The sequence below is a fragment of the Hoplias malabaricus genome, chromosome 1 (assembly GCF_029633855.1).
Source record: "Hoplias malabaricus isolate fHopMal1 chromosome 1, fHopMal1.hap1, whole genome shotgun sequence".
NCBI lineage: Eukaryota > Metazoa > Chordata > Actinopteri > Characiformes > Erythrinidae > Hoplias > Hoplias malabaricus.
Genome location: NC_089800.1, coordinates 53,604,523 through 53,716,185, shown reverse-complemented (window position 1 = coordinate 53,716,185; position 111,663 = coordinate 53,604,523). Strand labels below are relative to the sequence as shown.

Sequence of the window (111,663 nt, the reverse complement as noted above, 5' to 3'; positions counted from 1 at the left end):
CTGTTTCCCCCCAGCACCTGGTACTCGGATTTTTGACCTGGATTCAACGACTAAAAGAGAGCAAAGGGTTAAAAACTTTGACCAATAGGCAAACAGATGAAGATTCTAATCATAATCCTAATCCTAAATCTGATCCTAATCCTAACTCTGAGTTCAGAGCTCTGTTCAGTTAGAATCTGTGATTGTGTGAATATCAGCTGTGCTCCTTTTTGTTGTAAACGTGTGACAGAATTTTCTGAGACCTTGTAATATTCTGAGATTTTTTTTTTTTACGTTTTATACTGTTTTTTATGATATAACACCCTTTCAGTCAAAACCAGAACAGGATGACGTTCGGTTCCATAGAGAAACAATGGACGATTCAAAAGAGACGAATTCTAAACACAGAGGAAATTCTCTTCAGGATTTTTGAGATTTTTAGTTTAATATCATTTTTGGCCTGGTCTCCCTTGTAAAAGAGGTCAGTGATCAGACTGGGACTAACCTGGTTAAATAAAGGTTAAATATATAAATAAAACTGTGAAAATTATGCAAACTTAGACAATAGCAGGTCATTTACAAAGTAATCGAAGTCTATAAAGTGATTAAAGTCAACAGTGGAATTAAAATCCTTATCTGAACAATGTACACTCTGCTGGGTGATGATCTGTATTTTAACAACTGAAATTCACATTTCTCATTCCAGCTGCTCATATCTAGAGCTTCACAGAGCTCTCCTACAGCTCTATAATTACAGAGGAGTCACCAGACGGAGAGAAAACCATCCACTGACAAAAACAAATCGCCCACGACCTGCAAATAACTTCAATATTTACGTTTCCGTGATCGGGTCGAGGCTCGTCATGTATCAGTGTGTTTGAAGTGAAGAGAACGTACCTGGTACATGTCTCCTTCTCCGTTAGATTGAATGAGATTCACTTTATCGGAAGCTGAAAAACAAGAAACAAAAATTAATAGCAGGTCTGAGAGTTCACTTCATCATTAAATGACTCAGAAAAACATTCATAATAATCCGATCCGCCCGGTTTCACACTGACACATGGCTGGACGCTGTTGCTCAGTGGAAACACACTTGTTTCTGAAGGTGTGCCCTGGTTTAGCTTCTGCTCAGAGAACGTTTGGTAGAAACTGTGTAAATCTGAGGTTTGCTAAATGCTAATGCTCATTTTTCCACAGGCTCACCGAAAACAATGCAAAGTAGATGAGTATTTCAGAAGATGGATGACAGAGGAATGGATGCTTTAGGGTTTAAGTGGTTGGTGAGACTCGGGAGCTATTCACGGCCAGATTTAAGGTCATTTCTGTTTAGAAAAGTGGGAAAATCTAGATTAAAAGTCTTTGTAAACATTAGATGTAGAGACCGTGTCCAGTTTTAGTTTCACTGTTGTGTCACTGAGAAAACAAAACAATAGAACACAAAAGGTGTGTTGTTTTAGAGCTTCTCAGAACTGAGGATCTCCCGCCCCAGAGCCCACAGCTCAACATCACTAAATGTGTTTGTAACTTGACTTTGTGCAACCTGCGTCGAAGGCCACACAGGTTTTTGTTCTGTTCCAGTATCTGTAGCTGCTGGGTCCCAGTGTTTATTTTAGTTGACGAACTGTTAAATAATAAGCTGTTAATAATTTGAAGATGTGAACTATGTCAAATATTTTGCATTTATTTTTCAACAAATGAAAATGAAATGATAATATGAAAGACTAATGACCCGATGTTTCTGATTTCGAAAACAGAACGTTTTAAGGAAATAAAAACAGGAAAATCTTCCGGTTGTTTGATGTTGTCAGGGTGATGGAAAAGAGTCAAAACCCAATGAATCGATTCTTCTGGGACGCTAGGAATCACATTAACTGTTGGCCAATGATTCATAGAGTTGAATTCTATGGAATTGACACAGTCTTGGTTTGCGACGCCTTCTGCAGCGACTTAGAAATTAAAATATTAATGTGAAATAAATACAATGTATTTGGAAAATAAAATGTATTTGGAAAAATTTCTCCCGTAAATTTGGATTATGACGCGTTTTTAAATGTAACAATTTAAAAACTTGTTTTTTAAGAAAGTTAGTAATAAACAATATCACTAAAATATTAAAGACTTTTTTAAAACTGTACTACTTTGATTTTTAAATCTAGACTAAAACTCACATTGATCAAACGGTTAAAACGAAACTTAAACTAAATTAAACCCAGCTGCCTGACACCGCTGCCTCCACTGTGCTCAGACCTTTGTTGCCGGAGAAGCTCCTGGCCCTGGGCTGGGCTTGAGTGGTCAGGCTGTAGACTGCGGCGCCGATGCCGATGGTCATCAACACACTGCCCCCGGCGACGGCGAGGATGGTTGGGACGTCCGCCACAATGCAGTTGTCACAGGCTGCAGAGAAAAAAACAACAGCGTCACACGACAACACTGAGAAACACTCTGCACTGTCCACAACCAAATGTCTGAGGAATCCAGACTTTACAGAAGGCAGCACCCTTCTCTGAGTGGAATGGAAGCTGAGCACAGAGATTTAAATCCAAGTCAAAGTGTCTCTACGGCTTCTTTATAAAAGTCAAATACTGAACTCAATAAAGACACGCGTGGTTCATTTGACTGTGAGGATGTGTGCGTCGCCCTCAAAGGTTTAGTTGTCTTTAAAACATAATAATAACAAAAAATAACCACGACGGCTCCTTTGTGTCACGCCATAGATCCTACGTTTTCAAACTGGAGGTATGTAGTGAATATGTAAATGACTCCTCCACAGCAGGAGTGTGTGTTGTGTTCACGATACGAGGATGAGCTCTTACCGTCATGTGCTGCTTTTAATGTAATTTTTAGTCAGTTAAAAATACACAATAAAAGTCCTTGGCTCACCGTATATAATAGTTAATATTCTTAATATTATTACACATTAACTGTATGTAATAAGTGTTAGTCCTTGTATGAGGGTTTTATAAAGATGCTGTGTTTATTTAAATAATAACCAGGTTGTTTTAGTCGAGGGGGGTCCTATGTTCTCAAAAATGGGGGGTGGGGGGTGACAGTCTTCCACAGAGAACCCACTCCTGCACTCCTGTTGTAAATAATATTTTTCATAGATTTTCTTTCCTGAAATAAACTGAAATGAGCCAATAAACAGAAACATGCTCATTTTTGAGGCTAGTTTTTATTGAAACATGAGAGCAGTTGTTTTTTCTTAAAATGTAAAAGAAATGCTGACAATTCTCACATTAAAGTAATATTAATGTGTTTGTAATAAGTGTCTAAATATAAAATGAAAAATAAGAACAACAAAAACGAATATAAACATTAATAATATAACACTGAAATATATCATTTCTAAAAATAATGACATGGCGCTACACTTTTACAGGAGATAAATATTTCGTTATTTGTCAATGTTCTCTATTTATTTGACAGTTTTGAAAAAGAACAGACCTCTGCTCTTTGTCCTTGCTCAAAACATGTGGTTTTAACTAAAAAAAAAAAAAGTAAGTAAACTGTTTGTCTTTAAAATTCTGAGCTTATTAAATGTCTAACAGTGTCATAAAAGTCGAATACTCTGTTGTTTCTGTTTTCTGAAGTTATAGCAGACGGCCATTTCTGGAAGTTACACCTTTTAGATTTTTGAACGTTCAGGACGTTAGATTTGTTCTGATTGGATTTACAGCCATGTTATAGAGGACACACTGGGAGAATTAGACACAGGAAACAGAAACACTCAGGTTTTATTCAGGAATTTAAGACAAATATATATTAAAAACAAAGACATGGTACTCACTGCGGACTCGGATCAAAACCCTGACAGTGTTATCGTCTTTGGTGCATATTTCGACTTCATTCCTGTCTTCATCATGTCTCACAGGGATTTCTCTCTTCTCTGGGCTGCATGTTAAAAAAGACTGGCCTGTCTCTTTTTTTTCCGTAAATTTTGGAAGATTGTCATCTATTAAAAAAGAACACAGAAGTGTATTTTATTGCTCGTTAATATTATTCTAATTATTGTAAATATAAGAATTATTATTATTACAAACAGAAGAAAAGGAAAACATTCTTAAAACATTTTATTTGATTCTAGTTTTGAAACCAGAATATTTTTCACATCGATATATTCTCAAAAATATCATTTTCTAAAATCCTCACAATAAAATGAAATGAAGGGAAATATTCCTGGAAAATTGTTTCCCAAAAGAAAAAAAGCCTCCTTTCACCTGGAGGGAGCTGTGAGTCAAAACAACCTCATTATATTACATTTAAAGTCACAGGGGAGATACAAGGTTCTTCAAGTCTTCAGCTCAGTTATCACCAAAACTAAGAGTTTAAAAAAGGAAAGACCAAGTCGTGTCAGGGCCCAGATTATTTAGAGTAAAGGTGTTCTTCTCATCCGTCAAAGACTACAGCAGGTGTCCGCTCACTTTATGAAATCTGACCTCCAGGAAATTCTTACCAAAATACTATAATTACATTTTTAATCATTTATTTATTTATTTTTGCAGGAGCTTGTGGTTGAGTATCATTTTAAAGAAACATATGTCGAGTGGAAAAGGTGAAATTTGTGGAAAATATTTAAACACTTCAGAGAAAACACTATGGCATTCTTCACGCACAGCCTCCAATGAACAGAAGTTAAACAGATTAGATGAGAAACATTAAAACACAAAAAAAAACATTCGTAAAGTGTGTCAAATGTGTTACATTTATAAATAAACATAAGGAAAAATGTCATATTTCCAAACTTTCTTTTAAATTATTTTTAATTAGTAAATTGATTAAATAAATAAATACATAAATATACATTAATTAAATCACGCAGAGCATTAAACATTTCCACATAACTGTTAATATACTGTAAGAGCTGCTAAAAGTCCTTAAATGATGTTTAAAATACGCAAGCCAATAAATATAAATGTATTTTAGGAACGTTTCTCTAAGTCTGTACTGCAGCACCTACACAGGCCTTTCATAACCACTGACATTAACCTACAGTTAACCTACATCTATAAAGGCTTATTTCAACTAGTGTCAGTTTTAATAAAACTTTATAAAAACACTTACCAGCTGAAGTTTGACTGAACAAGAAACCAACATAAATGAGCAAAGTTAGAGCCTTCATTTCTCTCGGTTTCTCCTTCAAAATACAATGTTCAAAAGGAACAAAAAAAAAACAAAGTTAATTACTCATGTGATTCATACACAGTTTAATACAAAAATATTTTAATATTCCACCAAAGGTTTCTCATTTTGACAAATATTCAACAATTTGTTTTAAACAAAGTATTTTACAGAAGCATCAGCCACAGATTTTACAACTGACAGAAGCCAGAGGACTGCTCTAATGTTCACAGTCAGAACACAACCTTGTATCTCCGTAATTAAGTAGCTTTTCAGCTTCTGTGTAATTTAATAGAACTAGAGTTTTCTTGAACTACTTTTTGGAGTATTTCTATTCGTCAGATTTGGACACAGTGTGAACATCTGTTTTTTTTAAATCAAACAAAAAGTCATCTTTTCAAATCAAACAAACAAACAAAGACCAAATGGTAGTAACAGGGTTTTGTTTAGAATCGATATTATAAAGTTTTTAAAGGTGAACAAACAGCAGCTGTGTTGTTGGAGGATCCAAAATGGAGGATGGTCTTTAGACAGACGCCATTTGCCTTTTTCTCGTTCGTCAATTTCACTTCAACAAAATTCAAGTTTTTTCACACATTTAGGGAATTTTGGGGGAGTTTTTACTCATTCTTCATCATTTTTCATTATTTTTCATTACTTTGTCCACAACCAACTACATCTCTGAGATTACGTAACTCTGTAAATTCATTTCATTTAAAAGATCTGAGAGGTTTATAATAGAAATGACAATAATCATCAATAAAAATGGAACATTAATCTCATAAACACATAATACAAACATTATGGATAAAGAAAATTAAGAAGGAAACACATCTCCTTACCTTTACACTCACTTTAGTCTTCTCTCTGAGACTTTCAGGATGACTCTCTCTCTCTCTCTCTCGTTGTTGGGAGGAAGTGAGTATCTTTTCGTGTGTGTGTGTGTGTGTGTGTGTATTGTTGTTGTTGTTGTTCTCAATCAATTTAGGCCCACAATCTTTTCAAAAATTTTGACAAACAAATCTACAAGTTTAAAATTAAGAAATTCTACAGACTCCAATAAATTTGTTTCAGAGCCTGTTTACCTCTGTGTTCCACTGTGTCATCTTCCTTTAAAAACACTTGGTAAACGTTTTGGAACACTGTTTATTTAGTGATTTCCACATATTTCTTTTTACCCATTTCTCATATAAGTCTTTGATGTTGAACATTGCACTTCAAAATATTCCACAGGTTTTCAACAGAAGTCTGATCTCAGTCACTGATATAAAAGTCATACCATTGTTACACATACAATATTGGTATTGGTGTTTTCATGGTGAAATGAGTGTGGGCATCTCTGAAAAAGACGTCAAATAGAAGGCAGCTTATGTTGCTTCCAGTGTTAATGATGCCTTCATATATCATCTACCCCATGGCATTGGTACACCCCATACCACAACACAGCTTGACTGTTGACCTGTATGCTGGTAAACATCAGACCATTTCCTGCTTTAGCTTAGCTTCTTAACACAACGTCCATTATTTCCCCGACAAATCTGTATGTTCAGCTTTAACACTCTGTATCAGTCCATTTCACATCAGCTCGAACCCAGAGAAGATGTTTAGTGCTGTACAGTGTTTCAGGGCCCATGTGTTTTACTGGTTTTTAATGTAGTGCTGTTTGAGGGCTGGCTGTTGTCAGTTGTGGATTTTGATGTTGTCCTTTAGGCAGTTGAACTTTTCCAGTTTCCCTATTTCTAAAATTTTGGAGGGACAACTATTTAGCCCCTAAATATTAAAATATTTAATGTTCCAACGGATAAACTTTATTGTTGCAAATATTCACTCATTTTGAATTTGAGGCCTGCAACACGTTCCAAAAGAGTTGAGACAGGGGCATGTTTACAATTGTGTTACATCACCTTTCCTTTTAACAACACTCAGTAAGTGTTTGGGAACTGAGGACACTAATTGTTGAAGCTTTGTAGATGGAATTCTTTCCCATTCTTGCTTGATGTTCAGCTGCTCAACAGTCGGGGTCTCCGTTGTCATATTTTGCTCTTCATAATGCACCACACATTTTCAATGGGAGACAGGTCTGGACTGCAGGAGGCCAGTCTAGTAGCGCACTCTTTTACTATAAAGCCACGCTGTTGTAACACGAGCAGAATGTGACTTGGCATTGTCTTGCTGAAATAATCAGGGACGTCCCTGAAAAAGACGTTGCTTGGATGGCTCCAAAACCTTTTTTACATACCTTTCAGCATTAATGGTGCCTTCACAGATGTGCAAGTTACCAATGCCATGGGCACTAACACACCCCCATACCATCAGAGATGCTGGCTTTTCAACTTTGTACTCATAACGATCCGGACAGTCCTTTTCCTCTTTGGCCCAGAGGGCATGACCTCCATGATTTCCAAAAACAATCTGAAATGTGGACTCCTCAAACCACAGGACAATTTTCTACTTTGCGTCAGTCATCTCAGATGAGCTTGGGGCCAGAGAAGCCGGCTGCATTTCTGTGTGTTGTTGATATATGGCTTTGGCTTTGCATGGAGTTTTAACTTACTTGTAGATGGAGTGACGAACTGTGTTCACTGACAATGGTTTTCTAAAGAGTTCCGGAGCCCATGTTGGAATATTCGTTACAGAATGAGGTCTGTTTTTAATGCAGTGCCGTCTGAGGGAGCGAAGGTCACAGGCGTTCAACGGTGGTTTTCAGCCTTGCCGCTTACTGCAGAGTTTTCTCCAGATTCTCTGAATTTTGTTTGATATTATGGGCTGTAGATGATAAAATCTCTAAATTCCTTGCAATTGTACGTTGAGAAACGTTGTTCTTAAACCGTTGGATGATTTGCTCACGCAGTCGTTCACAAAGTGGTGAACCTCGTCCCATCCTTGTTGTGAACAACTGAGCCCTTCAGGGAGGCTCCATTTTTTACCCAATCATGACACTCATCTGTTTCCAATTAACCTGTTCACCTGTGGAATGTCCCAAACAGGTGTTTTTTGAGCATTCTTCAACTTCTCCAGTCTTTTGTTGCCCCTGTCCCAAATCTTTTGGAATGTGTTGCAGGCCTCAAATTCAAAATGAGTGAATATTTGCAAAAAAACAACAAAGTTTATCCATTTGAACATTAAATATCGTGTCTTTGTAGTGTATTCAATTGAATATAGGTTGAAAAGGATGTGCAAAACATTGTATTCTGTCTTTATTTGTTATACACAACATCCCAACTACATTGGACTTTGGCTTGTATGTAATTACTACACTGAATGTGAACATTACTGGCTTTTCTAAGTTCTTTCCTCACAGTTTAGACAAATTTAAAAGACTCCTGTGCAGCCAGGTTGCCACAAACAACTTCCTGTTCGCTAACTGTATACCACAGGAAGTCATGACCCACTCTGCAGCACCTGTTTCTTACCCCACAAAAAAAGAAAAAGAAAAAAAGTAATCCTCACCGTCATCATTGCACTATCTGCAGTGTGTGTTTTTAGTGAGTTTCAGGAGTTATAATGAGGTCCAGGAGTAGGAATGAGGTCCAGGAGTAGGAATGAGTTCAGGAGTAGGAATGAGGTTCAGGAGTTTTAATGAGTTCAGGAGTAGGAATGAGGTTCAGGAGTTGTAATGAGGTTCAGGAGCAGGAATGAGGTTCAGGAGTTGGAATGAGTTCAGGAGTAGGAATGAGGTTCAGGAGTTTTAATGAGTTCAGGAGTAGGAATGAGGTTCAGGAGTAGGAATGAGGTTCAGGAGTAGGAATGAGGTTCAGGAGTAGGAATGAGGTTCAGGAGTTGGAATGAGTTCAGGAGTAGGAATGAGGTTCAGGAGTTTTAATGAGTTCAGGAGTAGGAATGAGTTCAGGAGTAGGAATGAGTTCAGGAGTAGGAATGAGGTTCAGGAGTTGTAATGAGGTTCAGGAGCAGGAATGAGGTTCAGGAGTTGGAATGAGTTCAGGAGTAGGAATGAGTTCAGGAGTAGGAATGAGGTTCAGGAGTTTTAATGAGTTCAGGAGTAGGAATGAGGTTCAGGAGCTTTAATGAGTTTCAGGAGTTTTAATGAGTTCAGGAGTAGGAATGAGGTTCAGGAGTAGGAATGAGTTTAGGAGTTTTAATGAGTTCAGGAGTAGGAATGAGGTTCAGGAGTTGTAATGAGTTGCCAAAAGTTGTTTTAGGGACCATTCAAAACACAGTATTTAGAACAAATATAGAAGCGAGTAAAAAGTTTATCTAGTTTACAGCTCAAATGTCTTTTTCCAATTTTAATTAAATGTAATTATATGAAAAATGAAAGTGTAAACGTGTAATTATTTGACATTGTATAATGTATAAAGAAATGTGTCTTCTGCATTTAACCCATCTGTGGCAGTAAACACACACACACTAGCGCACTAGGAACTGGCTGTGAACACACACCCAGAGCGGGGGGCAGTTGTGGATTCAGTGCCTAGACCCTCAGCCGTGGATTAAGGAGGACAGTGCTGTTCCTTCACTCCCACTGCCCCCAGCCCTCTGCTCTAACCATTAGGCCACAGCTGCACAGATATCACATGTAGGTTTTCTGATCATTCATTACTTTATCACTGGGGTTGCTAAGCTAACACAGTTAAGCACTAGTCTGAGAGCAAGAAGACAGAGGACACAGTCGGTGGCTGAGGGCAAAGTTAGAGATCTACTAGTGTTTTGCACAGTGTTTTCAGGGCGGACCACCGAGCTTTAAACAGAGTTTTAGACAACGTCATGTTTTGGCACTTTTCTGTTCATAGTCTAGTTTACTGATGTTTCCTTCATTACCTTCTTCTTTTACAGTAATAAATCATCTGAATCCAGCACAGTATTAACATTTTCAGCAGAATCATTGTATATGAGGCGGACTAATTCCTGCAGCTCTCACAGTTGATGGTAATACCTGTATTAATTTATTTTAAATTCACAAAGGCTTTTATTATGGAAAATTAGTTTGAGGAGATTAAAATCTCATTAGATGTGGTACAGGACAATAATCTGAGCTCTGACGGTGGACCAGCAGTGGCCTACAGTCCACAGGGTACTGTGTGGGGAGCGCTTATCTGCAGCTATTAGCATGATGCTAACTCCACTCTCTGATCAAACTTACCTCAGATCATGTGGTGCTGCCCAGTAAAACACATATGACCTGACTATGTGGCTTTCTGAGGGCTGTGTTTCTGAAATGGACAGAGATAGTCAAGCCTTAAACTGTTGCTAGCTAAGCTAAGCTAAACACTTAAACATGAAACAGGCCTTAGCCTGAACTAGCCTTTGGGCTGAAAGGAGAAAACCTGGACAGAATATTCCCTAATGTCAGTGTTTTAATCAGAAACAAAGTCACATCTGGATTTGAGCCCGAGGTCGCAGTGTTCAGTGCCTAGTGTGGGTTATATAGTGTATATACCCTGAACAGAGTGAGTTAGTTTTTCTAACAGAGTGATTGGGGACAAACCACCTGTGAAAGCCCTTGATTTCAGAAGCAGCACTGGGGGCAGAACCAACGCTCCACTGTTCAAATTTTCAGCTGGTTCATGGTTCACTGTTAAAAGCAGAGTTTGAAATAAAATTGAAAATTACATTCCAGGACGTAGGGCGTAACCAGAAATAAACACAAACAGACCCCATTATTTGCGCTTTAGCTCCTCCTGCTGGCTGCACGGCGCAATGTCACCTTTAATAGATAATAGATAACTGTAAGTATGTACAGTACATACATTATGAGCATATGCTTACAAATGTACAGTAAATATACATTTCCATATACAAATACTTATCTTCAGCATTCAGCTACAATAATAATACTCTAGAATATATCTCAGTATGTTTGTACAAATATATATCATACTTGCGCTACTCATATTTATTTATTGCACATTCTCTTACGCTCTCAGCTCCAGAAACATTGGGACAGTGAGTAAAATTATAACAAACCAGGCTGTGGTTTTATGTAAATCCACTGTGTCACTGTTTATAAATATTCCCTCATTCTCCAACAGGGGAACTACTATCCTCTGAAAGTTACACAGTGCAGTTTCCTCAGTGCTGAACCCGGAGTAGCAGCAACAGAGGCTCTGTTCTCCCTTTCACAGCTCAGTGGAGCATCACAATGATTTTGAAGCTGTGATTTTAAGGTAAAAACTTTACGCCGTGTTCCTTTAAAGACGCAGTAGGTCATTTATGTGAAAGCATCGTCTCTCCTGTGTTTTTGTTCCTTTGTGTTTTGAAAGCTGGGGTTTAGCGATGCTTCGGTGGGTTTCAGAACTGATTACTCAGCGCTGCTGGGTCAGATATTAATGATTGTGGTGGATTTGTAAAGAGCAGGGGCTGCTGATTGTTGTGTTGTGTAGATTGTGTCCGTATGGTAAAGCGGTGCGTAGTTAAGAAGCAAGATGTGTCATGAACGTTCCCCTGGAATATGATACAGGCAAAACTTCATAACTTCATACATTTATCTGTTTTTAAACAAACACGCTGTTTCTTGGTTAAAGATGATTTATTTATCACTGCATTCTGTTTTATTAGAACTTCACACACCGTCCGCTCGGTCTGGAGCTAAGGTTTGCATATTGCACAAAGGACACGGAACATGCTGCAAAGCATGGGCAGCGTTTGGATGACGTTGGTGATATCTACTATTTCTACAGGATATAATTCATACGGCATCTGACACATCGGACCTTCTGCGCAGTGCTCCAAGGATAATCTGCATGAGTTATTTCATCCATTAAATACATTCATCGTGTTGGTAACCAGTTCAGAGGGTGGAGAAGGCAGGTTGCCATGGAAACCAGGCTTCATTTTTGGGGATATATTTTGGGGAACCATGAGAAATGCAAAGCCTTTTCCCAACAGCAGCACTACCACGTATCCGCTTCCAGATATCTGAGCATTAATGGCTTGAAAAAGCAGCAGTTAAAATACTTCAACTGGTTAAAACACCCTTGTAGGGACCCAGCACACCTCGCCTCACTCCCTAATGGGGACCTGACAAGAACAATGTGTGTGTGTGTGTGTGTGTGTGTGTGTGTGTGTGTGTGTGTGGGGGGGGCAGTCAAAGCCAGATCTCATCACTGCTTGTGCTGTTCACTTTGTAGATGTAACCAACCATGGGATACCTGGCGAAACCTGAGAGAACAGAACAGCATCAAACTGATCAATATTCTCCTTTATTAACTCTCACTATACACACACTGGCCACTTTATCAGAAACACCCCCCCTCTGCTGACACAAACTGGCCACTTTATCTGAAACACCCCCTGGCCAGTGAGTGTCAGAAGAAGGGGGGGTGTTTCTGATAAAGTGGCCAGTGACTGTCAGTAGAAGGGGGGTGTTTCCGATAAAGTGGCCAGTGAGTGTCAGTAGAAGGGGGGTGTTTCCGATAAAGTGGCCAGTGTGTGTCAGTAGGGGGTGTTTCTGATAAAGTGGCCAGTGAGTGTCAGTAGAGGGGGGGTGTTTCCGATAAAGTGGCCAGTGTGTGTCAGTAGGGGGTGTTTCTGATAAAGTGGCCAGTGAGTGTCAGTAGAGGGGGGGTGTTTCCGATAAAGTGGCCAGTGAGTGTCAGTAGAGGGGGGGTGTTTCTGATAAAGTGGCCAGTGAGTGTCAGTAGAGGGGGGGGGTGTTTCTGATAAAGTGGCCAGTGAGTGTCAGTAGAAGGGGGGTGTTTCCGATAAAGTGGCCAGTGACTGTCAGTAGAAGGGGGGTGTTTCCGATAAAGTGGCCAGTGTGTGTCAGTAGGGGGTGTTTCTGATAAAGTGGCCAGTGAGTGTCAGTAGAGGGGGGGTGTTTCTGATAAAGTGGCCAGTGAGTGTCAGTAGAGGCGGGGTGTTTCAGATAAAGTGGCCAGTATGTGTCAGTAGGGGGTGTTTCTGATAAAGTGGCCAGTGAGTGTCAGTAGAGGGGGGGTGTTTCTGATAAAGTGGCCAGTGAGTGTCAGTAGAGGGGGGGGGTGTTTCTGATAAAGTGGCCAGTGAGTGTCAGTAGAGGGGGGGTGTTTCTGATAAAGTGGCCAGTGAATGTCAGTAGAGGGGGGTGTTTCTGATAAAGTGGCCAGTGAGTGTCAGTAGAGGGGGGGTGTTTCTGATAAAGTGGCCAATGAGTGTCAGTAGAAGGGGGGTGTTTCTGATAAAGTGGCCAGTGTGTGTCAGTAGGGGGGTGTTTCTGATAAAGTGGCCAGTGTGTGTATACACAGTGTAGTACTGAGTGATAATCCTGTGCTGGTTTAAGACTGAGTCAGTGTAACACTAACCTATAAATGTGAATGCATCACTAAGTGTCCACACACACAAACGTTTAGATGGCATGTCCTCTGACCTCTGGCTGCGTAGGCCAAAGACAGGTCTTCTTCGTCTTCGTCCTCTGTCCTCCTCCCTAAAGGAAGGTTCTGCCTGGAGTTCAGACGTCCTGGACACAAGGAACAAAAGACCTGTGCGTCAGGAGAGGACGGTTCCCCACGGCACTCAGGGTCACACGAGCAGAGAGCTGAGACAGGTCTGACCGGGGGGGCGGGGACCAGATGGAGATCAGTTTAGGGAGATCGGCCTCTCGCAGACTGCCCTGTTGTCCCTGGATTAACCGGTTTTTGCTCCACAGAGTGGGATCCCCCACATCAGGGCCAGCATTTGAAAACAATGAGGTTTATTACAGAAGCGCTGATACATCCAGAGGGCCACAGCAGTTACACCATAAAGAAGTGGGGGAGGCTACTGATAATCTACTGTGTCAGAATCAGAATTAAAGTTAAACCATGGCACTTACCTTTACAGAGTGTGCTGTGGTCGTTCAGTTGCACGTTGGAAGGCAGGGACATGTTTTCTCGCGGCAGGTACACGCCGTCCACCTCCACTTTCGTAGAGTCGCTACTGCAAACCAGCAACGAAGCAAACTGTGTTATCCCACACTACGACAACACACTTGCTTTGTGTGATTTGATTTCCTAGCAATCTTAAATAAAGTGTGAAAAATTAAAACATAATAACAGTTATTATAATAGTTATTTCAAGTGTATTCTGTGCCTGAGCCACGGCTACGTATGTTGTTGTATTTTGCCACAAGGGGTCACTGTGAGTAATGAACTAGTGTTTGGTCAGGATTCAGAATGTGATTCTGGGTAGGCTCTGGACCCACTGCCGCCCTGAACTGGATAAGGGTCACAGACAATGAATGAATAATAATAATCCACTTCTGACTTCTCCCACTAGGGGTCGACACAGCGGAGCAACTGATCCACACAGATGCCCTTTGGTGCATTCACTGCAATAAATGCCAGAGGACAGAACTGAACAGTACCTACCATTTCTGTGCTATAGGAATGGCCACGGGCTCCTCTGATAAAAGAAAGAGAGAGAGGGAAAGAAAGAAAGAAAGAAAGAAAGAAAAAAAGAAAGAAAGAAAGGATGAGTTGTGTTCCACAGTACCTCGCTGTCGAGCTTAGTAACAGTAACTAGAGAAGGACAGTTCTACCAAACCCAGCGCTGAGCGCAGCGACGTTAGCATAGCCGTACCGATGGTTTTGGCTTTGTCCTTGTGCAGGAGGCAGAGCACCATCAGTGTGAGGATGAGGAGGGTGAGGAAACCTGCCACTCCGCCTGTCACAATCCCCAGCATCGGCACCTCCACACGAGACTGCAGGAACTCTGGGAACAAAACAGGGAAATAACACCCAGAGTCCAGCTAAATGCATACTACCCAGATAATCAGAAAACCAGCTCATCATTAGCCAGATAGCTTCACTGTTAGCTCATCATTAGCCAGATAGCTTCACTGTTAGCTCATCTTTAGCTAGATAGCTTCACTGTTAGCTCATCTTTAGCTAGATAGCTTCACTGTTAGCTCATCTTTAGCTAGATAGCTTCACTGTTAGCTCATCTTTAGCTAGATAGCTTCACTGTTAGCTCATCTTTAGCCAGATAGCTTCACTGTTAGCTCATCTTTAGCTAGATAGCTTCACTGTTAGCTCATCTTTAGCTAGATAGCTTCACTGTTAGCTCATCATTAGCCAGATAGCTTCACGGTTAGTTAATCTTTAGCTAGATAGCTTCACAGTTAGCTAAGTGTAAGCCAGATAGCTTCACAGTTAGCTAAGTGTTAGCCAGATAACTTCACTGCTAGCTAAGTTTTAGCCAGATATCTTCACCGTTTGCTGATTTTGACCAAAGTAGCACTCATTAGAGCTTTTTAAAACCTGATTAATTACCAGGTTAATCGCTAAATGCTAATGATCAACTTGCTGACTCAGTTAACACTTGAGCCTTAACAAGTGTGCGGTCTGCACTAATGCTGCGTTCGAGTGATGTCAGAAACTGGGAAATACCACTTTTCTTGTATATTGCACCCAAATGGCGGACAAAGTTGTGTTTACCGCTGGTGAACTCGGGATTCTAGACGATACATGAGTTTACGAGATGTGATGTATATTGTGACCTTCCCCATGAGAAAATGGCAAATATGCGTTTGGATAGTTTTATTCCGCATGTTTTCTGTAAATCAAAGAAAAATATTTTGGTCAGATTTGTTATCACTCAAAAACAATTAGGTTGTTATTTAATGATAAACCACTTATTGGGGACATGTGGCGTACAGTGGGAGGATATTTAGCCAAGCTCCAAAACGCAGTGAAGTCATATTTACTACTTAACCACCACCCAGTATATACAACCTTCCGATGAGCACCTGAACGCAGCATTCATTTAACTTATGTTCTTTTCCCATTTAAAGGTGCAGTCAGTCGTTCTCTCAGCAATTATACTGACACCTACTGGCCTGGATATACCAGAGATTTATATAAAACAAGGATGCCCCTTGTGGATTGTAACAGAACAATATAATAAATAATCATTTTCATAAATGTTTTTGCTAAATTTTGAAGGAAAAATAAGATGGACTGCACCTTTAAAGATCTCTGAAGGGTTTAGAGGGCCTGAGACCTGTCAGCGTGAGGTTGGTCTGGACGGAGCCCACACTGTTGTTGGCGTTAACCGAGACGTTTCCAGGCAGGCTGCTGAGAGTGACCTGCAGGCTGTGATTGGCCAGCCAGGGATAGCTCCGCGAGTCCAGGATCAGGAAGTCTGAGGAGTTGGCCACCAGCTGTCCGGACTGGTCTACCCAGGTGATAGTGGCCGGGGGGTTGGAGCGAACCAGAGCGAAGAGGACCAGGGAGAGACCAGGGTCGGATGTCTCACTGTAGTGGGCATTCACGCGCAGAATCTCAGGCTGGACTGGACAAGACAAAGAAATCAACGTCTTAACCTGAATGTGTCCAACACATTACTGACCTTTGGATATTTTCACACACACACACACACTCAGTCACTCACTCACTCACACACAGCCTGAGCAGAGCCTGCTGGTCACTGTGAGGAGAGTAGAGGTCTTACACTGGACATTGAGGATGACCGTGGCGTTGTAGCTCTCGCCTGTGGTCGGGTGGGAGGCGGCACACACCAGCTCTCGGTCCCACCTCCTGGGCCTCAGCGTGAAGCTGCTGTTCCTCTCTGAGCTGAACCTGGCTCGGCCCGGTTCCTCCGGCGACGTCATCACCAGGCGCCTGGGCCCCTGGCTGCCCGTCACCTCGCTCTTCCGCTCCCCATTCAGATACCAGGTGAGAAGGGGCGGAGCCTGTGAACTCCAGCCCTGCGACTCACAGCTGAAGTGCCGTGAGACGTTCTCCTGCAGCGACACCTCTGAATGCTGTTGTCCGTCGATCTTAGGGCCGGGGTCAATCGCTCCTGGAAGAGTTGGACCCAGACGGAAATAAAGCCAGGTTCTGACCACACCACTGAAGCCTACACGTTGAGGTCTGGGTCTAGGGCATGCTCTCTGGATGCTAAGTATGCAATGCTGGGTTACTCACCTGTCCATCCCCAGGTAAAGCTGTGCAGGAGAAGGACAAAAAGCCCCGCCCCCATTTTCAGACACACACACTCCATGGTTTCCTAAAGGAAATATACATAAACCTCATATGGCACGTGGAGGCACACCAAGGTGGTGCCTTTTCACTGCATGGTACCTACTCACCTCGACTCTACTCTGAGTTTCTCCTCCTCCACCAGGTGAATCAGGTCCTGGTTCTGGAAGCAGGTTCTTGTTTAGTGGCTGTTCTCTCGTGGTTCAGAGTGAGCCGAGTAGGGACTAAACCGTGGCGTGTAAACCTTGCAGGTTTGCAGACAGTGACCAAACAGAGAGTAGAGTCCAGTAGAGTCGGTATCATACAATGAGAAAAGTACCACAATGCTAGCAGGTAATTACCCAAATGCTTCGGAGACAGTGGTCTGATTGGTTCGTCACTGAAGGAAGCAGACGGGATCAATAATCACTGATCAGAAAAGACTGTAATATACACATTCCCAAATCTGCTCGGCAAGATAGAAATATGATTGGTTAGCAATTAGCATATAGCTTCTGCTGCTATGGAGCAAAGTAAACTTTTAATACTAATTGTACCACAAGGGGGCACATTCCCATACATATGCATATTACATAATGTAATTATTAAATAATCGGAATGTGTACAATTTCATGTTACAGAAATCAGGAAATCTAAGTAGTACTTAAACATAGCACAGATAGCAGCAGCCAGCAAACTATTTAAGGAATTTAAGTTATAAGCTTCAGGGATTAGTTACAGCAAATTTTAATGTTTACTAAAACAGTTGGAACTCCCCCTCAGTGATCGGTAACTGTGGGTTTTAATCAGACATCAGCAGCCAATATTTATTGCCATTTATGGAAACTGCTGGCATATTAACTCTTAACATGCTGGGGGGAATAAATCCTTACTCCTCATTGCTCACTAGCAGCTCAACATCTGTCAGAACTCCCAGTCCGAGATCAGGAATTGTGAGTTGGAAGCTGTAACTATTGGGGTAAACGGGACAAAAACATTCCTTACTCCTCATTGCTCACTAGCAGCTCTACATTTCAAACAGAGCCAACTGTGTCCTGGGAATTATTCATCATTCCGAGTAAAATGTTGATTATTCAACACATACATGGTGGTTATTGATCCTGGCTTTACATATTGATCCATCCCTGCATCTGAATAACTGATAACTGATTGATCGCCTGAAGCTTTAGCTTAAACATAGATAAAGCTGTTTATCTGACAGAGGCCTTTAGGAAACACAGATAAACACGGTGACCCTGATAAATAACCAACAGCAGTATATTAACACACATACACAAACATAAATAAACACTACAGCTGTTTCATGAGCAGCTCCTGTGTCACAGCCTCCTTCACCATGATGCTAGAGGAAAACAGTGATGCTGCTGCACTTTTATCCTTTTCTCTCATTTCAACTCTCACCCACTCTCCCAGACACACACTACCTGAGTGCAGCTGTCCCTCCAACCTTCTATTCCTCCGTCGATCCATTCATTCCTTCAGGACGACGAGAAAATCCTCACCACTGCAGAATACACTCACAGCACCAACAACACACACTGCAAAGAGGTGGGGGGAGGGGGATGAGAGAGAGAGCGAGAGACAGACAGACCCTGGGCTAGAGACAAAAAAAAATGGAGACAGGAGAGAGCTGTGTTTGTATGTGGTCACATATTTGACCTTAAGAAAAATGTGTGCATTGTCCTGCCAGTTTTTTTTATTAATATTATTCTTTTCTTTTTTTATTTATTATTATTTTTTTTTTTTACAAGAAAGACCCACCCCCTTCTTGTTCAGCTCATGACTCCTCAGGTCTATGCTCGGCTGCTCAGGTCTGAAAAGTCTCTGCAGTGCAGACTCACACAGCCAGTAGTAGTGGAGTCAGAGAGAGAGAGTCAGAGAACAGAGGATGGAGCAGGTCCCTCCAGAGAACACAGTTCCCACCGCTGTGAGGTTTACACCCCTGCGGCCGACACTGGGCCCTGAGAGGAGTCTGTGACGGAGGCAAAACAGGGCGTGAACCAACACAACGAACAAAAGACCACCACCACGTTTCACATCATTTTGTGTTATTTCTTTATTTATATATATTTATTATTCATCTCAGTTTGTTTGGAATTCTTTTTTTAACCATTGTTGTTGCACTTTAGTATTTTTGTACTCCAAAACAAAAACAAACAGAAATCAAAACGAAAAAGGACAAAAATGAAAGGAAGGATGGAAGGAAGAGGAGAGAATGAGGATGCAGCCCTCATCACATGGGGCCAGAAAAAAAAATAAAAAAAAATAAAGCCCAGCATGCACCTGGGGCTTGGCAGGGACAGACAGACAGAAACACAGACACAGACAGACAGACACACACACACACACACACAGTCTTGACTATGAAGCATTGTACTTCATTCATATATTTTACTGTCTCACCCGTGCACTTTGTAGTGCGCACTACACTCGTGCACTCTAATACAGAGCTGGTCTCTCCAGGCTGCGCTCACCAATGTTCTTAGTTCTTAGTTACTGTTGCTATGGTGGACTAGCTTTCCAGAATAAATGTAAGAATAGCATAATAACTATAATTGTAACAATAACAACATCAACAACAGGTGAAAATAGTAAGTTCAAATTAATGACAAAAGAAGCTTAAGTTAAATGTCAATAGTACTTTGGGTCAATTGTTGATTCTTAAACTGATTAAAGATCAGTTTTTAATAACAATTACAATAACTTAATTATATTATGCAACATTAACAGTAAATGAATACATTTTATGTTATATTGCATGAATTAATGTCATGCAATAAATATATTTATAAATATATTATTCTAATTCTGTGAAAGCTTTTCCAACTTAACAACTGTTGCTATGAAAGGCTGTGTTTGTGGGTGGAGCCTGGCTAAGATAGTTTATGATTCTGTGTAAACTGATTCTCTGCTAAGCTAACATTCCCTCCAGCTAACCACTTTGGACAAATTAAAAGTAAATATTTAAACTGAGACACTAGGATACAAGAGGAGACAATTTAACATCACACTGTCCACTTTGTACCAACTAGCATTAGCCTCCCACCCTTTTCTTAGCCTTTAAAACAAAGTTAACCGATTGAGCTAACATGCTACCAACACCAACTGTAAATGCAAGCCATAAAGGCCACATTAGCTTGTGTTTTCCATTTGCAAACTTAGCGTTCAGTCATTTTTACCATAAACTACTCTTTAAAATGTCAAAGTGCCAAATAAGAGTAAATCTACTGCCAACAATATAAACAAACTAGCCACGGTTTAGCATGGTTTTCAGTTTTATCAAAGTCTTTCAGTGATGCTAACACAAAGCCATGCATTTAATTTTGTCAGCAGCGTTAGCCTCTTTAGAAATCAGTGTTTAAGGCTACCTGCCCAAGGGTTACAGTAAATGTGGTTAAATGTGACTTCATGCTGGTGAACCTGCCTTATTGTTTATTTCAGTGACCAGTATTTAGCAATATTATCCCAATGCTAATTCACAGCTGAGTTTGCGCTTCCAGTTTTAGCGACTTTAGCATTTACAACCCAACAATTTACGTCCCAAAAGTATCTGATATTAAGAGCTTTGACGCCACTGTTTGTAGCTAAAAGCCAATCTACACTTCTGCGCTGAATTTACGCCGTAAGAAACCCTACTCCATATGCTGACGTGCACCTCCCCAGAAATGTAACTACACATCGCATACTGTAACGACTGTGACTGGTCTGCAGTCAGACAAACAGGGATTAAGTTGAACAGATGAAGTCCAGAAATATAAACTCGTTTCCACACTAGAGACTACAGTCATCAGCACATTCATGGTGAGAGACGGTTTGGACATCAAGGAATGAATTAAACAGTTAAAGAAGGAAAAAAAATGTATTCGATGAGTGGCCGATTTGTATTTCTTTCTTTCCTGGTGCCACACGTAAATATACTCTGTCACAGTTAGTGCCCTCAGTCGGTGCTCAATCACTAAATAGTGTACTAAATAAATGGCACAACTAATACTACGCTACTACGTGATTTAGCCCTAGTGGTTTGGCGGTGTAACTGCAGAGTGACGCAGACACCAACACACAACTATAAACATTCACAATAATGTAGGGCCCTTGCGCAGGCTACGGTGTAAATTCTAGTCAGCACAGAAGCATACATCAGCCTTAACTTTCAAGTACTAACTCACTTGTTAGCATGACAGTTTTTAAATAATACTAACATCCTAATGAAAGAACATTCTTTTCATTCACTGATAGCAACATTAACATCATTGACCTAACTACACCCTTAAGGGTCACACACTCGGTGTAGATATGCTGGTAGCTGATAGCTTGAATGTTAATTTGCTGCCTTTCACTTTCAGTCACGGTTGGCGTATGTTAGCATTTTTAATTCAACGAGGAGATATGGTGTGATTGTAAATCCTGTTTTTGGGGCTAAGATGAAGGCATGAGGGGCTAACAATGACTAGTTAGCATCATATCTCATTGAAGCTAATTCAAGACTAGTTCCTTTCATTCACTGTTAGCCTTGTTAGCATGTTTAGGCTAACAGGTCCTGGGTTATGGAGAATTTGTAAAGCCTGCTGTGTGTGTAGCTACAAGCTAATAGCCACCAGTGGGCGTGACGCTAACTTGTGAATGTACTGTTAACCCTTTGCTAGACCTGGGGGAATATTTGAGCATCAAAAATAACAGTTTACACAAAGCGTTTGAGGAAGATCTGGATGAAGATATGCTTCAGTCAGCATCTCTCGCTTTCTCACAAACAAACAAACAAACAATCGTTTCCATGATGAATTCGCTTCCCCATGTTTTGACGACAGTTAGCGTGACGACATGACAGACGTGAAATGATACAAAGAAAGCGCCAACATAATAATAACAACAATATCAACAATAATAATATTAATAATAATTACACTCTGCCTCAGTAATAAAACGATGACAAAAGTCTCTCTCCGTTGTCTCCTGTTTTGGCTAAAAATAAAAATAGATATTAAAAGGAAATGAATTAGGAGACGTTTTTACACTGAAAAACAGGACAATTTAAAAAAAAATTACAAATGATAAAACAATATATAAAAACTGCCTCCCCAGCACTGCAGAAAATAAACAGAAGAAAATAAACAGAAGCTTAGATACAGAAACAGTATTTTTTGGCGATCTATACATGGCATCACTGTACAGGAGAGAGAGATACGTCTGTTTTTTTTTCCTTTTGTGTGTGTTTTTTTTTTTATTTAATTTTTTTAAATGAGCCACAAATCTTCACCACATCGCCGACCAGTCGGAAAACAGAGAGGAGGCGCGTGCATGGAAGAGAGAGAGAGAGAGAGGATGGAATGAAGGAGGGCAGATGGAAGGAAAGACAGGCAACTGAAGCAACACAAAGCAACACAAACAGGAGTGGGGAGAGAAAAACTAAAAAAAAAATTGTGAAACAAAAACATCACAAACTGAAAGTGCGGTGATCGGGGGGAAAAAAAAGATGCTGTCTATCTTTTTTGTTGTTGTTTTTTTGTTGTTGTTGCAACACAGAACAGTTTTTCCTCCTTTAATAATAATATTAATCATCATCATCTTTATAATATTATAACCATAAAATTCTTTTACAGAAAACAATAACAATAATATAATAATGATAATTTCCTACATGAACATTAGCCATAAAAATGCATAAAAAAAGAGAGAGAAAGAGATTAAGAATAAGAGAAATAGAGAGAGAGAGCAAGAGAGAGAGAAACAAAAGAGTAACAGAAAGATAAAAGAAGAAGATGAAAGCTGTTTGTCCTGTGTGAGTTTGTCCCCTTCCTGTCCGTGGAAAAGAACAGAAAAACTAAAAATAAAACTCAAATGAAACTGAAAATTAAGAAGAGAACACCCCTTCCGGGCCTGGCGGAATGGGTCGGTCTGAGGGAGGGCTCCCACCAGCTGCAGTTACAGCCTCAATCCGGAATGATCCACTGCAGCGGAGGGGGTGGGGTGGGGCATGAAAATATTAACATTTAAAAAGCACACGCTTTTTATTTTTACATGAAAAATACTTTGGGTTTGTGGCTTAGACGTATAACTTTGCGATGAATGTGTCTGTGTGTGTTTTTAATATAAGACTATATATGCCGTGTGTGTGTGTTGCTACAGCAACAGTTACGAAAACAAGAAAAAAAAATGGTTGGGTTTCTCAGCCGAGGGGCAGGGCAGAGGGAAGAATAGGACAGTAAAGATGAGGAATACAGGGGTGGGGCTAGGGCTGTGGGTGGAGCAATATCCAGTTCAACCAATCAGACGGAAGAGTGGAAATCCCAATTTAAAAAAAAAAAAAAAAAAAGACGAAAGGCCTTTGAGAACTTGTGGCCATTTCTGCCCCCCCCCTAAAAAACTCTTCAACACAGCCCCTCCCCCTGGCCCTGCCCCTCCGTCTTCCCCCCCCCCAACATGACCACAGGACCCCCAGCGCCCCCGAGAGACAGACGATGGCGTTTTGGCATGACTCAGCTGAACACAGGAGACGGATGTGGAGCTTTGTACACTTGCGCAAACCTCTGGAAAGAAGAGAAACAGAGAGGAATTAATTTATTGATTTTTAAAAACTAATTAATTCATGTTAATATGTAAATAAAACGTGGAATTATTTACAAACGCTGACAGGTTTGTGTGTGTTCACTGGCACCAAAACAAAACTCTCATCGCTGCAAATAACATCAGAATCTAAAGTAGAAACCCTACGGTAAACCCATCAAAACCCAGGGTCACTGCAGTCCAACACGCTCGGAGGAGAACACTAACAGCTCTGTTGGATCACTTCCTATTGTGGAGATATGAGGCTTTTTTGGACAGAGACAACATGCGCACTCTTGGTATTTAATATAAGAGGAATAACATATATACTAACGTCACTAACAAAACACACACCCAACAGAGAGAGAGAGACACACACGGGCAACAGACACACACACGCACACAGAGCTTACCTGTGTTTAGACCCCAGCCTGCTCCATGCTGTACTGAAGGTCCTGGGTCTTGTAGGTTAGCAGCATGTCGCTGGTACAGGAGGAGGGGTAACAGGCAGCAGAGTGCAGCTCACCCTCCACGTCACACACTGAGAGCGCGCGCGCACACACACACACACACACACACACACACACACAATAGTACAATTTAAACACAATAAACTTAACCCAACTAAACCCACAAAGCTGATCTCTGAAGCTAAGCAAGTTATCACTGGAGCTCCAACCCCAGAGAACATCCACAGCCCAATGATTCCCTGGTGTGTGTTTGATTTAGTGAGTTTAAGTGTATGTTTGAGTGTGTGTGTGTGTGTGTGTGTGTGTGTGTGTGTGTGTGCGCGCGCGTGTGTGTGTTTGTGTGTAAAGGAGTGTGTCTGTGTGTGTTTTTCTTCTGTTCATACCTGACTCCTCCCTCTGATGCAGCTGCTGGCTTCCTGTTAGAGACGTTTGGCTGAGGATATCTGACATGCGGGCGGAGCTTAATGCTTTCCCGGCCAATAAACTCATCCCAGACATTGGCTCTGCCTGGTCCTGCAACAGCACAAACAAACAAGCTCTTATCAGGTGGGTGTCCATCCACACGCTGTTATACACATACGGTACATAAACGTTCCTATACTCACTTCAGTCTGTCAATAACAAACACATTCACCTCAACACGCTCGTAGAACACAGTCGTCATAGCAACCAGTGATCATGTAAACCGTAGACAGAGAGAGAAAGAGACAAAGAGGGCCACAGACAGAGAGACAGCTACAGACAGGAAGAGGGAGAGACAGAGAGGGAGAGCCACAGAGAGACAGTCAGAGAGAGCTACAGACAGGAAGAGGGAGAGACAGAGAGAGACAGTCAGAGAGATAGAGCCACAGACAGAGAGAGACAGACAAAGAGAGCTACGGAGAGGGAGAGACAGAGAGAGACAGTCAGAGAGAGAGAAGAGACAGATGGAGAGACAGAGAGACGTACGTAAGCGTCGTCAGCGGTCTGGATGGTGTGATGTCGCTGCAGTGAGCCTCGAGGCCGGTACGAGTCGCTCTGCCCTGGACGAGGTGATCCATAACTCACCGCATTATCTCCCTCCATCAGCACCCTACACTCTACATCTGCACTAGCTACAGGGAGGGAGGGAGAGAGAGAGAATTACTCATACTGTGTAGTTTCTTGGTTTATCCAGATAAACATTAAGTCCAGGACGGTCTAATAGCAGTGTCCCTCGCCCGTTTCCTGTTGGACAGGTGTGTGCCGAGGGACACTTCTCAGCCCTGGGTTTAAATTATCCGGCTAACTGTGAAATTCTGATTGTACTCAAGGGTCCACTTCACCTCTGGGAGCTGGGGCGCCCCTCATGTAAGCGTGTCTGTGCGTGGGGGAGGAGTATGGGGGCGTATCTCCATGGGGCGGCGCCAGCAGCTCATGGGTGTCGGTGCAGGGGGCGGGGCCCTGCCCGGGGGCGGGGGCTTTGGCCAGCAGGCCGTCGTGGAAGGGCAGCTCGTGGTCTTCTTCCATGCTCTCTGAGGCGGGAGGGCACTCTGTGCGGATCTGCAGCAGGTGGGGGTGGGGGTGATGGTGGTGGTGGTGGTGATGGTGGGGATGGTAGTGCTGCGTTGGGGGGGGAGCTTGAGCATCCAGACCCTCTGACCCTGGCGCCAGCTGCCGGAGCAGCAGCATCTCGCTGTAGTCCTGTGTGGGGAGGTAAAAACCGTACGTAGTGGTAAATAATAACGAACCATCTTTGAAATAGCACCCTATGCACTATTCCCTACATCACTCACTACATAGTGCACTACTATAGCAGGAGCGTAGTGAATGATTTGGAAGACTACCTCACATACACCTCAGTGTATTATCGGTCTACGCTATCCGCTAGGGTAGGCATTGTGATGCATTATGGGATAGTTTAAGTGCATTACCAATTGCTTTCGGCCACTAACACCAAAACAGTGCACTACAAAGTGAACAGGGTACAGATGGAGTTACACATTTCAGCTCTACCTGTGGAGAAGGAGCACTGGGAGGTGGAGCCTGTCCTGGAGTGGGCGGAGCCTGCGAGGGTGAAGGAGACGGGGCCGGGCGGGGGCTCTGTCTCTTCAGGAGGGCGGCGAGCTCGTGGGGGGGCAGGCGGGGGTCGGCATGCCCAGTGAGAGAGTGGCGGGGGGACAGGAGCCCCTGCAGAATGGGCGTGACGTGCGTTTGCGCCGTGGGGCGGTACTCGGGCGGCGTGGGGGACAGGAGAGCCTGCTGTAGGGCCGAGGGGCTCCCGTACCCCACCCCGCCAGCTCCACCTCCACCCTGGTAGCCACTCTCCAGGCCCGGCACTTTGAGGCCGTAAGGGTTGTAGCCGGCCACCACGCCACCAGCCAGGTGAGCGTTAAACTGAGCGTGATCGTACACAGACGTGGAGCAGTGGAAGCGACCCAGACTACGGCTGTAAAAGAAGGGAAATAGAGACAAGGTCACTAACACACGACAAGGAGGGGGGGTTGTTATATTATTGTAATATTGACCCCTTTGTCATAATAATAATAATAATAAAGAGAAGAAGAAAAACAAGTCATTTTTGATTTCTCCTGTTCATTTACATATGTAAACACCCCTTGTGTCCACTGGTCAGTGCGGTCCGGCACGGTCCTGGTACTAATCCCACCCAAGAACTACAGACACCCTGTTGAGCCCTGTGTCCATTCCCCATCACATAACACACCCTGAATGTGGGCGGAGCTTCTCAAAGCTGAGGTAAACAAACCCAGAGCAGCAGTGGAGGAGGAGGAGCTTCAGGTTTTGCTCCACCCACCCTGTTCCATGCCCAAACATACTTTCCTTCCTTACACTGGACTCCTGGGCCCTCATTTATAAAACTCTGCCTGGATTCCGGAGTGAAAGCGTGCGTACACACACCTGAAAACTGTTTATGAATCACAACTTTCTTCAAAACCTGCGCAGGTTCAGCCTCATGCTACGCCTCCGTAACCCCACATTTACCTACATAGGGTCAATGCAAATAACATCATTAATATTTAAATATGGGCTTCTCCGGCTTAATTCCGAGTGAGACCTGTGATTTTGTGCAAGTGGTTACAGCTGTTTAGGCTTGAAATAATACTCCCCAGCTACCAGCTCAGAGCGATTAACCGTCTATTTATTGTGGAGCTTAGTGGTTTTGAAAAGTGCCATGTGTGTCAATAAATATCAATATCAATTGATTATCAATATCATAACTATTCACATGAATCAGATCATTTAAATACACGTGTAACTCGTCCTTTATTAATTATAATCTTCATGTTATGAACTGATGTGTGAGGAAGGTTTATACGTCGACTTGCATTTACCCGCTCCCTCCTGTTTAAATGTACATTTTTACTTCTGGTATTTCTTTATAAATCTCAGTTTCTGCGTGAGGTGTTCAGTTTAGATCCCTTTTTGTGTGTACGTATCCTTTATAAATGAGGGCCAGATCCGGACCTGCTCCTTTGACCACACACGCAGATAAGGGGCATGTCCTCAGCAGCGTTTGTGGTTGTGGTGCTGTCCGTAGTTAGAGCCCTCAAGCCGGTGTCCAGTTAAAAGAGAATGGTCTACAGCAGCTGTGGTCACTAGGGTTTAAAGCAGCGACTTTGGGACCACAGCCGAGCTCAGAGCGCTAAAGGGAGCCCAGGGACAAAGAGACGAAGCTCACATTCATGGATTTGAGCCGGAGCGTACTGCCCAGTGGACAAACACCATAAAGTGACTACGTTAAAGCAACTTTAAATAATATTTTGAACTTAAATGATCCTCAGGATCTACCCTGTAAAGGAGGGTAGGAGACCACCCTTGTCCCTTCCACTCATTCCCCCTCCCCCTGTAACAAATGTTACCTGACGTTGCTTTAAGGGTCACTCACGGTTTGTGTTCTCTCTACAGAGCAGCAAGAAACAAAACCAAATGTGACACTCCGGAGCAGCTACACATGAGCCTAAAGGCCGGTTTATACTTCAGCACTGACTCGACACAGAGCCTGCGCCATCGTGAGCATTTATACTTCTGCGTTGGTGTCTGCGTCGCTCTGCAGTTACACCCCCACACCACTAGGAATCTCACACATCTTCCACTACACTCAGTAGAACACAACGCAGTGGTGTAGTAGAGATGCTTTGATAAATCTTTAAAAGATCACTCTGTAGGGAGAAGGGCGCTGTTTGGAACGGAGTACAGATGTCTGTACTTTTCCTTTGTTCAACATTTTTATCTGCACCGTGTCTGAGGAGGTCTCTGTCTGTGAATGTGCTGCTGTCTGTGTCTCTGTGTGTGGAGGAGAGGAGCTCATGTTCCTGTACTTCATCAGTTCAACTTCAACAATGTCCCTCCCACTACTGACCAATCACAGGCTGCGGTCTGCGTCCACGGCGCGCGGAGTTACATTTCTGGAGAGGGGCGTGTCAGGGGGCGCTATAGTATCGACGCAGGAGTATAAACTGTGCCCAATGCCAAATGTGGGTTAGAGGGTATAAAGCCCCCTCTAATTCTGAACACAGCCATTAGAAGAAGTGTTCACACACATCTGGAGGTGCAGTAAGTGTGTGTGTGTGTGTGTGTGTGTGTGTGTGTGTGTGAGTGAGTGAGTGAGTGAGTGAGTGAGTGAGTGAGAGAGAGAATAAATACAGCGTGACCGGTGGTCAACTCTGGAGACACAGGACCGTATAATTTCATAGTCACACAGCGGCGGGGGTGGGGTTTCCATTCTAGAGTTAAGAACATTTAGATACGAAACCAAACAAAGGTAGGTCTGACCCCTGTGTGAGAATGAAGCTGTGTGGTAAAAACAATACAACCACTTCACACATCTACCAGGAAGTGTAATACCACGGCTCTACCACTGGGAGGTGCTATTAATATCACTAATAGTGACTGTACCTCTTGCCCTGCATCCAGAAAGGTCCAAAAAATGCAGCTCACCTTTCTATAAAATAAATCTACTACAAATTTTGACTTTATCTTAAAAATAAAGACCCACTGATAAAATAATTTAAGCTTAAGCTTTAAGCTAAGGAAAAGACAACATTAAAAGGTGCAAGAAAAAAAAAACACAAACTACACAGGTGTAAATACTAGAAGATGAATCATAAAGAAGAAACAAAGACATGAATAAAAAGCATCCCAGTTTGAGGTGAAGAGCAGAAAAGCTAACAAAAGCATTAGCTTTGGCATTAGCATTAATGATCACCCAGAACAGGTGTAAAGAAAAATAAGAAGAAATAAAGACTTGAAGAAATAATGTCACAGTTTGAGCTGAGGACTAAATGATAACAAAACAAGGATTAGCATTAGTGTGTGCTAATCAGGTGTGATGAGGAAATGAGGAAAACAGAGCAGAAATATAAATAAACAGATAATTAACTAAATAAAATATCCCACTGAGCAGCAGAGTGAAGATTTGGATTCTGAAGCTAACACACTAGTGTTAGCATTAGCAGTCACCTGTGTGTTTCGGCATTGTCGGCGCTAAGCTGTTTCCCCAAGACTCTGTGGCACGGTGTTGCCAGGAAACCCTGCCGCGAGGCCCCACCCCCCGGCTCCACGTCCTGCACCTGGATGGTGACCTGCTGCTGCGCCATGGCGGCCACGGCGGCGGCGTGGGTGGGGCCTGGGGGCGCCGCAGGGGCCGGATTGGGCAGAGTCATGCGTGGGAGGGCGCTCGGGGGCGGGCTGCTGCTGGACGACTGGTAAAGTTCCGGAGCGTGCTGGAACGGGACACCGGATGGAGCACCTGTCGTCCAGGACACAGGACAGTACGGGTTTAGTCAGAGAGGATGACTCAGCACTGGTTCTTCACTTACTCACTGAGAGACAGAGGGGCTCACCGTGTCCCTGCATCAGGGCCTGGCCTCCTGGAGGAGGACTCTGATTGGCTGGCCTGTAGAGGTGGTTGTTGGGATGGGTGGGTGGTGGACTGGAGGGCTGAATATGCAACCTGAGAGAGAGAGAGAGAGAGAGAGATGACGTTGTCCCTGTTCTCATGTGGATGAGGAAAACTGATCTTTTGTTGAAACACAGTGTGTCTGTCTCTGTCTGAAACTCACACAGCTTCTCACTCCCTCTTCTGTGAACTACATCAGTCATAAACTACACTGTACACACACAGCTCCTCGCTCCTTCTGCAGTGAACTACATCAGTCACAAACTACACTGTACACACACAGCTCCTCACTCCCTCTACAGTGAACTACATCAGTCATAAACTACACTGTACACACACAGCTCCTCGCTCCTTCTGCAGTGAACTACATCAGTCACAAACTACACTGTACACACACAGCTCCTCACTCCCTCTACAGTGAACTACATCAGTCATAAACTACACTGTACACACACAGCTCCTCACTCCCTCTACAGTGAACTACATCAGTCATAAACTACACTGTACACATACAGCTTCTCGCTCCTTCTACAGTGAACTACATCAGTCATAAACTACACTGTACACACACAGCTCCTCACTCCCTCTACAGTGAACTACATCAGTTATAAACTACACTGTACACACAGTTTCTCACTCCCTCTACAATGAACTACATCAGTCATAAACTACACTGTACACACACAGCTCCTCACTCCCTCTACGGTGAACTACATCAATCACAAACTACACTGTAAACACACAGCTCCTCGCTCCCTCTACAGTGAACTACATCAGTCACAAACTACACTGTACACACACAGCTCCTCGCTCCCTCTACGGTGAACTACATCAATCACAAACTACACTGTACACACACAGCTCCTCACTCCCTCTACGGTGAACTACATAAGTCATAAACTACACTGTACACACACAGCTCCTCGCTCCCTCTACAGTGAACTACATCAGTCACAAACTACACTGTACACACACATCTTCACTCCCTCTACAGTGAATTACATCAGTCATAAACTACACTGTACACACATAGCTTCTCGCTCCTTCTACAGTGAACTACATCAGTCATAAACTACACTGTACACACACAGCTCCTCACTCCCTCTACAGTGAACTACATCAGTTATAAACTACACTGTACACACAGTTTCTCACTCCCTCTACAATGAACTACATCAGTCATAAACTACACTGTACACACACAGCTCCTCACTCCCTCTACGGTGAACTACATCAATCACAAACTACACTGTAAACACACAGCTCCTCGCTCCCTCTACAGTGAACTACATAAGTCATAAACTACACTGTACACACACAGCTCCTCGCTCCCTCTACAGTGAACTACATCAATCACAAACTACACTGTACACACACAGCTCCTCACTCCCTCTACGGTGAACTACATAAGTCATAAACTACACTGTACACACACAGCTCCTCGCTCCCTCTACAGTGAACTACATCAGTCACAAACTACACTGTACACACACATCTTCTCACTCCCTCTACAGTGAATTACATCACTCATAAACTACACTGTACACACACAGCTAACAGATCTAGAGTCAGTTGTTTCAGGGCGTGTTAGTGTCCTGTCCTCTGCCTAGAAGCTGTGTGTTAATGTAAGTGTACCTCTGAAGCTGGTGGGTAAGGTGACTGGGCTGGTTCTCTCCATGTCCCAAAGAAAGGGCCTGCAGAGTGACGGAGAGAGAGAGAGAGAGAAAGAAAGAGAGAGAAAAAAAAAGAGAGAGAGAGAGAGAACTGACATGAAATTACATTGTGTCAAACATGTTTGAAGGCTCCAGATTTTAACATCTACATCAGAAAGCGAAACAGTGTGTGTGTGTGTGTACCTGTATTTGCTGGTGTAGGATCTGTTGTTCTTGCTGGTAGAGGACATGCTGTTGCTGTGTGTGCTCCAGTAGTTTTTCATCCTGTGGGGCAGCATACATCTTCTGCAGCTGCTCGCACTCCTAACACACACACACACACACACATACGAAAAGGAGAATGAGATTCTCCTTTGATTCCTTATGTGTATAAATATTGATATGACGTTAGTCTATGTCGTTTGTGGGTGGGGCCTTAGCAGAGGCAGAGCCTTGTTATCACTGTTCTTGTACCTGTTTGAGTTGTCTGATCTCTAGCTGGGCTTTAAAAGCTTGGATAGTTGCAGCGCCGTCTGAGAACCGCCGCACCGGAGAGAAGCGCTCCATTGGGAGATGCAAAGTGTTACAGTCCTTATAGGACGACCTGAGACACACACACACACACACTGCATCAGGTACAGACTTTAAACTCCCACCACATGCAAGAGATCACAATCCGTACACATCATAGACACCGCAGTTGAATCAGACGCCAAATTTCTTGGACCTTGTCCTTCATGGGGTCAGGATGCAGCAGATGACGATCACACCATTGGTAATGTATAAATACTGTCACAGTTTGGGGTTTACACTACCCCCATCACACCAGAAGGAACTCCAACACCCATAGGGTGTGAGGTGGCCCCTCATTCACGGGTGTGGCTACCCTGCTCCTGCAGGTGTCCCTTGTTTCCAGGTTTAAGAGATCGTCGGGCCCATGGCTGAATCTGTGGTAGAGCAAGCGGTGCCTCACAAACAATCCAGTGAGTCAAATCAATGTAATTGCTCTAAACTCAACCTGGATAATTACAAGCAAGAGCAGTTAGTGTTCTCCTCCAAGCGTGTTGAGCTTATGTCACTTTAGTGCCAGCAATTTGAGAAGAGTAGTTTCCTACCCTAATCCAAAAGGTAAACAGTGCAGTTTCTGCAGTGCTGCAGTCAGGATTAGCAAAGGCAGAGGCTGGATTACAGCTCAGTGGAGCATCACAATGATTCTGAAGCTGTAATTTTACGATAAAATTCTGTTAAACTCAGATCCTGTTACGGTAGAAGTCTTTCATTAGTTTAGTGAACTAAACTTTACAGAATCAGTTCAACAGATGTGTCCACAAAAATTTTGTAGATGTCCATTGTACCATCCAGTAACAAGGCAGCCATCCTGGAAAAGTCCTCAGAACAGCAGCTTTACCAGTTTGGACAGTCTTGATTTTCCTCTTTTTCTGTGAAATTATTATAAACCCCTCAGGAGGAAAGAGGGCTTCCTTCGGGGGAAGCGTTTAAACACTAAAACAAACAAAGGGGCGGAGTCATCCATGAGGTCATGCAGGAGATCATGCGATACTCAAGTGTCCAATCACAGAGGACCACAGCTGGACATTGAAGTGGATCAGGCAAAAGTCAGAGGTCAAACTGAAGGGCATGCATCCCATTCACACCATCCTGCCTGAACCATAGATCTAAAGTGTGCACATCATTTGAGTGTACACTCCACTGCTGTTATTATGTAGCATCTCTGTAGTGTGTGTGTGTGTGTGTGTGTGTGTGTTTGGGGGTTCCTCACCGTGAATACTCGGGGATCCAGCCCCGGGCTCTGGCTCTCTGCGCCTCGGAGAGCTCGGAGGAGGCGTGTCCGGAGCTGCCCGCGGCGTGTGTGGTGTGCCGCTTGGAGCTGTTCGCCAAATACCTGCACCACGGGGGGCGGGAGGGAGACAGGAAGCAGCACCAATCAACTCTCCCGTCAGCCATGTAGCCATCCAATCAGAAAACACGGCGGCTGATTTGTTACTGTTTTCGTTTTTGTGAAAGCTTAGTGGCAAGCCAAGCCATGAGAGGACCACAGGATCATAATTTGGCATCAAAGTTCAGAATTTAGAAAAGTCGAAAGGCTTGATTTGAGCAGAAGCCAGAAACTCGATGGAATTAGGGGCAAAGAGAAAAGAGAGAGAGCGAGAGAGAGAGAGAAGGAAGCGAGTGATGGCACGGAAAAAACGACAATAGCTAGGGGGAGAAACGCCCGAGTATGGCGCTGCCCCAGTGGCAGAAAGCGGTGCTGCAGCCTTTAAGACACTCCCCACACCCCACGACACCAGCATAGCGAGCAGCTCCCAAACACCCGACCACCAGCGCGCAAAAAAACAAACAACCCACACCCACCCCTCCACACACTCAAAGCAGGAGGAAAAAAAGAGCTTAAGGCCACAAGAGGGCGCAATACACACACACAGCTTCACTAACAACAGTTTATTCTTACACACACACACACACTCGCTCTCAAACACATTTCCAGTCTTGAGTAGTACAGGGACGATCCCACACTCCACGCTTCAATTCATATCTATAATTATTTCCTTCTCAAAGGTATTAAAAAGGAATAAATACATATTTTTTTACATTCCTCCACCTCTCCTCGTGGTGATGCAGGTTTGTTGTGACGGTAGCCATTGAATATCTGATGATTACAGTGAAATAACCTCACGTACGCACATCCAATCTCACAAAACCAGCTCCTGGGAACAACCCCGAAACTTTGGGGAGGATTTTGATAATCACTCTTTCAAATCAGTAGTAACTGAGCATGGAACAAGACCGGGAACTGACCGACCCCTAATGTCTGCGGTAGGGAACTGTGGAATCACCCTCTGTCCTGCCCTGGGATGCGCCTGTAGTCGGCCCAAGACGACAGGAGGCGGAGAGATGGCGGGGCAAATTAATAAATGTTAATGTTAATCCCCTTCTCTCCCAGAGTTTCCTGCAAAGCTGCTGCTTCAGGGTCATTGTATTTCATTTGTAACGCACCAATCCATGTAATGGAGCCTATATTTAGAATCAGTATTGAACACTGAATGTAAATCAGCTTAAAAACATATCGCCGCTGTCTGGACAAAACCTTACACAGGGCTTTATCTCCTCCTCCAATTATTTATGAGTTTTTCTTGATGGATCTGTTTTTATCCCAGGGTTCCCTCCCTTTAGCCTGGACTCCCTGTCCCACACAGCGCCCCCAACCTGGCACTAAAGGAAGTGCATGCTTCACTGAGCTATCATCTGTATTTGAACCCTTACAACTCAAACCACTGCACCTTTCCTAATTTAATTTGGCACACTGTCAAAGGCAGATGCCATCTTTAAAATATTTTAAAAGTGGACATATCCCCCTCGTCTCCAACAGTGGAATACAATTATATTTCTTAATGAAGCGTCTGTGACCTGCTTTGGTCCAAACCCCACAGCAGTGTTCTCCCCCTGTGTAAACAGCCCTGTTCAGAACGCCCGCTTTCAGCACCTGTTCCTTTAAATGATAATGAGCCGCTCGCTGTTCACCCCGACCCCGAGCGCACAGCAGTGAGGAGCGAGGAGCAGAAGCTCTGGTCTTTAGCCGTTTTCACTGGGTTCTCTTTCTTCTCCGTTTTTACTCAGTGCTCTTATTTCTCGGCACTCCTTGTGTCTGTTTTTCTGTGTTTAACCTCGTTTTTGCGCTCTCACATAAACACGGGTCCAGACCTGTGATTGGACAGACTCAGACGAGGGGGCGGGGCCATTCTAAAGTCTCTGACTTTCGTCAGAAACGGAGCAGAATCATAATGACTCGTTTTATCCCGTGTTTTCAGACTCAGGCAGCGCACAGAAACCTGACTGGGGTCTTGTTTCACAGTGTGTGGGAGAGAGATTATGACAGCGAGAAAAAGCTTTCAATTAAATTTTAATAATATTAGTGTTCAAAGCAGATTTGCAGGAAAACTTCTGGGGCTTAGATTTTGAACATGAAAGCAAGCGTGCACACACACACAAACACACACACACCCTCACCTCTGCACCGCCTCTGGATCTGGTTCTCCATCAGATCCTTCCTCATCCACCGGGGCTACAGCCGGGATCGGGTGCTGAAGAAGAGGAGAACCCTATAATAATAAATAAATATACTACACAGACTCATTCAACAACAAACTGTCACTGACACTACAGCGCCCCCTTCTGGAGAACATTCCACCTGCTAAACATGAGTGAGGGGCTCTCTTCTAATCAAAACATCTTACAAAGGCAGAGTAACACAAAGTGCTGCCACTGCAGAAGCATGAGAAATAAAAAAACTAGACACATGCTCATCAAATAATACCAAACTTCTTTCAGCAGGTTTTAAAGAAAACATAGTTTATCATTTATTTCTGGAAAACATCTGCAATGACGACGAATGGGGAATGATTAATTAAATTATTCAGTGCATGTACTCTATATTTTGTTACTTCTCTTTCTTTCTCTCTCTCTCACACACACACACACTTACGGGACTGGCAACGAGTGGAGATTGGCCCCGGGGCCGTTTCAGCATCTGCTGAGCATGGAGCTGAATATTGGCCCCTCCGTCTGAAGCCCTTCGTCCCAGCGGCCCCATCCCATTCAATAACTGCAAAGTGGGGGGCTGCAGTAAAGACTGTTCCTGGAGAGGGAGAGGGAGAGAGAAAGAGAGTAAGCTGCAAGGGATTTGTTGTTGAAGGTTGTAGATGTTTGTCTGACCTAGCAACAGTCACTATGGAATGTTATCATGGTGGGCGGAGTCAGGTCAAAGTGATCAGCCAATGGCGTACCTTGTACTCCAGCTGCTGTGTGGGCTGGAGACTCTGAGTGGGCAAGAACGCAGGGATATGGGTCATGGTGGGGGGCAGAGGAGGGAAAGGGGGCTGGGGGATGGCCCTCACGAAACCAGGGGCCAGCTTCTGTAGCTCCTCCTGCATCTCTGCCCTGGAGAGAGAGACAGACAGACAGGTACTTCTTCACATTAAATTGTAATGATTACATTGTGGGGACCAGCTGTTGTCCCCAACAGGATAAACAAATACCACAACATGAGTGTGTAAGCAGCGTAAACAGGTTTTGTTCCCCATAATGTGACATATTTTTGATGTGCACACACACAGTACCTGGGATCTGGAACTCCCACTGTGTGACGTCTCATGGACAGATATCGCGCCATGGCCTCTGGACTTGGCTCTTCCCCCTCATCGCTGTCCAACGCCATTGACCCGTCAGGCTACACACACACACACACACACAGAGTTCACTCAGTTCACACACACTGCAGCAAATGTTTATGTTGTTAAAGGGACCCTATCATAAAAATCTGAATGTTTTTTTAGATCCCTGTTTCTGTGACATAAACATACACTACATCCAGACTTCAGACCATTGTCCAATGCCATTTCAGCCTGGATGCCTTATTTACCAAGGCCTGGCCAATCAGAACAGAGCTCATTTTCCTATGATCGTCTTAAAGCTACAATAAGAAAAACAAGAGAGGAGTAAAGATGAACTATAAGGAAAACACCACACAGGGGCCCTTTAACCTGTGATGGTTTGGCAGGACGCCCCAGGACCAGCCGACTGTCTGACCACACAGACAAGAGCAAACTGAGGAGGATTTCTGTTCTCCACCTCCTCCTACATGCTCTGAGCTGTTACTGCGCAGCGTTACACAACCACAGCCTCTCGCACTCAGAGAAGGACATGGTGGGCACAGGGTGCAACGGCGAGAGTCCACCACACAGCGGCAGCACAGACACTCACCTCCACGATCTGATTCTCGGGATTGATCAACTGGACATGAGGAACGGTCATACTGACTGGGTTACTCGGATCCTGAGAGAGAGAGAGAGAGAGAGAGAGAGAGAGGGTCAGTGAAGACTTCACAGTGTATGGAACACAGAGGTTGGAACATTGCTGTGATCCTTAGTGAGATCAGGTATGAACGCTGGACGATGAGGCCCAGTTAATTTTGCAGCTGAATTAGTTTAGTTTTATTCTGTAGCATGGCTATGAAAAACTAGAGGGTGTCCAAGTTTCTTTGCAGAAAAGGAATTATTTTGCGTTGTCACATGGTCACAAGTACATTTTAACAAAAAAGTAACTAAATATATCTGTAGTTCTTCCACTTTAGTATTGCACTGGGAGTGCCTGTGGAAACACATGCTCAGAGGCTAAATACAGTACACAGCAGTGCCCAAACACCTACTTTATCCAACGGGAGGCGAGATCTACCTGCTAAAACACAGAGATTTGCATCTGGACAGGATTAAAATAATCACCACAGGTAATTCAGCTTGTACATTGCTCTGAGGCTTATCTATAGGACACAGTCGATTCAGAAAAAAATGAACTACAGAAGATTCCCGTTAAAGAGAATTACCCCGGGACCCCATGGAAATTTAATCCCGTCCAAACAGGGCTTTGGTCACATTTTAATCGGGGAAGGGGAAACGTGAATGCCCTTTTTCTGACAAGAGGAATAACGCTGCAGGAGCATTTTCCTGTTTTTAAATCAGAAATAAAAGGTAATTTATCAGTTTCACATCATTATTTAGTGTGTCGTCTTTGATGAAAAGTGCAAAATTTCATTATAGCTCTCATCTTCAAATAATAATTATTCTACATTTTTCATCTTGTTTGGTTTGTGACTGGCTCTAGATCAAAAACACCACCTGCTACTCATTGAAAATTCAGTAAAGTTCCCGGATGGAGCTCCATCACTCCAGAGAAAAGTTCCACGGTGCCAGGGGTTTACACCCCTCCTGCCAACACTTGACAATGAGCGTGGTGTCCCTGAGCTTCAGGGAGGTAACATCTGTGCATCCACCGTTAAACACTTGTGTCCATAATGAGTCTAAAATTAACTGAATCCACTCATAATAAGAGGCGTCCACAAACTTTTAGACTACATTTTCAGTCAATAGCAGTGTGTTTGTGTGTGTGTGCTCTCTGCATAAAGATATGCAAAAGATCAAACACTGCTTTGAAGGCTCCAGAGTGGCTGTTGTGTGAAATGAATATTCATTTCACACAACAAAACAGAGGGCAGGACATCAAAAGCTTCCCTTTACAAACCATAAGTCACCACAGCAACCAGAGCGCACCTGCACGGCATTCAGGGGGTAACCAATGGGGCGCGGTGTGGGCGGAGCCACGCGGAGAGTCTTGTGCCTCTTCAGCCGGTCCAACAAGAGACTGTAGATGGCGCTGTAGTGATCGTACGCGTCAGTGTGCAGCGACTGCAGGAGAAAGAGAGAACCCCCTTCTATTGACACTCACTGGCCACTTTATCAGAAACACACCTCCCTTCTACTGACACTCACTGGCCACTTTATCAGAAACACCCCCCTCTACTGACACACACTGGCCACTTTATCAGAAACACCCCCCTTCTACTGACACTCACTGGCCACTTTATCAGAAACACCCCCTTCTACTGACACTCACTGGCCACTTTATCAGAAACACCCCCCTCTACTGACACACACTGGCCACTTTATCAGAAACACCCCCCTCTACTGACACACACTGGCCACTTTATCAGAAACACCCCCCCTCTACTGACACTCACTGGCCACTTTATCAGAAACACCCTGAGCAGTACGGGTCAGTTCAGGTGTCTGTGTGGTCACCTGTAAGGTGCGCTCTCTGTCCAGTCCCATCTCAGACATGGCCATCAGGACCTGTTCGTTTATCAACTCCGTGTCCCGCTCCGTCTTCACCTGCTCACACTCCGCTATCAACTACAACACACACAGACAGGTTAGTGTTCGCCTCCGAGCGTACTGAGCTCTCCACATTTCCCCCATTCACCTCACAGAGCATCACACACCCAGCGCAGGACTGGGGGAGACTTCGTGAAGAGGTTTCATCATCAATCAGACAGCAACCCCCATCCCCACCCACACAATTCAGTCTCACCCTCTCAAACTCAGGGTCGGGGTCTCCCTGCTTCATCCACTTGTTTTTACAGATTTGCTCCATGGTCAACCTGCGACTGGGCTCCAATACTAACATATGCCTGATCAGATACTCACAGTCTGGAACAGAGAGAGAGAGAGAAAGAGAGAGAGAGAGAGAGAGAGAGACAGACAGACAGACAAAAACACAATCAAATCATATAAAAATTCTATAGCCAGCTTTATCGGGTGTCTTTAAGGATCTCTGTGTATATTAGTGTGTGTGTGTGTTGTGTACCTGTGGACATGAAGAAGGGAATCCGGAACTTTCCGCTTAGGACCCGAGCTCTGAGGTTTTGTAAAGTGCTGCCGTCAAACGGGAGAGCCCCACATACCAGCACATACAACACCACACCTAAACTCTACACAGACACACAAACACACACAGATATAAGTTGTGGGAGAGTGTTGCCCTCTCGTTCATGTACAGCTCTGTGAATGTCTCCAGCAGATGGCAGTGGACAGCGCTGGCAGGAAAAATCAATGAGCAGCAAACTAACAGAAGCCTCTGGCCAAGCAGGACCCTCCCGGTTCCCTCAGAAACAGCAGAACCGGTGTTTACTGGAGCACAGCGTGGATTTAGTCCAAACCTGGTGCGGTTCATTGCAGTGGGAACACAGTGCTCCTTAATCAAATTAAATCTGGTTCCTGAACCAGTTCTCCTCAGGATTCTTAATGAATAAGTGTTGCACATTTTAAAATAAGGAGGCTCAGCTGGAACAGGCCCAGTTTCACTATAATTATAAACAAATAAGATCTAGTGGTGCATTTTTCCACTGATTGGACCCTATGGGACTCTACTTGTCTTCCTTGTTTAGTGGCTGTTCTCTCGTGGTTCAGAGTGAGCCGAGTAGGGACTAAACCATGGTGTGTAAACCTTGCAGAGCGCTGATTGTCCAGAGAGAGTCGTCACTCTACGCCACGCAGCGCAGACATCCAGCACTAACTCTCCGGCAGCTCGTAAAATTACGCCGTGGTCTTTTGAAGAGGTTCAAATGTTCCTTGGATCAGTGGCCAACGAAAGAATCCAGCAAGAGCTTAACGTTACCGCAGCCGTTGTTGTGGTTTCCAAAGCCCACTGTTCCCCTTAGAGACGGGGTTAGAGACGACACTGATACATTTCAGGGGTGGGGGACGAAGCAGGGACCAAACAGAGTCCAAAAGAGTCGGAATCATGCAGTGGAAAAGCACCAAAAATGGACCAAATACGAGACACACGTGTGGCTATAAGATATCCATGTGTCGTCATCTTGCTTTGTCTGGACCATGGGAACCGAACAAATACGGGCAACCAGGCTATACAATCACCCCCCGTTACACCACACCAGCACCACCATTGAGTAAATATCACCCCCTAGTTACACCACACCAGCACCACCATTGAGTAAATATCACCCCCTAGTTACACCACACCAGCACCACCATTGACTAAATATCACCCCCCAGTTACACCACACCAGCACCATCAGTGACTAAATATCACCCCCAAGTTACACCACACCAGCACCACCAGTGGCTAAATATCACCCCCTAGTTACACCACACCAGCACCACCAGTGACTAAATATCACCCCCCAGATACACCACACCAGCACCATCAGTGACTAAATATCACCCCCAAGTTACACCACACCAGCACCACCAGTGGCTAAATATCACCCCCTAGTTACACCACACCAGCACCACCAGTGACTAAATATCACCCCCCAGTTACACCACACCAGCACCACGATTGACTAAATATCACCCCCCAGTTACACCACACCAGCACCACCAGTGACTAAATATCACCCCCCAGTTACACCACACCAGCACCACCAGTGACTAAATATCACCCCCTAGTTACACCACACCAGCACCACCAGTGACTAAATATCACCCCCCAGTTACACCACACCAGCACCACGATTGACTAAATATCACCCCCCAGTTACACCACACCAGCACCACCAGTGACTAAATATCACCCCCCAGTTACACCACACCAGCACCACGATTGACTAAATATCACCCCCCAGTTACACCACACCAGCACCACGATTGACTAAATATCACCCCCCAGTTACACCACACCAGCATCACCAGTGACTAAATATCACCCCCCAGTTACACCACACCAGCATCACCAGTGACTAAATATCACCCCCTAGTTACACCACACCAGCACCAGCAGTGACTAAATATCACCCCCCAGTTACACCACACCAGCACCACGATTGACAAAATATCACCCCCCAGTTACACCACACCAGCACCACCAGTGGCTAAATATCACCCCCTAGTTACACCACACCAGCACCACCAGTGACTAAATATCACCCCCCAGTTACACCACACCAGCACCACGATTGACTAAATATCACCCCCCAGTTACACCACACCAGCACCACCAGTGACTAAATATCACCCCCTAGTTACACCACACCAGCACCACCAGTGACTAAATATCACCCCCCAGTTACACCACACCAGCACCACGATTGACTAAATATCACCCCCCAGTTACACCACACCAGCGACTAAATATCACCCCCTAGTTACACCACACCAGCACCACCAGTGACTAAATATCACCCCCCAGTTACACCACACCAGCACCACGATTGACTAAATATCACCCCCCAGTTACACCACACCAGCATCACCAGTGACTAAATATCACCCCCCAGTTACACCACACCAGCACCACCAGTGACTAAATATCACCCCCTAGTTACACCACACCAGCACCACCAGTGACTAAATATCACCCCCCCCGTTACACCACACCAGCATCACCAGTGACTAAATATCACCCCCCAGTTACACCACACCAGCATCACCAGTGACTAAATATCACCCCCCAGTTACACCACACCAGCACCACCAGTGACTAAATATCACCCCCCAGTTACACCACACCAGCACCACCAGTGACTAAATATCACCCCCCAGTTACACCACACCAGCACCACCAGTGACTAAATATCACCCCCTAGTTACACCACACCAGCACCACCAGTGACTAAATATCACCCCCTAGTTACACCACACCAGCACCACCAGTGACTAAATATCACCCCCCAGTTACACCACACCAGCACCACCAGTGACTAAATATCACCCCCTAGATACACCACACCAGCACCACGATTGACTAAATATCACCCCCTAGTTACACCACACCAGCACCACCAGTGACTAAATATCACCCCCCAGTTACACCACACCAGCACCACCAGTGACTAAATATCACCCCCTAGATACACCACACCAGCACCACGATTGACTAAATATCACCCCCTAGTTACACCACACCAGCACCACCAGTGACTAAATATCACCCCCCAGTTACACCACACCAGCACCACCAGTGACTAAATATTTAAATGAGAAGATAATACCAGAGCGAGGGGATGATCGGTGATGCAGGTTCACATTTCTTTTTGTAGCAGATTCTACAAAATTGAAGTCACAGCCTGTGTCTTACCCATATGTCCACTTTGGGCCCATCATACTCCTTCCCTTCAAAGAGCTCAGGAGCTGCGTACGGAGGACTCCCACACCAGGTCTTCAAAAGCTGACCCCGAGAGAACATATTACTAAAGCCAAAATCTACACACACAGAGAGAGAGAGAGAGAGAGAGAGAGAGAGAGAGAGAGAGAGAGAGAACAGAAAGCAATAGTAAGAGAAGAGAATCAAGAGAGAAAAGAAAGAAAGAAAGAAAGAAAGAAAAGGATACAGAGTCAGAGAGAGAGAGAATCAATAACAGAAAAAGACAGATAAGATGATTGTGGTGTTATAAGACTGTAAAGTGTTAATAATTCCTCACGCCGCTGGTCAGTTTGGGCTCAGCCCGGCGCTCACCTGCGATTTTGATGTTAAGGTTGTGGTCCAGCAGCAGGTTCTCGGCCTTCAGGTCGCGGTGGACGATGTTCCTGCAGTGACAGAAATGCACCGCCGCCACGATCTGCTTAAACTTCTTCCGAGCGTCCTTCTCCGCCATCCGCCCGTGAGCCACCAGGTGGTCTAACACACACACACACACAGACACACACATTAGAAAGAGCAGCTCCAGCTGGGCCCCTGGATCTTCCAACCAAATGTGAACCTCAGATCCTAAACCTTGTATTCAAGAGCTACCACCAATCAATCAATACACGATTCTTTAGGAAGTGACTCTGTGTCGATTCAGGTATGATGCTTTCTGGAACAATTCAGTGCATAATGAAGCCGCACAACACACTGCGACTCACTGCATCTCCAGATATTTCACAACCACGACGAGACGATTCAGCTGTGATTATATAAACTGACATCTCTGCCCCCTACATTTGCAGTGTAGCGTAGAAACGAAAGGCTGTCGCTGTCTAACACACAAACCCCCTGTCAACAACCCAACCACCCCATGGTAGATCATAGTGACCTGAATTAATCCGATATTTATTTATTTATCCTTGAATTTATTAAGGCAGGAGAAATCATTATTTAAACTAATTAATCTCAAGCCAAAAGAGTACAGGCACTGATCTAAAGGAACACCAGCAAAGAGGTTACTCTTCACCTCCAGCTGACGGCCCCAAAGGTAGACAGGGGTCATCTCTCTTCTGCAGCACAACAGGAGGGGCATCTGCCCGAAATGACGGCAGAATAATGAAATAATGGCGGCACAGAGTGGACCCTCCTGCCCTTGTGGCACAGAAATATATCCTCGTTTTATAAAACCAGGGTGTTCATTGGCCTACATCATACACTCAGAAGGAAAACTGAGATCTGTTCTGTTCCTCTATAGAAACTGCTAGAACGCCAGACATCAGGCGTCAAAAATAGACCCAAAGCATATTTCTTGAGCTTTGCCTGTGGTAACTCAATTATGTAAATAAATGTATTTCTGACAGAAACACTTGTCTGAAAGAGATGTAAAACCCGTGTGCGTTCGAGTGTACTTCGTAAATGAAGGTTTAAACCCAATATTATCGTTTATCGCTGTAATTCTGCAGACGATAATCATTTGTCAAAATGGACCATATCACCCCGCCTGGTATAAACACAGCAGACCATTAACACCTCCACACACTGGCTGAAAACAGTAAAAAGGACCAAAAACATCTTAATAGATAAAGAGTACGTCTAAACATGAACTTACCAAAGATTTCTCCGCCACTGGCGTATTCTGTTACTAAATAGATCATCCTCTCTGTCTCCATCACCTGCAACACCAGCACAAAGGAAATCAGCCCTGCATTCAGCCTGATCAGACCATACCAGAACAGGTCAGACCAAATCTCTGTCTATAAACACTATCCCTAGCCATCGCTGGCCTGGACCAATGGGCTGCGAGATAAAAGGAGAGGGGGCGTGACCTGGTAGAGGCGAATGATGTGAGGGTGTCGCAACATCTTCATAATCTGAACCTCCCGGAAGATTTTCTTCAGGTTCTCGTCGTCCAACTGCGTCTTATCCACAATTTTAATGGCCACCTGAGAGAGAGAGAGAGAGAGATAGAGAGAGAGACAGAAAAAGAGAGAGAGACAAAAAGAGAGAGACAGAGAGAGAAAGAGAGAGAAAGAGAGAGACAGAGAGAGATTTAAGATCGTTAATAAAAATAAATAAATAAATAAATAAATAAATAAATAAACAGTGACAGTGGGTGACCAACAGCAGCATGCAGCCGTGTGTATGCTGTGTTTTGGCCCCAGGGAAATAAAGCCCCGCAGCACTGGGCTGTGGAGCAAAGGAACTTTGTTCTCTGGAGAGATTGAGCTCCATCCTGTTCCTTTAGAACCAGTGGAGTGGCGATCCAGAGCTGACCCTCAAACAACTCACTAAAGTTCTCAAAACTCAACAACATCAAACCCTCACAGCAATGTCTTCCCATGCACCCACTGCTTTCCTTGAGCATGAAACACCAGTGAACGTGTTGCGTAACTTCTGAGAAGCAGGATAACGGGACGGTGGAAGCGAGCTGGAACGATGAAGCCGGAAAAAACACATTTCCCGCCCTACACTACACATCATTAGCAGATTGGACAGAGATAGAGACAGAAGGAGCTGGGGTTTGTTTACGTGTGTGTCGAGCTCTGTCAAGGCAGGAGTAGTGCTGTATTTTCGCTGCCAGCGCCCAAGAGAAGGGTGGGCGTTATGGTAATATGATAAATATGATCAGGCTAATAATAACAACCATAAAATTCACACTCATGATAAATGATGTACATTTCAGCCTGCTTTTCCACTGCAGGATACCTACACTACTCCACTCTACTGGACCCTACTGTTGTTGTTTGGGACTGAACACAGCTCCGTCATCAGTTCAGACAGATCAGTAGAGTTTGTTCCTTCCTTGTTGCAGCTTTCGTCGGCCACCGAGCCAAGGAGCGTTTGAACCTCTTCAAAAGACCACGGTGTAATTTTACAAGCTGCCGTCGTGAGTCGGATAAAAACAAACGTGATCTCTGCTGCAGCTGGAGATTTTACAGATGGAGAGTTGGTGCTGGACGTCTGCGCTGCGTGGCGTAGAGTGACGACTCTCTCTGGACAATCAGTGCTCTGCAAGGTTTACACGCCACGGTTTAGTCCCTACTCGACTCACTCTGAACCACGAGTGAACAACCACTAAACAAGAACCCGCTTCCAGAACCAGGACTTGATTCACCTGGTGAAGGAGGAGAAAAAAACAAGTAGAGTCCCATAGGGTCCAAGCAGCTGAAAAGTGCCATAAAGTGTCCATACTCAATGCTACACTCTCGGGATTAAGGGTACAGTACAGGAACATTACTGTCACTAAAGCTACAGTGTAGTGTATCTTTAAAAGGTACAGCAGTGGCGTTAAAGTCCAGTTGTGTTACCTAAAGGTTCATTACATTCTCTTCTCCAGAAGGAGAGGGGGATCTCTGTAATCTTTCATTATACAACTGTGGAGAATAAAAGAACACAATAAAAGTCCTGGAGATGACACAGGGTGAATGACATCAACACAACTTCAACATCCACTGTTAATATAGAGTAAGGTACAGTTCTGTTCCTAAACAAAGGTACAGCACATGTTTCCCTGAGGGTACCACCACAGAGACTGTGTGTATGAGAGTGCAGTGCTGGCTAGAGGCTGGGCTGTGGAGCAGTGGAACTGTGCTCTCTGGAGCGATAGAGTACCATCCAATAGCTTTGGGTTGATTTGGAGCGGCGACTGTTCTCCAGAACTAGTCACTCAACACCTCACTGATGTTCTGGTGGCTGAATACCATCAAATTCTCACAGCAAAATGTTCCAACAGCAAGTGTAAAGCCCTTCCAGAAGAGCAGAGACTTGCTGCTGTGAAGAGAGGAGCACCCTCCTGATTAATCACAAATACTGAAGCTGTGTGGGGCCTAGAGAGACACACACGGGAGATGACCACTGTACAATGTTGTCTGCAGTGTGTGTGTGTGATGTCCAGTGATATTTTAAGCCTCCATTGGGCTATTATTGGCACTGGCATAAATCCAGGCACGGTGCTGATGTAATCACTTAGCTCCTGTGTGCACAAGGCCCAAACATCTGGACACACACACACACACTCTAAAAATGAATGGAATCCCAAACACAGCTCTCATCTGGAGTACATGAAGTCCTTGGCAAACACAAATGGCCCAAAATAAGCAAACTGGAACAGCAGCAGATCTATAAAAAACATCACCAGCTGGGAGAGACAACACACACACCAGAGTTCACCAGGACAAGTTACCTAACTGACAGAAAGTAAGCACACAACAAAACCACAAAAATAAATTGTATTTCTCCGTCACCCCACAACTCCAAACCCCACAGCTCCACACCCCACTGCTCCACTGCCCTCCGGCTGATGCTGGGCACTGAGCCTGGTGAGACCTTAGATTCATGTGCAGCTGCTTCTTAGCATCCTTCAAACACTAAAAAGAGGAACAGTGTAAAGCCCCATTTGTACTTCTGCTTCAAACATACGGCGCAGGCAATGCATCTGCGTGAACCCTACGCCGTGGCCTGACGCGCTCCTCTCCAGAAATGTAACTCCGCGTGCCTTGGATGCAGACCGCAGCCTGTGATTGGTCAGTAGTGGGAGGGACTTGGTTGAAGTTGAACTGAATAAGTACAGGAACATGAGCTCCTCTCCTCCACACACAGAGACACAGACAGCAGAACATTCACAGCCAGAGACCTCCTCAGACACGGGGTGGACATCAGGGACCAATCAAAAACAAATCCTCCAAAAATAAATAAATAGAAACAGGACCACACGGGACAAACGTGCCGGATTTGTATTTGTTATTTTCCTACTGCATTGTGTACTACAGAGTGTAGTGGAAGATTTGAGATTCAGCAAAAGAGATCCACCCTAGTGGTGTGGGGGTGTAACTGCAGAGCGATGCAGACACCAAAGCAGGAGTATAAACGTTCACAATGTCACGGGCCATGCTTAATGCTGCTATTGTAGGTTTTGAGTGTTTTGTGTATGTGAGTGCAATAGTCAGCAACTGACCGCATCACATTGGGTTTACTGGGGGCTGGACAACAGGAAAACACCTGGAGACCGGAAGGAAGAGCATCATTCACAAGTAAACCCAGCAGCAGTCCGTTTGGATCAGTGGTTCTCAAACTGTGGTACGTGAAGCAGCAAGCGGTGGGACGCCAAATGACCTGGAAAAATTGACTACTTAATTATGGAATTTATTCATAACTGAAAATCTAAAGCTAAGTGTAAATTACATAATGTTTGACCGTTTTCATAATTATGCCCCAATGAAATTAATTTGTGTTGTAGAAAAATACATGTTACACAAACACCGTAGTTGATTACATGGATTCATAAAAAAAAAAGCTAAAAAAACTTTTCCTTACAGACATAAAGAAAGCCCAGTTTCAGTTGTTTACTGGACGCAAGGCTAGAGACAGACGTGAGCAATTTGGATTTTATTATAAAAAGGGAAAGCAAAAATGAGAAAAAAATGCAGAGACCAAGCCTGAGAAATACCCCAGATCCCAGAGGAACTACATCCAGAAGCAGAAATAGAGAAAACCTAAGCAAGAATTCTGGACACGTGAAGACAATACAGCAGAAAACGTGGGCGTTCTTCACATCATTAAAGCCCTAAAACAAGGTTTAACACAAGGTTTCACCTACTGCTGCAAGCGCCGAGAGCCACTGTGACCTGCTCCCGGCGCTGTACTGTCTTCACCTGTAGCTTGTTAAAGCACATAACTGATATTAAACTGACCTCTTCTCATTTTTCTTTCTTTCAAAACATTTACTGCACATAAATTTTATATGTTCTCATAAATGTATAATTGTGTTTAAAACCTTCAGTTCAGGCCTATAGTTGATTCTCTCTACTTTGAAACAGAGAATCAGTTTGTACGAGCCCGGCGGTTCAGAGAGGACCCTATACATCCAATCAGACACAAGCTCCCATTTTAAGAAACGCCCACTGATGACTCCTCCCATAATGTCCACTGGAGCCAATCAGACACAAGCTCCTGATTTAGGAACCGCCCACTGAATCCTCACATAACATCCAGTGGTGTGTAAACTATAACCGTTAAAGTTTGATCCACACAAACCCTTCTGTGTTAATTGAGTTCTGAGTGCAGCAGCGGGAACTCTACAGTTCATTTTCACCGTGCCGCCCTTTATTACTATTATGTATGTATGTATCTTTACACTTATATAGCGCCTTTCTAGACACCCAAGGGCGCTTTACAATCCACACTGCTCAGAACGCTCAGAACACTCAATCCACACACACACACACTGGTGAGAAGCGGTAGCCAAACGTGCACGGGGTACTCTCGACCAGGAACGACCGTCCACCTGGAGGACTGCATCGGGCACTAGGGCTTCACCCAGGACAGAGTGCCAATCCATACCATACCCTCCATGTTTTTGGACTGTGGGAGGAAACCGAAGACCCCAGAGGAAACCCACGTAGACACAGGGAGAACATGGAAACTCCACCCAGATGGGACTTGAACCCAAGATCCCAGCACTGGGAGGTGAACGTGCTAAACACTAAGCCACAGTGCCACCAATCACAGTTATTATATCACAGTGTATTTCTGATGATGTTTGAGTCAGTCTCTTATTTTACTGAGGACAGTCTGAGCGAGAGTTTTAGCTTCCAACACAGGAGCTTTAACAGAGAAAATAAACGCTACAGCGCAGCTCATGGCTCAGACACAGAAACAGGAGCTCAGTGTGTGTTTACACAAGCAACACCCTCATGCCCAGAACCCTGAGGAAAAAGTCTATTAGCGATCGCCTAACATCTCGACCCAGTTTCACTGACATCTACCTGATGCTAATTGGTGTACATAAGCTTCCACTGCTTGTTAGCGACATTAGGCTCGCAGACCCATTGCAAACTGAAGCAGTAAACATCTAGAACCTTTCAGAAGTGTGTCAGGTGTCGTGAGGAGTATGTGACCCTTGTTATCTTCGTGTCCCGATGTGTCACCCAGACCTTTCTAAATCGGCTTTGGGAGAGTCTTAGTGACCCACTTGTCGTCCCATATTTATCTGGAAGGGACAGATGTGGGGATGTGTTTAGTAACTAAATGTCATGGGTCAGGTTCAGGTTCAGGTTCCCCTCGGCCTCAGATATTTCAAGTTGTACTCTCAAATATATGTACCAAATAATATCTAAAATACAGTATTTATTGTTTTTCCAACTCATGAGATGAAGGACCATACTGCTTTGTAGACCATGAATGAATTCCTGCTCCATAGAGGGGGCACCCCACGGGGCAGTGGGCAGTGTTTAGATCTGGTTTATTCCCAGATTTGTTTAAATAAATAAAATAAATAATTAAACAAAGCATCAACACAAACAATAACAATGGTAAATACAACAGATAAAAGTGACTGATAATTAGCCACAGTTTGGACCAGATCAATAATAAGACTCTGAGGTCAGTAAAGACCCCTGGGGCAGTTCCTGTAACAGAGTAGGGGTCTGGCTAAATCTGCCCCTGTGGTCTCTCACTTAGTGCTTTTTCACCAACGAGGAACCGAGTCGTTTGGCATGTTTACATTGACATAAACCGGTTGGTGAACCAGAAACGTTTGTCCCCAACTGGAACCAAAGAAGAGAAGGTTTTTCTGTGTGAACCGTGAAGTTATCCCCAGTGGAGCTGGAAATTAAACAGAAACACGCTCCGTTTGTGTGTGTTTCTGGGGCTGTGTTTGGAGCGACACCGTTGTCGTTGGTCAGAGCCGCGGCTCTAAGTTGGTTACGTTTCTCTGCTGTTCACAACCTCAGCAGGACACCTCTGAACTCAGCAACATTTACAGTGTTTTATCTCACTCTTATCCGACTCCAGGGTAAACACAGAATAAATAATGACCCTATCATGACTCTGTTTGGCTCTGACACAGCAGTGCCCCCCGCTGATGGCATATCCTCTGTTCCCCTCTAAACTTGTAGAAACATGAGCCGCTTCACTGGAAAGAACCAAGGTTTTCTTGGTGGAAAAGCGCTATCTCTGGGCTCCTGACCAGAGGTGGAGGGGTCTCCCTAATGCCCCAGAGAATGTCCACTCTGGGGTTGAGACCAGCGCTGTACAAGTGGAACCATCATAATGAGTAAATAAATTAATAGAAATAAATCAATTTACAAGAGCCATAATATTGCAACTCAATTTTGTAAACTCTTTAAATATATCTATTGTATTTTGAAAATATTGTTACTCATAACTGATATAAAATTTTCTTACTGTCATTACTCCTATAATAATTTACATGTGCCGTGTGGGCAGAATTACACACACACAGCCATCTGGCCCAAACCCCTGCAGCGCCGTGTGGGCAGCGGATAGGAAATACACAGGGGCTTCCCCAGGAATTTCTCAACTCACACACAAACAAAATATGTACACAGAAATTACACAAAGAAAATACCACACACATGCTCACATTCACACGAGGCCCCCCCCCCACAAAATCACCCAATACACTGGGGAAAATTCATCCACTCACTTCTGCTTTGTCAGTTTACCGGAAACACACGTCTGAGCTCACCACAAATCAAGGTCTCTTAGTTTCACACTGGAGCTCTTATTTACTCACAAACAAACCTGTTTATTGTTTATGTGTGTTCTCTCACACTCTCTGTCACTGCCCCGAACCCTGAGTGACATACGGAGTGTTACTTGGTGTTGGGCTATTCTCAGTCCAGCAGTGACATTGAGGGCTTTAAAGACTCCAGCAGCACTGCTGTGTCTGATCCACCCTGGAGCCTTGTGTCTGGAGCCTTGACGCTGGTACGAGTGGATCAGACACAGCAGCTGCTGTTGGAGATTTTAAAGCCCTGAAGATCACACTGGACTCCTCTCTATTAATGGCTTTTCTACAGTTAACAAGGTATATAACATGTAATTTCATCAGTCAGATTAGATTTTTTGCTTGAACTTTAGTAAACAATGCGTAAATAATTTTTAGAGTCCAGAGGCAGGCTTCTGTGCACCTCACACTCATTTTACCGTGAAACACAATGTAGACGCCCAAGTGGAACGAGTTACAGTCACATACTCCACTGAATTTACATTAATTTAAGAAATAATAATCCTTTAATTTAAGCAGTAATAATGGAGAGGGAGTGCTGTAATGTGAGATATCGGTGCTGGCGTGCTGCAGTCGAAGGCACGAGGCGGTAGGCTGCGTTCTGAAGATCAGTCACCAAGCTACTGGATGGGACAAGATTATAATGAGATATCATACACTAAACAAGGCCAAGTTCTCTCTGTTTAAGTTAAAAAGGGAGTATTCTGGAGTATCTCTCCAGAGCCGTTCTGCTCTGAGCAGGTGAATGAGAGCAGCGGAGAGAAAGAGAGAGAGAAAATAAATAAATAAATAAATAAATAAACCTCATGCGCCTCGAATTCAGGTGAGTCAACGAGAGCACACAGACGGAGCATTATCCTGTTTGTATTTCCTTGAGGTTGTCTTTACAAATCAGAAAGAGCATAACGGGTCTACTGCGCCATAACTCTTTACATTGTTCAAAATAAGGTGCGCAAACAGAAACTGTACTGGATCCAAGTCCAGATGCTGGCGTTGTTGCTAGGTTACATGTATTTTGTGGAGTAATACCAGAAGAGCTTCAGTCAGACTATCTTTATTGTGTAATACTAGCACTCCAGAACGGTCTCTCAGCCAATCACATCACAGGGTCAGGCGTATAATACGATTCTCAAAAATCTCGTATTTTATATTTTAAACAACTGGCCCCGAAACGGCATCACAGTTTCCACATTTACCGTTACCATGGCAGTCAAGGAGGGTGTAGCAATGACTGACATGGCCATAAGCTAACCACAGTAATGTCCTTACAGACGTTTTACCACAAACGACTCCGTTGTCCCGAAGGTGCCATGTCCCATGTGCTATTTTTATTGAGCCATGGACAACATTAGTGTAGAGCCCTGCAGCACGGCACACCACCACCACGTCAGTGTCACTGCAGCGCTGAGAATGATCCACCACCACATCACACCTGCTCTGTGGGGGTCCTGAGTACTAAAGAACAGGGGGTAACTAAGTATGCAGAGCAACAGGTGGACTACAGTGTTTAACTGTAGAACTACAAAGTGAGCAGGAGTGGACAGTGGGTGAAGAAATGAGGAGGTAGCTGCAATGTTTTGGCTGATGGGTGTTGATATATTTGCGCGCGCGTGTGTGTATATGTGTGTTGTTTGTGCTGAGACGGAAATCACCTCGGTAACTCCTGATTTCTTTGTGATCGTCACCGGGGCGAATCCTACCGCAGCGTTTAGCGCATGTTGCCACCTGCCCCCTGCATCCAGAGACATCCAAAAGCATGCGGCACAGGGTTCAGGGCGAGGTGATCGGCCTCCGGGGCTCCAACACACCGGCATCAACCGGAGAATCATTATTAGATCATCATGTAATGGGATAATCATCAGCAGTATGTCCAAGTAGCAGATTCAACACTGTAGAGACGTGGCGCAAACTGAGTTCTCCTTCTTCTCCGTTTTTACTCAGTGCCTTTATTTCTCCTAACATCACAGTGGTTAGGACCTATCACATTCGGGGGGAGGAGTCTAGAACAAATATCAGACTGGGTTAGGACCAATCACGATGAGGGGGGTATGGTCAGTGTTCAGAGGTGTTCAGCAAGTAGCACACCATACCCAGTTTACTGCTGCCTTTATTCAGACCGCAGAGACGTGGTGATTTACAGTCCAAATAAAGTAATAAAAATAAACACACACACAGAGAGAGAGAGAGAGAGAGAGAGAGAGAGAGACAGAGGGAGGAATGCTGAGAACACCAGAGCCAAACCACTCCGAGAAATGAAATCACAACACGCACATGCTACCAGTGTTACCTAACTAGAGAGAGAGAGAGAGAGACACAAGAGAGAGAAATAGAGAGACAGACAAAGAAAGCAAGAGAATGAAAGAAATCTAGATAAGAGAGAGAGAGAAAGAGAGACAGAGAGAGACAAAGACAGAAAGAGGGACAAAGAGAGACAGAGACAGAGAGAGACAAAGACAGAAAGAGGGACAAAGAGAGAGACAGACAAAGACAGAGAAAGAAAGCAAGAGAATGAAAGAAATCTAGATAGAGTGAGAAAGAGAGAAGGCTAGAATAGAAAAGAGAGAGGTCAGAGAGAGAAAGCTAGCAGAGGAAGAGAGAAAGAAAGAAATGGGGGGACAAGACAAAGCATGAAGAACAGAAGACAGATTGAACCATGATAGCAAAAGAAAAACAAGAGCAAGAGGGAAGATAGGGATAGAAAAGAGAGCAGTTAAGGAAACCGGGGGAGGGAGGGAGAGAGAGAGAGAGAGATGCAGTGATCTAACTGTAGGCAGGTTTTAGCACGTCTGCTAGTTAATCTGCCCATGAGTGCTACCTGAGAGAGAGAGAGAGAGAGAGAGAGAGAGAGAGAGAGAGAGAGGCTAATACTCCTACAGCTTAGAGGACACACACACACACACTGTGCTGCACTTGTGAGGTCATTAGTGACTCAGAATTACTGCTAACCTCAAGCTAAGCTTAAAAAGTCCAGCACTAAGTAAAGCCTAACAGCACAGCACCAAGTCTCCGTCAGCTCCAGCTCCTCGCACAAATCCAGAATAAAATCAGATTTTAAACCAGTTTTACAGTCACAAACCATAATTAGCCCCTCTACTTTTTACATTAATCCAGAACAGGACAAGAGCCCACCTTTATACTGAGGCTGATACCCACTAGCACCTCCACAGGACACTAGCACCACGTTTACCCGAGATTAAAATCATATATTATTATTTATTTCTAAATGAATTAACATTATTATTAATTATTATAATAATCAATGCGTTAACTGTTGTGTAGTATAAAAACAATACATTATTTAAAATATTTTTTAAAAAGTGTAAAATCACAAGGTGGCGCAGCAGGTAGTGTCGCAGTCACACAGTTCCAGGGGCCTGGAGGTTGTGGGTTCGATTCCCGCTCTGAGTGACTGTCTGTGAGGAGTTGGTGTGTTCTCCCCGTGTCTGCGTGGGTTTCCTCCAGGTGCTCCGGTTTCCTCCCACAGTCCAAAAACACACGTTGGTAGGTGGATTGGTGACTCAAAAGTGTCCGTAGGTGAGTGTGTGAGTGAATGTGTGTGTGTGTGTCTGTGTTGCCCTGTGAAGGTTTAATCCCGCCTTGCGCCCAATGATTCCAGGTAGGCTCTGGACCCACCGCGACCCTGAATTGGATAAGCAGATACAGATAATGAATTAATGAAAAAAAAAAAAAAAAAAAAAAATCACACATGAAAATCATCACCTTTAAATCTTCTAAACTCACATGTACTTCACATGTAGATCCCATTAGTGTGTGTTGTCGGTTCACTTTCATAAACGTAAATGATCTGTTTCTGTCTGTAATGTGAACGGATCCGTCTCTGAAACTGACACTGATGTTTACGCACATCCCGAGACGTCTCATTGTGTTCAAACCAGACAGCATCTGACGTGTGCATTATATTTTGCTCGAGAGGATGACAAACAGCTCCTCGACTGTCCTTGATTAGGACGAGTCAGTGAAAGCCAGTGGTTTTAATGCAGCAGCAAGAGAATGGCTGAATCCCAAATATCTCCCTGGGCACTATGTAGTGCACACTCACTAGTCCTCACCTAGTCCATTGTACACAGAAACATAAAAGCATTTATTTTAGACTGTAGACTCAGAGACAGCCCTGATCCCGATCCTGATGCCGGTCCACTTACCGATCCAGATTCCAGTCCGGAGCTAGCGCTGGACCATGAACCGGATGGTAACAACATAACATAACGAGACACGTCACCGATCCATGTTCCAGTCCACCCCTTACCATGACCCTGCGGCAGCTTCGGTTGTTTTCCGTTCTGTTTTGTTCACACCAACGCCCGCTGTAGGTCACTGAAAACCGACATTTTCAAAAAAGATTTTTAAAAGTGGGAGCAAAACAGCCATAAAACTGAGCCACACAGCTCTGTTTACATTAACGAGTTCAGAATCTCACACTCAGTCTGAGAGCGAGGAAAGCAGTGAAAGTAAAACTGACAACATAAAAGAGTAAAAAGCAACGCGATCCCGTGTGGGTGCAGATATTTCCAAAAGCACTTGGTGTTGATGAAGATACTTTTGATGATGTTTTTTCATGTTGATGTTTTTAAAAACATCCAAACGCCAGTGGACGAGACCTAGTGGAGTCAATCGATTAAAAATGTAATCGCGTTAATCACAATAGCGTTCTGTGATTAATCACAAGATAAAATGCTAGTATTTTCTTGTTTTTTTGTGGGGTTTTTTTTAGAAGGGAGATATAACAAATGTGTAGAGGTTTGCACAAAAAACTGGTTCTTTTCATTGTTTCAGAGTAGGTTCAGACAAACGTCTCCATATTCAGCTTCAACAACTTTATAAAAGAGAGATGTGTGGATTAACTGAGGCATGAACTTCCTGCAACAGCAGTGTGTGGACACAATAGAGACAGTCAGTCAGAGTGAGAGTTAGTTTATGAGATTTAAATCATATTTCAGCATAAAAATGATAGAATCTTCCTTCAGATCTCAATAGTAGCGACGCTGTCTGGAAGGAAGCTGTGGAGGAAGTTGTGTCCAAATTTGATAAAATGATTAATTTGCATTTAAAAAGTGACGTGTAAAGTGTCCAGATCAATCACGTTAAGGTTGACAGCACTACACAGAACATTAACCGTGGAGTATGTGACTAGATTATGGCCAGGAATAATCTGACATCCAGAAACTACACAGCACTGACAGCAGGATTAATGTGTGTGGACCTGGGTGTTCACCTCAACACTGTGTTGTTACTTACGTTCCTTTATAATGACCTTAACCTCGCCGACAGCCTGAGAGTGGACGTGTAGGACACGGCGACCGCAGTGAAACATAAATAATTCCCTTTTAAATTCAATGTATTGTGTTTAGATTGTATTTACTCTAATTTTAACTGCTTCATGGTCCATTTCCACCTTAAACCCACAGCAGCAATGATCATATTCAAGTAGAAAGACCTTGTATATCGCAATCAGAATCAGAACTGAGAAATAACAAAATCGTCTACTCTGAGCATAGTAATTAATTTTAAAATCTGTGAAGTGCACTATGTAGAGACTATGCTGCTATTTGGGACTCACCTGAGTTTCTCCCGTTGTTGTGCCGCCCCACCAGCCGAGTGCATACACAGAGTCCGATCTGAGTGTTCACACTGATGTCACATGCCTGCATATCGGATATGTATCTGATCTATGATGCAATATTATCCCCAAGAACAGAACAAATTAATGCACATGCTTCCTATGGTTTAAAGCTTATACAAGCCAAAACATAACAACCATCATTAACTGGTGTTAAAAATTTCAGCAGCACTGCTGTGTCTGATCCACTCGCACCAGCTCAACAGCGTCACTGCTCATTGAGAACGATCCCCCACCCAACTCACAGACCACCCACTCTACAGGGCCCTCTTTGGGGCGTGGCAGTGGTCATCGAGGGTCAGGAGGGTGTGGGTCTGTTATTGTGTCGTTCTGCTGTGTCACGAGTACAGAGCCGCTGACAGGTTATTGAATGAAGCTAATGCTGTTGCTGCGACAGGTGTGGAGCTCGCTTGCTGGGTGTGTTAACCCAGGTTTAATCCAGTAATGAACCATGCTGGCGATGTTGAAGCTTGGGTTTAACCCCGACTTCGTGACAGTGCTGCAGTGTTAAGAGCATCTGTCTCTCACCAAAGTGCTGGAAATTACATACGCACAATGGTTTTGTACATGAAAGCAAGGGTCCTCGACAGAGAACATACTTCAGCACATTGTTGTTCAGTGTCTGTTCACATTTATGTTTGAATCACGAGCCCACCAACCCACACACTGTGAAATAAGACCCCAGTCAGTTTTCTGTGCACTGCCTGAGTGAGAAACACAGGATAAAACGAGCCGCTCTGATTCTGCTCCGTTTCTGAAGTCAAGTGCTGAGACTTTAGAATGGCCCCGCCCCCTCGTCTAAGTCTGTCCAATCACAGCGCTGGACACGTATTTTATGTGAGGGTGTGGAGCCTAATTGTACATCCCCTTCGTAATTCCCCTTCCCAAGGACCCCTGGGCAGCTGATGTTCGCCTGATTAAAAACATGACTTACTTCTTGCTGTCAATCATAGAATATACTCTAAATTGTGTTGTGTTTCACACACAATAATCAATGAAAAATGTTAAAGTTTATTTTGTTATAAATTATACATTTACACAACTATTTTATTTATCATTCTACAGACTTTTAAGTTGAAGTTGTGGATTCCCTCTATGGTTCTGGGATGGTGTTTTCAATAATTCTCATTAATTATATAAGACACTACAGTTAACTATACAGGCTATTACATATTTATTAAAACACTTTAATAATGCTTTTGCGTTTACTTTTCAAAAATATTAATATGGGTAAAAACGCGGGCATGCATTAACCATCTAATCGTTTTGAGGATCCTTGCTGAGTTGTTGATTGACGTACATTTGATCCAAACACATGACGACATCAACCACGGGAAACCAGGGGAAGGGGGATTAGGACGGGGATGTATGATTAGGCTTCACAAGGGCACAAAGACGAGGTTAAACGCAGCAAAACAGACACGAGCGTGGAGAAATATGAGCACTGAGTAAAAACGGAGAAAACAAGAACGGAGAAGAAAGAGAACCGAACGAAAACGGCTAAAAACCAGACCTTCTGCTCCTCTCTCCTCACTGCTGTGCGCTCGGGGTCGGGGTGAACAGCAAGCGGCTCATTATCATTTAAAGGAACAGGTGCTGAAAGCGGGCGTTCTGAACAGGGCTGTTTACACAGGGGGAGAACACTGCTGTGGGGTTTGTGTAAACAGCTATGTGCCGTGGACACCTCTCTCACTGATCACTCACACTTTCAGATGAGGAAAACGTCTTTATTAAAAGTTTATTAAGAGAAACTCAGATTATTTACTTGTAAACAGGGGGAAAAGACTGAGATGGAGGAATACGTCATCTCTTACACACTACAACAACACAGCAGTGAAATAACGACGACTGAAGCGTGTTTGTGATCTGTGTGTGAATAACTCACACAGATTCAGACAGAAGAGCAGAGAGACACATTAGGGTCTGATGCTAACAGTTTTACATTAGATCCTATGGTGAAAATGCTAAATGTGGCTAACAGAGTATAACAGTCTTTTTCCTCATTATACTACACTGCGGGATCCTTTACCCCCGACAAAAAGAGGCAGTGGGCTTTGGTGCTGCTGAGTGCTGAGAGATTCACAGGGAGATAAATCTTTCCCATCTGTTTACATTAGTTCTGCGTTCTGAAACCAGAAAAAAGTCTCCTGTATGGCCTCCGTGCCACAAATAACAAAATAATAATCACATGACTGCAACTCGTGGATACTGTAATAACCCTTACACTACAAAATTATCCACAAATGCACTTACTGAGTTATTGCATATTATTAACGAGGAAAGAGACATTGAATTGATAAGTAAATGAATATAATATTACAGTAGCATTACCATTTTATTACACACATGCAACTAATTCCAAGTACAACCCTTAAATATGTGTGTGGTGACGTTCAGTGCGAATGAGAGTCTTACTCCAGAGCCACACAACATCCATGAACACAGTGTTAATACTTGGCCTTGATTGAATTGATCAAACCATTCTAATTTAACAAAAGCTACAGAATAATAACATCCTCCGAAGTATAATACTGTACGTTATCCATGTCCTCAGGACTAATCCTCATGGCTTTTCCTGTGCTGCTTTATTTGAGCCGTTTTTATACAACTGGAAATGTGTTACTTTACCTTAAAGGGACACTATGTAAATCTTTACCTTAAAATTACAGCTTCAGAATCATTGCGATGCTCCACTGAGCTGTAACAGCATAAACAGAGCCTCCTGTTGTTGCTATACTGGGCTCAGCACTGCAGAAACTGAGCTATGTATATTTTGGAGCACCGTAGGAGACTGGAAGCCACCAACCTTCACAATCTGCAATAGAAGACCATTCAGTCTGTTTTCTTTAGGCTGCCAAGGTCAGACAACACCAATGTCTTCTACAATGTTAATACAGCTTCTCTAGCTACTGCCCCTCAGCTCTGGTTGGTTGGAGTAAAGTATAACACCACTGCTACCTCCTCCGAAGTTACAAAGTGTACTTTCTACAGTGCTGAGCCTGGTGCAGCAACAACAGAAGGTCTGTTCTCCCTGTAACAGGTAAGAGATGCATCACAATAATTTTGAAGCTGTCATTTTAAGGTAAAAATATTACCTAGTGCTACTTTAAGGACCATCCTAATCATGAAGACAGCACCACACTTCACAATCCGTACTTACACATTCACATTTTACAATCAGCAAATTGTTTAAAACATCATCAGCTATTTTACACTTACTCTTTGAAAAATGTCTTTAAATATAGTTTTAAAAAATAAAATCTTTCTTGAATCCTGTTGTTAAAAGTCTCTTTTAAAACACAAGCTATGATCTGACCCTGTGTTTTCTCTTTAAATGTTGTAAAATATAAAGATCCTAATGTTTAATAAACATCTCTTTGTGAAAAATTCAGATCGAATTTGCCTCGTGAACTGGGGGATAACATCTACTGAGGGAATAAGAGCTAATTTGTGGCCATTTCCACGTCAGGATCCTGCTGACCTCGAGCTCGAGCCCCTGATGGACTCTATCTTGTCCCAAACACAGGTTTGCTGCCAACTGTACATCTTGCCTGCAAGACGCCCACACGATGTGAAAAAAAAAAATAAAGAGAGAGAGCCATACGCACAGAGAGAGGTGGCTGTGTGAGCAGGAATACACAACAATGTAAACAACATTAAGACGCCAAAAAACACAGAGACAGGCAGCTTTTCAGACGCCGATAAATAAATACTGCTGTGAAATATACCACCACAACACAAGATTAACACCTGCACTTAAGCACACGCAGCTCTACAGTGATATTCACTCATTCATCCATCTTCGATAACCATTTAATTTTGATCAAGGTCATTGTGGTTCCAAAGTCTGCCTGGGACCACTGGGCACAAAGCAGGAATACAGCCTGGACAGAGCATCATACACTCACAGCTGTGGAGAGGTTCATACACTCACCCAGTCACTCACACATATCCATGGACAATATCACACTCACTCAGTCACTAACTCATGTGGACAATTTCAAACAGTCCCCCATATACCAACACTGGACTGTGGGAGGAAAGCAGAAGACACCCACACAGACACAGGGAGAACACAACACTGGACGCTGGGCCCCTGTAGCTGTGTGGCAGAGACACCACCTGCAGTGCCACCTTGCCTCCCTTGAGTGATATTCCGTGATTAATGTCTCAGTTGTTCATAATCAAAAGAGGGAATGCAATCTGAAACAATGTCCCATTGTTATCCAAGCTTCTCCAAATCAGTTAATTTAGCTTTATCATCATTTATTCAGGCAGCCATACCTCACACAACTGGGAACCAATGCTGTCAATTCAGCAGGCAGGGCTTTCAAGGGGTTTTAGGAGTTAATCAATGACCATAGAGAGACTTTAAGAGATACTTATATTTAGACAATGTTAGGTGATCACTGGAATCATTCATATTGGCAGATAGATCTAAGCAGTATTTCTAAAATGTATGCCTTAAAATGAACTAAATTGATAGCACGTTATAAATTAGAGCTACATTTTACTGCAACACTTCCCAGTTTCTAGCTTATAAAATATTATTTAACTACATTGTAGTCAAAAGAAAAATAGAAAGCTGGACACCAATATTGACCAAAAATTCCCATATTAATGTAACCCTGGGAGTGTGTGTGTGTGTGTGTGTGTGTGAGTGTGTGTAACAAAATACATAGGAAAATAAGTTTCTCTAGCCTTGAATAAGTGTGGCTTAACTAGCTTACACAAGCTTTTAAGCTGTTTAAACCCAATTTTCAGACAAATTTATCACATACAGCTCCACAAACTTCCTATAAATAAACTTTATTTACATTTATTAGTTCTAAGACTCGCATTTTGTGTCTTACATTTATACAATTTACGGTTTTATTTTCCTCAAGAAAACGTCATGTGAAGACTCGGCCAGGAATATATATATATATATTTTTTTTTTGGCCAAAAACTGGCCATTGCTTTTCAAAATGCTGTGCTATTTTTCAAATATGTTTTCGCATAATTTCAAAGTACATCTTTTTCTAAACTTAAAAAGGAAGGCTGCTGACAATTAGTCAGCATCTTTTTTAAAGTTATCGAGTCAGAAAAGCTTGAAAGGACGCAGTTAGCTGAGCTGAAACAGCTAGCGAGTCTACAAACACACTGCGAGGAACCAAATCGCTGCATACTCCCTACATAGTGCACTACGAAGAGCATGGATAATGCGGATTCTCCCCGCCAATACATGACATTAAATTTCACAGAGGGTCGCGTAGCATATGTCTGGATATAAACGTCGTTTTATGTGGAGATGAAATGCATTATTTTGGGGATATAGAAGCCCTAATTTCGCGAAATTCTTAGGGCACTACACAGGGAGCACGGAGGCGTTTGACTCATACCCACACAATTATGCGTATTTCTGACTTTCTGGGGACTTTCCATTGAACCGAGAAGTTGGTTCTGATTATGGGAACAGATAAATGAAGTAGGTATTTTCAGAGCTCATTTAACGCCTCAACTCAAAAGCAGGGCTTTCATTTAATTTTATAATTAAACGCAGACATTAAAACAAAACATGTTGGGTTCTTATTCGAATTTTTCGCTCCACCTTAAATGGTACAGTCTGCCAGGCGCCTGCTGCACCATTTAAGGTGGAAGGGAAATTCGAAAAAGACGCAGGCGAGCAAATTTAACCGCAACGGCGGTACCATTTAAGGTGGAATGGAACATTGGAAAATGAAGCTAAATTATGCTTCATATGGAAATGTACCAGAACAATGACGAGGTCCCTGTCCTTACGGGCATTTTTCGAACCGGTGTGTACGCAAAACACACACACACAGATGTAATGTACACAAACGAAGGCCCCGAGTTCAGGACACGAACAGAACACAAAGCGGCCTCTGACAGCTCCGGTACCGCCACAAAATGTTCACAAGAGACCTCATTTATACGTACTTTCCAACATAAAAGTAAATGTAAAAATCTTAAAGCTAAAATAAATTTTATTACTGTGTAAATAACCTTAACACTGTTGGAGTATGTCTAAATTAACATTAAAATCACACCCGGACATTGATTAATCCTGATTAAGTCGAGTCTTGTACATAATCTTATTAAGTCGTCCCTAATTAGACGTTAACATGTCGTTAATAAGACGTTGCTACATCTAAGGCAATACCCATATTACATTAACACAGCGAATGCACTTCAAACGGTGGCCTGCTTGTGATCGGAATTTCCCGGGCCACCTTAAATATTGCAGCGGTTAACGTTAAGAGTAAATACATGTTGATAAAGACATGGATTAAGACTAGGCACTGGGGTCTCCGGTCTTAAACTTAACTATATACACTATCAGTTATATACACATATATATACTATATCACTTGTATTAACGAACACACTTCAAGTTAGTAACTTGATTCTGATTTGAGTGTTTCGGTCCACCTTAAATGCTGCAGCAGTTTAACGTTAACTGAGGTTAATAACGCAACGAGGCTGGATTCAGTTAAACCCTAGTTATTGGACTAAAACGTATTTGGCAGCTCTTACTCTTCTCAACAAAACAATAAGACCGGCTTAAGGCTTCAATTACTGGCGTGCGGCTCACTGGAATATCCCGGTCCACCTTAAATGGTGCAGAGTAAACGTTAACGTTGAGTGTCGCGTTAATAGAGATGAAGGACGGCTAAATAAACACTGACAGCTGAAAACCGAGGACCTACATAATAATTAAATATTGGCCTGATTCTTATGGGAATTCTGCAGTCCACCTTAAATTGTACATGACCAGTGGAGAACGGTGACTGTCACCTTAATATGGAGTAGGATTGAGGTAAGTTTTGGACCTCTCGAAGCACACAGACAAACAGGCGCAGACACTGACATAAACCGATACACTCCAGATAGTCATATAGTCGGTCCACCTTAAACACTGCAGCAGTTTAAGGTTAACTGATGATAACACAACGGGGCTGAATAAAGTGAAAGCCTAATCTATATTCAAACACAGCATTAAGACACAATTAAAGCTCAAACACTTCAAATAGTGGCCTGTGTCTCCCTGGAATTCTCCAGTCCACCTTAAATGTTGTAGAGCAAACGGTAACGTTGAGTGTCCCGTTAATAAAGACGTGGATTGAGGTTGGTATTGGGCTTCACAAAGCACACACACACACATTTCATATAGTCATAAAGTCGCCTGCTTCTCCCTTGAATTCTCCGGTCCACCTTAAGCGCTGCACCACAGACGTTAATGTTAAGTGTCACGCATTAGGGGACCGAACCGCGCTCGGTGAGGATGAGGGTAAGTGTGAGGATGAGAGAGAGTGAGAGGATGAGGGTAGCGGCGGTGACAGCGTTACCTTCGCCTTGGTGATGACGTGCGTGGCCAGTTTGACCACGGCGAAGTTCCCCTTGCCGATGGTGCGCTCGATATCATAGTATCCGACCCGCGCGGGGGGCGGTCTGCGGGCCGTGCAGGCGCCCTGTGGACCCCGCGCCTGGTGCTCGGCGCCGGCCGCCGCGTGTCCGCCCTGGGCGGCGTGCGCTACGGCGTGTGCCACATGTGCCGTGTGCGCCGCGGGCCGAGCAGAGTGCGGCATCCCCGCCGCGGCGCCTCCGCTCGACACCGCCGCCATCTTCTCGCCTCTCTGCGGGGCGAACAACAAGCAGCGCTTTGCGCAGCGCCGTGGGCACGCCCCCTCATCAACGTCACAGCGCAGACACGCCTACAATACGAAACAGGCCACGCCTACTCGTCCAGAGTTGTGGAAATGTGTCACTCTACAGGGAGCCGATTCACTGATTCGCTGAACTTAGCTGAACGCAACACAGGGCGCTAGTCCAACACTCACTCAGTCACTCACCCCTGTGGACAAATTCAAACACCTAGTCATTCACACACATTTTGGACAGTCTCACGCAGTCACTCACACCTATGGACAGTCTCACACGCCCTTTCACTCACACATTCACACCTGTGGACGATGTCACACTCACTGCACCTGTAAACACGTGTTTGGACTCTAGGAGGAAACCCACACAGACGCAGGGAGAACACCCACAGTAGCTAATGAAGGTGTCTTACTAGAACATCCAGAAATTAATTTACGTTTTAATTTTTTTTGTTGTTTTACCCAATATTTTTCTTGTACGTTCTTCTCAGATTTGACTTTTTTAATGAAATTAATTTATTTTATTATTATTGTTATTATTATTAATTACTGTTTTTATACTTGATAAGCCAGTGATTGAATCGGTTCTGCAGATTCGTTGGGATTCGGATCAGTTCTGAAATCTCGGTTCACCGCTGCTGAATCGAACAGCGCCCTCGCTAGGATGTTGCCGTGGCAACCGCGAGCGTAACGATGACCTCATCCCGCGGCTCGAGCGCGCGTACGCCGGTCACCATGGCAACCGCGGTGAGAGGACTCGTGTGAGTAGGTGGCGCATGAATTTCTGACTGCGGTGAGAAGAACAAGAAGAGAAGAAGAGTAGAAGAAGAGGGGGACACGAGAAAAGATTAGAAAAGTAGAAAGAAGGGAAGACAACATGAGACAAGGAAAGAGCAGAGTAGAGTAGAGAAGAGAAGATGAGAGAATAGAAGGGAAAATGAGAGAAGAGAAGAGAAAAGAAAAATCAGAATGGAAGAACAGAAGAGAAGATGAGAGAAGTTAAGGGACAATGAGAGGAGAAGAGGAGAGTAGTTGAGAGAAAAGAAGATGAGAGAAGCAAAAGAAACAGAGAACAGAAGAGATTAGATAAGAGGTCTAAAACAGAGAGAAGAGGAAGGAGACGATAGAAGAGGAAAGAAGAAAAAATGAGAAAAAGAAGAGAAGTGAAGACACAAGAAGAGAAGAGAAGATGTGAAAAAATGAGGTGAAAGACTAAAAGAGAAACCATTAAAGAGAAAAAAAGAGAGGCCAATATAGAAGAGGGAGACAAATTAAAAGAAGATGAGAGAAGATACAAGATGAGAAAAATGAGAGAATAACAGATTAGAGAAGATGAAAGAAGAGAAAATAGGAGGAGAACGTAAGAAAAGAGACAATGAGTAAAGACGAGAAAAAGAAAAGAGAAGATTAGAACAGAAAAAAGAGAAGATGAGAGGAAAGCAGAGAAAATGAGAACCTGAGAGAAAATAAGAGAAGTAATGATGAGAAAAGTAACCATGAGAGAAGAGAAGAAACAGATGAGGAAAAAAGTAATGAGAAAATGGAAGAAGAGACAAGAGAAGAGAAGTAATTAGAGAAGAGAATTAATGATGAGGGAAGAGTAAAGAAGTAATGAGAAAAGGGAAGAAGACGCGAAAGAAGTAATAATAAGAAAAGTAATGATAAGAGAAGGAAAGAGAAAACGACAGAAGAGAATTAATGAGAGGAGAGAATTAATGAGAGAATGGAAGAGAAGACGACAGAATAGAAGAAATGATGAGAGAAGAGAAGTAATGAGAAAAGAGAAGAGAAGTAATAATAAGTGAAGAGAATTAATGATAAGAGAAGAGAAGAAATCATGAGATAAAGGAAGCGAACATGACAGAAGAGAAAAGAAGTAATGAGATAAGAGAAGAGAAGTGATGAGACAGGGGAAGAAGAGAAAAGGGATGAGAAGTAATGATAAGGGAAGAGAAATAATCGTGTGAGAAGGGAAGAGAACATGACAGAAGAGAAAATAAGTAATGAGAAGAGAAGAGAATGATGAGAGAAGAAATGAGAATAGAAGTAATAAGAGAAGTAATAATAAGAGACAAGAAGTAATGATGAGAGAAGAGAAGTAATGATGGGAGAAGAAAATAGAAGTAATGATGAGAGAAGAGATGATAAATTATGATGTGAGAGGAGAAGTAATGATGAGAGAAGAGATGTGAAGAGAATGATGAGAGAAGAGAAGAGAAGTAATGATGGGAGAAGAAAATAGAAGTAATGATGAGAGAAGAGATGATAAATAATGATGTGAGAAGAGAAGTAATGATGAGAGAAGAGATGAGAAATAATGATGAGAGAAGAGAAGTAATGATAAGAGACGGGAAGAGAAGTAGTAACGAGAGAAGAGATGAGAAGAGAATGATGAGAGAAGAGAAGTAATGATGAGAGAAGAGAAGTAATTATGAGAGAAGAGAAGTAATGATGAGAGAATAGATGAGAAGAGAAGAGAATGATGAGAGAAGAGAAGAGATGAGAAGTAATGATGAGAGAAGAGAAGAGAATGATGAGAGAAGAGAAGAGATGAGAAGTAATGATGAGAGAAGAGAAGTAATGATAAGAGACGAGAAGTAATGATGAGAGAAGAGAAGTAATAAGAGACGAGAAGTAATAATGAGAGAAGAGATGAGAAGAGAATTAATGATGAGTGAAGAGAAGTAAAGATGAGAGAAGAGATGAGAAGAGAAGTAATGATGAGAGAAGAGAAAAGATGAAAAGTAAAGATGAGAGAAGAGAAGTAATGATGAGAGAAGAGAAGAGTGGTTGCAAACTGTTTTGTTGTTGCTAAACCTGTTCCAAAATGGCGGGAAAAAGAGCCATTGCCATGACAACAAGAAAGTCCTTGCATCCGGGGAGGGATACACATGGCTACCACCAAACACACACACACGTGTGTGTGTTTGTTTTAATTTCTTTGTGGGTCAGTATTTGAGTGGAAAAGCTTCCTTCATCCCCTCAGCTTCCTACCTCTAATAAAACCTCAGGTCTCTGGGAGAGTCAGTGCTAATTTTACAAGCAACAGAACACTAATGTTTTAATTATGTTACAGATAATCCACATAATGTGATAAATGCACACCTATTCTATGTCGTGGCTGCTATCCACTGGTTGTCTTTACATAATAAATACCTGATTAAATAAAGACAAGGTGTGAACCTTCTTCACTGCCCTCAGATACTCTTCTGTGACCTTGACCTTGGGGTCACAGCATGCAACATGTGGACATCACTTAAAGGAGTACTTCACTATTGTAATCAAAAACAATTGTTCATAATATTCAGATGTTTTTTCACCATTCACTAGCTCTCAAATCTGTTTGTGCGCTGGAAACCGCTCTAATGTGTTTAGAGAAACGCCATCTGGAGTTTTTAAACAACGGAGAGACTCCAAACGCTGAAAAGCACCAACCGAGATGAGGATGTTGCTCTGTTCCTGCTCCATAGGGGGGTAACACTGACTTATTTTTGCTGTTACAGTTACATTACTTAAGGTGGGACTGACTCTAAATTCAGGAGAGCGCTAACTGCATGAAAGTAAACACAGAGCGAAAGTGCTACAAAACTAAACAGCTCGAGTTACACATGAGTTTCTGTGGGAATTCAAACAGTGAATAAACACTTACAGATGAGTTACACTTCAGACACCAACAAGATACAGTCGCTTCTTACTCACACACACCACTCCACCTTAAAAGTTGCAGTGATTCTGAATTTAAACAAACCAGAGAGAACAGTGTTTCCCAGCAATCATAGACTTGCCTTGTAATAGAGACGCACCGGACTTTCTGGGGACCTGACACTTTCATAACTGCTCAGTAAAGTTCATGTTATGGTCACTGACTAGGGTTCATATGCGAGAGGAATTGAACAGGAACTAGATTGGAAACAGCAGTGCTCCTGGAGTTGGAGGTTAATTTATTGAGGTGGAAGTGGCTGTGAATGCTGGTCATAACTTACAGGTATCTCAATATATATATATATGGGGTGGGCCCTCTGCTAAGGTTTTACACATGCAGGTCCCATCTTTGACCCTGGGGGGCCTCCATATGTGGGGCCAACATGTTACCCATGGACATAACTTGCTAAAGCTTGGCAGTTCTAGGAATTTATCTGATGTGGCCACAACATATTGTTAATGTGTAAACACATCTGATTTATTGTTTCGTTTGTGCATTAATATTCCACTAATAATAGGCTACATGCCTACACACCATTGCTGATGGTCAGTTTATGAATAATGAAAAAAAATAGGACCTATTTTTGAACTCATTTACAACAGTTAAAGCAATACTAGGCAAGATTTGGTTCCCCCTACAGTTCATTCATTCATTAATTCATTATCTGTAACCACTTATCCAGTTCAGGGTCGTGGTGGGTCCAGAGCCTACCTGGAATCATTGGGTGCAAGGTGGGAATACACCCTGGAGGGGGCACCAGTCCTTCACAGCGCAACACACACTCACACATTCACTCACACACTTACACCTACGGACACTTTTGAGTCGCCAATCCACCTACCATTGTGTGTTTTTGGACTGTGGGAGGAAAAAGAAGTACCCGGAGGAAACCCACGCAGACACAGGGAGAACACACCACACTCCTCACAGACAGTCACCCGGAGGAAACCCACATGGACATGGGGAGAAAACACCAACTGGAATGGAGACTTAAAAGTGTCAGTGTAAATGTGTGTTGTCCTATGAAGGACTCTCCTGGGTGTGTTCCTGCCTTGCACCCAGTGATTCTGGGTAGGCTCCGGACCCCACCGCTGCCCTGAACTGGATAAGGGTCACAGACAATGAATGAATTAATGTCTTAAAATCAAGGGGGAGGGAGAGGTGGGTGGTTTCCTGCCCTCCTCCAAATTTTACATAATGTAGTTTCTGCAGTGTTGAACCCAGAGTATCACAAACAGTGGATTTATTCTCCCTATTACAGCTCAGTGGAGCATCACAATGATTTTGAAGCTGTTATTGTAATGCACAAATAATATCTACAGTTGGTTTAAGTCTATTTAAGAGAGATACTCAGAATTAATTAATTCAGAATTAATATATACCACAGGGTATGCTGATAATGCTGATAAGACAGTTAGCCTGGGTGTTTTTGGATTAAATAAAAATAATAATAAAATTAAGCAGTGTGTATTACCATCTTCTGGTTCTCGAGTTTTATTTTATTAAAAAATGCTCTGAGCTTTAACTAAACCTGTGCAGACGTATTGTGGTGGAACCTGGGCATGCCAATCAGACTATAGTGGGGGGCACTGGCCACACCTTTAAAATCAGGCATGGTGGTTTTGACTGTGTACTGCCTCAGTAGAAGTATTTAGGAGCTTTCAGACACTGCCGTATTCTCAAGCACACAGTGCACGTATGCTGCTGCTTTTATGAAAATAACTACTTTATAAAGTGTTCTTCATATTCAACAAACATCTTTTCTTGCTAGTTAGAAAATGAAAATAAATCATAGTGCACTAACTCTGAAAACAAGGTATAAATATATAAAATGATATATAAAACGGATTTTACAACGCTTTTATAAAATAAAATGGTTATATTCAAGTCACAGGATATAAGGAGTGTAAGAAACAACGACAAAAAGCAGCAAAACGTGCCAAAAATGCATGTTTTTTTTTCACTATTCTGAGCTCATTAGCTCCTCACAAGCCGCTAAGAACATTCGCACCCGGTGACGTCAGTCAAAGAGGGGCGTGGTGTAGCGTTCTGCGTCAGCGCATAAGGAAGTGTACGTGCACGAGACGGCTGGGCCTTTTTGAGGGTGTGTGTGAATAAACTCTGGGGATCTTTACAGCGACAAACCAGAACCCCACTCAGCTCAGGAGCCGAGAGAGAGAAAAAGAGAGAAAGAAAGGGAGAGAAGAGGAAGAGGAGGAGGAAGAAGAAAAGGAGGAGGAAGAGGAAGAGGAGGAAGGCTGCGGGGGGAGTCTGCGAGGCTTCACGGCTGAAACCTACGGTAGCACTTTCCTTGTGCTGGGTTTTGGGTTTGCATTCCTGGGTAAAGTGGTCCTTGGCTTTGTGCACGCGCTTCTTGCCCCCTGCCCGCCCCTTTTCCTTTCTCGCGTTATCTCATGGCTTTGTTGTTTGTGCATGTCTTTATTTGTTTGTATAGATTGTTTGCGTGCTCTAATGTGTTTTTCTGAACGTTGTTGCATGCTTCTACAACCCGGAATCCAAAAGAGAGATGGGAGGCTGTGCAAAATCTAAATGAAATTAGAATGCAATATTATGCAAATAATTAAAACGCTGAGTTTAATGCAACGAGTCCAGAGACATAACAGGTTGCCTTGATATTTGAAACATTGGTTATATGCGTGTGTATGTCTCTCTCTCTCTCACTCTCTCTCTCTCTCTCTCTCTCTCTCTCTCTCTCTCTCTCTCTCTATATATATATATATATATATATATATATATATACATACACGCATATAACCAATATTTCATATATATATATATAGCCATTTTGAGTTTGATGCCAGCAACACCTTTCAAAACAGTTGGGCCTTCATCATCTACAGCGAATAATAACATGAATATTAAGAGAATCCAGGGACATCCCTAGGAACAAGACCCTAAAGCAATGCTGGATGACTGTACCCTTTGACCCTTTGTGCCCTCAGACTGCACTGCATTAAAAACAGCTGGTTCTGGGTGGAAAGAACTGCATGGGCTCAGGGACACTTTTGAATATCCGTGTCTGTAAACACCGTTCCTCGCTGTGTCCACAAATGCAAGTTAAAACCCCACCATTCCAATGAGAAACCGAGCAGAATCTGGAAGTGGAAAACTCTCATGTGGGCTGGTGGTTAAAAATGTAAATTCATTTTAGAAACCAAAGACTAAGAGGAGGGAGAGTCCACCTTCATCTTAACACACAGTTCATAATTCATCTCTCATTATGTAGAGATGTGTTGTGGGATATGGCATGGCTGACTTGTGCATTTGCGAAGGCAATGATGATGCTTGGTGATATATGATATACACATATGTTGCCATCGTCTTGTTCATGGAAGGTCTTGCTTATTCAAGCAGGACAATGCTAAGACACATTCTTCATGTATTTTCACAGTGTGACTTTGTACTGACGTTGTCCAGGCAGTGAGCTAACCGTGTGCAGTCCAGAACGGTCACTCACTGAAAACGTTTGCAGAGTTCAGAGCCATTTGCTGCGCTTGTGAAAAGTATCCAGCGTGCCTTTAGTTGCACTACACACAGCCCCAGAAATACACAAATTGAGCATCTTCCTGTTTATATTTCCGTTTATTTATTTATTTGACACATTGTAAAAGACCGTGTCCAGCTCCTCTGCCAGATAACACATTATGTGAGGCTCTGAGCTCTTTCTGGAGCTTCTTTATACCGACTAGCCCGCGATATCACGGTTCATGCTGGTTCCAACATTTATTTATTTTTTTTTAACAAATGTGTGTATTATATAAAAAGAAAATATTGATAAACTCTTTATAAAAAGGTGGTATTCATGTAAAGTGCTCTTTCTCAATTTGTGCTCAGGATTGTTCGGGCTGAACCTGGTTTACTCTAGGCACCAAACCCTCGTTTGACCTGTTGCTGTTGGTCAGGATGAGCCAGGAGGACTGTAACCCAGCGGCTAGACCTGGAGCCGTGGAGGACGTGCAGGGTGATGGACGCTGGATTTCCCAGGTGAGCACCCCCTGCCAAACCCTGACTGTTATGTCTGAATTTGATCTTGACCTGTCAGGAACAGCCTTTGTTCCTTTCATCACCTGCCATTCGTGAATGTCGATGAATCTTTAAGCCGAACTGGTGTGGGATCTTGCTGGCTTCCTCACAAAAAACTAAAACAGCAACAGCTCCCTCATGTGGAGAATTGTCTTCCTGCTAAACACGAGGGAGGGAGTGAGGTAGAAGGCATGCTCTAAGAACAGGAAAAATGTATTCAATGTTGTTAGATATTTGCAACTCTGATTTAATGCTCAGCTCATTTTCACTATTCAAAGTCCACTAGAGTCTGTAAAGTGTGTGTGTGTGTGTTTGTTTTCCAGCATAACCGCTTTGTGCAGGAGTGTAAAGATGCTGAGCCAGACGTGCTGTTTGTTGGGGATTCGATGGTGCAGCTGATGCAGCAGCATGGGGTATGTTCACTGTGATTCGGCAAATCCTTTCAGAGGCGCATTTAAAGGGACAGGGTTCGTCTAAAAATCATGATTTTAATCCTGGTGGTGAACAGCCAGTGGTTTGGGGCTTTTGTATCTGTCTTATATGAACTGAAGAGAATTTACCAGCACCAGACCCAAGCTGTGTTTGAAAAGGCCCTCTTCTCACTATTCTATTACTCACTACTGAATATAGTGCACTGTGTTAGGGAATGATTTCAGACACTACCTGGTGTGGGTTTGTTCATCACGTAAACATTGTGCCACGTGTCCACAGTAAACACTGAGTAAAAGAAATTAATACCAGAGCTATCAATCGACTTAAAAGAAGCACAATTTGCTGCGATTGTCCTTTAAGACTGAAACTTTTGATAGTGGATAATCAAATGTAAATTAAAAGATTCAACGCAAGATGAACACAGTGGGTATTTGTGTTAGTTGTGTTTACTGATTTAAAGAATAGAATCACAAACATAAAGTTAAGATGCTGGTATTTCCTTGTGTTTTTGGGAGGGAGATAAATGTGTGGTGTGCTGTAAACGACAGACAGGAGGAAACCATGGTTTTTCACTTTATTTTAATATCTCCGTGTAGTTTTGATGAGTTTAGAATTAGAAGCTCTTAATTTGCTGAGTAAAGATGTCAGGGGAACTTTAGCATCGAACAGAGGGGCTGTAATGGAGGAAAGTAATGCTACAGTACAGCAGAGAGAGAGAGATGTATGAGAGAGTTAGGATATTTACTACATTTTTCACTATGAATAAAATGGAAACTACCTTTTGAAGTCAACAGTAGTGATGCTGCTTTTACTTGTCTCTGTAATAAGAAAGAATCGTGGGTGGAAACGGTGGTCAAATTTTGTAAAATGATTAATTAGCTTTAAAAGAAAGGGTGGGGGAGACCATTTAACATGTTCATTTACACGGCACTAATAAATACATCTGCAGCAGTGGGGGTGAGGTGTTTGAATTTGGGTCAATCAAAGGGTATATATCACTAATGAACTCTTGTTGTGGTTTTTTGTGAATTTCAGTGTGTAAACTACATCTGAGTGGAGTGTGGATGAAAACATGTTAGATTTGAGGTGGAGGTGCTCAATTTGCTCATTTATAAAAGTAGGGGGCACTGCCGGGAAGGTTTAGGAAACGCTGGGTATCCCAACTCTCCTCCAAATGTTACATAGTGTGGTTTGTGAAGTGCTGAGCCCAGAGTAGCAATGACACAGGCTCTAATTTCTCTAATAAAGTTCAGTGAAGCATTGCCATGGTTTTGAAGCTGTTATTATTGCGTGATTAAGATTATAAAAGAGGGGAAAAATGGTCGTCACGGTGGAGCAGCAGGTAGTGTCTCTGTCACAGCTCCAGGGACCTGGAGGTTGTGTGTTCGAGTCCCGCTCCGAGTGACTCTCTGTGAGGAGTGTGGTGTGTTCTCCCTGTGTCTGCGTGGGTTTCCTCCGGGTGACTGTCTGTGAGGAGTGTGGTGTGTTCTCCCTGTTGTCTGCGTGGGTTTCCTCCGGGTGACTGTCTGTGAGGAGTGTGGTGTGTTCTCTCTGTGTCTGCGTAGGTTTCCTCCAGGTGACTGTCTGTGAGGAGTGTGGTGTGTTCTCCCTGTGTCCGCGTAGGTTTCCTCCAGGTGACTGTCTGTGAGGAGTGTGGTGTGTTTCTCCCTGTGTCCGCGTGGGTTTCCTCCAGGTGACTGTCTGTGAGGAGTGTGGTGTGTTCTCCCTGTTGTTTGCGTGGGTTTCCTCCGGGTGACTGTCTGTGAGGAGTGTAGTGTGTTCTTTCTGTGTCTGCGTGGGTTTCCTCCGGGTGACTGTCTGTGAGGAGTGTGGTGTGTTCTCCCTGTGTCTGTTCTCCCAGTGATTCTGGCCCTGAACTGGATAAGGGTTACAGGCAATGAATGAATGAAGAGGGGAAGGAACCCACAGTTCAGGCTTGGAGCAGGAAGGACTCTGTATTACTGTCTATGGGTCTGAGGTGTGTGTGTGTGTGTGTGGGTACTGCAGGTGTGGAAGGAGCTCTTCTCTCCTCTGCACGTTTTGAATTTTGGGATCGCTGGAGACACCACCTGCAACGTCCTGTGGAGACTTCATAACGGAGAACTGCAGAACATCAGACCCAAGGTACACCCAGGAAAGACGGATAAATTATTCACCACACACTCACTCTCACACACTCACCCAGTCTCACTCTCACACATTGACCCAGTCACTCTCTCTGTCATACCAGTGGACAGTTTCACACACTCATCCAGTCTCTCACTCACTCATACCGGTGGACAGTTTCTCACACACACACCCAGTCACACTCATTCTCACACCCACACCGTCACCCAGTCATTCACACTCTCACCTGTGGATTTAGGACTCTCCTCTTGATGCAGTTGGGTCTCCTGTAGATTTTCTCCAGCTGTATGTCGCCCCCAGGTGGTGGTGGTGTGGGTTGGCACCAATAATTACAAGCACACAGCGGAGCAGGTGGCAGGAGGAGTGACGGAGATCGTTCAGCTGCTGATTAACCAGCTCCCACACACCAAGGTCATCGTACTGGTGAGGAAACTCTGTGTGTGTACTTAAACATGTGCAAGTGGCATTTCTCACATCATTGTTAAGTGTGTTACAGGAAAAAAATGCCTTAAGTGTTACCTAAATATTTTCTTAAGGAAGTCAATAATAAAGCTCCTAAACACTCAGTTCCTTAGAATGATTGAAGGGACGTAAAAGCCCCCATAACTCTGCAGTGAAATATGTCTGAGTTTTGGGTGTTTTTAAAGCTGATGGTGTCACTTGGTAAAGAGAGAGACAGCTCCCTAAACACTCAGAATGTTGTTCAGTGTATGGCATCACGAGCGAGCTGAAGGCGACACGCACACACACACACTTTCATTCCTTCTCCATATCTTTCTGAAGGATTACACTTTTCCATCATCAAGTTAGGTTTCCTTTCTCTGCTCAGACCTTTGGGTTCCTTTAGTTAACGCTGCTCTCCTAAAGTGGCGTTCAGAAAACAATTTACATAATGTATTTATTTGGGCATCGTCACTGAAACAGATGACCTTTACAGCCTCAGAGCCTCGGTCACGGTGATAAACCCCTTAGTGTTCCCTCGGTCAAGTGAAACATCTGAGGAAATGTTTTAAGGGAAAATCTTCCCTTAAGTTTTAGACTTAAAAGAATACCGCGTAGTAATTTTCCCTAAAATTATGGCTTCAAAATCATAGTGATGCTCCACAGAGCTGTAAATGAGAGAAAAAAATGTGACATTGCTGCTCTGAGCTCAGAACTGCAGAAACTGCACTGCACTTTTGGAGAAGGGTAGGACCCCCCCCCCCATTGACTTTATTACAGTGCTGCACATGGTAATTATACTAAAGAGAGCCCTGTATCATCTACTAATGTTCTCTCTCTTCTCTTTTTCTCTTTCTTGCTTTTTTTCTTTATTCTCCTTTTCTTCTTTCTTTTCTCACTCTTTTTCCTCTCTCTCTCTCTCTCTCTCTCTCTCTCTGTGTGTGTATGTGGTCTCAGGGTCTCCTGCCTCGTGGAGAGAAGCCAAACCCCCTGCGGGAGAAGAACAGTGAGGTGAACCATTTGCTGCGTGGCTCCTTGTCCAGGTTTGGCTCGGTGCAGTTCTTGGACCTGAGCCCGGGCCTGGTCCACTCAGACGGAACCATTGCCCCCCGGGACATGTTTGACTTCCTCCACCTCACCGCCGCAGGCTACCGCCGGATCACACCCCCCCTCCACGAGCTGCTGCTGCAGATACTGGACGAGACCCCCGAGAAGAAATAGTGTGTGTGTGTGTGTGTGAATGAGCATGTGGTTGTGTTTAGGGCCGAATAAGTAGAAATGGACCATTACAGTAAACTGTTTGCATCGGCTGTGTTCCAAGTTCCCTATGTAGTGCCCTAGACTGGGGAATGCCATACCTAAGGTGTCTCGGGTGTAAAACTCGAGATACCCATGTTATGGGGACACAGAATGTGCCTCTGTGAGGGTTGTATTATTAGAGAACTCCCTAGTGGTGGAAGAGAGGAACTGCACTAATGCTAGCACCTCTTTTTCTCTCTTTAACTCATTAGCATTAATCTTTTTTGTTCTTTTTACAGTGTTGATAGCACCAAAGATGATGTGTTAGACCACATTTACACCAATGAGCCAAAACATAAGAAACACCTGCCTAACCTGTCCAGACCTTGATGTGTGGTGGTGAGATAATCAGCGTTAGTTGTTTAATGTGTTGTGGTTTTAATGTTTTGGATCGTCTGTGTGTAGTGACTCGGTCAGTGTTGAATCATAGCCACCACCTGGAGGACCCTAGGGTTTAGTGTATAAAACAGTGATGTGAAACTAGACAAATGTTCTGAACGTTTTTAAGGATTTTACACCTAAAATAACTATTATACCACACTCTTAAAAATAAAGATGCTAGGAAGGGTTCTTGAGAGCGATGTCACAGAAGAACCACTTCTGGTTCTATAAAGAACTGTTTGTTTAAGGAAATCAAACTCGATCTTAAGGTTCTTTTACCCATTTAAACGTGGATCTTTATGGAACCAAAAGTGATTCTTCTATGACATCACTCATAGCAAGGTTTATAAGAACCTTGGTGCTTTTCAGCGAACCAGCTTAAGTTTACCGTTACCCCAGTTTAAGTGGAACTGTGGATACGTCACCAACAGGGGGCGCTGCACAGCGGCAGTAAACAGAAGTGAGAAGATGGTGGAGTGTATAGACGACCTATTAGTATTTCTCCTTTCTGGTGAAAGGAAATCTGAAACTCCAGAGAACACTGAATAGAAAATAAATGCTGAGTGACTGCTGTATGCTCCTCGTAGGTGTCGCTATTGCTCCTTGCTCCTGGAACTATACACGCCCATGGACGTTACGGTCCATGCTGAAAAACCTACTATTCTGTGCGAACTAACTTTTCAGGTTCCGGAACATGTTTTTGTTGGTGGAAATGCACCGAACGGTTCAAAATTAGGTTCTCGAACTGGAACAGAGCCCGATCCACGTTGGTGGAAAAGCGCTGTTAAAGAACCTTTTGTAGCTCCTTCAGGTTTAAGAGAATACATCACGGATTTAACAGAGATTAATATACATTTGTTAAACAGTGGGTTTGGAACATGTTTAGCTCCAGCGCTAGAATTTTAGAACTGCATCCTATCATGGTTTGTTTGTTTTTTTTTTTTTTTTTTTTTTTTTTTTTTTTTTTAAGTAATACAATTTAGATGATTGGACTGGCTTGGAGTCTGAATTTTGCTTCTTTAGAACTGAAGCAGCCATGCTAACTTGGCTAACAAACACTGGGAGTCAATAGTCACCCTAATAGCTTTGGCAATCACACGCTAGTGTTCATATATTTTCTTCAGAACCTGTGGATACGATTTGTCAACTCTGTTTTTAAAAACTGTTGTAGTAAAACTGTACAAACCAACCTTATTCACATGACTGGGACTACTTTATTGTGCGCGTCACGCCCTGGTCTTTGGGATTATTCTGCCTTCCACAGGAGGAGCACGTGGGCATGGTGTTTAACATCCTTCGTGGAGTAATACTACCTGGACACATTTGTAAATGCTATTCGGGTGACTATTGACTCCCAGTGTTTGTTAGCAATGTTAGCCTCGTATCTGTAGCTTTATAATAAAGAAGTAGTATTCAGACTCTAAACACGTCTCGGCCAATCAGCTGCATCAGGGGTTGGTGTAAAAGAACGTAAGTCTGTTTTATCTCCAGACTACTCCTTTAAAATTAGTACTCCAGCTTAAAATAGTTGTGAAAGTGTTTAAATTCTTCCAGCCATTCGGTATAACACTCTGCTGCCTAAGTTTGCTTTGTACAGGTTTGAATCCATGGCATTTTGCATCACAGCTGTGAAGAGTTCACCTTTTGTCGTTGTATATACAGCTTATGACCACAAGGAATTACTGTGGTCCTGAGTCTCATTGTTCTGTAAACACATACAGCACGCTGCATCAGAGTACTGCACATTCTCAGCCTTATACATGTGTATTATTGTCTTTTAATTGTTAGATCTGTGTCTCTCATGATACTGACGTGCATCACCCACCCATGAACCTCTAAGTGTTATCAGCGAAGAGGGAAATGAAGGTGGCAGGGAGTTAAAGTACTAATAATACAGTGTTTTTCATCCTAAATCTACAAAAATCAGATCATATAATAGAAGCAAATGAGCATTTGCTTTTTTTATTGGTCTCTATTAATATATTTTTATATCACTTTATTTTAATTTGAAACTTGTTAAAGTTATTGTTTGTTGTAATTGAGCATACACTACAAATTCAACACACAGAGCTAAGTTTAAAACCTTTTGGAGAAGTCTATTAAAGGTGCAGTAGGCAGTTTCACCGGACTGCCTCCCTATCTGTTAAAGTAGTTCACTGACCTAGCCACAAGAGGTTGCACAATCCCAAATTCAAACAGTGGACTGGTGCCACGAAGGTGACCCACAATAACAAAAACATCCCTGCATCCCGCAGTGCAGTTTTCCAACCGGCTTTAGTCAGGTCCGGGATGTTCTGGTGTGTCACTGTTTTTAACTTGTCTTTATGAACTTTACAGTTTATTTGATTTTCCAATTATTTTGATGAGGAAATAAAATTATATTGTGCACCTTTAAAATTCAAATATAATGGAAGTCGATGGGAAGTTGCTGTGAATTTTAAAGGGTAAATCCCAACTTATTCCATCAAGATTGTAAACAGAAGTTGGATTAATTCTTAATTAATCATTTTAATGTTTAAAACTTAACTTTTCAGAAGTGCTTTGAACTTTATCATAACCTGCAAAAACCTTTGTGCTGTTTATTACATTGCTGCAACTCACTTATGTTAACCTTTGTGTGTGTGTGAGAGAGAGAGAGAGAGAGACTGACTCTGAGAGAAACGCCTGTTCTTTTACTCAGGTCAGGTGTTTGTCGAGGTTTAATTGTAATCTGTTTGGCTTAATGTTCCTGTGTGTGTGTGTGTGAGAGAGAGAGAGAGAGAGACACTGGCTGAATTGTTTGCTCAGAGCGTGGTCAGCAGTCGACCAGGATGTTTAGCTACATTCTCCTTGTATGCTTTTTAAATAAAGAATGATATAAAAGTCAGCTGTTCACTTCTGTTTTCTCTTTTTCACATTTCATTCCTGTTTCTCGTTTATTTAAATCACTCATTGAGAATTATGTTCCAAACTCATTTTTGACATCTTTAGAACAACTTTTATCCATTATAAACTAACAGTGTTGGGTTTGTTTAGTGTGTTGGTGTTTAATGTGTTACTGTGTATGTGTCTTTTGCATACAGTGTGTGTGTGTGTGTTCATGATGTTGGGTTTGTGTTGTGTGTTGTGTCTGTGTAGTGTGTTCACTGTGTGTTGTGTCTGTGTAGTGTGTTCACTGTGTGTTGTGTCGTGTGTGTGTGTGTGTGTTCAGTGTGTGTTGTGTGTGTGTGTGTGTGTGTGTGTTCACTGTGTGTTGTGTCGTGTGTGTGTTCAGTGTGTGTTGTGTGTGTGTGTGTGTGTGTGTGTTCAGGGTGTGTTGTGTCTGTGTAGTGTGTTCACTGTGTGTGTGTGCGCTGTGTCTGTGTAGTGTTTTGATGGCGTCAAGTGTGTTGTCTGTGTAGTGTGTTCACGGTGTTGTGTCTGTTTAGTGTGCTGTGTCTGTGTAGAGTGTTTTGATGGTGTGAAGTGTGTTTTGGCAGTGTGTTGTGTCTGTGTAGTGTGTGTTGTGTCTATGTAGTGTGTGTTGACGGTGTGTTGTGTCTGTGTAGTGTGTGTTGACGGTGTGTTGTGTCTGTGTAGTGTGTGTTGTGTCTATGTAGTGTGTGTTGACGGTGTGTTGTGTCTGTGTAGTGTGTGTGCTGGGTCTGTTCATGGTATGTTGTGTCTGTGTAGTGTGTGTGCTGGGTCTGTTCATGGTATGTTGTGTCTGTGTAGTGTGTGTTCACGGTGTGTTGTGTCTGTGTAGTGTGTGTTCACGGTATGTTGTGTCTGTGTAGTGTGTGTTCACGGTATGTTGTGTCTGTGTAGTGTGTGTTCACGGTATGTTGTGTCTGTGTAGTGTGTGTTCACGGTGTGTTGTGTCTGTGTAGTGTGTGTGTTGGGTCTGTGTAGTGTGTGTGCTGGGTCTGTTCACGGTATGTTGTGTCTGTGTAGTGTGTGTTCACGGTGTGTTGTGTCTGTGTAGTGTGTGTTCACGGTGTGTTGTGTCTGTGTAGTGTGTGTTCACGGTGTGTTGTGTCTGTGTAGTGTGTGTTCACGGTATGTTGTGTCTGTGTAGTGTGTGTTCACGGTATGTTGTGTCTGTGTAGTGTGTGTTCACGGTGTGTTGTGTCTGTGTAGTGTGTGTTCACGGTGTGTTGTGTCTGTGTAGTGTGTGTTCACGGTGTGTTGGGTCTGTGTAGTGTGTGTGTTGGGTCTGTGTAGTGTGTGTGCTGTGTCTGTGTAGTGTGTGTGCTCGGTCTGTGTAGTGTGTGTGCTGGGTCTGTTCACGGTGTGTTGTGTCTGTGTAGTGTGTGTTCACGGTATGTTGTGTCTGTGTAGTGTGTGTGTTGGGTCTGTGTAGTGTGTGTGCTCGGTCTGTGTAGTGTGTGTGCTGGGTCTGTTCACGGTGTGTTGTGTCTGTGTAGTGTGTGTTCACGGTATGTTGTGTCTGTGTAGTGTGTGTTCACGGTGTGTTGTGTCTGTGTAGTGTGTGTGTTGGGTCTGTGTAGTGTGTGTGCTGGGTCTATTCACGGTGTGTTGTGTCTGTGTAGTGTGTGTTCACGGTATGTTGTGTCTGTGTAGTGTGTGTTCACGGTGTGTTGTGTCTGTGTAGTGTGTGTTCACGGTGTGTTGTGTCTGTGTAGTGTGTGTTCACGGTGTGTTGTGTCTGTGTAGTGTGTGTGTTGGGTCTGTGTAGTGTGTGTGTTGGGTCTGTGTAGTGTGTGTGCTCGGTCTGTTCACGGTGTGTTGTGTCTGTGTAGTGTGTGTTCACGGTGTGTTGTGTCTGTGTAGTGTGTGTGTTGGGTCTGTGTAGTGTGTGTGTTGGGTCTGTGTAGTGTGTGTGCTCGGTCTGTTCACGGTGTGTTGTGTCTGTGTAGTGTGTGTTCACGGTGTGTTGTGTCTGTGTAGTGTGTGTTCACGGTGTGTTGTGTCTGTGTAGTGTGTGTTCACGGTGTGTTGTGTCTGTGTAGTGTGTGTTCACGGTGTGTTGTGTCTGTGTAGTGTGTGTGTTGGGTCTGTGTAGTGTGTGTGTTGGGTCTGTGTAGTGTGTGTGCTCGGTCTGTTCACGGTGTGTTGTGTCTGTGTAGTGTGTGTTCACGGTGTGTTGTGTCTGTGTAGTGTGTGTTCACGGTGTGTTGTGTCTGTGTAGTGTGTGTTCACGGTGTGTTGTGTCTGTGTAGTGTGTGTTCACGGTGTGTTGTGTCTGTGTAGTGTGTGTTCACGGTGTGTTGTGTCTGTGTACAGTGTGGGGGCGCTACTGATCCTTGTATATATTTGAGCCCAGACTGTTGACAGAGGAGCGGACAGAGCGCCGCTGAGGGACCGGGGTAAGGAGCTCCGTAAAGCCGAGGCAGAGGGAGGAGAATCCAGGGAGGACTTTATCTTAAATAACCTTACATCCTTAAAGACATTTCTTGCGGTTTTAAGTTTAAAATGTCGTTATGTTGGGGCTATTCTGTCACATTTAGCGGCTAACGTTAGCTTCGTTAACGTAAACACAGGGATATGGAGCCTGTAGCTTGGAGCTAAACGACACAGTAAATGACTGGCTTTGTTTTTAAGCGAAAATGTGACACTAAAAGGGCTGTAACATTTTGTTTTTTTCTGTTATTTTTGTGATATTTTTTTCTGTCTTTCTCTACTTCTCACTCCTGATCGCCCTGAGAGGCGAGGACCTGTGTTTTGTGTTTTTTAAAGAGCACCAGCTACGCGTCCTGTGCGTTTTGTTGTTTTTTGTTTTTCACGCAATAAACTGATTTATTTGCTGCTTGTTCGCCTCAGAAAGCGACGTTTGGTTAGAAATTCGTCGTTTAAACTCGTTACTTGACTCTACATGAAGAAAGCACTATGGCTAAATGTTGGAAATCCAAACCCAGACCCTTTTCTCTCGGTTTGAGGTCGATCCTCTTGGGTTTTGTGAATGCACTGTGTATTTCAGCGGCTTTGGGCAGCTCTGACCCCACCGTGGTCCAGAGAGATGCGGAGTTTGGAGTCCCTTACCTGGACACAGTGACCAGCCACAACCAGACCATCTACTCCTTCAATCACACAGTGTCCAGGAACAAGGTACACACACACCATCTACACCATCTACTCCTTCAATCACACAGTGTCCAGGAACAAGGTACACACACACACACACACACACCATCTACTCCTTCAATCACACAGTATCCAGGAACAAGGTACACACACACACACCATCTATTCCTTCAATCACACAGTGTCCAGGAACAAGGTACACACACACACACCATCTATTCCTTCAATCACACAGTGTCCAGGAACAAGGTACACACACACACCATCTACTCCTTCAATCACACAGTATCCAGGAACAAGGTACACACACACACACACCATCTACTCCTTCAATCACACAGTGTCCAGGAACAAGGTACACACACACACACACACCATCTACTCCTTCAATCACACAGTGTCCAGGAACAAGGTACACACACACCATCTACACCATCTACTCCTTCAATCACACAGTGTCAAGGAACAAGGTACACGCGCACACACACACACACACACGGTCTGTAAGGGTACTGTATTAATTTATTACCTTTTGTGTGTGAATGATATTTTTGGGGGATGTTTGTGGTTCATGGTGGTTTTGAAGTGCTAAATATATTTGCTTTATTCTCTCTCTCTCAGACTGAGGGTGTGCGAGTGTCTGTGGAGCTCCTGTCTGAGACGGCCGAGAGTCCGATCCTGTTTGTTGTTCGTCAAAAGCAGGCTGTTCTTTCCTTCCAGGTCCCTCTCATCCTCCGAGGCCTGTGAGTAAACGCCTGTCTCGCGGCTGTCTCAGATCCGGTCAGTCCGCACAGCGGCCGATCTGTTTAGCCCTTTCACTGACCCTGGGGTTGGGCCGATACGGACAGAAAGTGTCAGATTTCTGAGGGAAAGGAGCAGTAAATCCCTTCTGATTGTGTATCAGATTAAGGCTGACCTCATGAACAGTCATGTGGCTGAATGCAATAAAACTGACCAAACTACCTGTTTCTACCCTTTATTTCGCAACAGATTTTACAGTTTCTGCAAACTGTAGCTTTACACTGAGCCCAGGTCATTGGGTCAGAATCCAATCTGTCTGTGTGTGTGTGTGTGAGAGAGAGAGAGTGTGTGAGAGACTGTGATGAAATGTAGGAAAGCAGAGTTAAAGAAGTTAAATTTTTTTCAAGGTTTTCTAAACTAATTGGGGCTGGATGATACAAACAAAATTTATATCACGATATATTTCTTCATTTGGGTTTATACGATAATAATCAGATATTGATGAAAAACTTCAAAAACAAACAAGAAACATGACATCACCCTCAAACATAAACCTCTCGGCTTTGTGAATATTCATATTTTTAAACTAAATTAAAAACTGAGTGATGAACTGACGACAGCGCCCTCTAATGACCGTCAGTCAGTGGCAGATGCTGTAAATAACGTATACTGAAATATTTAAGTGTTTAAATATCATATCATTGTCATACTTGTAAAGGGAGATATTTTAGGCACCTCACTGGAACACAAGCAGAAACACACCTGTAGTTGGAGTCCAATTGGAGTGAGGGGTTATGGTTTATTTTAATAAGTTTTTAACAAATGATTCAGTTGGTTGATATTGAAAATATCACAGGTGTCTGTCTATAACTCACACTAAACACGTTTAGAGAGGCTCTAGTGTGGGAAAAATGAACTTCCCCTTTAAAGTAATAGCATCAGTCACACGGCTTTTCATTGCCTTTAGGCTCCAGTGTTGCGCAGCGGTCACAGTCAGGTGCACACACACACACACACACACACACACACAGTGTCCAGCTGCTTTAGGAACTACAGAACATTACCTTACTAGCAACTTTTTTCTTTCTTTCATTCTTTTCTTTGTGTCTTGTTCCAGTTCTGTTTTGCTTCTTTTCATCTCCCCCCCACCCCCCACCTTCAGCCCAGCTTCTGAGAAATAAACTGAAAACTTCCACCTTTTTCTCTTTTCCCACCACTTTCATTTCATTGTTTCTTCCTCCCTTCCTCTTTTGGTTTATTTATTTGTTTTTAAGCTATTTCCTTCTTTCAATTTATACTTTCTTAGACTTGGTGTGAAATGTAATAAACAACTGTTACCAAAGATGTCAGAGAAGTACTTAATGATGATAGTGATAATATTCTCTCTGTCTGTTCGTCTCTCTGTCTCTCTCTGTGTGTGTCTCTCTCTCTCTCTCTCTCTCTCTCTCTCTCTCTCTCTCTCTCTCTCTCTCTCTGTGTAGATATCAGAGGAAGTACCAGTACACTGATGTGGGGCGGACGCTTTGTCAGCCCCCAACGGTGTCCGAGACTCAGTTTTTTTATGTCGATGTCTCGACTCTGTCCTCCACCGGCGTCCAGTATCGGCTGCGGGTCAGCAGAGTGGAAAGCTTCAATCTGCAGTGAGTCTGAATTTCATTGTTTAATCTTTCATCATCATCATCAACAACCCAGTTCCATCCTCGTCATCATCATCATCATCTACATAACACTGTAGTGTCGTATCAGCAGAGCCTCCACACGGTGGTCAAAGTCTGACAGAGGGATGGTGATGTCGCACTGCTGATAGCGTACGGCTGATTCATTCGTCATATCCAGAGCAGACTGATAACAGAACCTCATAACCAGAATCCACAAACACAAAGTCAGCCTGCAGAGGGATTGTTTAGCTCCGTTATTATAGACATTAAAGGAATGCTATATAATATTTTTAGCTTAAAGTTACAGCTTAAAAATCACTGTGATATTTCACTGAGCTGTAATAGGGAAAACAGACACTCTGATGTTGCTACTACAGAATTGGTACTAGGTATCTTTTAGAGAAGGGTAGGACACCACTTCCCTCCCTCGCCCTCCAACATGAATGTGGGTTTCCAGGGGAGGCCCCAAGAGTGAGAAACTCATCTTACTTAGTGTTCCTTTTAAAGTCCACCAACCCACACACTGTGAAACAAGACCCCAGTCAGTTTACTGTGCTCTGCACAAGTCTGAAAACACGGGTTAAAACGAGTCGTTCTGATTCTGCTCCGTTTCTGACGTCAAGTGCAGAGACTTTAGAATGGCCCCGCCCCCTCGTCTGAGTCTGTCCAATCACAGTGCTCGCTTCTGTGTGCTCCCCCAGCAAAAACCCCCAGCAGGAATCCTAGACCAGGTCACTGGGTCAGAATCCTGTGTGTGTGTGTGTGTGTGTGTGTGTGTGTGTGTGTGTGTGTGTGTGTGTGTGTGTGTCAGTGATGCAATGTAGGAAAGCAGAGTAAAAGAAGAAGTTTAAATATTCCAGATTTGACTCATTCTGAACTGGTAAAGGGTGATTTCTAGGCACCTCAGACAGTTTAATATATGACCCTAACATCGCTAACCAAACAGTTGCTGTCAATTTCGCAAAAAACATTTGTAGGTAATTAAACAGTAAAGTTGGGCTGCTCCAGCTTTTGATTGGTTTCAATAATAGAAATTGTCATTGGAACACACCTGACTCCCCTTTCTCTCTCACTACTCCTGTTCCTCACTGCTGTGCGCTCGGGGTCAGGGTGAACAGCGAGAGGCTCATTATCATTTAAAGGAACAGGTGCTGAACAGGGCTGTTTACACAGGGGGAGAACACTGCTGTGGGGCTCGTGGGGTTTGGAACAGAGCAAGTCACAGGTTTTTTTAAGAAACAGAACTGTCCTCTACTTTAGAGAAGTGGGAGGGGTATGTCCACTTTAATACTTGTGACTTTAATCTTTGTAATTAACAAAGATGCTGTAATAAACCCCAAGGTGGCCACCTGCTCTGCGGAGCATAAAGCGGTTCACTCAGGGACGACAAAAAAAGTTCGATTCTTTATTAAAACTAATTTGTTTCCTGAACTGTCTTGTTTTTTTTTTCAGGACAGATAAGAAGTTCAGCTTCAATGCAACTCCATCCCAGCCCCAGGTTTGTGAACACACACACACACACACACTCTTTGTTGTTGTTGTCCTCAGCAGATCTGCTTTGCTTAAAGTTGACTGACTTTTGCTCGTTCTTAGAAATGAGAGCTGAAATCTTTGCTGCAGTGAAATGGACAGGTTCATCATATGACGGACCCATGAATATAGCTTCTCTTATCAAAGTGCTCTATACCCTTCATATGACCACGGTCAATTTTACAGATTATAAAACACCCAGCAGGAATCCTAGACCAGGTCACTAGATCAGAATACGGTCAGGGTGTGTGTGTGTGTGTCAGTGATGCAATGTAAGAAAGCAGAGTAAAAGAAGAAGTTCAAATTTTGACTCATTCTGAACTTGTAAAGGGTGATTTCTAGGCACCTCAGGCCAACGGACTTTTGTCTTAATGTAACAATGCTATATTAAATATTTTTTAAATTAAATATTTTTATGTAAAATGATTTATGTGCCTCTACCAACGTTGTGTGTGTGTGTGTGTGTAACAACAAGCAAACAGAGACAGAGTACCACTTTAGAGCTGCTCCAGGATCAGGATTTCAGACCTGGGTCATTAGAGCATGATGTCATTCGGTCTGTGAGCTGGCAGGTTAAAGTCCACTTTAGGAGAGAGAGAGAGAGAGAGAACCGACTCTGTTTCTACTTTGTCCTCTGTTTTGTCACTTTTTTTAAAAAACACAGAGCATCAGAATCTGAAAGACTGCATCTGACAGTCAGCTGATGTTCAACAAAGAGACAAAAATGTGAAAGTAGTTCAGTGTGAAAGCTCTCAAAGGAAAGAAACGTGTGAAATGCAGGAGTAAGCCTCTCGTGAGTTGAGTTTTTGAGGTTCCTTTCCTGAAAGAGGATTATGTTAGACACGAAGCCTTTGTTTTGTTTTTTCTCTGAATAAGGTGCTGTTTTGCTGAAATCAATCAGCTGTTTCTAACAATATACTACATTTCTGGAGCCTAACTCTAGACATTCTGGCCCTGGTTAAACCTGTTGGTTTTGTGATCCCGGGCTGTGGAGGGCGCCCAGGGCAGAACACTGTGTGCTGGGTCTTGATTCCTCTGTGGTTTTCCTCTCGTCTGAGGGAGTGTTTCCTGCCTCTCTGGCCTCAGCGGCGCTCTCTAGGGGCTGCGTTGTGACCACATCAGCTGTAGACAGCATGTAGGTGTATGTGTACGGAGTCAGTATTGGAAAATAACTATTAAAAATGTAAAAACAGTAAAAAAAATCTCAGAAAATATGAGTAAAAACAATGGAATGTGAACTAAAAAATGCAGAAAAGAGCAAAGAGAAAGAGGAGCATTAATGCAGAAAGCGGAGTGTAAACTCAAAAGAGGAGCGATAACTCAAGTTTACATTTTTAATTATGATTTTGTAATTACGATATAATTACAAAGGATTTCTTTAAAGCACTTTGAGCTGCATTCATGCTTGAAGTGCTGTGTATATAATAAAAGAGGAGTGTGTAAATTCCAAAAAGAGGACAGTGAATGCAGAAATGAGGAGCATTTTTGTTTATAATAGTGGAGTACCACTGTTAAAGACCCAGTTTGACTGAATTACGTGCAGTACGTCTCACACCCTCCTCATGGGCTCTCAGTCTGGTGGAAAAGTGTCTCTGATGAGTTTATACTTTATAATAATAAAGTATAATAATATAATAAAAATAATAATAATAATAAAAATAAATCCAGATACTCAGCACACACCAGCCCTAGTGTAAATGGTGTCTTTGTGTTAGGAACAGTTCTTAATCCACTGGGAGACAGAGTCACTATTAAATAATAAGTAAATAATGATAAAGGATATAATGGTGTTTTACTAAGATTTAGCAGACACAGTAAAATCCCAACTTCAAAGTAGATCCCCTAATGAGCTCCCGTTCTGAGTTGAGTGTTGCCTTTTGCTTTGTTTACAGTTCTTTAAATATGTTTTTCCCGACGGTGTGGACACAGTCATCGTCAAAGTGAATTCTGGGAAGGAGTTCCCCTGCTCTGTCATGTCTATTCAGGATATTCAGGTTTGAGGCACACACACACACACACACACACACAAACATACACACACACACACATGCTGGTTTAGGGGTAATCCTCAGTAAATAGAGCTGAGAGTGGCTAGTGTGTAGTGGCCTTCATTGTGCACTTGTTAAATGGTTTAACATCAAATCATGGGCTGTTTTTCAATGCCCCTTCCTTCTTCATTTTCTCCAGTGCCCTGTTTATGATCTGGACAACAACGTGGCCTTTATTGGAATGTATCAGACCATGACCAAGAAGGGAGCCATTACAGTGCAGGTAATATTCACACGTGTGTGAGCTCCATTACTGCGGCACCTGTATGATGTTTACAGTCAAAAAGTGAGTGTGTTTGAGTGAGGTACGAGGCAGTGATTCGCTTCAGCTCTTACCTCCCTGTGTCCTGTGCTCAGAGGAAGGACTTCCCGAGTAACAGTTTCTACGTGGTGGTTGTGGTGAAGACGGAAGACGAGGCGTGTGGTGGACCGCTCAAGTATTACCCTCTCTTACCTGGTGAGCCAATCACAGCACTGAGCTTTCATGTTACGGCCAATCACAGCACTGAGCTTTCATGTTACGGCCAATCACAGCACCGAGCTTTCATGTTACGGCCAATCACAGCACCGAGCTTTCATGTAACGGCCAATCACAGCACCGAGCTTTCATGTAACGGCCAATCACAGCACTGAGGTTTCATGTAACGGCCAATCACAGCACTGAGGATTCATGTTACAGCCAATCACAGCACTGAGGATTCATGTTACAGCCAATCACAGCACTGAGGATTCATGTTACAGCCAATCACAGCACTGAGGATTCATGTTATACAGCACTGAGGATTCATGTTACAGCCAATCATAGCACTGAGGTTTCATGTAACGGCCAATCACAGCACTGAGCTTTCATGTTACGGCCAATCACAGCACTGAGGTTTCATGTAACGGCCAATCACAGCACCGAGGATTCATGTAACGGCCAATCACAGCACCGAGGATTCATGTAACGGCCAATCACAGCACCGAGGATTCATGTAACGGCCAATCACAGCACCGAGGATTCATGTTACGGCCAATCACAGCACCGAGGATTCATGTTACGGCCAATCACAGCACCGAGGATTCATGTTACGGCCAATCACAGCACCGAGGATTCATGTTACGGCCAATCACAGCACCGAGGTTTCATGTAACGGCCAATCACAGCACCGAGGTTTCATGTAACGGCCAATCACAGCACCGAGGTTTCATGTTACGGCCAATCACAGCACCGAGGTTTCATGTTACGGCCCATCACAGCACCGAGGTTTCATGTTACGGCCCATCACAGCACCGAGGTTTCATGTAACGGCCCATCACAGCACCGAGGTTTCATGTAACGGCCCATCACAGCACCGAGGTTTCATGTAACTGTCAATCGCATCCTGTGCGAGCTCCTAATACGTGCTGTGGTGTGTCCTCTCTGTCTCAGATGAGCTGATGGATGCTGGGAACCGGAGTAAATCCCTGGATGTGGTGGTCTCTCCTGCCATCAACTGTGAGTTATACCTGAGTTTAGGATTAATTTATGATTTAAAGGTGTTTTTTCCTGCCCTGACCACCTCGTTCCCTCGTGCCCTTGTTCCCCTGCTACAGCCGAGGTGTACGTAGTGGGGATGCTGTTCTGTCTGGGCATTTTCCTGTCCTTCTATGTCCTGACCTTCCTGGTGGCCTGCGTCGAGAACAAGAGGTGTGTGTTATTTCACTCTCCACAGGGTTAATCACATTGATCACACATCAGCCTTTACACACACACTCACTCACTCACTCACACTCTCTCTCTCTCTCTCTCTCTCTCTCTCTCTCTCTCTCTCTCTCTCTCTCTCTGGATGAACAGAAAGAGGGAGGGGTTTCTGAAGCCAGGTGACATGTCCCCTGCAGAGACAGGTAACCTAGTAACCGGTTGCTAAGGACCACGACAGTGCTGAGAGGCAGGGCCAGTTTTCAGAGTGTTTCTCTGAGTGTTTTACACTTGTCTCATGTGAAACACTGTAATAACAGTTCAGATAAAACAACACAGATTTACAGCAGTGCAAACTGCACTGTCACTGTTCTGATTTATGATTCTCTCTCTCTCTCTCCCTCTCTTTCTCTCTCTCTCTCTCATTCCTTTGGTTCTCTTCCTCCTCTTTGCTGCTTCTCTTTGTCTTTCTCCATGCTTCTCTACCCCATTCCCTTCCACTCTTTCTTTGGTTTTATTTCCATGTCCTGTTTCTCTCTTTCTTTGTCTTCTTTTTCTGTCTCTCTTCACCTTCTTTTTCTTTCTTTCTTTCTTTCTTTCTTTCTTTCTTTCTTCATCTCTCTAAATGCATCAGCCTCACTCTTAGGTAAGAAACGTAGTCTGTGTGTTTGCATTTGTGTTTCTAACACAGTAACAGTTAGGTGTGTGTGTGTGTGTGTTATTGAGGTCACTTGGCACTGAATTAAAAAAATACAGCACCAGACACTTTCCTGTCCTCAGTTACCCTCAATGATTATTCTTCACTAACGTTAAAGTAGCAGTCAGTCATTTTCTCCCGTGATTCTCCTTTACATCAAACCAATGACGCTGACACCTGTTGGACTGGATGTGTCATAGATTCTAAAGGAAGTACAGGGCTCCCCCAGTGTGGGGGACCTGCTCTGTGGAGAATAAACTGGTTGATTGTGGGATGATAGAGCAGTTGGCTTCTTTTTCTCATGTGTTACACTTAAGAGAAGCAATGTACTAATAATAAACAGTTTCTTAAATATTGCCAGATTGGTGTTGATTGTAAAAATGACTGACTGCTCCTTTGAAGTTTAGCTTTAGCTAAACTTTAGCTGGTTTTAATAAAATCTGATTTAGTTTCCGGGGGTGGGGAGGTGGGTTTGGGGCTGGCTTTAAATTAGATCTTTTTTTAATTTTTTTTTCTGTCATTAACCCATAATTAACCCTCATTTAACAGCCACGAAGCAGAATTGTATGTTTCTATTCTTTTGTTTTATTACTGAGCTGTAATAGAGGGGATAGAGCCTCTGTCGTTGCTCCTCTGGGCTCAGCACTGCAGAAACTGAACTATGGCATTTTTGAAGGAGGGTAGGAAACCTTTTCCCAATTGATTTCAGTAGAGTGCTGTAACAATAAATTACACAAGGGGGAGCCCTAGGAGCAAAAAACACAAATTACATAGTGTTCCTTTAAATTAAAATTGCTTTCTTTTGTATATTCCTTATAGTACGATTTTAAATCTTTGCTTTTCTTTGGGGTGTGTGTGTGTGTGTGTGTGTGTGTGTGTGTGTGTGTGTGTGTGTGTGTGTGTGTGTGTGTGTGTGTGTGTGTGTGTGTGTGTGTGTGTGTGTGTGTGTGTATTTATGTGATTAAATACTGTGTGCCTCTTTGCAGGTAAAGGCCTGACTCCAGCCTCTCCGTATGAATACGGCTCTTTTGGTGAGTTTTGTGTGTGTGTGTGCGCGCGCGCATGGCATAACATTGTAACAGCAAAACATTACTTCAGCAACTACTTGGATTACCATAGAAACGGTCAATCAATACTTAACTTAGTGACCACCTGGGATACCCCTTGTGGTTTTTAACTTATTTAAAGACGAGTTGTTCATAAAATAAATCAGTACCCTCAGTTTCCCTGTTCCCTCTGCAGCTGATAACGGCAGCACCATGAGCTCTGAACCTGTGACGGACAGCTTGGCATCCACTGATGGAAACTACGGATACATGGGTAAAATATTCTCTACGTATTGTGTGTTAAACATTCCCAGATCCCTGTTGAAGCCTGTTACAGATTTCCAAAGCCCCACCCCCAGCTCCTCGCTGGCTGCCCCCGGATGTGCTCTTGTGTCTGACTGCTTTATTTCTGTCGTTCAGGGCAGGAGCCGTTCAAGCGTCGGCCAGTCGTCTCACACCACGTAGCCTTCCGCTTCGGTGACACGCCCACTCGCTCTGTCGACCAATCACCATCCCTCACTGCCAAATCAACACCCCCAATCATTGCCCTCAGCCAATCTGCAGGGTTTCTTTAGTCAGATTTGATCAGAAATAAAAGCCTTACACAGAAAATAAATCATCAGAATCAATAAGTGTCAGTGTAAATAATCAATAATGAGATTTTGGATCAAGTCCATGGCAAATCAGTGAAAAACATAGAAAAGTGATTTATGAATTTTATCGTTTTAAAACGGTGACAGCATGAGTTTAATTTCAGCCGCTCGACCCATGATTCAAATTTTCATTTATTTTAAATAACATTCTCTCTCTCTCTCTCTCTCTGTCTGTGTCTGTCTGTCTCTCTCTCTCTCAGAGCGCTCTTTGGACACAGTGGGTCGTTGTCGTCAGGAGTCTCTGAGCTCAGTGGAAGAAGATGATTACGACACTTTGAACGACATCGACTCAGACAAAAACATCGTCCGCACCAAGGTCTTTCCCCAGACATTCTCTCTCTCTCTCTTTCTCCCTCTCTGTTTGTCTCTCTCGCTCTGACACTGACATTCTGTTTTTCTCTGTCTCTGTGTGTCTCTCTCTCTCTCTCTCTGACACTGTCTCTGTCTATCTCACTCTTTCTCGCTCTGACACTTTATATTCTATTTCTCTCTCTCTGCAGAAATACCTGTGTGTGTCTGATCTTGCTCGCAAAGATAAACGTGTCCTGAACAAGAAATATCAGATCTACTTCTGGTGAGAAAACACTGCTGTTTATTTCTGTCTTTGTTTAGTCTCTGGTTCTAGGTGTGAATCCCATTAGAGATTAATTCTAGTTCATATTTTAATCCCAGCTCTTTAGTTGTGAACTGACTGAAGTCTGGAGCATGGTTTTGACTGTTGTCCTCTCCACAGGAACATCGCCACCATCGCTGTGTTTTACGCACTGCCCGTGATCCAGCTGGTCATCACCTACCAGACGGTCAGCAGCGGATCTCTCGCTCACACACACACACGATGACCAAAGATTTGTGGACACCACCTCCAGTTCGCCCCAATGATATTTGAGCTCCATCACTCCAGAGAACACAGTCCCACTGCCCCTCAGCCTGATGTGGTGGGGGCAGTATATAATATATACCCCTCTAGATGAACATTTTGGGATTAGGATCGTGTGCAGCTGCTCCGACACATCCTCCTTCACCAAAAACAAGAGCCTGACTCTGTATGAGGGGTGTCCACACACTTTTGGACATGTATCCTGATGATGGACAGATCCGTGCTTTTCTGACTGAAGCTGTTTGTGTGTTTATTAATAGGTTGTGAATGTGACAGGAAACCAAGACATCTGCTACTACAACTTCCTGTGCGCCCACCCCCTGGGGGCTCTGAGGTGAGGGGGAGGAAGGTGTGGGAGTTTAGTTTTTGCAGAAATGAAATTTCAGGAGTGTCACTGGGTTACTCTGAGTTTATCCAGATAACTTCAGCCTCAAGTCAGTTGTGTCCAATAGGAGAAGAGCCAAGGAACTTTCCTACGGTCCTCGTCTCCGGGCTGAGAAACCCTGCTTTGTGGAGTACCCTGTGGAAATGGGGCACTGTGATTCTGTTCGTCGTGTCGGAGGAGACTGTTTCAGTGTGTGCTCCTGTTTCAGGAAAGAGTCCAGAGACCAGTTTAAATACAAATCCATCATAAATTTGACTGAGGTCCTGTGGTAGAACGACATTACCCCAGCCCCCTGTGGGAATCCCCTCTGAACAGACACATGAGTGCACACCGCTCCAGTGACGGTGGACGGTGTCGTCTCTGAGTGTTCTCCAGTGTCTGTGGTGGTGGGGCTCACTTCAGGGAACTGAATAAGAGTCTGTCAGCGTCCGTTATTGTGCTCTTTGATTGTACAGACGTGTCCACTTCTGTCTTCTCCATTATTTTTCAGTTTCACTGCTGTTTGTGTTATTAATAAAGTAATGAAACTCGATTAATGTCAGTTTACAAAATGTCACCTCAGTCACAACCCCGACTATGACCTTGAGCCCTGGATTCGCCCGAGGCCTGGATTCACTGTTTAAACGTCAAATACAAATGTTTTTATATGATGTAATCCAAACTGTGTGTGTGTGTGTGTGTGTGTGTGTGCGTGCACGCACGTGAGCAGCTCCTTCAACAACATCCTGAGTAACCTGGGCTACGTGATGCTGGGGCTGTTGTTTCTGCTGATCGTGCTGCAGAGAGACATCCTACACAACAGAGCAGTAATCCGCAACGACATCACAGCAGTGGTGAGACACACACACACACACACACACACACTTCTACCCTTTTTCTGCAAATGCACAATTTTATACAGGTAATAATAATAGGTACCTTCCTCTTTAACATATTCTTCTTATTATTAATGATTCTCTCTCTCTCTTCTCTTTCTTCTCGCTCTCGCTTTCCCTCTCTCTCTCTCTCTCTCTCTCTCTCTCTCTCTCTCTCTGTAGGAGTGTGGTATTCCGAAGCACTTCGGTCTGTTTTATGCGATGGGGACCGCTCTGATGATGGAGGGGCTGCTGAGCGCCTGTTACCACGTCTGCCCCAACTACACCAACTTCCAGTTCGGTACGCTGCCCCCCACCATTTCTCCCCCTCTATAACTCCCTGTATCTCTCTCTCGCTCTGTCTCTCTCCCCCTGTATCTCTCTCTGAGAAGTTGTAATGTGGTGTGGGTTGTGAGTGGCCCGTAGGTTCAGTAGAAACAGGCCTGGTGTCTGAGCCACATCATTAGTGGGGTGTCTGAGGCAGACTCTCCTGAGGTGTCCCTACAGTCTACAGCAGTCCTCCGAGGTGTTTCTGAGACTCCTGAGAAAATACAATATAAACATGAAATAAAGAGACATCAGTGTTGAAGCTAATACATGTCTGGTGACCTTTTAAAAGTTCTGAAGCGCCTCTCTCTCGCTGTGTCAGAATTCAGAAAGCTTTATTAGTGTGTAAGGTACAGTGTTGCTAAAACATTATACCAGTGAGGATGATCAAGGTATTTAAACAGAAATTTACAACTACAACAACAAAACTACAGTTAATAACCATGTGGGACACATTTGGGTTGTTCAGCAGGGTAGGGGTTGGGGGGGCGGGGCTCAGCAGGGTAGGGGTTGGGGGGGCGGGGTTCGGTAGGGTAGGAGTTTGGGGGGCGGGGCTCATCAGAGTAGGGGTTGGGGGGGCGGGGTTCGGTAGGGTAGGAGTTTGGGGGGGTGTGGTTCAGTAGGGTAGGAGTTTGGGGGGGGTGTGGTTCAGTAGGGTAGGAGTTTGGGGGCAGGGCTCAGCAGGGTAGGGGTTTGGGGGGCGGGGCTCAGCAGGGTAGGGTTGGGGGGGCGGGGTTCGGTAGGGTAGGAGTTTGGGGGGGTGTGGTTCAGTAGGGTAGGAGTTTGGGGGCAGGGCTCAGCAGGGTAGGGATTTGGGGGGCGGGGCTCAGCAGGGTAGGGGTTTGGGGGGGCGGGGTTTGGTAGGGTAGGAGTTTGGGGGCGGGGCTCAGCAGGGTAGGGGTTTGGGGGCGGGGTTCGGTAGTGTAGGGGTTTGTTGGTTTTACCCACTGTCTCTCAGGTGGTGACATGCTGTTATATAGCGGCGAGGGCTGCCGTGTGTCCCTCACCCAGAATTATTTGTAATTTCTGCAGTTCTGTACGTTGTTGAAATTGTGGAATTATTTTAATGAATTTTTGTGTAAAAGTTTCACGTATATTTTTCACAGTGAAGGAGAAAGTGCAGTTCTGTTTAAGCCTCGTCTGTCGTACAGTGAACACACAGTCTCTGGGGCGCCATGACTTTTTAAACTTGCCCTTTTCTTCGGCCAGACTGTGGTCACTGAGTCTGTACCTGGTCAGGATCCGTCTCTGCTCTGTGTCTCTGACAGACGAGAGATACTCTTCCAGTTTATACTTTGTTTTTAGAGTCCTATAGCGTTCTAATTTACTCTGATTGTGAATGTCTTTTTCTCAATGCTCCAGATGATGTGGTGAATGTTGAGTTTTGGCTGTAGAGCAGCACTGGAGCGAGGCTGGTGTGAGTTAGAAGATGTTAGAGGGTTAATAAGCCTCAGGACCAGCGGACTGAGGGAGCTCTTTTCAGGGGTCAGTTCTTGACTCTGTAGTGCTTTAAAATGCAGCGTTTCTCTGGACTTGTCTTCAAATGCATCCAGAAATTTAGAGCTTGTTTTTGTATAGTTATGTAGAGTGGAAATCAGCCTAATTCTGCCTTCTCTCTCTTTCTCTCTGTCTCTTTCGCGCTCTCTCTCTGTCTCTCTCATTCTCTGTTTGTCTCTCTCGCTCTCTTTCTTGTTCTGTCTCTCTCTCTCTCTCTCTCTCAGACACGTCCTTCATGTATATGATAGCTGGGTTGTGTATGCTGAAGCTGTATCAGAAGAGACACCCAGACATTAACGCCAGCGCTTACACAGCGTACGCCTGCCTCGCCGCGGTCATCTTCTTCTCTGTGCTCGGAGTGGTGTGTACACACACACACGCGCGCACACACACACACAGAACACAGTGACATTTTACTTTAGTAGTTATTATTGTAATGTTGAAGGGAACCAGGTTGTTTCTCCTTCAGAAAATAAATAATTACACACAGAGAAAACATAATTAAGCTTTAAGTTCTCGTTCTCTCTCTCTCTCTCCTCTCTCTAGGTGTTTGGGAAGGGTAATACAGCGTTCTGGATAGTTTTTTCTGTGATTCATATCTTTGCCACCTTGCTACTCAGCACTCAGCTCTACTACATGGGTCGCTGGAGACTGGGTAAGACACACACACACACAGTCTCTCTCTCTCTCTCTCTCTGTCCATCCATCCCTCTATCTATAAATAATCCGGAGACACGAAGGATGGGAAACACATTTCATTGGCGTAACAATCCAGAGACGCAGCCCAGGTTTGGGACACAGCTGTCCTCTGGAGGCCTTTCTCACAGACCGCAGTTCACTGGAGGAAGTGTAGGGGGCGACGTAACGTCTGCTTTATTTCACTGCACCATAAAATAATGCCCAATCCTGTTTCACCTCTTACCCCTGCCACTTACCTCTACTCCTGTGTCCCTTAGGGACATGGCTCTTTAAACTGTAATGAGTCACGCTCCAAACGGAGGGTTCTTACGCCTTGTGACTCAAAGTAACCCACAGAGTTTAATGTAGTTTCAGTGGATTATGGCATTTACTTCAGAACGAGCAGAAAACAGCACGAGAAGCAGCTGAGGTCTCTGGAGTTAGCTGTAGATCTGCAGTAATAAAGTACTTAAGTAATGAAAGAATTACATTCTGCATCATTTAAGGTGGAAATGTAAGTGTGAACAGAACTCTGCAGAATGAGAATCTGAGCTGAGCTCCATATCACAGAAGCGTGAGGAGAGGGGGGTAATCTCTGATTGTGGAACTCTTCTGAAGGAGAATGAGGCCCTAAATGTAACTAAAGTCCAGCAGCTCCTCTGATATCACTGCAGACTGGTGCAGAGCTGCTACAGAGCGGCGCTAGTCGTCTGGGAGTGAAGCGCTGCTCTGTTTTATTTGTGTTCTGATGGAGATTTTAACCACTGCACCCTGTAACTCAGCTCCAAGGGGCGAGAGAACACTTAGAAAAATGTGGGGAGGTGGTGGGGGTGGATTGGGTCTTTACTTTACTTTACTGCTACATGAGAAATAAAAACCTGCTATTACTGGAGTGTTTTACAGTTGTGTGTGTGTGTGTGTGTGTGTGTGGTAGACTCTGGAATCCTGCGCAGGATGCTGTACGTGATTTACACAGACTGTATCCGTCAGTGCAGCGGACCCATGTACATCGTGAGTAGAAAACATCTTTCCATTTATTAATCTATGGGAGGCCGTCTAGGGCAAATACACTGAAACACTTGCGCACACTACACTGAAACACTTGCGCATACTACACTGAGACACTTGCGCACACTACACACTGAAACACTTGCGCACACTACACTGAAACACTTGCGCATACTACACTGAGACACTTGCGCACACTACACACTGAAACACTTGCGCACACTACACTGAAACACTTGCGCACACTACACTGAAACACTTGCGCATACTACACTGAGACACTTGCACACTTGTCAATCAATTCCAAAAATGGAAGCGATTCTTTGCCAATTAAATCCCAGATTTAGGCAGTGAATAATCTGGTCTGCTGTTAAATCATACCGTGGGCGACCGGACGTGCCACTGGAAGTTGTTGGAGGAATTATGAGAATATTGTTGCCTTGATGTCTTTGGCCCGGAGATTGTTGTAAAATGAGAATTAGACACTGATATAAAGACTCCAAAAGAGTCGTGCATTCTCTCACCACAGGCCCTTCTCTGCGCCCAACTACACGTATGATGGACTGAATGGTTCTTGTGTGGTGCTCCAGTTCAGTGTAGTGTCTGTGTAGCGGGTCATCTTGTATGGATTCCACACAACGCAGGACATCACGCAAAAAATTACGGATATCCTCACTGTTACCAGAAATACGCAATGGCTGATCAAATATGAAAAGACTAATAAAAAATAATAAGAACAAATGTTTGTTCATCTCTGAAAAGACACAGAGCACAGGAATTAGTCATTAGGAATTAGTACCCTGTGCTACACAGCTGAGTGCTTCTTCTCTCTCTCTCTCTCTCTCTCTCTCTCACACACACACACGTCATGTTTAATATATATACACAAGTGTATGTGAAGTGTAGTGCAAATGTTTCAGTGTGTACTGTGCACGTGTTTCAGTGTAGTGTGCGCAAGTGTTTCAGTGTAGTGCGCAAGTGTTTCAGTGTAGTGCGCAAGTGTTTCAATGTAGTGCGCAAGTGTTTCGGTGTGTTGTGCAAGTATTTCAGTGTAGTGCGCAAGTGTTTCAGTGTATTTGCCCTAGACGGCCTCCCATATTAATCCACCCCCTCTCCCACGCTCCATCAGCCACACACCTGCTGACTGCTACAGCTGAATCAACATTCTCTCTTGCACTCTCTCTCTCTTGCGTTTGCTCTCTCTTGCACTCTCTCTCTCTTGCACTCGCACTCTTGCGCTCGCTCTCTCTTGCGCTCGCACTCTTGCGCGCTCGCTCTCTCTTGCGCGCTCGCTCTCTCTTGCGCTCTCTCTCTCTTGTGCTCGCACTCTTGCGCGCTCGCTCTCTCTCTCTTGCGCTCGCACTCTTGCGCGCTCGCTCTCTCTCTCTCGCTCTCACACTCTCTCTTGCGCTCTCTCTCTCGCGCGCTCTCTCTCTCTGTCTGTCTCTCTCTGTCACACCAAGTCTAATGTGTGTTGTTTCATTGTGAAGGATCGAATGGTGCTGCTTGTGATGGGCAACATTGTAAACTGGTCTCTGTAAGTACACATTTACACACACACACACACACACACTTCCTGTCTGCTGTTATATTGAGATCATTTATAATTCTGTTTTAGATTCAGTTAAAAGCGAGGTGTGTGTGTGTGTGTGTGTGTGTGTGTGTGTGTGTGTGTGTAGAGCTGCGTATGGTCTGATTAAAAGGCCAAACGACTTTGCCTCGTACCTCCTGGCCATCGCCATCTGTAACCTGCTGCTCTACTTCGCCTTCTACATCATCATGAAGGTAAACAACGTTCACACTCTAAACAGTGTCTGGATCAGGACCAGCACCGCGGGAGGGAGGTGGTTTCTTCGGGCTCAGTGAACTGTGTAATGCAGTGTCACTTCTACCTCCTACCACCTTAAATCATGCAGTATTTAATGTGGAATGGGAGATTTTTATGAACAATTTGGGAGACAGTGTAAGCATTTAAGGTGGACTGATTAATTTGAAGGAGCTTGGGTGCCAGACTGTAATTGCTGTACCATTTTTAAGGTGTAATGGTATGTTCCATCAGGTGCCAGGATTGTGTCCTGAATTTCTGGTTTGTTTCTTCATTTACTACTGTCACCATTACCTAAACTAACTGTGTGTGTGTGTTTAGCTGAGGAGTGGAGAGAGGATCAAGTGTTTGGCGCTGGTGTGTATCCTCTTCACTGCGGTGGTGTGGGGCTTCGCTCTCTTCTTTTTCTTTCAGGGTCTCAGTACCTGGCAGGTGAGTCTCACTCTCTCTCTCTCTCTCTCTCTGAGAACATATTGTGGGCGTTTCACATCATTTGAGAATTGCAGCCTCAGGCAAATTTCACGTAGGTGACTTCTGGACGAATAAAATAAATTTGCGAATTTCGCATTGAGTTCAACTGTGGTGAACTTTGACCTGTGTATTCGTGTCCCTCGACCAGTAGCGCTGCTGCTCTGACCGTGTGACCTATGATGTGTCTGTCTGGGCCAACATGGAGCAAGCACTGATAGTTGCAGTTTTAAAACAGATAAGGGTAGCCAGTGCAGCTCAACTAACAGGGGCGTGACATGTGCTCTTTTAGGCTGGTTGAAAACCAGGCATGCTGCAGCATTTTTTTTTTTTTTTTACTCCTGAACTCTTTAAACTGCTGTTCGTCTTACTGAAGCTCAGCGATGAGGCGGTGAAACGCCGCAGACTCTTTTCTCAGGCCGACAGTAGGAAGAATCCTCATCCGTTTGGTTTTTGTAGCTGGCCTCCTCTGAAGTAAAAGCAGAGCTAATAACACTCTCCTCTGCTACAGCTGTACCTCTGTGAAACCACTGAACCAAAATGGAGGACTGTTTAGTTACACCACTGATTTACATCCCACCTTAGCCACGCCCATTTCCTGAGGCCTCACAGAAACCATGTTTCTATCATTCATTCATGTTTTATATTCTTTCCATCTCTCATTCATCTCTTATTCTACCTCCCATTCTCTGATCTTTAATCTGTTGCCCATTCTCCCTCTCATTCCTTGTGTGTGTGTGTGTAGAAAACTCCAGCCGAGTCTCGTGAGCACAACAGGGACTGTATTCTTCTCTCGTTTTTTGACGATCACGACATCTGGCACTTCTTGTCGTCCATCGCCATGTTTGGCTCCTTCCTGGTGAGTCCAGAACCGTGTGGACACTGAGTCCGGTCCAGTGTGTCTCTGGATTTCTCTTCACTCACCTGCTTCTTCTTCCTCTCTCAGGTGCTCCTGACGATGGATGACGACCTGGACACCATCCGCAGAGACAAGATCTACGTCTTCTAGATCTCCTTGCTCCTTGTTTTTCAGTCGATCACTGAACAGAACCGTCCCGGACTGGACCGAACCGAACGGGGATCGTGACTGAATGTGCCAAACGCACTCGAACTCGCCTGGTTCACTCTTGCACCTGCTGGAGCTCATCCTGTTGTTGTGGTTATTGTTGCTGCTGCTGTTGCCATGGCAGCGATCAATCTTAATCGCCATGGTAACTATGTCCATGGCTCTGTGTCTTTTCGGAACAGTGACGGTCAAAGCTTCAACGGTTCGAATCAATGAGAAAAAAGAAAAGAAAAAAAATATCAAACCTGCCGCAAATGTCATTGCATTTTGTACATTGTGTGTGTGTGAGAGTGTGAGTGTGTGTGTGCAGTCAACCTGTGGCCTTCCATGTTTTGATTTAGGACCCTGGGGCTGTAAACTGATTTCAGGAGAGACGCACTGTAGCTGTGTCCAGAAGAAGATGAGGACTGTGGTGGAAGTTATTTTGCACTGTAAAACCATGCTTTAGCAACGGTAGAGATCTTGTTGAATAAAGCCTTTGTATGTTTTTCGTGTGTGTGTGTGTAAGAGCCATAATTTAGAGAAGAAGGTCACTGATTCAATCCCCTGGATGAGCTGGGGGAAAAATAGGTGCTGGAGGAGTAAAGGAACAGCGCTCTCTCTTCCCTCAACATCCACAGCTGAAGTGCCCTAACCCCCAAAGGGTAGTCCCTCTTTCCAAAGCCATATTCAGCTGTCCCTGGTCCACGCTAAAGTAAGGAACATGGCGCACGTTTGAGTCACAGATATAAAACACTTTATTCGGTACTTACAAAAATAAAATAAAAAAAATTCTACACCAGGAGAGGGCTTTACAGGTTCATTGCTCAGGGTCGGGGTTCCAGAGAGAACAGCTTCTCTGTTAGCCAGGTAACTTAGATCCAATGTTCAAGACTCCCTCTGGAAGAGGAACAGCCTTCAGCTCATATCCTATTGGACCTCAGGCTGAAGTTATCTGTATTAATGGAGAAAGCCTGTTTGTGGAATAACACTCCGCCTCCGCCCCCCCGCCACAAAATGTGCTTTTTCAAGAAACTGCATCAATTCCCGCACAGCTCCCACAAAACTTCTCTTTAAAAAGGACCTCTACAACTATTACGACTGTTGTTGAGATTGTAGTGTAAACACAGACGCGCAGGACGGCCCTGGCCCCCTCTCGTCTCCGTTCAGTAATGGTACACCTTTATCTGGTTGTTCTCGTCCAGGCCAAGTTGGACTAAACCACTCGTGGAGGTGGGGGTCCTGTAGCGAGAGAACAGAGGCCTGGGAAGCGGTTAAGGACAGAGGTCAGAAAAGAGGTGGAAAATTATTATTGTATCAACACTATCCCTATCCCCACTGGGTCGGTGTGTGCAGCTCCATTCAACATCAGTGGACAGGTTCTAACCACAGAGACCGGTGTGCTGGACCTTTCCCAACACTGCATGGTTCCTACTGGACTACTTGTTTTTCCTGCTCCTCCACCAGGTGAATCAGGTCCTTGTTCTGGTTCTGGAAGCGGGTTCTTGTTTAGTGGCTGTTCTCTCGTGGTTCAGAGCGAGTCGAGTAGGGACTAAACCGTGGAGTGTAAACCTTGCAGAGCACTGATTGTCCAGAGAGAGTCGTCACTCTACGCCACGCAACGCAGACGACCAGCACCAACTCTCCATCTGTAAAATCCCCAGCTGCAGCAGAGATCACGTTTGTTTTTATCCGACTCACGACGGCAGCTCGTAAAATTATGCCGTGGTCTTTTGAAGAGGTTCAAACGCTCCTTGGATCGGTGGCTGACGAAAGAATCCAGCGAGAGCTGGACGCTGCAACAAGGAAGGAACAAACTCTACTGATCTGTCTGAACTGAAGACGGAGCTGTGTTCAGTCCCAAACAACAACAACACGCCAGTACACCATGAGTAAATACCTCTTAACGTTACCGCCGCCGCCGTTGTTGTGGTTTCCAAAGCCCATTGTTCCCCTTAGAGACAAGGCTAGAGACGACACTGATACATTTCAGGGGGGAGCTGTGGGAGTGGGACACCAGGGTCCAGTAGAGATCACGCAGTGGAAAAGCACCAATAGTGTGGACTAGAGGAAAGGTAGTGAATGAGGTACACCACTACAGAAATACTGCAGAGTGTGTGTAAGGATACATGTTGGGGTCTTTGCGTCGTGTCTCCAGCCATCTCTTGTTTTCTTCAATTAATCCCTGTAATGTCTGACTGTCCATCTCTGAGGATTTCAACTGGAGGGAGGAGAGACTACACACACAAAACAAAGCATGACATGATCATCCGTTTTCTTTGAAATCACATGTGTGTGTGTGTGTGTGTGTACCTTCGTGGAGTGTATCCGGAGAATGGTGTAAGAGCTCTGGAAGAAAAAGGTGTGCTGGTATCCATTGAAACACCTGCATTTAGAAAGAGACAGAGTGGCCCTGAAGTTGGAGAATAGCTGCTACGCCCTGTGACCGACAGACACTCACTACACAACCCAACACCCACCCCAATCCCCACACACACACCTCACTAAACTCTGGACCCCACCTCATTCCTAAACTCTGCTATTGACACGTGATTCTCTGCCTATAACCAAACACCAGGGGGCAGCTTGATGCCCAGTAGACATCTGAGCAGAGCTCAACACGCTTGGAGGAGAACACTACACCCCCACATCTGATAATAAAGTATGAATATTATTGATAATGCTGAGTAAATACCAGGCATGTATTTGCTCCAGTGTCCGTTGAGGAGGTCGGACCCTCGCGCCGCTGAGCCTCCATTAACGCTGGACCCTGGGAACCCGGAAACCGAAGGTGCGGATGTGGGGTTTGGAGGCCACGCCCATGTGGGGGGAGGGGGGAGGGAGGAGAAGCGATGATGAGGCTGAGAGAATGGCTGGACTAGAGGAGTGGCCAGAGGGGGCGCCGTGGTATGAGCGAGAGACCCCAGCGCCCCCAGCACCGAGTTCAGCTGAGTGGAGATCTGCTGCAGAGACTCGGCCAACTGCTGCACCTTCCCCGGGACGCTGGGAGCTGGAGGAGAGAGAGCACCTTACACACCACACGTCTTCTAATGAACCGTGTGTGTGTGTGTGCGCGCGTGTATGTGTGTTACCTGCTCCCTCCTGGTCGTACACACTGCTGGTCTCTGAATCTGTCACATCAAATGTCACCTTCCTGTCTCCAACCAACCTCTCTCCATCATCACAGGACAGCTGAGAGAGAGAGTGAGTGTGAATGAGTGACTGAATGTGTGTTAAGGTGTGTGTGTGTGTCAGGGCGTGTGACTGAGTGAGTGTAAGCGTGTGTTTGTGGAGTCTGAATGAGTTAGGGTATGTGTATGTGAGTGACAGTTAATGTGTCAGTGTGTGTGTATATGTATGTATATGATTGAGTGACAGAGTGTGTAAGGGGGGTTGTGAGTAAATTACTGAGTGTGAGTGACTGAGTGAGTATGAATGACAGAGTGAATGTGTATGTGATTGAGAGTGTGTGCATCGGTGTGAGTGAGTATGTATATGATTGAGTGACTGAGTGTGTGTAAGGGGGATTGAGAGTGAGTGACTGAGTGAGTATGAATGACTATCTATGTGAATGTGTGTGTGTAAAAGATGAGTACAGTGTAGCAGCGTGTGAGTGTGAATGAGTATGTGAGTGAGTTAGTGAAGGTGAGTGAGTGAGTGAATATGAGTGAATGAATGTGAGTGAGTTAGTGAAGGTGAGTGAGTGAGTGAGTTAGTGAATGTGAGTGAATGGGTTAGTGAAGGAGAGTGAGTTAGTGAATGTGAGTGAATGGGTTAGTGAAGGTGAGTGAGTGAGTGAGTGAATGGGTTAGTGAAGGAGAGTGAGTGAGTGAGTTAGTGAAGGAGAGTGAGTGAGTGAGTTAGTGAAGGTGAGTGACTGAATGAGTTAGTGAAGGTGAGTGAATGGGTTAGTGAAGGAGAGTGAGTGAGTGAGTTAGTGAAGGTGAGTAACTGAATGAGTTAGTGAAGGTGAGTGAGTTGGTGAATGTGAGTGAATGGGTTAGTGAAGGAGAGTGAGTGAGTGAATGGGTTAGTGAAGGAGAGTGAGAGAGTGAATGTGAGTGAATGGGTTAGTGAAGGAGAGTGAGTGAGTGAATGTGAGTGAATGGGTTAGTGAAGGTGAGTGAGTTGGTGAATGTGAGTGAATGGGTTAGTGAAGGAGAGTGAGTGAGTGAATGTGAGTGAATGGGTTAGTGAAGGAGAGTGAGTTAGTGAATGTGAGTGAGTGAGTTAGTAAAGGTGAGTGAATGAGTTAGTGAAGGAGTGAGTGAGTGAATGAGTTAATGAAGGAGAGTGAGCTAGTGAAGGTGACCATGTGTGTGTGTGTGTGTGTGTGTGTGACCTCCTCAGCCAGTGAAGTCTCCAGTTGTCCAAGGGTCTCCTCTTTCTTTCTTAGAAGAGTCTGTCCTTTCTGCACCGTTTCCCTGAACTCCTCCAGCTCTCTCGCTTCCTGCCACAGAGAACCCTCGCCGTTAACCATTCAAACCCCAACAGCGCCTCATTGTGGTATATATATACTCATATACCAGTATATGTCAGTGGGTTTCCTCCGGGTGAATGTCTGTGAGGAGTGTGGTGTGTTCTCCCTGTGTCTGTGTGGGTTTCCTCCGGGTGACTGTCTGTGAGGAGTGTGGTGTGTTCTCCCCGTGTCTGTGTGGGTTTCCTCCGGGTGACTGTCTGTGAGGAGTGTGGTGTGTTCTCCCTGTGTCTGTGTGGGTTTCCTCCGGGTGACTGTCTGTGAGGAGTGTAGTGTGTTCTCTCTGTGTCTGTGTAGGTTTCCTCCGGGTGACTGTCTGTGAGGAGTGTAGTGTGTTCTCTCTGTGTCTCTGTGGGTGAGGCATGTGGTGCGTTCTCCCTGTGACTACACCCTGGTAGTTCCTCCGGGTGACTACCCACGCAGACACAGGGAGAACACACCACATTCCTCACAGTCAGTCACCCGGAGTGGGACTCGAACCCACAACCTCCAGGTCCCTGGAGCTGTGTGACTGTAGCAACTACCTACTGCACCACCGTGCCGCCCATCCGATGAGTTCAGTGTCTGAATATTTTTCAACAACTGATCATCAGTAGTGGACAGCTCAAGTCATAATTCTCTTAAAACACACACACACACACACACCTGCTGGAGGCTGGGGTAGCCCTGGGTGGTGAAGTCCCCCGGTGAGGGGTCCTGGCGGCTGCTGTGAGCTGCTCTCAGAGCTGCCTGTCTCTCTCGCAGACTCCCCGTCTGTCTCTCTAAGAAGCGTCGAGCTCTCTGCAGAGAGACCCCCTCAGACAAGATATACTCCCTCAGACTAGAGACAGAGACAGAGAGAAACAAACAAGACAGAGGGAAATGGAGGGAGGGAGAAAACTCTGTAGGTATTTAACTGAACTCTTATCTAATTTACAACACACACACACGTGCACCTACTCGTCCATGCTGCTCTGACTGTCTCGGGACACTGGGGGAGGAGACCGGGGATGCTGGAGATCCTCCACTCTCAGCATCTCTTCTTTTTCTCTGACCCTCTCTGCACTCTTCTTCCCCTCCTCCTCTCGCTCTGTGCTCTCCCTCTGCTCCAGTTCACTGACACAGAGAGACCACGTCCATGTTAGGAATGGTGTGTTTGTGTGTGTGTGTGTGTGTGTGTGTTTGTGTTATTTACCTGACTCTCCGACTGAGGCGATCACACCTGTCCTGCATCAGAGACACTTGTGTCTGCAGTGCCTCTCTCTCCTCCCTCATTCTTTCATTCTCCTCCCTCTCTCTCTTCCTCTCCTCCTTCTCTTTCTCTAGCTCATCCCTCATTTTCTTCCTCTCCTCCTTTTCTCTCTCTAGCTCATTCCTCACTCTCTTCCTCTCCTCCTTTTCTCGCTCTAGCTCATCCATCACTCTGTCTCTCTCCTGTCTCATTCTCTCCAGCTCGGTGCGTAGACGGTCTCTCTCCGCGCGGAGACGGGGAAGAGCCTGGGGAAACGAAGACACACACACAGTGAGTAAAAGAGAATACTGAGTAAGAGAGAGAGAGAGAGAGACTGTTATGATATGTTGACCTGCTGGTTACAGATAAAAACAGTCTTCATCTCAGTTCAATAAAAAAAGTAAAGTAAATGATCCCCACATTCGCACCTCTATCCCCCTCTCGACCTCATCTTCCTCCTCACACAGCATTTGCCTCCTCTTCTTCACATCTGCTGCCTACACACACACATACACACAGAGACAATGCTGTGGAATGACAAGTAATTTAAAGACCATGCTCCAGATGCAATGTCAGGAAAGCAAACTGAACCAAAGAGAACTAATATGTGAATCTGGAGCCCACCAACCCACACACTGTGAAACAAGACCCCAGGCAGTTTTCTGTGCGCTGCCTGAGTCAGAAAACACAGGATAAAACGAGCCGTTCTGATTCTGCTCCGTTTCTGACGTCAAGTGCAGAGACTTTAGAATGGCCCCGCCCCCTCGTCTGAGTCTGTCCAATCAGAGCTCTGGACCCATGTTTACGTGAGAGCGCAAAGACGAGGTTAAACACAGCAAAACAGACACAACGAGCGCGGAGAAATAAGAGCACTGAGTAAATACTGAGAAGAAAGAACCCAGTGAAAACAGCTAAAAACCAGAGCTTCTGCTCCTCACTGCTGTGCGCTCGGGGTGGGGGTGAACAGCGAGCGGCTCATTATCATTTAAAGGAACAGGTGCTGAAAGCGGGCGTTCTGAACAGGGCTGTTTACACAGGGGGAGAACACTGCTGTGGGGCTCGTGGGGTTTGGACCAAAGCAGGTCACTGTGGGAGAAATTGACTTCATAAACTGTGCTAAATATTATTAATATTTCTTTTTACTGTTAAAAATGATTATTACTTTTATTATGAGAGATAATTATATCTGTGCTGTGGGTTTCCTAATGTGCGGCGAACAGGAACACGGGGTAGATACCTGAGCCTGCAATCTGGCTTCCTGAGCTTTGAGTTCATTTGCTTTCAGCTCCAGCTGCTCCATCAGCTCCTGTACTTCAGCCTCCTACACACACACACACACACACACACACACACGCTACAATGAAACTTAACCATGCTTTACTGCATAAGTGCAAATATAGTTTAGAGTTTCATGAATTAAAGCAACACTAGGTAGTGTTTTTTACTGTAAAAGACAGAATAGAGCCTCTGTCTTTGCTACTCTGGGTTCAAAACTGCAGAAACTCTACTGTGTAACTTTAGGAGGTGAGCAGGAAACAATCCCCCTTCCCTCTCCCTTCGTCCTTGATTTAAGGACAGTGCTGTAAAAAGTGAATTACCAGTGTAGAGGGAGCTCAGGAGGAAAAATACCTTACCTAGTGTTGCTTTAACCCCACAGGTATGTTATAGTGATATATAGTGTGTGCTCTTTTCATCTGTGTAAACTGAAAGCTGAAATACACATTTACAGAGTGTTCTCACACTGTGTCTGTTTATACTGGGCAGCGTGCAATCACTGTAATCTCACACTAAATTATTGGCCAATATCAATAATTCCTGCTGAATAACCGGCCATGATTGGTCAGCGTCGGACCTTCCTCGAGTGTGTTCTGCGGACGCCGTGGAGCTGAGAGTCGAGCTGAATTCTGAGCTGCTCCAGTTGAGTGGCGTGAGAGGAATGAAGCCTCTCTCTTTCCTCCTGAAGAGTGTTTAGCAATCGCTCCCTCTGCGTGCTCTCCTACACACACACAAACACACACACACACACACACTCAGTCCGTCAGTTAATTTTGCTGTTTTTTTCTGAAGCCTTGTGTGGTTTCATACAACATTTTCAAGCTTTACTCACTGGGTTTGGTCCATGTTTATAGATAACAGTGGATAAAACAACTGAAGCCACACACACAAACACACACACTGTGTACCTCCTCCAGGTGTGTTACTCTGATGGTGTGTAGCTGCTGCCGATGTTCCTCTTTGAGTTGCTCCAGCTTCCGGGTGTGTTCTCTCTGCACTTCCTCCCTCACTTCTTTTAACACCTCGGTCAGCTACAAACACACACACACACACACACACACACACAAACATGTACAAGGATGAGTGCACCAGTTCATGCTGTTAAGTTGATATTGGATTCATACTGGTATCACACACACACACACACACACGCACACCTGTAGGCAATATCACAATCACTGCACCTACCAATAGAGCAACCCACACAGACACAGGGAGAACACACCACACTCCTCACAGACAGACAGAATCTTCTCTTACCTCTCTCTGGTATTCAGAAAGCTGCTGCTCAGGTCGAGGACTCCTCAGATCCCTCGGTCTGTCGCTGGCTCTCCCCTAACAAACAACGCACAGCCACATAAACAGCTGAACTGTGAAAACACACTGAAAGCAGGAGGTATCCGTCTGCTAATCTCAGTTTCTACATACAGGCCCTTTAACTTTCACAGAGATGTTGAGACTCCTCTCTAACCTCGAGTCGGAGGGACGCCAACTGCTCCTCCTTCCTCTCCTGAAGCCTTTTCCTCTCAGTTCTGAGCTCCTCCTCTGACTCCGCCTTCATCTCTTCCAGGTCCCGCCTCCTCTGCTCCTGCAGACGCTCTCTCTCCGCCTCCATTTCGGACCGTATCTCCCTCATCCGCGCCTCGTTCTCCTTCCTGTGGACACAGGAATGATCAGACATAGTTTTCCTGAATCTCCATCTGCAACACTCTGTTACCAGACGAAATATGTTCTTTCTGCAGCCTGTTTGGGGAGAGCAGGTCGCTGGTTCCACCCCCATTATTGGCAGGAAAAATAGGGCCGGGGGAATGAAGGAACAGCACTCCCTCAACATCCACAGGTGAAGTGCCCTTGAGGAAGGCACCTTACCCACAACTGAGGTGTGTGTGTGTGTGTTGTAAGGGCAGAGTGTCCAATAGAGATGCCACTTACTGCCAGCCCTCCAGGACAGGCTTTACAGACTTTACTTCTGGCCTGAGTAACCATGGCTTATAAAATCTAAACTTGTACAGTGTGTGTGTGTGTGTGTGTGTGTGTGTGTGTGTACCTGAGTGAGTGTATTTGTGCCTCTCTCTCTTTCAGGCTCTGTTCTCTGAGCTGCTGTAGTTGACTTTGTGTTTCTTGGTCCAGACGCTCCTCCTCCTCTTTCCTTTCTCTCTGCATCCGCTGTTTCAGAACCCTGGAACACAGGTCACACACACACACACACACACACAAATATACTACTAACATCTACATATGTAGTTATTGTATATGTCACGTTTCTGCTGCCAAAACATCTCTGACCCTTTAAAGGCGATATTCACTATTTTCATCAAAAACCCTGTGTATAAAGCTCTGTCTCCTCTCCATGTGCTGCTCTGCAGTCGGTTTGCTCTGGAAACCGCTCTAATGTGTTTACGAAACCCCAGTGTCTGT

The 111,663-nt window shown here is 44.2% G+C and overlaps 5 protein-coding genes across 13 annotated transcripts in view; 2 read left to right on the top strand and 3 right to left on the bottom strand.

The window, feature by feature from the left end:
* Positions 1 to 10,735: 10,735 nt before the first annotated feature.
* On the bottom strand, positions 10,736 to 18,527 carry LOC136708499 (transmembrane protein 25). Its single transcript, XM_066683096.1, has 9 exons — positions 18,419 to 18,527; positions 16,941 to 17,022; positions 16,465 to 16,815; positions 16,015 to 16,305; positions 14,593 to 14,724; positions 14,382 to 14,415; positions 13,847 to 13,950; positions 13,403 to 13,492; positions 10,736 to 12,216 (listed from the first exon to the last, which is right to left on the bottom strand). Exons 2-9 carry the CDS (start codon positions 17,014 to 17,016, stop codon positions 12,143 to 12,145), a joined length of 1,152 nt encoding a protein of 383 aa, XP_066539193.1. The 5' UTR covers positions 17,017 to 17,022; positions 18,419 to 18,527; the 3' UTR covers positions 10,736 to 12,142.
* Positions 18,528 to 23,410: 4,883 nt separating this feature from the next.
* sik3 (SIK family kinase 3) lies at positions 23,411 to 64,979 on the bottom strand. 4 transcript variants are annotated; one of them, XM_066679534.1, is made up of 26 exons: positions 64,545 to 64,979; positions 44,854 to 44,970; positions 44,637 to 44,700; positions 43,358 to 43,519; positions 42,980 to 43,104; positions 39,749 to 39,872; positions 39,473 to 39,591; positions 39,184 to 39,294; positions 38,656 to 38,790; positions 37,313 to 37,384; positions 36,670 to 36,779; positions 36,337 to 36,490; positions 36,036 to 36,188; positions 35,561 to 35,652; positions 33,315 to 33,437; positions 32,009 to 32,138; positions 31,739 to 31,858; positions 31,518 to 31,576; positions 29,827 to 29,936; positions 29,444 to 29,732; positions 25,979 to 26,411; positions 25,309 to 25,666; positions 24,953 to 25,098; positions 24,388 to 24,517; positions 23,948 to 24,075; positions 23,411 to 23,518 (listed from the first exon to the last, which is right to left on the bottom strand). In XM_066679534.1, exons 1-25 carry the CDS (start codon positions 64,818 to 64,820, stop codon positions 23,954 to 23,956), a joined length of 3,834 nt encoding a protein of 1,277 aa, XP_066535631.1. In that variant the 5' UTR covers positions 64,821 to 64,979; the 3' UTR covers positions 23,411 to 23,518; positions 23,948 to 23,953. The 4 variants fall into 4 exon arrangements, with proteins under 4 accessions (XP_066535631.1, XP_066535640.1, XP_066535648.1 ...); XM_066679543.1 differs by having other exon boundaries at positions 35,561 to 35,634; XM_066679551.1 differs by lacking the exon at positions 33,315 to 33,437.
* Positions 64,980 to 70,651: 5,672 nt separating this feature from the next.
* LOC136693537 (platelet-activating factor acetylhydrolase IB subunit alpha2-like) lies at positions 70,652 to 80,136 on the top strand. 2 transcript variants are annotated; one of them, XM_066666767.1, is made up of 6 exons: positions 70,652 to 70,858; positions 72,415 to 72,564; positions 72,927 to 73,016; positions 75,043 to 75,159; positions 75,463 to 75,585; positions 76,561 to 80,136. In XM_066666767.1, exons 2-6 carry the CDS (start codon positions 72,484 to 72,486, stop codon positions 76,822 to 76,824), a joined length of 675 nt encoding a protein of 224 aa, XP_066522864.1. In that variant the 5' UTR covers positions 70,652 to 70,858; positions 72,415 to 72,483; the 3' UTR covers positions 76,825 to 80,136. The 2 variants fall into 2 exon arrangements, with proteins under 2 accessions (XP_066522864.1, XP_066522865.1); XM_066666768.1 differs by having other exon boundaries at positions 70,652 to 70,900.
* A 2,389-nt stretch (positions 80,137 to 82,525) lies between these two features.
* Positions 82,526 to 102,803, top strand: sidt2 (SID1 transmembrane family, member 2). Of its 4 annotated transcripts, none has more exons than XM_066666764.1 (27): positions 82,526 to 83,310; positions 83,908 to 84,029; positions 85,509 to 85,667; positions 87,138 to 87,183; positions 89,108 to 89,209; positions 89,403 to 89,486; positions 89,621 to 89,720; positions 90,675 to 90,740; positions 90,839 to 90,932; positions 91,080 to 91,129; positions 91,558 to 91,569; positions 92,607 to 92,651; positions 92,863 to 92,940; positions 93,520 to 93,635; positions 93,820 to 93,893; positions 94,053 to 94,119; positions 94,457 to 94,530; positions 95,291 to 95,414; positions 95,619 to 95,736; positions 97,484 to 97,620; positions 97,806 to 97,914; positions 98,872 to 98,948; positions 100,436 to 100,482; positions 100,625 to 100,730; positions 101,092 to 101,202; positions 101,984 to 102,097; positions 102,185 to 102,803. In XM_066666764.1, exons 1-27 carry the CDS (start codon positions 83,092 to 83,094, stop codon positions 102,245 to 102,247), a joined length of 2,514 nt encoding a protein of 837 aa, XP_066522861.1. In that variant the 5' UTR covers positions 82,526 to 83,091; the 3' UTR covers positions 102,248 to 102,803. The 4 variants fall into 4 exon arrangements, with proteins under 4 accessions (XP_066522861.1, XP_066522860.1, XP_066522863.1 ...); XM_066666763.1 differs by having other exon boundaries at positions 90,839 to 90,933; positions 91,072 to 91,129; XM_066666766.1 differs by lacking the exon at positions 91,558 to 91,569.
* A 246-nt stretch (positions 102,804 to 103,049) lies between these two features.
* Positions 103,050 to 111,663, bottom strand: part of LOC136693464 (centrosomal protein of 164 kDa-like) — a 22,550-nt gene continuing 13,936 nt past the window's right edge. For both annotated transcript variants that reach the window (XM_066666761.1, XM_066666762.1), the window contains 16 exons: positions 111,293 to 111,424; positions 110,717 to 110,900; positions 110,506 to 110,580; positions 110,154 to 110,276; positions 109,823 to 109,966; positions 109,208 to 109,291; positions 108,399 to 108,467; positions 107,935 to 108,236; positions 107,700 to 107,855; positions 107,406 to 107,580; positions 106,626 to 106,733; positions 105,376 to 105,475; positions 104,979 to 105,293; positions 104,597 to 104,669; positions 104,413 to 104,520; positions 103,050 to 103,546 (listed from right to left, as the gene is read on the bottom strand). In XM_066666761.1, the coding sequence (XP_066522858.1) occupies positions 103,450 to 103,546; positions 104,413 to 104,520; positions 104,597 to 104,669; positions 104,979 to 105,293; positions 105,376 to 105,475; positions 106,626 to 106,733; positions 107,406 to 107,580; positions 107,700 to 107,855; positions 107,935 to 108,236; positions 108,399 to 108,467; positions 109,208 to 109,291; positions 109,823 to 109,966; positions 110,154 to 110,276; positions 110,506 to 110,580; positions 110,717 to 110,900; positions 111,293 to 111,424 (2,245 nt within the window). In that variant the 3' untranslated portion in view covers positions 103,050 to 103,449. The remainder of the gene's footprint in view (positions 103,547 to 104,412; positions 104,521 to 104,596; positions 104,670 to 104,978; positions 105,294 to 105,375; positions 105,476 to 106,625; positions 106,734 to 107,405; positions 107,581 to 107,699; positions 107,856 to 107,934; positions 108,237 to 108,398; positions 108,468 to 109,207; positions 109,292 to 109,822; positions 109,967 to 110,153; positions 110,277 to 110,505; positions 110,581 to 110,716; positions 110,901 to 111,292; positions 111,425 to 111,663) is intronic.

Excerpts from the sequence above, each read along its gene's own strand:
- LOC136708499 (XM_066683096.1), bottom strand. The coding sequence starts at position 17,016 with ATGGAGTGTGTGTGTCTGAAAATGGGGGCGGGGCTTTTTGTCCTTCTC. Across the intron at positions 16,306-16,464 it reads GGTCATCCTCAATGTCCAGT|TCCAGCCTGAGATTCTGCGC; the intron begins GTAAGACCTCTA and ends TGTCTTGTCCAG. Across the intron at positions 13,493-13,846 it reads CCACAGCACACTCTGTAAAG|GACGTCTGAACTCCAGGCAG; the intron begins GTAAGTGCCATG and ends CCTTGTGTCCAG.
- sik3 (XM_066679534.1), bottom strand. The coding sequence starts at position 64,820 with ATGGCGGCGGTGTCGAGCGGAGGCGCCGCGGCGGGGATGCCGCACTCT. Across the intron at positions 25,099-25,308 it reads GGGCGCCCCAGCTCCCAGAG|CTAGTGCAGATGTAGAGTGT; the intron begins GTGAAGTGGACC and ends CCCTCCCTGTAG. Across the intron at positions 24,518-24,952 it reads AGACCGCTGACGACGCTTAC|GACCAGGCAGAGCCAATGTC; the intron begins GTACGTCTCTCT and ends GTGCTGTTGCAG.
- LOC136693537 (XM_066666767.1), top strand. The coding sequence starts at position 72,484 with ATGAGCCAGGAGGACTGTAACCCAGCGGCTAGACCTGGAGCCGTGGAG. Across the intron at positions 72,565-72,926 it reads ATGGACGCTGGATTTCCCAG|CATAACCGCTTTGTGCAGGA; the intron begins GTGAGCACCCCC and ends TTTGTTTTCCAG. Across the intron at positions 73,017-75,042 it reads AGCTGATGCAGCAGCATGGG|GTGTGGAAGGAGCTCTTCTC; the intron begins GTATGTTCACTG and ends TGGGTACTGCAG.
- sidt2 (XM_066666763.1), top strand. The coding sequence starts at position 83,092 with ATGGCTAAATGTTGGAAATCCAAACCCAGACCCTTTTCTCTCGGTTTG. Across the intron at positions 92,652-92,862 it reads GTATGAATACGGCTCTTTTG|CTGATAACGGCAGCACCATG; the intron begins GTGAGTTTTGTG and ends TTCCCTCTGCAG. Across the intron at positions 92,941-93,519 it reads TGGAAACTACGGATACATGG|AGCGCTCTTTGGACACAGTG; the intron begins GTAAAATATTCT and ends TCTCTCTCTCAG.